Source organism: Pleurodeles waltl, chromosome 4_2, assembly GCF_031143425.1.
Source record: "Pleurodeles waltl isolate 20211129_DDA chromosome 4_2, aPleWal1.hap1.20221129, whole genome shotgun sequence".
NCBI classification, from domain to species: Eukaryota; Metazoa; Chordata; class Amphibia; order Caudata; family Salamandridae; genus Pleurodeles; species Pleurodeles waltl.
In genome coordinates this window covers 1,070,015,252-1,070,159,430 of record NC_090443.1, presented here as the reverse complement: position 1 = coordinate 1,070,159,430, position 144,179 = coordinate 1,070,015,252, and the positions used below count along the sequence as shown (strand labels likewise).

Sequence of the window (144,179 nt, the reverse complement as noted above, 5' to 3'; positions counted from 1 at the left end):
ACAGTAATCCTGATCACCGCGTGAACTGCAGCCACAAAGGCTTCTGTGCACATTTCCAAGAAATCCTGCATGCAAAGCTGAGCCTAGGTCCCCCGCACTCTGTCCTGCGATGCTCAGCTCCCTGAGTTGATCTCCGGTGTCGTGGGACCTTCTATTGCAGTGTTGAGACGACCGCTGTGTTCTGTCTTCTTGAACCCGTGTTCAAGGGCTTCTGCTGGTGCTTTCTGCTTGTGCATGGGCTCTCTACGTGGCTGAGGGCCCCCTCTGTCTCCTCTCCCAAGTGGCGACATCCTGGTCCTTCCTGGGCACGGGCAGCACCCTTTTTCTCCAACCGTGACTCTTGCAGCTAGCAAGGCTTGTTTGCGGTATTTTGCCAAGGAACACTTTTGCATCCTCCAGCACGCCGTGGGACATCTTCTGCATGAAGAAGAACTTCCTACCTCCTTTCGTTGTTGCAGAATCTTCCGCTTCTTCCAAGTGGAGGCAGCCATTTTGCACCTTCATCCGGGGTTTAGTGGGCTCCTGCCCCCCGGACACTTTGGCGACTCTTGGACTTGGTCACCTTCCTTTACAGGTCCTCAGATCCAGGAATCCGTCTTCAGTGCTTTGCAGTCTGGTGTGGTCCTTGCAAAATCCCTTATCACGACTTTAGTGTGTTTTGTGGGAAATAGCAGTACTTTACTCCTACTTTCCAGGGTCTTGGGGTGGGATATTGTGGTATTGTGTTAAGAATAAGTAAAGAAAAAATAACTTTCATGTATTTCAAATGTATCATATTACCGGTGTAATTGTATTTCATTGTTTTGCACTTTGTTTATTTGTAACATGTTATTTGGTTTCTTCCGGCCGCCCCTGCTCCATCAATGGGACTGCTTGGAATGTTGGAATGACAGTTGGTGAAGGAGCAGAGCAGGAGTGGCTGGGGTTTCCTTTTCTTTGTTGAGAATTATTCTTCAATAAATACGGATTACTGTTTTCCTGGTTTCCTGCATTGAAATTACTTCATTTTTGGCGATGAGTGTTAAGACTTTCAGTTTGGAGGACCACGTGTCAGATTTTATTCCACCGGTACATGGAAACTCCAGCACTGACCTTTATTGACTTTATTCGGGCTCCGTGTGTGTCAATTACTTGCGCAAGGAACTGTGAGTTAATGTATTTCTTTTATCCCGAAGCAGCTGGCATTGAACAAAGAGAGCTAATTACAGGCCTGCTTTGGCTGTCTGCCAACGTTTGACTCTCAGCTCCACACTAGTTGCTAGGCAACACTTTGTGTCTCTCTCCTGGCTGCTTGCCAAAGCTTCTCCAGCACTGAACTTTATTGATTTTATTCGGCTCCGGCTCCGTGTGTGTCAATTACTTGCACAAGGAAGTGTAAGTTAATTTATTTATTTTCTCCCTAAGCAGCTGGCATTGTACCAAGAGAGCTTTTACAGGCCTGCTTTGGCTGCCTGCCAACGTTTGACTCTCAGCTCCACACTAGTTGCTAGGCAACACTTCGTGTCTCTCTCTCCTGGCTGCTTGCCGTGAAATGAATTGCCGTGTGTATTTTGTTTGGCTGCTTGCCAAGGATTAGCTCAGAGTGTCTTTCAACCTGTTGCTAGGCAACTATTGAGCCTTTTTGTTTAATTACCAAGTGATGTTTTGAAGGATTGATTTTTGTATACAATTTGCTTAATTGTTTATTTAAGCATTTAAAACTTTTTGAAGAAAGGTTTTCTTATTTTACCTGGTTCTGCTACAAAATATTTATTTTCTCGTTCTATACATTTTTGTAGAATTATTGGTAAAGAGGCATACATATTTTGAAATAGTGGGAGGTTTTTGATAAAAATTATATTATTGTTTGAAGAAGAAAGCATGCAGAACATTGCACCACCTCCATTTTTTTTGCCTTTGCCTGGTGAACCATCTATACCATGGAGTAAGTGGAAGAAGGTCTTTCTAACATACATTCGTGTTTGTGGAAGTAATTTGTCTGCAGACCGGAACACTTCTATTCTTCAACACTGTCTTGGGGCAGAAGGACAGGAGATTTTGGAGAATTTACCTGTTATCAATCCGTCAGATGGTGGAGAAGGTGATACAAACTTGAATGAGTTTGAGTTAACATTACTGAGATTAGATAGGCACTTTTTACCAAAAGTGTCAATTATATTACAGAGATTTTACTTTGGAAAATGTAAACAGGGTGAAACTGAGACAGTAGAAGATTTCGTAACAAATCTTCGCAAATTGGCAGCCCAGTGTAAGTTTGGTGACACTGTAGAGGAAAGTATTAGAGACCAATTTATGTTGGAGTGCAGAAGCGACAAGATAAGAGAGGCCTTGTGGTCCAAAGGTGATCCGAATTTGGAAGAGGTGTTAATGGTCGCAAAACAAATTGAACATTCAGAACTCTGCGTGGAAGATTTAAGAAAATCCAAGAATACGTTAAAGACTGTTCAGATTGTTGAGACAAGGTTGCCAACTAAAAAACACCCTGGTCCGTCGAAAACTAAACTGTTATGTTATAGATGTAATTCATCATCACACTTAGCCAATAGCAAAGATTGCCCAGCTTTTAAGGTGTTATGTAAAAAATGTGGTAAAAAGGGGCACTTTGCTAGGTGTTGTAAGTCTGGAGACAAAGGGGTGGTGAAGTTGAATGAAGTTGGTGATGGGGGCAGTGATGATAATGATGAAGAAAGATCATTCATTTTACAAGTTGTAAATGATGTAAACTGTATTGCTAAGGTACGATGTGAATACCCTATTGATGTGGTTGATGTTAATGGGGTCAAGGTTTCCATGATGATGGATTCAGGTGCAAAATTGACTCTGATTTCAGAGTCAGACTTTTTAAAACATTTTGCGAACAAGGTTACTCTTCAACCTCCAGATGTTTTGCCTTTTAGTTATGGGGGAAAACCTATTGAGTTGAGAGGATATTTTGAAGCTAAGATCATGTTCAAAGGGAATACCATTGAAGGGAAGATTTATGTTCCCATAGTAGGGAATACTATTTTGGGTTGGCCCCATCAGAAATTACTTAATATTGTATTGAACCCTAATGCAGTTCCACAAGTCCAAGTTCAAAAGGTCTGCTCTGGTAGTGATGATCTTATGAATGAATTTCCTGAAGTTTTTTCTGATAAGATTGGGTGTGTAAAAGGATACAAGCACCGCATTGTGTTGAAAAAAGAAGCTATTCCTATAGCATGTAAGGTTAGGAACACACCTTTTAGTTTAAGGGACAAAGTTAAGGTGGAACTTCAGAGATTAGAATTGGAAAATATTATTGAGAAGGTGGAAGCTGCAGAATGGGTGGCCCCAATTGTAGTTGCTTCTAAAGCCAACGGAGATATTAGGCTATGCATAGACTTGCGAAATTTGAATAAGGAAGTGGTTGAGGACAGATTTCCCTTACCTAACATTACAGAAATGATAAGTTCTTTGGGCAATGCCCGTTTCTTCACTACTTTGGATCTCAGTTCAGCTTATCACCAGGTTTCACTGTGCGAAGAATCTAAATTGTTGACTTCATTTATCACTCCTTTTGGTGTTTTTAAATTCAACAGGATGCCGTTTGGATTATGTTCGGCGGCATCCGTCTTTCAAAGACTGATGAATGGGTTATTAGGTGATTTGCCTTTTGTGAAATTTTTTCAGGACGATGTTCTTGTTTTTTCAGATACTCTTGAACAGCATAGAACATCTGTCAGGAGTGTGCTTAACATTTTCCGAAACAAGGGGATAACTTTAAAAAAGGAGAAGTGTAAGTTTTTTAGAACCGAAATCTCCTATCTTGGTCACATGATTTCTGCGGAAGGAGTAAAGCCTAAAGAGGAGTTAGTTCATGCCATTATAAAGCTAGCAGCACCTGAAAGTAAATCTGATGTACAGTCCTTTTTGGGAATGGTGGAATTTTATGCTAAGTTCATTCCTGATTTGGCTAAAAGAACTTGTGCTATTAGGAGTTTACTTAAGAACCGATCTGAATTTAACTGGGACTCTGAGTGTCAGAGAGAATTTGAAGATTTAAAGATGGGTTTGTCTTCAGATCAATCTCTTAATAGTTTCCAACCAGATCTACCTTGCTCAATTACCACGGATGCATCTGAGAAAGGATTAGGATGTGTTTTAAGACAGTTTAATGAGGACAAAATCAATACTATTGCATTTGCGTCTCATAGTTTACGTGGGGCGGAGTGTAAATATTCGACTATCGAAAAAGAGGCTTTAGCAATTTTCTGGGCTGTAAGAAAATTTAAACAATTTCTGTGGGGAGTCAAGTTTGAAGTATGCACTGATCACAAACCTCTACGTGAGATCTTTGAGAAAAAGGGGTTGGATAATGTTTCGGGTCGCATTTGTAAGTGGATTGTTGGATTACAGGATTACCATTTTGATGTGAAGTATGTTCCAGGGTGTGAAAACAAAGCAGCGGACTGTTTATCTAGAATGAAGAATGTTGATTGGGATGGTTATGACTCTGATGATTCCTGGTGGGTTGATGAGGATGTTAAGGTATGTGCTGTCACTGACGGGTGTGTTACGGAGGATGAATGGTTACAAGGAATGGAGGATGATGCAAATCTTTCCCGTGTCAGAGATTTACTTTTGGATGGACGGGCCTTAAATAAAAATGAGAATATGAGTGAGAATTATAGTAAAATTTGGCATGAATTGTCCATTCAGAATGGGATAGTATTGAGAGGAGAAAGGTTAATTCCCCCGTGTAACTTGCGTGAGCGCATCATGGATTTTGCCCATAGTGGTCATCATGGGATTTGTAAAACTAAAGAAAGACTAAGAGGAGTATACTGGTGGCCAGGTATGGACTTAAATATTGAAAGAAAAGTACGTGATTGTGTGGAGTGTAATGTTGCAGATAAGTCGTTGAAAGTTAGAACTCAACCTATGATACTCAAGAAAGCTCCTAACGAAGTGTGGGACTCAGTATCTATTGATATCTTAGGACCATTGAACTATAAATCACATTAAAAATTTGTTGTAGTGCTTATGGATGAGCTTTCTAGGTGGCCAGAGATCATGATCTCTTCAGAAGTGTCCTCTTTGACTGTGGTAGAATTTCTCACAGATGTTTTTAGTAAAGAAGGTAATCCCAGGTCCATTTTGACTGATAATGGGGTTCAATTCACATCTAAACTTATGCGTGAGTTTTTGAGTAAAAGAGGGATTCTGCATAGAAAGAGTGCCCTGTACCATCCTGAGACAAATGGGATGGTGGAACGTTTCAACAGGACATTAAAGGAGACCATTCAGTTGGCAAATCAATTGGGGTGTGATTGGGAATTCATGATTAAGAAGAAGGTTGAGGAATATAGGTTCACGCCACACACTAGCACGGGTCAATCCCCGTTTGTCATGTTCAAGAAACGTATACCACATACTATGGTGTATCCTCCGTGGGTTAAAGTTTATACTAAGGAACAACTCAATTATGAAGGTAGGAGGGATTCAGCAACGAGCAAACATTTGTCTTGTCAGGAGAAAAGAAAACAAGTGTATGATTTGAGGAAATCTGTAAAAGAGTTACATATTGGAGTGGGTGATTTCGTAAAGGTCAAGTTACCTGGGAAAATTACAGGAGGGCAATCTCATTTTAGTAGAGTTTAAAAGGTTATTGAAGTTTACAGTGGTGCTGTTAAATTGGATGATGGTTGTGTGTGGAATCTCAATAGAATTGTCAAAGTCAAGTAATGTAAATGGGTATATATTTACTTTTCTGGAAGAGGAAGGTGGTGTGGTATTGTGTTAAGAATAAGTAAAGAAAAAATAACTTTCATGTATTTAAAATGTATCATATTACCGGTGTAATTGTATTTCATTGTTTTGCACTTTGTTTATTTGTAACATGTTATTTGGTTTCTTCCGGCCGCCCCTGCTCCATCATGGGACTGCTTGGAATGTTGGAATGACAGTTGGTGAAGGAGCAGAGCAGGAGTGGCTGGGGTTTCCTTTTCTTTGTTGAGAATTATTCTTCAATAAATACGGATTACTGTTTTCCTGGTTTCCTGCATTGAAATTACTTCATTTTTGGCGATGAGTGTTAAGACTTTCAGTTTGGAGGACCACGTGTCAGATTTTATTCCACCGGTACATGGAAACTCCAGCACTGACCTTTATTGACTTTATTCGGGCTCCGTGTGTGTCAATTACTTGCGCAAGGAACTGTGAGTTAATGTATTTCTTTTATCCCGAAGCAGCTGGCATTGAACAAAGAGAGCTAATTACAGGCCTGCTTTGGCTGTCTGCCAACGTTTGACTCTCAGCTCCACACTAGTTGCTAGGAAACACTTCGTGTCTCTCTCCTGGCTGCTTGCCAAAGCTTCTCCAGCACTGAACTTTATTGATTTTATTCGGCTCCGGCTCCGTGTGTGTCAATTACTTGCACAAGGAAGTGTAAGTTAATTTATTTATTTTCTCCCTAAGCAGCTGGCATTGTACCAAGAGAGCTTTTACAGGCCTGCTTTGGCTGCCTGCCAACGTTTGACTCTCAGCTCCACACTAGTTGCTAGGCAACACTTCGTGTCTCTCTCTCCTGGCTGCTTGCCGTGAAATGAATTGCCGTGTGTATTTTGTTTGGCTGCTTGCCAAGGATTAGCTCAGAGTGTCTTTCAACCTGTTGCTAGGCAACTATTGAGCCTTTTTGTTTAATTACCAAGTGATGTTTTGAAGGATTGATTTTTGTATACAATTTGCTTAATTGTTTATTTAAGCATTTAAAACTTTTTGAAGAAAGGTTTTCTTATTTTACCTGGTTCTGCTACAAAATATTTATTTTCTCGTTCTATACATTTTTGTAGAATTATTGGTAAAGAGGCATACATATTTTGAAATAGTGGGAGGTTTTTGATAAAAATTATATTATTGTTTGAAGAAGAAAGCATGCAGAACATTGCACCACCTCCATTTTTTTTGCCTTTGCCTGGTGAACCATCTATACCATGGAGTAAGTGGAAGAAGGTCTTTCTAACATACATTCGTGTTTGTGGAAGTAATTTGTCTGCAGACCGGAACACTTCTATTCTTCAACACTGTCTTGGGGCAGAAGGACAGGAGATTTTGGAGAATTTACCTGTTATCAATCCGTCAGATGGTGGAGAAGGTGATACAAACTTGAATGAGTTTGAGTTAACATTACTGAGATTAGATAGGCACTTTTTACCAAAAGTGTCAATTATATTACAGAGATTTTACTTTGGAAAATGTAAACAGGGTGAAACTGAGACAGTAGAAGATTTCGTAACAAATCTTCGCAAATTGGCAGCCCAGTGTAAGTTTGGTGACACTGTAGAGGAAAGTATTAGAGACCAATTTATGTTGGAGTGCAGAAGCGACAAGATAAGAGAGGCCTTGTGGTCCAAAGGTGATCCGAATTTGGAAGAGGTGTTAATGGTCGCAAAACAAATTGAACATTCAGAACTCTGCGTGGAAGATTTAAGAAAATCCAAGAATACGTTAAAGACTGTTCAGATTGTTGAGACAAGGTTGCCAACTAAAAAACACCCTGGTCCGACGAAAACTAAACTGTTATGTTATAGATGTAATTCATCATCACACTTAGCCAATAGCAAAGATTGCCCAGCTTTTAAGGTGTTATGTAAAAAATGTGGTAAAAAGGGGCACTTTGCTAGGTGTTGTAAGTCTGGAGACAAAGGGGTGGTGAAGTTGAATGAAGTTGGTGATGGGGGCAGTGATGATAATGATGAAGAAAGATCATTCATTTTACAAGTTGTAAATGATGTAAACTGTATTGCTAAGGTACGATGTGAATACCCTATTGATGTGGTTGATGTTAATGGGGTCAAGGTTTCCATGATGATGGATTCAGGTGCAAAATTGACTCGGATTTCAGAGTCAGACTTTTTAAAACATTTTGCGAACAAGGTTACTCTTCAACCTCCAGATGTTTTGCCTTTTAGTTATGGGGGAAAACCTATTGAGTTGAGAGGATATTTTGAAGCTAAGATCATGTTCAAAGGGAATACCATTGAAGGGAAGATTTATGTTCCCATAGTAGGGAATACTATTTTGGGTTGGCCCCATCAGAAATTACTTAATATTGTATTGAACCCTAATGCAGTTCCACAAGTCCAAGTTCAAAAGGTCTGCTCTGGTAGTGATGATCTTATGAATGAATTTCCTGAAGTTTTTTCTGATAAGATTGGGTGTGTAAAAGGATACAAGCACCGCATTGTGTTGAAAAAAGAAGCTATTCCTATAGCATGTAAGGTTAGGAACACACCTTTTAGTTTAAGGGACAAAGTTAAGGTGGAACTTCAGAGATTAGAATTGGAAAATATTATTGAGAAGGTGGAAGCTGCAGAATGGGTGGCCCCAATTGTAGTTGCTTCTAAAGCCAACGGAGATATTAGGCTATGCATAGACTTGCGAAATTTGAATAAGGAAGTGGTTGAGGACAGATTTCCCTTACCTAACATTACAGAAATGATAAGTTCTTTGGGTAATGCCCGTTTCTTCACTACTTTGGATCTCAGTTCAGCTTATCACCAGGTTTCACTGTGCGAAGAATCTAAATTGTTGACTTCATTTATCACTCCTTTTGGTGTTTTTAAATTCAACAGGATGCCGTTTGGATTATGTTCGGCGGCATCCGTCTTTCAAAGACTGATGAATGGGTTATTAGGTGATTTGCCTTTTGTGAAATTTTTTCAGGACGATGTTCTTGTTTTTTCAGATACTCTTGAACAGCATAGAACATCTGTCAGGAGTGTGCTTAACATTTTCCGAAACAAGGGGATAACTTTAAAAAAGGAGAAGTGTAAGTTTTTTAGAACCGAAATCTCCTATCTTGGTCACATGATTTCTGCGGAAGGAGTAAAGCCTAAAGAGGAGTTAGTTCATGCCATTATAAAGCTAGCAGCACCTGAAAGTAAATCTGATGTACAGTCCTTTTTGGGAATGGTGGAATTTTATGCTAAGTTCATTCCTGATTTGGCTAAAAGAACTTGTGCTATTAGGAGTTTACTTAAGAACCGATCTGAATTTAACTGGGACTCTGAGTGTCAGAGAGAATTTGAAGATTTAAAGATGGGTTTGTCTTCAGATCAATCTCTTAATAGTTTCCAACCAGATCTACCTTGCTCAATTACCACGGATGCATCTGAGAAAGGATTAGGATGTGTTTTAAGACAGTTTAATGAGGACAAAATCAATACTATTGCATTTGCGTCTCATAGTTTACGTGGGGCGGAGTGTAAATATTCGACTATCGAAAAAGAGGCTTTAGCAATTTTCTGGGCTGTAAGAAAATTTAAACAATTTCTGTGGGGAGTCAAGTTTGAAGTATGCACTGATCACAAACCTCTACGTGAGATCTTTGAGAAAAAGGGGTTGGATAATGTTTCGGGTCGCATTTGTAAGTGGATTGTTGGATTACAGGATTACCATTTTGATGTGAAGTATGTTCCGGGGTGTGAAAACAAAGCAGCGGACTGTTTATCTAGAATGAAGAATGTTGATTGGGATGGTTATGACTCTGATGATTCCTGGTGGGTTGATGAGGATGTTAAGGTATGTGCTGTCACTGACGGGTGTGTTACGGAGGATGAATGGTTACAAGGAATGGAGGATGATGCAAATCTTTCCCGTGTCAGAGATTTACTTTTGGATGGACGGGCCTTAAATAAAAATGAGAATATGAGTGAGAATTATAGTAAAATTTGGCATGAATTGTCCATTCAGAATGGGATAGTATTGAGAAGAGAAAGGTTAATTCCCCTGTGTAACTTGCGTGAGCGCATCATGGATTTTGCCCATAGTGGTCATCATGGGATTTGTAAAACTAAAGAAAGACTGAGAGGAGTATACTGGTGGCCAGGTATGGACTTAAATATTGAAAGAAAAGTACGTGATTGTGTGGAGTGTAATGTTGCAGATAAGTCGTTGAAAGTTAGAACTCAACCTATGATACTCAAGAAAGCTCCTAACGAAGTGTGGGACTCAGTATCTATTGATATCTTAGGACCATTGAACTATAAATCACATTAAAAATTTGTTGTAGTGCTTATGGATGAGCTTTCTAGGTGGCCAGAGATCATGATCTCTTCAGAAGTGTCCTCTTTGACTGTGGTAGAATTTCTCACAGATGTTTTTAGTAAAGAAGGTAATCCCAGGTCCATTTTGACTGATAATGGGGTTCAATTCACATCTAAACTTATGCGTGAGTTTTTGAGTAAAAGAGGGATTCTGCATAGAAAGAGTGCCCTGTACCATCCTGAGACAAATGGGATGGTGGAACGTTTCAACAGGACATTAAAGGAGACCATTCAGTTGGCAAATCAATTGGGGTGTGATTGGGAATTCATGATTAAGAAGAAGGTTGAGGAATATAGGTTCACGCCACACACTAGCACGGGTCAATCCCCATTTGTCATGTTCAAGAAACGTATACCACATACTATGGTGTATCCTCCGTGGGTTAAAGTTTATACTAAGGAACAACTCAATTATGAAGGTAGGAGGGATTCAGCAACGAGCAAACATTTGTCTTGTCAGGAGAAAAGAAAACAAGTGTATGATTTGAGGAAATCTGTAAAAGAGTTACATATTGGAGTGGGTGATTTCGTAAAGGTCAAGTTACCTGGGAAAATTACAGGAGGGCAATCTCATTTTAGTAGAGTTTAAAAGGTTATTGAAGTTTACAGTGGTGCTGTTAAATTGGATGATGGTTGTGTGTGGAATCTCAATAGAATTGTCAAAGTCAAGTAATGTAAATGGGTATATATTTACTTTTCTGGAAGAGGAAGGTGGTGTGGTATTGTGTTAAGAATAAGTAAAGAAAAAATAACTTTCATGTATTTAAAATGTATCATATTACCGGTGTAATTGTATTTCATTGTTTTGCACTTTGTTTATTTGTAACATGTTATTTGGTTTCTTCCGGCCGCCCCTGCTCCATCATGGGACTGCTTGGAATGTTGGAATGACAGTTGGTGAAGGAGCAGAGCAGGAGTGGCTGGGGTTTCCTTTTCTTCGTTGAGAATTATTCTTCAATAAATACGGATTACTGTTTTCCTGGTTTCCTGCATTGAAATTACTTCAGATATCTTTTACACCCTAAGGGGGTGATTCTGATTCTGGCGGGCGGCGGAGGACGCCCGCCAGAATTCCGCCCTCCATTATACCGCTCCGCGGTCAGAAGACCGCGGAGGGTATTATGAGTTTTTCCCTGGGCTGGCGGGCGGTCTCCAAAAGACCGCCCGCCAGCCCAGGGAAAAACTCCCTTCCCACGAGGATGCCGGCTCGTAATCGAGCCGGCGGAGTGGGAAGGTGCGACGGGTGCAGTGGCACCCGTCGCGTATTTCAGTGTCTGCAAGGCAGACACTGAAATACTTTGCGGGGCCCTCTTACGGGGGCCCCTGCCGTGCCCATGCCATGGGCACGGCAGGGGCCCCCAGGGGCCCCGCGACCCCCCTACCGCCATCCTGTTCATGGCGGCTTTCCCGCCATGAACAGGATGGCGGTAGGGGGGGGTCAGAATCCCCTCGGCGGCGCAGCGAGCTGCGCCGCCTTGGAGGATTCGAAGGGGCAGTGGAAAACCGGCGGGAGACCGCCGGTTTTCCCGTTCTGACCGCGGCCAAAGCGCCGCGGTCAGAATGACCAAGGGAGCACCGCCGGTCTGTCGGCGGTGCTCCCGCCGACCCTGGCCCCGGCGGTCTAAGACCGCCGGGGTTAGAATCACCCCCTAAGTGTTTTCTTACAATCCCAGCGACCCTCTACACATTACACTAGCCTAAGGGTCTCTTCGTGGTTCACATTCCACTTTCTTAGTATATGGTTTGTGTTGCCCCTAGGCCTATTGTATCCTATTGTATTCTAAAGTGTTTGCACTACTTTCTGACTGTTTTACTTACCTGATTTGGTCTGTTGTGTATATTTTGTGTATTTTACTTACCTCCTAAGGGAGTATATCCTTTGAGATATATTTGGCACATTGTCAGTAAAATAAAGTACCTTTATTTTTAGTAACACTGAGCATTGTCTTTCTTATGATATAGTGCCTACATGATGTAATTGGTATTGCGTGAGTTTTGCATGTCTCCTAGTTCAGCCTTGGTTGGTCTGCTATAGTTACCTCTATCAGCCTAAGCCGGTTAGAACACTACTACTCTAGTAAAAAGGGATAACTGGACCTGGCACAAGGTGTAAGTACCATTGGTACCCACTATAAGCCAGGCCAGCCTCCTACATACGTTTTTTCTCAATAAAATTCTTAAGTCATATGCTATGTACTATCACATGTATGCAGACGACACACAACTCCAACTCAAGCTACAGTATAATCCAGGCAATCAATCTAAGGGCCAGATGTACTCAAATGCAATTTTGCATTTCCTAAATAGCAATTTCATGCAAATCGCTATTTAAGAAATGCAAAATTCTATATACAAAGATACTGATTTCCTAAAAGCAATTCCTACAAAGTAGGAATCGCTATTAGGAAATCACAAATAAGAAATCCCATGCCATTTGAGATAAAAAGCCAGTTATGCATTTCCCAAATAGCGATTTCCTATTAGGATAAAGTCTAAGTCCAAGGAGCATTCTTCAGACCAAGGGGATGATCTCCCTCGAAAATGCAAGAAGAAGCCACACCACCAGGTGGATTCTACTCCTCCTCCAAAAGTTCTTATCATTGTGCATCCCCGCTCTACCCCGCAGAATTAACTGACTATGTGGAATCCCACAATAGGCATGTGTTTGAAAAGGAGGTTCGCTCCAGATTACATTCTGAGTGTCCAAGACCGGATTTTCCCTCTAAAGTGACAGAGACACCCGAACTGGATCCTACTCTTGTCACTTAATAGGAAATCGCTATTTTGGAAATGCAAAACCAAGAATGGCTATGGGCAAAAGGCCACCCTTGGCGCACCCAAAAATGAGTGGTCCACATGTACAGCACTCATATGCCCAAGGGGCATGTGTGTGCTCCATTGCACTTTTTAAAAAAGCATCTAAGCGGGCTTTTTTTTGTTAAATTGCACATGGTCACAACCGACTTGAAGTCGGTAGTAATTGTATTTCCTAAATGCCATTAGGATTGTCAGTGGAGAACCGTCGCCTCTGACACTGAAGAGGCGACTGCGCATGCGCAAGAAAGGGCTACTGCTGCTTGGCGCATGCTTAATGGAAGGCAGAGCTGACTGTAATGAGCATGTGTACTGAGGAGCACTTGGGCATTACACCTGAGGAGGTGAATGCGCATGCGCAAAGAGGGCTACTGACGCCTGATGCATGCTCAGTCTGAGATGGTGCTCAATGCAATATACACGAGTAACAGAGAGAATAATCCCTGGAGTGGTGAAACCTCCATCACACCTCAACTGCGCATGCATGTGAAAAGGCCCTAGCGCATGCTCAGGTGGAGCGGAGCCGACCACAATGAACATGCGCACTAGAGACACCATTCTGTGGAATACTATAGATACCTGAAGAGCTGACTGCGCATGCGTAGAAAAAGGATTAAGCTTTGAGGTATACTGAAAATTTACCTAGCTCATGTGAAAGAAAGTTTCAATTATATTAAGGACACAAAGGCGAGGATTATGCAGTCCTTTCTTCACTTTAGGTCGGTTGCAATTTCCACTCTTTATGAGCGAGCAATTGTATGATATGCTGTTATTCTACAATGATATTTTCTCCGATGTGTTTAACATGGATTGAGGTTGTAATATTTCTGTCCTGTTAGTGCTATTGACTAACGTTCCAGTTTTGTGGTATGGTTTCACTTGCGTGGGTTTCGTTCTGTACCTCTGATCTCTCCTTTATTTTCTTAGGAGGCGATTCCAAAGGTGATTGTGGGCGCGTGTACTTACCTTCCGACAGTGAAGAAGGGGAAGTACTGCTCCCATCTACCATTTATATAGACATCCGAACGGACACTGGATTGGTTTATTGGTTGTTATGGTTATGTGTTTGAACATCATGGGAGCTGAAGTTTTGAATGTTTTATTGTTTGAACTTTGAACTTGGTGATGTTAATAAAGTGAAGAAAGGACTGCATAATTGTAGGAAGTTGGCTCATGTATGTACTATTTCAAAGTAAGAAATAGCATGCACAGAGTCCAAGGGTTCCCATTAGAGGTAAGATAGTGGCAAAAAGAGATAATTCTAATGCTCTATTTTGTGGTAGTGTGGTCGAGCAGTAGGCTTATCAGTGGGTAGTGTTAAGCATTTGTTGTACACACACAGGCAATAAATGAGGAACACACACTCAAAGACAATTCCAGGCCAATAGGTTTTTATATAGAAAAATATATTTTCTTAGTTTATTTTAAGAACCACAGGTTCAAGATTTACAATCAATACTTTAAATGAAAGGTACTTTACTCAGGTATCATAGGAACTTTGAATCAGCAAAATAGCATGTACAGTTTTGGCAAAAGTGGCAATAAGCTATTATAAAACTAGACAGTGCAAATTTCAACAGTTCCTGGGGGAGGTAAGTATTGGTTAGTTTTGCAGGTAAGTAAAGCACCTACAGGGTTCAAAGTTGGGTCCAAGGTAGCCCACCGTTGGGGGTTCAGGGCAACCCCAAAGTTGCCACACCAGCAGCTCAAGGCCGGTCAGGTGCAGAGGTCAAAGTGGTGCCCAAAACACATAGGCTTCAATGGAGAAGGGGGTACCCCGGTTCCAGTCTGCCAGCAGGTAAGTACCCGCGACTTCGGAGGGCAGACCAGGGGGGTTTTGTAGGGCACCGGGGGGGACACAAGTCAGCGCAAAAAGTACACCCTCAGCAGCACGGGGGCGGCCGGGTGCAAAGTGCATCAGGCGTCGGGTTTGCAATGGGTTTAAATGGGAGACCCAGGGGTCTCTTCAGCGAAGCAGGCAGGCAAGGGGGGGGGGGGCTCCTCAGGGTAGCCACCACCTGGGCAAGGGAGAGGGCCACGTGGGGGTCGCTTCTGCACTGGAGGTCGGATCCTTCAGGTCCTGGGGGCTGCGGTTGCAGTGTCTTTACCAGGCGTCGGGTTTTTTTAAGCATGCTGTCGCGGTCAGGGGGAGCCTCTGGATTCCCTCTGCAGGCGTCGCTGGTATGGCTCAGGGGGGGTCAACTCTGGCTACTCACAGGGTCACAGTCACCAGAGAGTCCTCCCTGTAGTGTTGGTTCTCCGCAGGTCGAGCCGGGGGCGTCGGGTGCAGAGTGGAAAGTCTCACGCTTCCGGCGGGAAATGTGCAGTCCTTTAAAAGTTGTTTCTTTGTTGCAAAGTTGTAGTTTCTTTGGAACAGGGCCGCTGTCCTCAAGAGTTCTTGGTCCGTTTAGATGCAGGGTAGTCCTCTGAGGCTTCAGAGGTCGCTGGACCCTGGGGGGGCACGTCGCTATTGCAGTTGTTCTTGAAGTGGGGAGACAGGTCGGTATGGCTGGGGCCAAAGCAGTTGGTGTCTTCGTCTTCTCTGCAGGGCTTTCAGGTCAGCAGTCCTTCTTCGTCTTCAGGTTGCAGGAATCTATTTTCCTAGGTTCTGGGAGCCCCTAACTACTCAATTTAGGGGTGTGTTTAGGTCTGGGGGGGTTAGTAGCCAATGGCTAATAGCCCTGAGGGTGGCTACACCCCCCTTGTGCCTCCTCCCTGAGGGGAAGGGGGCACATCCCTAATCCTATTGGGGGAATCCTCCATCTGAAAGATGGAGGATTTCTAAAAGTCAGAGTCACCTCAGCTCAGGACACCTTAGGGGTTGTCCTGACTAGCCAGTGACTCCTCCTTGTTTTTCTCATTATCTCCTCCGGCCTTGCCGCCAAAAGTGGGGCCGTGGCCGGAGGGGACGGGCATCTCCACTAGCTGGAATACCCTATGGCGCTGTAACAAAGGAGGTGAGCCTTTGAGGCTCACCGCCAGGTGTTACAGTTCCTGCAGGGGGAGGTGAGAAGGACCTCCACCCATTACAGGCTTTGTTACTAGCCACAGAGTGACAAAGGCACTCTCCCCATGTGGCCAGCAACATGTCTGGTGTGTGGCAGGCTGGTAAAACTAGTCAGCCCACACTGGAAGTCGGGTATGTTTTCAGGGGCCATCTCTAAGAGGCCCTCTGGGGTGTATTTCACAATAAAATTTACACTGGCATCAGTGTGCATTTATTGTGCTGAGAAGTTTGATACCAAACTTCCCAGTTTTCAGTGTAGCCATTGTGGTGCGGTGGAGTTCGTGTATGACAGACTCCCAGACCATATACTCTTATGGCTACCCTACACTTACAATGTCTAAGGTTTTGCTTAGACACTGTAGGGGCATAGTGCTCATGCACCTATGCCCTCACCTATGGTATAGTGCCCCCTGCCTTACGGCTGTAAGGCCTGCTAGAGAAGTGACTTATCTATGTCATGGGCAGTGTGAGGTTGGCATGGCACCCTGAGGGGAGTGCCAGGTCGACTTAGTCATTTTCTCCCCACCAGCACACACAAGCTGGCAAGCAGTGTGGCTGTGCTGAGTGGGGGGTCCCCAGGGTGGCATAAGACATGCTGCAGCCCTTAGAGACCTTCCCTGGCATCAGGGCCCTTGGTATCAGAGGTACCAGTTACAAGGGACTTACCTGGATGCCAGGGTGTGCCAACTGTGAAAACAAAGGTACAGTTTTAGGGAAAGAACACTAGTGCTGGGGCCTGGTTAGCAGACCTCAGCACACTTTCAAATCATAACTTGGCATCAGCAAAGGCAAAAAGTCAGGGGGAAACCATGCCAAGGAGGCATTTCCTTACAATAATCCTCGCCTCCAGTCCTGAAATAGAATTAGATTGAGGAAGAGATTAATGTAATGAGCATGCGCAAGACACCAATCTGTGGAACAGTCCATCTTTTGTTACACCAGAAGAGGTGACTGCGCATGAGTTGTAAAGGGTTACCGAAATCTGGAGCATGCTCACTGGGAGCCGAACCGACTACATTGAGCATGCATACTAGAGACATCGCTCTGTGGCCCACTATAGCCCGATACCTGAAGACCTGACTGTGCATGTGGTGAGAAAGGGCTACTTCTTCTTTCGCATGCTTAGTCTAAGGTAGTGTTCAATGCAATGAGCATGCGAGAAAGAGACACTTTGGAGCACTATATTCTATCAGGACCAGAGGCTTCAAATTTTATGTCGGGATCGGAGGCTCAGATTAAGCTTCTCTGTCTTCACTTTAATTTTGACAGCAGCCAATCAGAAAGTAAATACAGAAAAACTGCAAATCTCAAGTGTATCCACAACAAGTGATCACCAGAGGTAGCCCCCTTACATAACACTGACACTCAAACAACTCCTCTTCCTTTGCTCCTTCGCAACCAGTTAAGTGCTTTCTCATTTTGCTTTTATTCTTGGTATATTTTGTGGCTTGTTTTTATGTTAATTGGTGTGTTTTATGATCATGCGGTGCACGAGTTCTAATAATCCTTCCCTTTGTGTTTGGGAGTGTCTTTGTGCCTCCCAGACACGGCCACTCGGCTCGCATCTTAATTTGTTGGAGTGGAGCAGGGGAGGCGGGACGCGCAGCAATGCCACGTGCTTCTCTATTTTTGACTGCCTTTTCTACCGCGCATGCGCGGAAATCTATTTTTATTGCATAAAATCTATTTTTATCGCACACGTTGAGACGCGTGTCCCCGTCTCTTTGCATAGAGTTTTGGCTGTATTTTCTCCCAAGATTATGCCCCAGGTGTGATATCCTTGGGGATTGCAACAATTTCTACACAGGTCGGACCTGTTTATGTCTGGGCAGAGCTCTCTCCAAGTCCTATTACTGTTTTAACCTGCTTTTGGCTGTTTTTTCCTGCCCAATTGGTCCTGCATCACCTGCATTTCTGCTCCTTTGGCGTTATATATTCCAGTCAGTATGGCTGCATATGAGAATCAAGGAGGTGATGAATATTATGTGGATGATCCTGCAGGGTCCTTTGAGCAAGACCTTGTCTATGACCTGGATGCTGGTGTGCAGCATACAGTCAATCAAGCATTGGCCCAGGCTGTCAGGCCTATTAAACACCATTTAATTGGCTTCGCCGAACAACAGGGATGTGTGGCCCCTTCCGGATCTCAGGTAGTCCATGATCCCTCTCTGGCTGCCTGCTCATAGGCCTTCAATCCAGGCAAGAATCCACATGCTGCGGAATTTGAGAGTCTTATCAGGTTCCTTGCCAGGGATCATGACTGTAATGCTTCTAATGCCCCAAAGTCTAAGTCCAAGGATGATATGGCTGCCTCCTCATAGGAGCATTCCTCAGACCAAGGGGATGATCTCCCCCGAAAACGCAAGAAGAAGCCACACCGCCAGGATGATTCTACTCCTCCTCCAAAAGTTCTTATCATTGTGCATCCCCGCTCTACCCCGCAGAATTAACTGACTATGTGGAATCCCACAATAGGCATGGGTTTGAAAAGGAGGTTCGCTCCAGGTTACATTCTGAGTGTCCAAGACCGGATTTTCCCTCTAAAGTGACAGAGACACACAAACTGGATCCTACTCTTGTCACTTATTTGAAGACATTTTCAAAGGATTCAAGGCGATCGATCGTGCCTGGCGTGGTTGCCAGGACAAAGTTCTAGACGTGACTGGTCCCTTGACTAAGATTTTGGAAATGGGTTTTCAGGCCAGGGACTCTGGTGACACTATTGACCCCGATGTTCTGTTTGGTTGGACATAAAGGGCCCTATGTTTTCTTGGGATACTAATTGTGCAATTTCCAATGAACGTAGATGCTCCGTCTTAATAAAGATGGATCCAAAGTTGGCAGACCTTGCTTCATTAAAGTCAGGTCCTGTGGCTCAGGGTTTTCTTTTTGGTTCTCCTTTACTCAAGGAGCTTTCTAAATATGTGGCAACCTATGCCGATTTGGACAAAGCCCAGGGGTCTATTAAAAGGTTCTTTGTCCACTTTTTGGGGGGCCGGATGCTACAGAGGGCGTGTCTTCGGCCGGTTCAAACAACAAGGTCCTCAGCTGGGATACTATCACCAAGGGAGAGGTGGTTTCCAGGACTACGACTCCTCCTTGTCTACCTTCCACCCTTCTCGCCCGAGAGCATGTCGCTCCAGATTCTGCATAGGGAGATCTAGGGTACCAAGTCCTACTCCCAGGAGGCAGGATCTACAGGTGAACCTTATTTTAAGCTCAGATGTTGTTTTAGGGGGCAGGACGGGGTGTTTTCTGCAAGCTTGGTGCAAAATTACTTGCAACGCCTGGGTCTTGGAAACCATTCAAGGCTTCAAGCTAGAATTTTACGAGTCCCCTTCTCAGACATCTCTTAAACATCTGACGTATTTTTCCCTTCAACATCGCAATTTAATATCCGCAGAAATCACATCTCTTTTGAAAAAAGGCGCTATTGTAGAGACTTCCAGTCATCCAATGGGGTTTGTCAGTTCGGTATTTCTAGTGGACAGAAAGGCGGTGGCTCCTGCCTCATATTGCACCTCAAAGAGTTCAACGGGTGTTTGGTTTATCGGCATTTCAAGATGGAGGGCATCCACTTACTGAGGGATATCCTTCAGGGATGATACTGGATGGTTTGTTTAGATTTAAAGGATGCTTACTTGACCATCCTATTTTTCCTCCCCACCGTCGATTACTCCAGTTTCTGTGGGAAGATCTTTGTTACGAGTACAAGGTCCTTCCTTTTGGCCTTTCATCGGCCCCTTGGTGCTTCACAAAGGTGATGAGGCTGGTGGTAGAGTCTCTTTGTGTTAGAGAGGTCCGCTCATAATTTATCTAGACAACATTCTCATTATGGCGCAATGCCCTCGTCTAGTTATCGTCCATCTGGAATGGTCCATTTTTCTTCTCCAGAGTCTGGGATTTATTATCAACGCCCAGAAGTCGGTCTTGATTCCATCTCAGAGGTTGGATTTTCTGGGTTTTTCGGGTAGATTCTACTCGTCTGATCAAGAGAGAATTGAGGTTACTGTTGTCCAGACAGACTGTATCATTGAGGGCGATTGCCTGCATGGTGGGCCTGCTCTCTTCCTCCATTAAAGCAATCTTTCCGGGTCCTCTCCACTACAGGGCTCTGCAGAGATAAAAAAACAAAAAATCTTTAGAGAGGTCTCAATTATGTGGACCAGATTGCCCTTACGGAGAAGGCTCGCTCGGAGATGCTTTGGTGGTTAAAGCACATGGAGGCTTGTAATGGCAGGGCCATCTTTGGTTCCTCCCCAGAGATTGTGATAGAGTCCGATGCCAGTCTTTGGGGCTGGGGAGCTCATTGCGGGTCTGTTTCCACAGGGGGGTCATTGGTCCTGTGAGAGGAGGCCCCTTTTTGCATGGTTAGCACCCACTTTTTGCCTGATTTTGATGTGTTCTAGAAGTTGGTAGTGCCCAGGGCCCCTGCTAAACAGGTTCCCTGGGCCAGAGCTCTTTCCCTAAATCTGTTGTGATGCTTGGCACAATTGGTTACATGCTTATATACCCTTATAAGTCCCTAGTAAATGGGTACCCCAGTACCAAGGACAGGAGATATTAAGAGTAGGCCCCTGGGGGCTGCAGCTTTGATTGTGCCACCCTCAAGGGCCCTGCATCCAGATGCACCCAGCTCTGCCATTGCAGGCTGAGTGTACTGGGGCAACCCTAAAAGGACAAACTCGACATGGCACACTTACTGTGTGCTCTGTCCACCATACACTGCATAAGTTATGGGTAAATCACCCCTCTAGCAGGCCTTCCAGCCCTAAAGCAGGGTGCACCATATTATATGTGAGGGCATAGCTGCATGAGCAATATGCCCCCACTGTGTGTTTGCTAAACCCACAACATAGTGAGTGAACAGAGCAGCCATTTTAATGTATGTACTGGGCACTGATAAAACACTTGTTCCCCAGCTACATAATGGCCACTCTGCACCCTGGGTTGTTTGGTATCAAACAACTCAGAATATTGAATCCAAACTGATACCAGTATTGGATTCAACCTAAATGTACCCAGGGGCCACCTTAGAGGTGCCCCCTGCAAAAACTAACCGTAACTGGCAGAGTTGTTGGCTGGCTTCAGCCAGCTGCCACTCCAGACAGCCAATATACAAAACCTGGGGGAGAGCCTTGGCTCTCTGGTTTTATAAGACAATGCCCTTCCTGGGTGGAGGAGCTGACACCCCCTCCCTCAGGAATATGCAACACCCTGGAGGTGAGCTTCAAAGGGCTACTGCCCCTGAAACTTGAGTCTCCAGGCCTGCTGCTAGCAGCAGAGGGCTTCCCCCTTTGTAAACCCCCACTTTTGGCGGGAGCACAGGCGGGAAACCAGACAAAGGGTAGGAGGAGTCGCCTCACTGACCATGCACCACCCCTAGGGGCTTGCATGCGAAGTGGACCCTCTATCTCAGTTTTCTCCATCTTGGAATGGAGAAAAATAGCCAGTGAGGTTTAGTGAAGTGACCCTTCCCACAGGAAGTTGTCACTGTTGTGGGTGTAGCCACCCAAGGGTAAGTGTCCCATTGGACACTACCAGGTTCCCCCTAAAACGCCCACTAAATTCAGTATTTAGTGGGCTCCCCTAGACCAAGAAATTAGATTAAAAAAGAACTCCAACAAGAAAAGAAGACCAGCCCCAAAGAAGCCGCCAGGACGAGAACTGAGGACCTGCTGCACCAGAAGATGTGCCAAGACCCCTGCTTGCTGCACCAGAGTCCAAACAATCGTGACAGCGGAGGAGCTGAACACTGGACTGACCCCAAGAAACCCGGGGACCTCCAGGCTTCGAGAAACGACTCAGATCTCCCTCCTGAGTGGAGGCACCACTCAAGAAACTACAAAGAACCATGAAACCAGTGAGAGTAACCTCACTGAATCGGCGATATATCTGTGACCGGAAGTCACAGTCGGACACGGCGACACACCGACGACTGCCCGGAAGTGCCCCCCAACTGACCCATGTTTGGTAGCGCTGCGACACCCAGTGTTTGAGATACAGCAATACCCTGGGTCCTGGTCAGCTGACGTCGGACCAGGTGAAAACCATCTCCCCCCGAGCTGAAAAAGGATCAGGAGAAAGCCCCAGTCGAGGGACTTCAGGAACACCCCGGACCTCCGATCAGAGTGCCCCCTGTAGGAAAGAGCCATCTTGCCTGGCATGTTACCCCCATATTTCACTGTATATATGTTGTTTTAGTCTATGTGTCACTGGGTCCCTGCCAGGCAGGGCCCCAGTGCTCATAAGTATGTGCCCTGTATGTGTTCCCTGTGTGATGCCTAACTGTCTCACTGAGGGTCTGCTAACCAGAACCTCAGTGGTTATGCTCTCTCTGCTTTCCAAATTTGTCACTAACAGGCTAGTGACTAAATTTACCAATTCACATTGGCATACTGGTACACCCATATAATTCCCTTGTATATGGTACTGAGGTACCCAGGGTATTGGGGTTCCAGGAGATCCCTATGGGCTGCAGCATTTCTTTTGCCACCCATAGGGAGCTCTGACAATCCTTACACAGGCCTGCCAGTGCAGCCTGAGTGAAATAACGTCCACGTTATTTCACAGCCATTTACCACTGCACTTAAGTAATTTATAAGTCACCTATATGTCTAACCTTCACCTGGTAAAGGTTGGTTGCCAAGTTACTTAGTGTGAGGGCACCCTGGCACTAGCCAAGTTGCCCCCACATCGTTCAGGGCAAATTCCCCGGACTTTGTGAGTGCGGGGACACCATTACACGTGTGCACTATACATACCTATGTACAGCGTCACAATGGTAACTCCGAACATGGCCATGTAACATGTCTAAGATCATGAAATTGTCACCCCAATACCACTGGTATTGGGGGGACAATTCCATGAACCCCTGGGTCTCTAGCACAGTACCCGGGTACTTCTAAACTGCCTTTCTGGGGTCTCCACTGCAGCTGCTGCCAACCCCTCAGACAGGTTTCTGCCCTCCTGGGGTCCAGACAGCCCTGGCCCAGGAAGGCAAAACAAAGGATTTCCTCTGAGAGAGGGTGTTACACCCTCTCCCTTTGGAAATACGTGTGAAGGGCTGGGGAGGAGTAGCCTCCCTCAGCCTCTGGAAATGCTTTGATGGGCACAGATGGTGCCCATCTCTGCATAAGCCAGTCTACACCGGTTCAGGGATCCCCCAGCCCTGCTCTGGCGCAAAACTGGACAAAGGAAAGGGGAGTGATCCCACCCCTGACCAGTACCTCTCAGGGGAGGTGCCCAGAGCTCCTCCAGTGTGTCCCAGACCTCTGCCCTCTTGGAAACAGAGGTGTCTGTGGCACACTGGACTGCTCTGAGTGGCCAGTGCCAGCAGGTGACGTCAGAGGCTCCTTCTGATAGGCTCTTACCTCTCTTGGTAGCCAATCCTCCTTCCTTGGTAGTCAAACCTCCTTTTCTGGCTATTTAGGGTCTCTTCTTTGGGGAATTCTTTAGATAACGAATGCAAGAGCTCATCAGAGTTCCTCTACATCTCCCTCTTCACCTTCTACCAAAGGATCGACCGCTGACTGCTCGGGATGCCTGCAAAACCGCAACAAAGAAGCAAGACAAAGAAGGAGCGACCCTTGACCCAAGGGTAGGTCGCTCCCCCTGCCGCTGCAGCTCCTCCAAGTTCCCGAGTTCCTGTGTTCCTGAGACCCACCTAACTGTAAGTACCCCCCCTCCTCCCAGCCCCTCGCCCTGCCCCGCGCCACTCACCTTCTCTCCTGCTCCTGCTTCTTTTCCTCCTCTCTGTCTCTTCCTCCTCGCCCCCCCTCTGCAATCTTCTTCTGTGTTCTTCTGTTCTTCTCTTCTGTTCTTCTGTTCTTCCCTTCTGTTCTTCTGTGTTCTTCCGGTCTTCTGTGTTCTTCTTCTCTGTTCTTCTCGGTGCTTCTGTGTTCTTCTTCTCGGTTCTTCTGTGTTCTTCTCTGTTCTTCTCTGTTCTTCTCTGTTCTTCTGCTCTTCCGATCTTCTGTGCTTCTGTCTTCTGTTCTTCTGTTCTTCTGTTCTTCTGTTCTTCTGTCTTCTGCTCTTCCGTCTTCTGTTCTTCTGTTCTTCTGTCTTCTGCTCTTCCGGTCTTCTGTTCTTCTGTCTTCTGTTCTTCTGTCTTCTGTTCTCCTGTCTTCGGCTCTTCTACCTCCTCCGTCTTCTTCCCCCGAGCCTGCCCTCCTGCTCCTTCCTCATCCCCCTCCCTCACTCGCCTCCCCCTCTCTCACCCCTAGCTAACCCGTTCGCTATCTACCTCCCTCACTCCTCCTATCTTCCTATCTCTCTAGCTCCCTATCTCACTATCTAACTCCCCCACTCTCCACCTCCTCCTACCTACCTATCTGTCTATCTATCTATTTCCCTATCTATCGACTTCTCTATCTATTTTCTCTATCTATTTCTCTATCTCTCCCCCCCTCCCGCCACCCCCTCTACTACCTATCTCCCTATCCTCTCACTCTACCTCTCTCCCTCACCCACCTCTACAACCCCCCCTCCCCTATCTTCACAACCCTACTCCTATCTCTCTCCCTAATCTCCAAACCTCCTAACACTCACCCTCCTCCACCCTAAACCCCCTCCCCCAGCTCCTCTCACTCTACCTGTCCCCCCCCCTCCCTCGCGCTTTCCCGCCGCGACCTCCTGCACGCCCCCGCCCCCCAGCTCCCATTCGCCCCCAGCTGACCCCTCCTACCTCTTATGGCGGCCGCTGCGCGACAGTGGTAGCGACCCTTGACCCAAGGGTAGGTCGCTCCCCCTGCCGCTGCAGCTCCTCCAAGTTCCCGAGTTCCTGTGTTCCTGAGACCCACCTAACTGTAAGTACCCCCCTCCTCCCAGCCCCTCGCCCTGCCCCGCGCCACTCACCTTCTCTCCTGCTTCTTTTCCTCCTCTCTGTCTCTTCCTCCTCGCCCCCCCTCTGCAATCTTCTTCTGTGTTCTTCTGTTCTTCTGTTCTTCCCTTCTGTTCTTCTGTGTTCTTCCGGTCTTCTGTGTTCTTCTTCTCTGTTCTTCTCGGTGCTTCTGTGTTCTTCTTCTCGGTTCTTCTGTGTTCTTCTCTGTTCTTCTCTGTTCTTCTCTGTTCTTCTGCTCTTCCGATCTTCTGTGCTTCTGTCTTCTGTTCTTCTGTTCTTCTGTTCTTCTGTTCTTCTGTCTTCTGCTCTTCCGGTCTTCTGTTCTTCTGTTCTTCTGTCTTCTGCTCTTCCGGTCTTCTGTTCTTCTGTCTTCTGCTCTTCCGGTCTTCTGTCCTTCTGTCTTCTGTTCTTCTGTCTTCTGTTCTCCTGTCTTCGGCTCTTCTACCTCCTCCGTCTTCTTCCCCCGAGCCTGCCCTCCTGCTCCTTCCTCATCCCCCTCCCTCACTCGCCTCCCCCTCTCTCACCCCTAGCTAACCCGTTCGCTATCTACCTCCCTCACTCCTCCTATCTTCCTATCTCTCTAGCTCCCTATCTCACTATCTAACTCCCCCACTCTCCACCTCCTCCTACCTACCTATCTGTCTATCTATCTATTTCCCTATCTATCGACTTCTCTATCTATTTTCTCTATCTATTTCTCTATCTCTCCCCCCCTCCCGCCACCCCCCTCTACTACCTATCTCCCTATCCTCTCACTCTACCTCTCTCCCTCACCCACCTCTACAACCCCCCCTCCCCTATCTTCACAACCCTACTCCTATCTCTCTCCCTAATCTCCAAACCTCCTAACACTCACCCTCCTCCACCCTAAACCCCCTCCCCCAGCTCCTCTCACTCTACCTGTCCCCCCCCCTCCCTCGCGCTTTCCCGCCGCGACCTCCTGCACGCCCCCGCCCCCCAGCTCCCATTCGCCCCCAGCTGACCCCTCCCCCCCCTCCTACCTCTTATGGCGGCCGCTGCGCGACAGTGGTAGCGACCCTTGACCCAAGGGTAGGTCGCTCCCCCTGCCGCTGCAGCTCCTCCAAGTTCCCGAGTTCCTGTGTTCCTGAGACCCACCTAACTGTAAGTACCCCCCTCCTCCCAGCCCCTCGCCCTGCCCCGCGCCACTCACCTTCTCTCCTGCTCCTGCTTCTTTTCCTCCTCTCTGTCTCTTCCTCCTCGCCCCCCCTCTGCAATCTTCTTCTGTGTTCTTCTGTTCTTCTCTTCTGTTCTTCTGTTCTTCTGTTCTTCCCTTCTGTTCTTCTGTGTTCTTCCGGTCTTCTGTGTTCTTCTTCTCTGTTCTTCTCGGTGCTTCTGTGTTCTTCTTCTCGGTTCTTCTGTGTTCTTCTGTGTTCTTCTCTGTTCTTCTCTGTTCTTCTGCTCTTCCGATCTTCTGTGCTTCTGTCTTCTGTTCTTCTGTTCTTCTGTTCTTCTGTTCTTCTGTTCTTCTGTCTTCTGCTCTTCCGGTCTTCTGTTCTTCTGTTCTTCTGTCTTCTGCTCTTCCGGTCTTCTGTTCTTCTGTCTTCTGTTCTTCTGTCTTCTTTTCTCCTGTCTTCGGCTCTTCTACCTCCTCCGTCTTCTTCACCCGAGCCTGCCCTCCTGCTCCTTCCTCATCCCCCTCCCTCACTCGCCTCCCCCTCTCTCACCCCTAGCTAACCCGTTCGCTATCTACCTCCCTCACTCCTCCTATCTTCCTATCTCTCTAGCTCCCTATCTCACTATCTAACTCCCCCACTCTCCACCTCCTCCTACCTACCTATCTGTCTATCTATCTATTTCCCTATCTATCGACTTCTCTATCTATTTTCTCTATCTATTTCTCTATCTCTCCCCCCCTCCCGCCACCCCCTCTACTACCTATCTCCCTATCCTCTCACTCTACCTCTCTCCCTCACCCACCTCTACAACCCCCCCTCCCCTATCTTCACAACCCTACTCCTATCTCTCTCCCTAATCTCCAAACCTCCTAACACTCACCCTCCTCCACCCTAAACCCCCTACCCCAGCTCCTCTCACTCTACCTGTCCCCCCCCTCCCTCGCGCTTTCCCGCCGCGACCTCCTGCACGCCCCCGCCCCCCAGCTCCCATTCGCCCCCAGCTGACCCCTCCCCCCCCCTCCTACCTCTTATGGCGCCCGCTGCGCTACAGTGGTAGCGACCCTTGACCCAAGGGTAGGTCGCTCCCCCTGCCGCTGCAGCTCCTCCAAGTTCCCGAGTTCCTGTGTTCCTGAGACCCACCTAACTGTAAGTACCCCCCTCCTCCCAGCCCCTCGCCCTGCCCCGCGCCACTCACCTTCTCTCCTGCTCCTGCTTCTTTTCCTCCTCTCTGTCTCTTCCTCCTCGCCCCCCCTCTGCAATCTTCTTCTGTGTTCTTCTGTTCTTCTCTTCTGTTCTTCTGTTCTTCCCTTCTGTTCTTCTGTGTTCTTCCGGTCTTCTGTGTTCTTCTTCTCTGTTCTTCTCGGTGCTTCTGTGTTCTTCTTCTCGGTTCTTCTGTGTTCTTCTCTGTTCTTCTCTGTTCTTCTCTGTTCTTCTGCTCTTCCGATCTTCTGTGCTTCTGTCTTCTGTTCTTCTGTTCTTCTGTTCTTCTGTTCTTCTGTCTTCTGCTCTTCCGGTCTTCTGTTCTTCTGTCTTCTGCTCTTCCGGTCTTCTGTTCTTCTGTCTTCTGTTCTTCTGTCTTCTTTTCTCCTGTCTTCGGCTCTTCTACCTCCTCCGTCTTCTTCCCCCGAGCCTGCCCTCCTGCTCCTTCCTCATCCCCCTCCCTCACTCGCCTCCCCCTCTCTCACCCCTAGCTAACCCGTTCGCTATCTACCTCCCTCACTCCTCCTATCTTCCTATCTCTCTAGCTCCCTATCTCACTATCTAACTCCCCCACTCTCCACCTCCTCCTACTTACCTATCTGTCTATCTATCTATTTCCCTATCTATCGACTTCTCTATCTATTTTCTCTATCTATTTCTCTATCTCTCCCCCCCTCCCGCCACCCCCTCTACTACCTATCTCCCTATCCTCTCACTCTACCTCTCTCCCTCACCCACCTCTACAACCCCCCCTCCCCTATCTTCACAACCCTACTCCTATCTCTCTCCCTAATCTCCAAACCTCCTAACACTCACCCTCCTCCACCCTAAACCCCCTCCCCCAGCTCCTCTCACTCTACCTGTCCCCCCCCCTCCCTCGCGCTTTCCCGCCGCGACCTCCTGCACGCCCCCGCCCCCCAGCTCCCATTCGCCCCCAGCTGACCCCTCCCCCCCCCCTCCTACCTCTTATGGCGGCCGCTGCGCGACAGTGGTAGCGACCCTTGACCCAAGGGTAGGTCGCTCCCCCTGCCGCTGCAGCTCCTCCAAGTTCCCGAGTTCCTGTGTTCCTGAGACCCACCTAACTGTAAGTACCCCCCTCCTCCCAGCCCCTCGCCCTGCCCCGCGCCACTCACCTTCTCTCCTGCTCCTGCTCCTGCTTCTTTTCCTCCTCTCTGTCTCTTCCTCCTCGCCCCCCCTCTGCAATCTTCTTCTGTGTTCTTCTGTTCTTCTCTTCTGTTATTCTGTTCTTCCCTTCTGTTCTTCTGTGTTCTTCCGGTCTTCTGTGTTCTTCTTCTCTGTTCTTCTCGGTGCTTCTGTGTTCTTCTTCTCGGTTCTTCTGTGTTCTTCTCTGTTCTTCTCTGTTCTTCTCTGTTCTTCTGCTCTTCCGATCTTCTGTGCTTCTGTCTTCTGTTCTTCTGTTCTTCTGTTCTTCTGTTCTTCTGTCTTCTGCTCTTCCGGTCTTCTGTTCTTCTGTTCTTCTGTCTTCTGCTCTTCCGGTCTTCTGTTCTTCTGTCTTCTGTTCTTCTGTCTTCTGTTCTCCTGTCTTCGGCTCTTCTACCTCCTCCGTCTTCTTCCCCCGATCCTGCCCTCCTGCTCCTTCCTCATCCCCCTCCCTCACTCGCCTCCCCCTCTCTCACCCCTAGCTAACCCGTTCGCTATCTACCTCCCTCACTCCTCCTATCTTCCTATCTCTCTAGCTCCCTATCTCACTATCTAACTCCCCCACTCTCCACCTCCTCCTACCTACCTATCTGTCTATCTATCTATTTCCCTATCTATCGACTTCTCTATCTATTTTCTCTATCTATTTCTCTATCTCTCCCCCCCTCCCGCCACCCCCCTCTACTACCTATCTCCCTATCCTCTCACTCTACCTCTCTCCCTCACCCACCTCTACAACCCCCCCTCCCCTATCTTCACAACCCTACTCCTATCTCTCTCCCTAATCTCCAAACCTCCTAACACTCACCCTCCTCCACCCTAAACCCCCTCCCCCAGCTCCTCTCACTCTACCTGTCCCCCCCCTCCCTCGCGCTTTCCCGCCGCGACCTCCTGCACGCCCCCACCCCCCAGCTCCCATTCGCCCCCAGCTGACTCCTCCCCCCCCCCTCCTACCTCTTATGGCGGCCGCTGCGCGACTGCGCGCAGCGGGCACGCCGCTGGCGCGCCGGAGGCGCGCCAGAGGCAAGCCCGTCTGCGCCCGTCCGCGCCTGGCCCGCGCCCAGCGCCACGACCCCTGGTCCCCAGCTCCCCCAAGCCCCGCTGATCCGCTACGACCCCACCACCCTCCACGCCCTCAACCCAGGACGCTCCAAAACCTGCTTCCTAGCTCACCCCAAACGCACCCATGGACCTTTCGCCTGCAACTCCTGCAAACGCACCTTCCACCACGCAACTACCACGACCACAAGCCCACGCGCCATCAACCACCTCAAGTGCATCCTGATCAACGCTCGTTCCGTCCACAAGCACGCCGTTGAACTTTGGGACCTCCTGGACTCCACAGCCCCGGACGTCGCCTTCATCACGGAGACATGGATGAACGCCTCCTCTGCTCCAGACATCGCTACCCGCCATCCCCGAAGGCTACAAGATCTCCAGAAAAGACCGCACCAACCAAGTAGGAGGAGGTGTCGCCATCATCTTCAAAGACTCCATCAGCATCACCACCTCCACCGAAGACCCCCCCCTCGCCGCTGAACACCTGCATTTTCAGATTCGCACCGACCCAAGGACCACCCTCAGAGGATCCCTCGTCTACCGTCCTCCCGGACCTCGCGCCTCTTTCAGCGACGCCATCGCTGACTTCATCTCCCCGCACGCCCTCGCCTCACCGGACTACATCCTCCTAGGCGACCTCAACTTCCATCTGGAACAAAACAACGACCCCAACACCATCACCCTGCTCGACAACCTCGCCAACCTCGGCCTCAAACAACTGGTGAACACCGCCACCCACATCGCCGGACACACGCTCGACCCTATCTTCTCCGCCAGCAAACACGTCTTCTTCAGCCACACCTCTGCCCTACACTGGACCGACCACAGCTGCGTCCACTTCACATTCCGACGCGAGACCTCCCACCTCCGCACTCAACCCATCCCTCATCGACAGTGGAACAAGATCCCTGAAGAGCAACTCTTCTCCGCTCTCGCCGCCAACCAACCCACCCTCACCACCGACCCCAACGACGCAGCTCTCAACCTCACAAACTGGATCTCCAACTGCGCTGACAACCTTGCTCCCCTCAAACGCACGCATCGACAGACCAACACCAAAAAACCTCTCTGGTTCTCTGACACCCTCAAAGAATCAAAGAAAACTTGTCGTGCCCTTGAGAAGGCCTGGCGCAAGGACCACACCGCTGACAACATGACCGCCCTCAAGAACGCTACACGCGAACACCACCACCTGATCCGCACTGCCAAAAGGAACTTTTTCACCGACAGACTAGACAAAAACAGCCACAACAGCAGAGAACTCTTCAGCATCGTCAAAGAGTTCTCCAACCCCAGCGCCAGCGCCAACGCCGTCACGCCCTCACAGGATTTGTGCGAATCCCTCGCCACTTTCTTCCATCGCAAGATCAGCGACCTCCACGACAGCTTCGGACACCAGACCCAACCATACACCACTGAACCCGCTTCCCCGGACATCACCCTCAACAACTGGACCCACATCAACACGGAAGAAACCAAATCCATCATGAACTCTATCCACTCCGGCGCCCCTTCGGACCCCTGCCCGCACTTCATCTTTAACAAAGCCGACGACATCATCGCCCCGCACCTCCAGACCGTCATCAACTCTTCTTTTTCTTCTGCTACCTTCCCCGAATGCTGGAAGCACGCTGAAGTCAACGCCCTACTAAAGAAACCTACGGCTGACCCAAGCGACCTGAAAAACTTCCGCCCCATCTCTCTTCTACCTTTCCCAGCCAAGGTAATAGAAAAGACCGTCAACAAACAGCTGACCACCTTCCTGGAAGACAACAACCTGCTCGACCCTTCACAAACCGGATTCCGAACCAACCACAGCACGGAAACCGCCCTCATCTCAGTCACAGACGACATCAGAACCCTGATGGACAACGGTGAAACAGTCGCCCTCATTCTCCTCGACCTCTCGGCTGCCTTTGACACCGTCTGTCACCGCACCCTAATCACCCGCCTACGCTCCACCGGGATCCAAGGCCAGGCCCTGGACTGGATCGCCTCCTTCCTCGCTAACCGCTCCCAAAGAGTTTACCTCCCTCCGTTTCGCTCAGAACCCACCAAGATCATCTGCGGCGTACCTCAAGGCTCATCGCTCAGCCCGACACTCTTCAATGTCTACATGAGCCCCCTCGCCGACATCGTACGCAAGCACGACATCATCATCACCTCCTACGCCGACGACACCCAACTTGTACTCTCCCTCACCAAGGACCCCGCCAGCGCCAAGACCAACCTACAAGAGGGTATGAAGGACGTCGCAGATTGGATGAGGCTCAGCCGCCTAAAGCTGAACTCTGAAAAAACGGAAGTCCTCATCCTCAGCAACACCCCGTCCGCCTGGGACGACTCCTGGTGGCCCACGGCCCTCGGCACCGCACCGACCCCCGCAGACCACGCCCGCAACCTCGGCTTCATCTTGGACCCTCTTCTCACCATGACCAAGCAAGTCAACGCCGTATCCTCCGCCTGCTTCCTCACTCTCCGCATGCTCCGTAAGATCTTCCGCTGGATCCCCGCCGACACCAGAAAAACCGTGACCCACGCCCTCGTCACGAGCCGCATGGACTACGGCAACACCCTCTACGCCGGGACCACAGCCAAACTCCAAAACCGCCTGCAACGCATCCAAAACGCCTCGGCCCGCCTCATCCTCGACGTACCCCGCAACAGCCACATCTCCGCACTCCTGAGACACCTGCATTGGCTCCCAGTCAGCAAAAGGATCACCTTCCGTCTTCTCACCCACGCACACAAAGCCCTCCACAACAAGGGACCGGAATACCTCAACAGACGCCTCAGCTTCTACGTCCCCACCCGCCCCCTCCGCTCCGCTGGCCTCGCACTTGCTGCCGTCCCTCGCACCCGCCGCTCCACGGCGGGTGGGAGATCTTTCTCCTTCCTGGCGGCCAAGACCTGGAACTCCCTCCCCACCAGCCTCAGGACCACCCAGGACCACTCCGCTTTCCGGAGACTCCTAAAGACTTGGCTGTTCGAGCAGCGATAACCCCCCCTTTCCACCCTAGCGCCTTGAGACCCGCACGGGTGAGTAGCGCGCTTTATAAATGTTAATGATTTGATTTGATTTGATTAAGACGACTACTAGCAACATTGTAGCGCCTCATCCTGCCGGTTTTCTCAACTATTTCCAGGTGGTGCATGCTCTGGGGGTAGCCTGCCTTCCCCCTGCACCAGAAGCTCAGAAGAAATCTCCCATGGGTCTATGGAATCTTCCTCCTGCTAACGCAGGCACCAAAAGACTGCAACACTGGTCCTCTGGGTCCTCTCTCATCCTGACGAGCGTGGTCCCTGGAACACAGCAACTCTGTCCAAAGTGACACCCATAGTCCAGTGACTCTTCAGTCCAAGTTTGGTGGAGGTAAGTCCTTGCCTCCCCACGCTAGACTGCACAGCTGTGTACCGCATGATTTGCAGCTGCTCCGTGCACCCTTCCAGGATTTCCTTTGTGCACAGCCAAGCCTGGGTCCCCGGCACTCCTTCCTGCACTGCGCAACCTTCTGAGTTGTCCTCTGGCGTCGTGGGACTCCCTTTTGTGACTTCACATAGACTCCAGTTCACTTTCCTTCCAAGTGCCTGTTCAGGTACTTCTGCGGGTGCTGTCTGCTTTTGTGAGGGCTCCCTGAGCTGCTGGGTGCCCCCTCTGTCTCCGCCTCCAAGTGGCGACATCCTGGTCCCTCCTGGGCCACAGCAGCACCCAAAAAAAACTCTACCGTGACCCTTGCAGCTAGCAAGGCTCGTTTGCGGTCTTTCTGCGTGGGAACACCTCTGCAAACTTCATTGCGATGTGGGACATCCGTCTTCCAAAGGAGAAGTCTCTAGTCCTCTTCTTTCTTGCAGAACTCTAAGCTTCTTCCAACCGGTGGCAGCTTCCTTGCACCCTCAGCTGGCATTTCCTGGGCTCCTGCCCACTCTCGACACTGTCGTGACTATTGGACTTGGTCCCCTTGTCTTACATTGCTGGTGTTTGTTCTTCCTGCAGAATCCCCCTATCACGACTTCTATGCTCTCTAGGGGTAGTAGGTGCACTTTACACCTACTTTTCAGGGTCTTGGGGTGGGGTATTTTTCTAACCCTCACTGTTTTCTTACAGTCCCAGCGACCCTCTACGAGCTCACATAGGTCTGGGGTCAATTCGTGGTTTGCATTCCACTTTTGGAGTATATGGTTTGTGTTGCCCCTATACCTATGTGTTCCTATTGCAATCTATTGTAATTCTACACTGTTTGCATTACTTTTCTTGCTATTACTTACCTAATTTTGATTTGTGTACATATATCTTGTGTATATAACTTATCCTCCTACTGAGGGTACTCACTGAGATACTTTTGGCATATTGTCATAAAAATAAAGTACCTTTATTTTTAGTAACTCTGTGTATTGTGTTTTCTTATGATATTGTGCATATGACACCAGTGGTATAGTAGAAGCTTTACATGTCTCCTAGTTCAGCTTAAGCTGCTTTGCCATAGCTACCTTCTATCAGTCTAAGCTGCTCGAAACACCTCTTCTACACTAATAAGGGATAACTGGACCTGGCACAAGGTGTAAGTACCTCTGCTACCCACTACAAGCCAGGCCAGCCTCCTACATTGGTTGTGCAGCGGTGGGATAAGTACTTGTAACTACTTACCACTTTGTCATTGTGTACTTTCATAAGAGAATAATATACAAAACAGTTCAGTGTATGTACACCTAACCAAAAAGTTTTGCTTTTCTTCTCTCAGACTTTTAACAAAGTTCTGAAAAGTTTTCTAAAACTTCTAAAAGTTAGAAAAAGTTTTTTTTCTCTGTTCTTTAAAAAGTTCTGAAACTTGTTCTACCTTCTGCTATCATGTCTGTGGTAGATTCAGCTCTTAAAATGGTCAATACAACTTATTACAATTTGAATTGCAAGAGCCTCAGGAGTCTCTGCTTAGATAGAGGTTTAGTGATAGGAAAGAACCCTACAAAAGAGTTTCTATTTAACATGCTTATTGTAAATTATGAGTCCCAAGCAGGCACATCAGATGAGAGGTTAATAGAAGGTTCCCATTCTGACTCTGGAGAATACCTTGAGGGAGGTGGGGAGGGTTCTGAACAGGGCCTAGCAGGACACCCAGTAATGTTGGTAGTAATGGAGGTTCCCATCACAGTAGGGAAGCCTTTATTCCTAGAGGCCAAGTTACCAGGGTCCAGACAGTTAGGGACAGATCCCCTTCTGTAGTTTCAAACTTGTCTTCTGTGTCTAAACATTCCCAACCCACCCACCCGGAGGATAACTTGTTAGAAAGGGAACTCAAAAAGTTGAGGGTTGAAGAGACCAGACTGAAGCTTAAACAGCAACACCTGGCCTTAGATAGGGAATCCCTAGACAATGAGAAGGAGAGACAGGTTGGGGTTAGGACCCCATGGTGGCAGCAGCAGAATTCCTGATAGTAATCCTGTTTGAGAGCATGATTCCAGGAAGCTGCACAAGATAGTCCCCCTTACAAGGAGGGGGATGACATCAACAAGTGGTTTGCTGCGCTTGAGAGGGCCTGTATGGTACAGGGGGTCCCTCAAAGGCAGTGGGCTGCTATTTTGTGGCTATCTTTCACTGGAAAGGGTAAGGATAGGCTCCTTACTGTTAGAGAAAGTGAAGCTAACAATTTTACAGTTTTGAAGGATGCACTCTTGGATGGATTTGGCTTAACCACTGAACAATACAGGATTAAGTTCAGAGACACCAGAAAAGAGTCTTCACAAGACTGGACAGACTTTGTAGACTGTTCAGTAAAGGCCTTGGAGGGGTTGTTACATGGCAGTAAAGTATCTGACTATGAAAGCCTGTATAATCTTATTCTGAGAGAGCATATTCTGAATAACTGTGTGTCTGACTTGTTACACCAATATCTAGTGGACTCAGATCTGTCCTCTCCCCAAGAATTGGGAAAGAAGGCAGACAAATGGGTCAGAACAAGAGTGAACAGAAAAGTTCATACAGGGGGTGCTAAGGATGGCAAGAAGAAGGATGGTAAGTCTTCTGACAAGGGTGGGGACAAAAGTAAAACCGAGTCTTCATCAGGCCCACAAAAAACCTCTGGTGGGGGTGGTGGGTCCAAATCCTCTTCCAATAATCAACCTAAAAAGCCTGGGTGTTATTTGTGTAAAGTCAAAGGCCATTGGACAACTGGCTCCAGTTGTCCAAAGAAAAACACCAAACCTCCCACTACCACAAACCCTTCTGCAAATTCTAGTGCCCCTAGTAATAGCAGTGGTGGTGGGAGCAAACCTACAAATAGCCAATCCAAGGGTGTAGCTGGGCTCACTATTGGCAATGTAGTTGGGGTTGGCCTTGTTAGGGAGACCACAGAGGCTGTGTTAGTCTCTGAAGGTGCCATTGATTTGGCCACCTTGGTTGCTTGTCCCCTTAGTATGGATAAGTACAGGCAACTTCCCCTAATAAATGGTGTTGAGGTTCAGGCCTACAGGGACACAGGTGCCAGTCTTACCATGGTGATAGAGAAACTAGTCCACCCTGAACAACACCTACTTGGTCAGCAGTGCCAAGTGACAGACGCTCATAACAACACTCTTAGCCACCCCATGGCTGTTGTGAATCTCAACTGGGGGGGTGGGTTTACTGGTCCAAAGAAAGTTGTGGTTGCCTCAGATTTACCTGTAGACTGCCTACTAGGAAATGATTTAGAGACATCAGCTTGGGCAGAAGTGGAGTTGGAGGCTCATGCAGCAATGCTGGGCATTCCTGGGCATATTTTTGCTTTGACAAGGGCTCAGGCCAAAAAGCAAAAAGGACAGGGTAACTTGGATCCTGGAAGAATGGACCAAGTGTTCCCTAAAGCTAGGGTTGCAATGGTAAATCCCTACCCACTATCCCTCCCTCTACAGATGATCCTCCTTCTGAGGAAGAAGAATTTCCTCCCTGTGCAGAACCTTCGGCAGATGAGTTGGCAGCAGACACTGTCCCACATTAGAGGGTCTCAGACAGCAAGCTGTCAAACAGCAAAATGGGGATGTCAGTGACTCACATAGAGTTTACTGGGAGTTTACACGGGTTACTGTCGCAAACCGGGAAGGCAAGCTCTTACCTCTGCCAAATTTGGACAGCTACACCTTGGGATAGTCTGGGTCAAAGGGGTCCACCACCTGTGCTCCAGGGAGCATGCTTGTCGCCAGGAGAGGAGTCCCAGAGAACCGGTCGTCATCTAAGAAGGGGCCTGCTGGAGCAGGGAAGTGACTCCGTCACTCCACAAGAAATTCCTTCGGTTCTTCTGGTGCAGGGTGAAGGCAGGGAGTCCTCAGAGCATGCACACCTTGGAAACTGTTGCAGTTGCTGGCTGGAGCTGAAGTTGTAGGGTCACAGTAGCCTTTCTGGATACTTTGTTGCAGTTACAGCGGTTCCTGGAGCAGTCTACGGTTGATCTGACAGTCAGAAGCTGAAGCAGAAGTTGCAGAGGATTCCTGGAGGAAACTTACAAGCTGAATCTGAAGAGGAACCCACAAGAGAAACCCTAGATAGCCGTGAGAGGGGGACTGGCTACCTAACCAGGTATGCACCTATCAGGAGGGGTGTCTGACGTCACCTGCTGGCACTGGCCACTCAGAGATCTCCAGTGTCCACACACCTTGGAAAACAAGATGGCTAACACCAGGGACACACTGGAGGAGCTCTGGGCACCACCGCTGGGGTGGTGATGGACAGGGGAGTGGTCACTCCCCTTTCTTTTGTCCAGTTTCATGCCAGAGCAGTGACTGGGGGGGTCGCTGAACCAGTGTAGACTGGCTTATGCAAGGAGGGCACCATCTGTGCCCTTCAAAGCGTTTCCAATGTCTCTGGGAGGGGCTACCCCTATTTCCAAAGGGAGAGGTGTAACACCCTCCTCCCAAAGTAAATGCTTTGTTCTGCCTTCCTGGGACTGAGCCGCTCAAACCCCAGTTGGGCAGAACCCGGTCTGTGAGGTGGCAGCAGCTGTAGGTGCGGTACAAGCCTCAGAGAGCTGGTTTGGCAGTACTGGGGGTCATTGATGGAGCCCCCAGGATGCATGGGATTGCCGCCCCAATAACAGAGTTGGAATGGGGGGATAATTCCATGATCTTAGACACCTTACATGGCCATATTCAAAGTTACCATTGTGAAGCTACATATAGGTATTGACCTATATGTAGTGGATGCATGTAACGGTATTCCTTCACTCACAAGGTCTGGGGATTTGGCCCTGGACAGCGTGGGGGCACCTTTGCTAGTGCAAGGGTGCCCTCACAATTAGTAACTTTTCACCTAGCCTTCAGTATAAGGTGGCTTATAGTTACTTAAGTGCAGTGAAAATGGCTGTGAAATAGTGTGTGCACTATTTCGCGCAGGCTGCAGTGTCAGTCCTGTGAAAGGGTTTGTCTGAGCTCCTTATGGGTGGAAAAAGAAATTCTGCAGCCCATAAGGATCTCCTGAAACCCCAATGCCCTGGGTACCAAGGTACCATATACTAGGGACTGATAAGGGGGGTCTAGTGTGCCTATTGGAACTGGTAAATTAAGTTACTAAACTATAGTGGCTAATTTGGAAGCAGAGAGAGCATAAGCACTGAAGTTCTGGTTAGCAGAAGAACATGAATAGGCCATCTGCATTGGCATGGGCAGTTCCAGGTCTGTATTCCACTTGAATGTTCATTCCCTGTAGTAAATTGGACCACCAAAGCAGTTTGGGGTTTTCACCCTTCATTTTCTGAAGCCATCTGAGAGGCCTGTGCTCAGTCTGAACTATGAAGTGAGAGCCAAACAGGTATGGCCTCAGCTTCTTCAGGGCCCAGACCACAGCAAAGGCTTCCCCCTCTATGACACTCCAATTTTGTTCACTTGGGGGTAGTTTCTTGCTCATAAAAGCAATTAGCTGGTCATGTCCATCATCATTTTTCTGGTAAAGGACTGCTCCTATCCCCATTTCAGAAGCATCTGTTTGGACTATGAATTGCCTGGAGTAGTCTGGTGCTTGAAGGACTGGAGTAGAGAACATAGGCCCTCATTACAACCCTGGCAGTCGGTGTTAAAGCGACGGTAATACTGCAAACAGGCTGGTGGAAAAAAAAATGGGATTACAACCGTGGCGGAAACCGCCAACATAGACAGCACTTTAACACTCCGACCGCCATGGCGGTAGAAACAAACAGCGCGGCGGTCACCGCCAACAGACAGACGGGAGACAATGTACCGCCCACACTATTACAAGAGGCCTATCCGCCACCTTTTCCAACGCTCTCAAAAGCACGGCGGAAACAGTACACAGAAGGGAAAACACTCACCTCTCCACACCCAATGAGGAACCAGGACGCCATGGAGCCCAAACTTCATGTGTTGCCCATGTTGGTTTACCTCCTCTTCTATAAGGAGTAGGAACGGCGGCAGCGGCAACCACGGTGAGTACTGCACCTACAACACAGGGGAGGGGGGGAGGAAACAGAGTGACACACACATGCAACACCCCCACCCTCACCACCACACACAACAACAGACACACAAATACATGCAGCAACATTTCATATACACACCCCACCCCCTGGAAGAACGCAAGGACAAAAGGAAATGATTGTAACCATTGTAATCAAGAAACATCCAATATTTAAAAGTCAAAATTCAGTATATACAAATATGTACACCAACTACACAAGTCCGGATAGTGTACTAATCATTGTCCGTGGACCACTGGGCCCAAAATGCATGGGCGAGGCCCACACATGATACCTGACTCAAAACGGAGAGAACACTGCTGGGGCATCATATCGAAAATATACAGGCACCTCAGAGGAGGGAGGGGGGGGGGGGGGCACCTCAGCCTGATGAACGCACGACACCATTGCTGCAAAAGGGGGCTCCATGCTCATTGATCTATCCTGGGGAGTGCAAACCCACAGTCTCTCAAGTCTCTCCAGTGGGTGGGTTGCCCACTGCTTTATCCGGGGGAGTGCAAAGCCACAGTCTCTTAAGTCTCTCAAGTGGGTGGTTTGCCCACTGCGGCATCCTGGGGAGTGCAAAGCCACAGTCTCCCAAGTCTTTACAGTGGGTGGTTTGCCCACTGATTGGTCCTGGGGAGTGGAAAGCCACAGTCTCTCAAGTCTTTACAGTGGGTGGTTTGCCCACTGCTTTATCCTGGGGAGTGGAAAGCCACAGTCTTTCAAGTGGATAACAGTCTCCACTGGTTCTGGAGGGGGCCTGGTGCCCAGAGTGCTTCATCCTCCCAAGGACAGAGGTAGTGGATGTCATTCTCCACTGGTTCTGGAGGGGGCCTGGTGCCCAGAGTGCTTCATCCTGCCAAGGACAGAGGTAGTGGATGTCATTCTCCACTGGTTCTGGAGGGGGCCTGGTGCCCAGAGTGCTTCATCCTGCCAAGGACAGAGGTAGTGGATGTCATTCTCCACTGGGTCTGGAGGGGGCTTTGTGCCCAGAGTGCTTCATCCTGCCAAGGACAGAGGTAGTAGATGTCATTCTCCACTGGTTCTGGAGGGGGCTTTGTGCCCAGAGTGCATCATCCTGCCAAGGACAGAGGTAGTGGATGTATCGCTCCACTGGTTGTGGAGGGGGCTTTGTGCCCAGAGTGCTTCACGTGCAGTGTGGCCGGTACAATTCCCTCACCTGGTGTGCCTGCCACGAGATTTGCGAGGTTCAGGTAGCATGATAGGCCATGGAGGCAGCGACATACCTCACACTGCTGCGGCAGCGCCTTCCACCTGCAGGTGTAAACAGTGATGGAAGAAATGCCTCATGGAAACTGCCCAGGGTCCACGAACTATCCTCCAGCCTCAGACGACTGACCACTGAGGATGGTAGCCATGTCAGCAGTGGTGCCTGTGTCCGAGGACGCCGTGGGTCCGGTGGCGGTGCTTGCGGCGGTGTCTGTCACGGCAGTGCTTGCAGCGGTGTCTGTTGCGGCGGTGCTTGCGGCAGTTTCTGTTGCGGCGGTGCTAGCGGCGGTTCTGGCGGCGGTGCATGGGTCAGCACCTGCAGAGGGACACAGCAGGACGTTTCCTGCAGCCTAAGACAGCTGCCCACTGGAGAAGATGCTGGGGACTGTCGCTGACGTGCCGGGGGCAGTGCAGGTAGCGGTGCAGGTGGCGGTTGTGGTGGCGTGGCAGCTAGCAGTGTTCACCACAGTACAGGTTGGCATGGTCGTGGACAGAAAGTGTGACACTGGTCCCTCAGTCGGTGCCACCATGCCCTCTCCTGACCTGCTCTTCAGCTTTTGGCCCTTCCCACCTTTGATGGTGCTGCAGTTGTCTTGCCACTATCCCCTTTGGTTTTTGCTGAGCCTTGGTGGCTGGTACTTTCGGCTTCTCCCCCCGGGATGTGGGCACCTTTCTCACCTTGACAGGTGGCAGAATGTCCTTGCCCTCGCTACGTGGCACACTGGCAGCCCTGATGTGTGGCGCACTCGATGACCCCGCAGTTGCTGGCACCACGGTGCCTGGGGATTTGGTGGCTGAGGTGCTGGACTAGGACCTGGAAAGCCTGGCCCTAGGGGAAGGACGGGGGGTGTAGGGAAAATGTCAATGTTAGCCAGAAAGAGTTTCTTAGACACAATGGGACGGGAAGATGGAGGGGGTTTGGGAGTGGAGGTAGAGGTAGTGGTTGTAGGAGGTGTACGTCTGCTGAATTTGGGTGAAGATGCATGGGCCGGAGGCTGTTGTGAGGTGGATGGCTGTTGGGTGGGTGTGTGCCTGCGTTTGTGTACTTTGGGAGGAGGGCTCACAAACACACTGGGAGAGGATACTGGGGATGTATGCATGGTAGTGGTGTGTGGTGATGGGCGTGCTGGTGATGGAGGCAGTGGCTGAGGATGTAGTGCATGCAGGTGTGAGGGGAGACGAGACTGGGAGGGAGGAGGAGGACGTGGAGGAGGGGGACACAGTGGAGGCTGTGGATGTTGGTGTGTCTGCATGGGGATGATGCTTGTGTGAGTGCCTGTGGGAAGTGTGGTGCTTATGTTTGCCTGAGCAACTCTTGTGTGTTGATGCGTGTGCATGCTGGTCTGATGGTGTGCTTGGGATAGGCTGAGGTACAGGGGATTGGGTGTGGGTGGAGGAAGTTGGAGGGGGGAGGCTGGACACAGGGACAATGGCTGCCATCAGTGCTGAGGTCAGAGCCTGAAATGCTCTCTGTTGGGCTGCCTGCCCAGAATGAATGCCCTCCAGGAATGCAGTTGTTTATTGCAAATGCCTCTCAACACCTTGGATGGCATTCACAATGGTAGATTGCCCAACAGTGAGGGATCTCAGGAGGTCAATAGCCTCCTCACTGAGGGCAGCAGGGCTGACTGGGGCAGGGCCTGAGGTGCCTGGGGCGAAGGAGATGCCCACCCTCCTGGGTGAGCGGGCACAGGACACACGCTGAGCGGATGCTGGGGGGGCAGTGCTGGTAGGGGGGTGGCAACTGTACCTGTTGATGCGGTGGGCACAGAGGTGCCCGCCACCGCAAGGGAGCTCCCATCAGAGGAGGAGTTGCTGTCACTGGTGTCTGCTCCTGTCCCCTCCGTGGAGCTCCCCTCCCCCTCCGTCCCACTGGTGGCCTCAGATTCCATTGTTTCACCCTCCAGGGCCAAGTGGGTTGCAGCTCCCTCCTGCTCCGGTGCCAATGCTCCTCCGCCTGATGATGCTATTACAAACCAGAACAGGGAGACCACAAAAAGGGGGGGAAAGACAGAAGAAAGACATGTTCAGTGCATGCAACACCACTACCGTTGGCGGACACATAACACAGGGAGCAGCCCGCTGCACTACGCCATGCACTAACAGTTCCCAGAAATTTCAGCTGACCCTGGGGTACGAGGCCTAAGACCAATTGCTGCACACCTGGAGGTCACGGGAGCCTGACTAGATGTAGATGGCTCTTACCACTGGTGGGGTTGGGGTGCCACATAGCCTGCCTCACAAGGGACCTTGCCTACAAACTTCGCCCTTGCCTAGGGGAACCCACTGCCCACCTCCCCACCCAGACACCTCGTAATGTGCGCTGAGCCAGCTGAATGGGAGTGTACTCACCCCCTTGTTGCTGCTGTGATGCCCTCAAGCGCCCATCCAACTCCGGATACGCCACCGCCAGGATCCAGAACATCAGGGGGGTCATGGTGTGACGGGCACCCCTCCCACATTGGGAGGCCATCCCAAGCTGGGCCTCCGCCGTCTTCTTGCTCCAGCGGCGCAGGCCCCCCCATCTTTTACGGCAGTGGGTGCTCCGTCTGTGGTAAACCCCCAGGGTCTGGACGTCCTTGGCGATGGCACGCCCAATACCGTTCTTCTGGTGGGCGCTGACCTAGAGGAATGGTACAGGGGGAAAAGGAAATTACCTACCCGTCCGGACCGTCATACTCATTGCCCACCAGTTCCCACCCTTGCCCTGACGCACATACACACCCCATCCGTACATGCAGGCCTCAGCCCCCCCCATGTATCTTCCATCCACACCACTCAAAACAGGCATTGCCCATGCAGCATGCTCACAGTGTACTCACCTGTTTGTCTGGAGGACCGTACAGTTGCGTGTACTGGGGGAGGACCCCATCCACTAGTTTCTCCAACTCCTCCGAAGTGAAGGCAGGGGCCCTTTCCCCAGACACATGAGCCATAGTCGCTTCCAGACTGAGGTCACAGCAGCACTTGCAGTGTAGGTCCTCTCCTGTTGAAGGACAGGAATCAAGTGAATGAACAGACAGAAAATAGCGGTCATGACGGCGGCGTTGCATACCGTCACCATCGGCGTACATCGTTATTGGCTCCTTGGACCCATAGGGCCCAATATTAACCAATGCTGAATTGCGCCACGGTCTTTGATCGCCCAGCGTGACAGTGTAGAACGCCAGCGCAGTTACCTCATATCCCCTTGTCCCACCTTACAGGTCAGCCAGCCGCCATTTCAGGAGGCCACATGGGATGGATGTTAACTGCGTCACACCTATCTAGACCGGCAATATAGGCAGATACTGGCACATTGTGGATTAATTACGTTTCTGATAATAAAACATTGTGATACATCAGTGTTGGATGACTCTCTGCTTGCTATTCTCCTCCATAGGGCACGTCCGCTGGGGCAGGTGATGAGATGGCGGCATCCTCCGGTGTACAGACCCCTGGTGGACCTGTCGACAATGGAGGAGAGACACACCCTGGTCACAAACAGACTTGATTGTGCAACAATCCAGGAACTGTGTGCCCAGTTGGAGCCGGACCTGATGTCAGCTATCCGCTATCCCACAGGAATCCCCCTCTAGTGCAGGTCCTGTCTGTACTCCATTTCCTGGCCAGTGGGTCTTTTCAAACAACAATGGCCATGGCATCAGGGATGTCCCAGGCAATGTTCTCAAATGTGTTGTCCAGAGTGTTATCTGCCCTGCTGAAACACATGCGCAGCTACATCGTTTTCCCTCAGTGGAGGATTTGCCCACAGTGAAAGGTGACTTCTATGCCCTGGAACATATCCCCAACATCATTGGTGCCATTGATGGGACACTTGTGGCATTCCCCCCCCTCCCCCCAGAAATGAACAGGTGTACAGAAACCGGAAGAGCTACCATTCGATGAATGTGCAGATTGTGTGTTTAGCAGACCAGTACATCTCCCATGTCAATGCCAAGTATCCTGGCTCTGTGCATGATGCTTACATTTTGACGAATAGGAGCATCCCTTTTGTGATGGGCCAACTCCAGAGGCACCGTGTGTGGCTAATAGGTGAGGTAAAGGTCCCAATACAGTTGACATAGGTGTCTGGGTATGGGGTTGTCCCGAAGGGTTAGTGGGTATCTAACAGTTGTCCCTCGACATTTGCAGGTGACTCTGGTTACCCCAACCTGTCATGGCTACTGATCCCAGTGAGGAATCCCAGGACAAGGGCAGAGGAACGCTACAATGAGGCACATGGGCGAACTAGGAGGGTGATCGAACGTGCCTTCGGCCTCTTGAAGGCCAGATTACGGTGCCTCCATCTGACATGAGGCAACCTATACTACTCACCGAAGAAGGTGTGCCAGATAATCGTGGCCTGCTGTATGCTGCACAACCTGGCTTTGCGACACCAGGTGCCTTTTCTGCAGGAGGATGGGCCAGATGGTGGCAGCTGTGGAGCCTGTGGACAGTGAAGAAGAGGAGGGAGAAGAAGAGGATATCGACAACCGAAACAACATCATCAGGCAATACTTCCAGTGAGACACAGGTAAGAAGATGCCACTGCTTCCCACATCTCATTCTATTGTTGGAACTAGCATAAGTGTGTCATTTTCATTTAGTGTATGAACCCTGACTTGTCACTTTGACTTTCCATTTCACAGATTTGGGTCCCACTTTGTGCCTTCTGCTATGTTTACTGCTGGCCTACAGCTGTGTTACATTGGTATGTGAACAAGTAAATTGACATTGCTATATTCCACAGTTATTGCAATTACACATTTGTGAAAGCATAGACTGGCTCCAGATTGTTTTGTGATTGAAGTCTGTTTATTACTGTGCTAATAAGTGGAGGGGGTTGTAAAATGGGCAGGGGTGATGGTGGAGAAATGTCCATGGCACAGTCCAGTCTATTTGTTTCACAGGCGCATTGTCCAAAGGGGAATAGGCGGTTTAAGGATGGACAGGGTGACATAGTGGGACAGAACGGTGACATTCAGGGGGGGTCTAATTTCCTGGCGGGGGTCTTGGCAATGTTCTCTGTCTGGTTCCCGGATCTCAGGGACTGTTTGTGGGGTGGTTCTCCATCTGCAGGGGGTGGGGTGCTGGTGTCCTGTTGTTCCTGTGGCGGTGCCTCCTGTCGTCTAGCAACGGCAGAGGTGGAGGGCTGTTCATCGTCCAAGCTAGTGTCAGGGGCCCCTTGTTGTGCCACAGTGTCCCTCCTGGTGTTGGCGAGGTCTGCCAGCACCCCTGCAATGGTGACCAGGATGGTATTAATGGACTTCAAGTCCTCCCTGATACCAAGGTAGTGTTCCTCCTGCAGCCGCTGTGTCTCCTGAAACTTGGCCAGTACAGTTGCCATCATCTCCTGGGAATGATGGTAAGCTCGCCGTGATATTGGAGAGTGCCTTGTGGAGAGTGCTGTCGCACAGCAGTCATCCCAGTTTCCCTGTTATCCTGTGCCTCTGTCCCCTGAATCGTGTGCCCACTGCCACTGCCCCCAGGTCCCTAATTTTCTTGGGTTGGTGGGTTTGCCTGGGTTCCCTGTAGTGGTGGACACCCTGCTGATTGACGTATCCTGGGGACAGAGGGATGGGCCCACTGGGTGGGTGCTGTGCTGGTGTTTCTTGAGGGGGGAGGCTCTGTGGTGGCTTGTGACAGTGTCAGGAGAACAGACTATCCTGAGGTCCCAGATGGGCCAGGCTGGTCATCTTGATCCAGTTGTGCAGAGCTGCTGTCATCACTGTGGGCCTCTTCTTTGGGGGGACGGGATATGTCTGGCACCTCCTGTCCGGTGACATTGGGTAGGGGTCCTGTTGAGGTGTAAATGCATAATTATTGTATGTGTGTGAGCCATTGTGGGCAATGGGTGGTTGACCCTGTACTCCAGTGCTTGCATTATTGGCTTGGTACTTGTGTGATTGGTGATTTTGGGGCATGAGTGAGTCTCTGTAGTGGACATGCTTGGGTGATGGATGTCCATGCATTGGTGTCACATGCAGGGCTTGGTTTTGGGATGTGTGGGTTGTGTTGGTGGGGTATCTGTGGGTTGTTGGGGTGATGAGTGTGAGGGTAAGGGTGTGAGTATGTGTTGGCATGTAGGTAGGGTGGGGGGATATAGTAGTAAAGATTTGCCTTACCAGAGTCCAGTCCTCCTGCTACTCCTGCAAGGCCCTCAGAATGCAATATAGCCAAGACTTGCTCCTCCCATGTTGTTAGTTGTGGGGGAGGAGGTGTGGGTCCACCACCAGTCCTCTGTACAGCAATCTGGTGTCTGGAGACCACGGAATGCACCTTCCCCCGTAGGTTGTTCCACCTCTTTCTGATGTCATCCCTAGTTCTTGGATGCTGTCCCACTGCGTTGACCCTGACGACGATTCTGCGCCATAGCTCCATCTTCCTTGCAATGGACGTCTGCTGCATCTGTAATCCGAATAGCTGTGGCTCTACCCGGACGATTTCCTCCACCATGACCCGGAGCTCCTCCTTAGAGAAACTGGGGTGTTGTTGAGGTGCCATGATGTGGTGTGGGTGATGTGAGAGATGGTGTCTGTTGTGATGTGTGAGGGGGGGTGTTGGTGTATGTTGTTTGAGGTGCGTGGATGTTGTTTAAGTGATGGTGTTGTGTGTCTGTGGGCGCTGGTGTTGTTTTTGGTAGTGTATCTCTCTGGCGTGGTTTCAAAATTCTGGTAGTAAGGGTTTGTGGGTGATGTGGGTGTGTGCTTTATATTGGATTGGGTGTGTGGGTGTGGTGTGTGTATGTGTATCAGGTGTGTGTATTTCGAATTGTCCAATGTGGTTGTGTTTTGTAAATGTGTGTGTATTTTGAGCGCAGCAGTGTGTACCGCCAATGGTTTACCGCGGTTGAGAGTCCGCCGCGTTGATTTGTGGGTCATGATACTGTGGGCGTATTCTTGTTGGCGTGACGGTGTCGGTTTTGTTATCGACAGTTTATCACTGACCTTTGGTGTGGCGGACTTGTGTGGGTGTCTGCGGTATGTTGGCGGTCTTCTGCACGGCGGTAAGCAGGATTTACCGCCAGGGTTGTAATGAGGGCCATAGCATTCTTCAGAGTGTCAAAGGCCCTTTGACAACTCACTGCCCAGTTAACCTTTTTGGCCATTTTCCTGGAAGTTAGTTCTGTGAGAGGGGCATCTATAGTGCCATAGTCCTTCACAAACCTCCTGTAGTACCGTGTCAAGCTAAGGAATGCCCTGACCTGTGTCTGGGTTGTGGAAGTTTCCCAAGCCAGAATGGTTTGGATCTTGGTTTGGAGGGGTTGTACCTGGCCTCCACCAACCAAGTGGCCCAGGCAGACAACTTGTTCCTGCCCTATCTGGCACTTACTGGCCTTGATAGTGAGGCCTGCCTTCTGCAGAGCCTCAAGGAGGATCAGGTGATCCTGCCAGGTGGAACTATAGACAGCTATGTCATCCAAGTAAGCTGCACTAAAAGATTCCAGTCCAGCAAGGACTTGGTTCACCAGCCTCTAGAAGGTGGCAGGTGCATTTTCTAATCCAAAGGGCATACAGTGAACTGATAATACCCACTAGGAGTAGAACATGCTGACCTCTCTTTTGCTCCTGGGGTGACGCCAATCTGCCAGTACCCAGATGTTAAGTGAAAGGTACTCAGATACTTGGCTGCCACTACCCTATCTATGAACTCATCCGGTCTTGGAATTAGATGTGCATAAATTTTTGTAACAGAGTTGAGGCCCCTGTAATTCACACAGAACCTCATTTCCCTTTTCTCTTCTTGGGGAGTGAGGTTTGGGGACTAAAACTACTGGGCTAGCCCAGGGACTCTGAGAGAGTTTATGACACCCAAATCCAGCATCTTTTTGACTTCTGCTTGTATGCTCTCTCTGACGTGATCTGACTATAAATAAATCTTGTTTTTGACAGGCAAGCTGTCACCAGTGTACAAATCATGGGTACACCAGTTTGTCTTTTCAGGGGTCACAGAGAATAACTCAGCATGCTGGTTGAGGACTTTACTGCAATCAGTCTGCTGCTGTTCTGCTAGGGTGTCTGATAAGACCACACCATCTACAAAGCCATCTTGTGGGTTGCTGGAGAGGAGTCTTGGGAGAGGCTCACTCTCATACTCCTGTCCCTCATCTGTAACCATGGGCATGGTCACATCATCTCCATCATAATAGGGTTTTAGGTGGTTGACATGGATCATTTTGGGGTTTTTGCAACTGCCTATGTCAAGTAAATAAGTGACCTCCCCTTTTCTCTCAAGTATGGGATAGGGCCCAGACCATTTATCCTGGAGGGCTCTTGGAGCAACAGGCCCCAACACCCAAACTTCCTGGTTGGAACTCCACCATAGCAACCTTCTGGTCATACAAGTGTCACGGTTTCGGGCAGGGCTGATCAGGACTTTGGTTGGGACACCCCTTGAGGTCACCGAATATCCTACAGAGGTAGTGTACTGGGGCAGAAGAGCAGCTAAAGGCATACACGGAAAGGACAGCTATGGATAGGCACAGGAAACAGGAAAGTAAAAGCAGAGCAACCCTTGTGTGAACAAACAGGAAACGGATTACCAGTGGACAAACACGCTGGGGTTGTACACAGAGTAAGGCGCAGAACCTCCCACAGTGACAGGGAATCTCAATGCCTCTGTGCAGTTTGCTCTTACAGATAGTCACCCTGCCAGCCCCATAGAAAGGAGGCAGCAGAAGTGATTCTGTCTCTGGACCCTAGAGCACAAACAAGGATAGTACTTACATACACAGGACACGCTCTTGTGGGTCCAGCTGGAAACACAGTGGCGATTCCTGAGAAAACAGCAATAGCACACTGTCACTGTTAGGCACGAAATACAACATATAACACTGGACAAGGATGGGGCTGGAATTGCCTCCTGGAAACCAGGAGCCAACCCCAGTACACAGGAGGACACGTATACACTGGTGAAGACTGATAGAACACTTACCAGACACAAAGAACCAAGAAGAAACAGAAGGGAACAAACAAAGAGGCAGAGGCAAGAACTAGGAACAGGCTCAGGCTGAAGCAAAGGCGGGTCTAGGACTTGAAAACGGGGCGCAAACTTCTGTCTGGGACAGACAGAGACAGGACTGGGAAACTGAGAACAGGCTCTGGCTGGAACAGGCAAGGACAGGACTGGAATACAGGGAGTAGGAAATGAGCAGTAAACAGGACTGGGAAACAGAGAGAAGGTTCAGGCTGAAACAAGGCAGGAGCAGGGCAGAGAAACAGGGAGCAGGCTTTGGAAGAAACAAACAGGTACAAGGCTAAGAAATAGGGAGCAGACTCTGGCTGGAAAAATCAGGAGCAGGGCAGAGAAACAGGAAAAAGGATCAGGCTGGAACAGAACAAGAACAAAACTGGAACACCATCCGACAAGGGGTCTGTAACACAAAGGAATTGAAGTCCGATGCACGACGGGGAGCTTGAGGAAATGGCTGCTTATAAGCAGTTCCAAGCTGGGCTGCACAGGAGAGGTTTCAGGTGTGTGTGGTTTCGGACACTTGCAAGTCCTGGAGGAGAGGATCCAGTGAAAAGGAGCAACTGGACTTCTCCCATTGAAAACAATGGGAAACAGAATCCGGGTTTTCCTGACTACCAAACTGTGCATTATGGGATTTGCAGTCCCAAGAAGCAAATGTAGTCCTACACAAGTGTACCATGGAGAAAGGAGAAACAAACAGGAGTCAGCAAGGGACTCTAGATAGGTGTTCAAGGTGATTCCCAGGCTTCTGACAGTCCCCTTACAGCGCCCCCTGGAAATGGGACGACCGAGTCGTAACAGTATACCCCCTCCCACCAGTCTGCTCAAGAAGAGAAGGCGATCCTTTGGCTGAAAAAAGTTGAAGAGGAACAGCCACAGCAAGAAAATCCAACACCAACCTTGGTGGATAAGTTTACAGTCCTGCCATAGGTGAAACTTCCAATGAGCAAAGCATGTATTAATACCCATATGGGCTCCGATGTCTTTCCTCTTTATTGTTCGAGTGATACGGGAGGAGTGCATGGAGTTGGTTTCTGGTGAAGTGGATTCAGGAGCAAGGAGATCTGGAATGTCATTACGGACGGTATTCTTTATGACATTAGTTTCCTGTTCAATACTTTCCTCTTTGGAAGAGCTGATTGGTGTATTAGTAACTGTCAGGTCTGTAACACCTTCTGACAAGCAGGATTTGTCTGTTTCTGCAGCTGTATTTACATTGATTGTGGTCTGAGGCTTGCAAAGCATAGAGACTTGGGAGACATGGGTAACTGGTGTTCTCAAAGTAAACATGAAAAAGTCAGAATTTTCTTTCATCTTGGATGACTTCGGAGTATCAAATTCAGGAGGAACAAGAGTTTTCATGTCTTTAGAAACTGGATTAACATCTGAAAATGTAGAAGTTCCACAAACTAATTCTTTAGGGTGATCTTCAGACAAGACTGGGATTTCTTCATTGCAAGTGCTCTGTGGCGTGTTCGTGGTATCAGAAATGGTTTCTTTGCAAGGTGTTTCTACTACAGGTAGTTGATCTTCAACTCTGTTAACATTGAAAGGTTGTTCTTTGGAAAGAAATAGAACTGGAGTCTCTTCAGAAATCACCTTTACACTGTTACCTAAATTTTCAGCTCTAGCCTTTGAATTGATGATGGTTTCTTGCAATAAAACACTAAGAACAGTACTTATCATCAGATCTTCGAATACAAGATTCAAATTCAAGTCTTTAGTTTTAGTGGGAAATATTATATCTTTCAGTACTTGAGCTTCGGTTTCAGATTGCTGGGTTTCAGGAGTCTTTAATTTCAGGGACACAGCAGGTGACGTTGGTGTGGCTGATTTTACATCAAGATCAGATACCGGTAGCTCAGAGATCTGTTCTTCACTAATTGTGGAGCTGAAAACAGGATACACATTGGCAGGGATCAGCAGGTCAGGATCAGTGGTTGAGGCTGCAACTGTGTCCTGTTCTAGGAGAAGGCTCTCATTTCTTATGGCAGGCTGTTCAGTTTCAGATTGCTGGCTTTCTTCCTTGTCTGAAATCTCCACGGTTTGCTTTGACACAGAAGAGATTTTTAAACTTTCTGAGAAGTCCATTACATTCTTAGTAATTGCGGGTATTTCTTCACGGTCAGAAAAATCCATGAATTCACTTGAAACAGGAACTGTCTCTTCATTATCTGAAAATTCTATGATATTGTTTGAAAGAGCAGGCGTATCCCCACAATCTGAAAATTCTGGTGTGTGCGCCATTTGAACAGCACTATCTGCAGGTTTGTTCACGGCAAGGCAGGAACCACTGTCATCACTAGATTCAGATTCTTCAACACTGTTGCACAACTTGCCATAAATCTCCAGTAAAGTCATATCTTGGTTTCTTAAGGTGCAGCTATTGGAGTCTGCATCAGAACTCCCTTCTTCCTTTGGCTTTATTTGTTCTGATAGAGGGGCTGAGACACTTCCTTCTGAAGACTCTGATCTATCCTTTGAATCAAGAGGTGTCAAATCTCTCAGAGATGTCAGAGATTCAGTCAACTGCACAGGGATATTCTCTGGAAAACTACAAGCTGAGAGAGAGTCTGAAGAAGAGGCTGATATATTTATAACTGGAGCAGTCTCTTGACATTCATTCATAGCAGGGAAAATCTGCTTTATAGCAGTCTTTGGAGAGGCACATGAGGTAGCATACTGTGCTTTAAGCGAAAGCTGGTGATCATTTTCTTTTTTCAGGTTTTCAAATTGCCTTGCAGTAGTTTCCATCAGCTGCTCTGTTACTTCTTCTACCTTACAGATAAACAGAATGTCTGGTTCTGCCAACAGTGAAATATGCATTGATGAAAAGATCCCATGTGCAAGATTTCTTGTGTATGTTACAACATATTCATCATAGAAGTCTGATATCTGCCTTTTAATCTGCCAAAACTGCTCTTTTAGTGTGTGTATGTCCATATTGTTATCAAACCCACTCAGAATAGAAAAGGGTTTAGCAGAGCTTTTAGGGATTGAGACTGGTATATTATCATCCAGTTTGGGAAGAGCACAAGCTTTTTGAATTGAACTAAGGAATCCCACAGTTTTTACTGATCCCTTAGATACAGGGTCTAGCCTGCTGACTTGAAAGCTCTGAGGGACTGAAAGGTCTTTATAAGAGTCAGCACTGCACTTTGAATTCTGAGAAACTGGCCTAGATGGGTTAAAGCACTCAACAGAAAACAAGGGAATCCCTAGTGTGGCTTCTTGAACAGTGTCAGGGTTCTTTGTTTTGACAGAGTCCTGGAAGTGAATTTGGGATGCACTAGCATGAGGTGAGGATTTAACCATCTTTTCTTGAGAGTAAATGTCTTGTGCAGAGGTAGCAAAAGCACTTCCACGGTTACAAACATTCTTACTGGCTTCAGTTAATAGATATTGCAAAAACTCATTACGTCCTTGTAATTCTTCTACAGACAGGGACTGGGGGTCATAGCCACAAATAACATAATAGTCTATCATTGAAAGATTAGCGAGCCACTCAGTATAGTACTGAACTTGCAAGTTATGGTTTTCTTTAACAAGTCTATCCTTTAAACTAAAGTCTTTTTTAGAGGATTTCAGAGAATGAATAGGCTTAGAAAGGGGTGTCTTAACATGATAGGAAAGCCCTTTAGGTTTGTGTGTGCCTTTACTGCCAGGGGAGCTTGAAATGTTTGGGTCGTGCATTCTGTCACGGTTTCGGGCAGGGCTGATCAGGACTTTGGTTGGGACACCCCTTGAGGTCACCGAATATCCTACAGAGGTAGTGTACTGGGGCAGAAGAGCAGCTAAAGGCATACACGGAAAGGACAGCTATGGATAGGCACAGGAAACAGGAAAGTAAAAGCAGAGCAACCCTTGTGTGAACAAACAGGAAACGGATTACCAGTGGACAAACACGCTGGGGTTGTACACAGAGTAAGGCGCAGAACCTCCCACAGTGACAGGGAATCTCAATGCCTCTGTGCAGTTTGCTCTTACAGATAGTCACCCTGCCAGCCCCATAGAAAGGAGGCAGCAGAAGTGATTCTGTCTCTGGACCCTAGAGCACAAACAAGGATAGTACTTACATACACAGGACACGCTCTTGTGGGTCCAGCTGGAAACACAGTGGCGATTCCTGAGAAAACAGCAATAGCACACTGTCACTGTTAGGCACGAAATACAACATATAACACTGGACAAGGATGGGGCTGGAATTGCCTCCTGGAAACCAGGAGCCAACCCCAGTACACAGGAGGACACGTATACACTGGTGAAGACTGATAGAACACTTACCAGACACAAAGAACCAAGAAGAAACAGAAGGGAACAAACAAAGAGGCAGAGGCAAGAACTAGGAACAGGCTCAGGCTGAAGCAAAGGCGGGTCTAGGACTTGAAAACGGGGCGCAAACTTCTGTCTGGGACAGACAGAGACAGGACTGGGAAACTGAGAACAGGCTCTGGCTGGAACAGGCAAGGACAGGACTGGAATACAGGGAGTAGGAAATGAGCAGTAAACAGGACTGGGAAACAGAGAGAAGGTTCAGGCTGAAACAAGGCAGGAGCAGGGCAGAGAAACAGGGAGCAGGCTTTGGAAGAAACAAACAGGTACAAGGCTAAGAAATAGGGAGCAGACTCTGGCTGGAAAAATCAGGAGCAGGGCAGAGAAACAGGAAAAAGGATCAGGCTGGAACAGAACAAGAACAAAACTGGAACACCATCCGACAAGGGGTCTGTAACACAAAGGAATTGAAGTCCGATGCACGACGGGGAGCTTGAGGAAATGGCTGCTTATAAGCAGTTCCAAGCTGGGCTGCACAGGAGAGGTTTCAGGTGTGTGTGGTTTCGGACACTTGCAAGTCCTGGAGGAGAGGATCCAGTGAAAAGGAGCAACTGGACTTCTCCCATTGAAAACAATGGGAAACAGAATCCGGGTTTTCCTGACTACCAAACTGTGCATTATGGGATTTGCAGTCCCAAGAAGCAAATGTAGTCCTACACAAGTGTACCATGGAGAAAGGAGAAACAAACAGGAGTCAGCAAGGGACTCTAGATAGGTGTTCAAGGTGATTCCCAGGCTTCTGACAGTCCCCTTACAGCGCCCCCTGGAAATGGGACGACCGAGTCGTAACAACAAGTGCTTTTGCAGCTCCTGGCTGGCAGGAAGGTGTTTGCTGGCTCCATATACTCAGCCATTCTGGAACATAGGTCAAGCACATAGTCCACAATATCCTGCTTGGGCTCTTTGAGAGGCTTCTACCAGTCTTCCCTAACACGACTTAGTGGTCCCCTAAAAGGGTGCCCAAACAAAAGTCCAGATGGACAGAAACCTAATCCCTTTTGTGGCACTTTCCTGTAGGCAAACAGCATGCAAGGAAACAGGACATCCCATCTCCTTCTGAGTTTTCCAGGGAGATCTCCAATCAGGCCTTTAGGAGCCCATTGGTTTGAGGATGGTATGGAGTAATGAACTTATAGGTCACCCCACATTACTTCCACATGTGTTTTAAGTATGCAGACATGAAGTTCCAGCCCCTGTTTGATACTACATCCTTAGGGAACCCTACCCTGGGGAAAATACCCAGGAGGGTTTTCGCAACTACAGGTGTAGTAATAGTTCTAATGGGTATAGCGTCAGGGCATTATCCACTACCCCTAGTATGTATCTGTGCCCTAAAGCTGTTTGAGGGTCAAGGGGGCCAACAATGTTGACCCCTACCCTTTCAAAGTGTACCCCAACCACCAGTAGTGGCATTAGGGGGGCAGATGGTGCAGGACTGGCAAAAGTCCTTCTCTTTTTGGGACATTCTTAGTGAATAAAAGTGGTTAACTAACCTACTCCAAGTTTTGTTTTGGCCTAGATGCCCAGCTACGGAATGCCATGGGTTAGAGTGGGGAAAGATCCTCTAAACTTCTGGGGCACTACGACCCTCCTGGTTGCACCAGGCTTGAGGTCTCTGGCCCCTCCTCACAATAAACCCTGTGGATACCACTGACATTTCCTAACTCTTCCTATGCAGCTTCAAGAGCGGGACAAGTCCTCTACCCCTTGCACAGATCGCCCCGAAGGGTCTCACTGGGCCCAAGAGCTCTGTGCGGTAGGACCCAAGCTCTGCAGGCTTGGTTCCCTCCAAGAAGGTGGAATCCTCTTCCTGAGAAGAGGGGTCCTGATTAGAGATCTGTTGTGAAGCTGGGTCCTGAGTCATCCTGCCTTTTCCTCTTGGGAGACTGGTCCACTATTTCAGGATCCAGTTCTCCTTTTTACCTCTGAAGTTTGCTCTGTGTCCTAGTCTGGACACAGGCCCATTCTGGGATCCCAAACATGGCTGCATGGGTCTTCAGTTCTACTTCAGCCCAGGGGGAATGCTCCAGTTCATTCCCAAGCAGGCAATCACCAGGGATGGATGAGGATACAACCACTTCTTTCTGCCCTACTACTCCCTCCCCCCACATTCAAAGGTTACCATAGTCATGGGATGGAACGTTGTCTCATTGTCAGCATTGGTGATAGGATAAGACTTCCGTATCAGGTACTGATTTGAGTGAACAAAGTGCTGAGCTAGCATGGTAACATTAGCTTTTGTGTCCCTTAGTGCTTCCACTTTCTCCCAATTAATCAAAGGTTGCTGTCTGTATTTTTACATATTACTTGGCCAGGCAGCACAGGATAATTGCACCCCACCCTCAGCAACTAATGTTCCCTCTGTGGGATCAATGACATATTCAGGCCACACCCCTGACCCCATCTGGAGATTAGCAACTGCATTTACTGCAGATTGACTAGATGCATTCTTTTTGTTTTTACAGCCATAGTCTCCAGTTGCCCTGTTGTTTTGCAGACATGCCACCAAGCCTTGCTGTGCTCAAGGTCCCTTCCTTTCGACCCACCCCTAAACTATGAGATGTCTCTGGGCCCACCCTCCTGTGCAGGTTTTTGGGGGCCTTGAGAAGACTCTTTGTTATTTTTGTTTTAGCACCCATCTTTCCGATGGGGGGCTGTTTGTCCTCTTTTTTCAGTCTCCCCCACCAGTGGTACTTTTGGTCACCCTTGTTTTGACCTAATGGTATGCCTCCCTCCCCAACTCTTGAGGGAAATGTGGATCCAGGTCTATCAGATGTTGATGTAGCCTACCATTGAAACAGGCAGTGTGCCATGTCGAGTTTACTTTTTAGGTTTGCATCAGAGAGCTCAGCATGCAATGGCAGTGCTGGGTGTACTGGCATGCATGGCCCTAGAGGGTGGCACAATCAGTGCTGCTGCCCTCAGGGGCCTACATTTAGAACCCCTGCCCTGTGTACCTAAGTACCATTTGCTAGGGACTTAAAGTGGTAGCTAAAGGGGTTTCCAATTGTGCCAGGGCATCACAACACTTTTAGGGAAACAGCTCTGGCCCAGGAAATCTGGTTAGCAGGGGCCCTGGGCACTACAATATCGAGGCTAACATCATACATCAGGCAAAGAGTGGAGCTAACCATGTCGAAAAGAGGCCTCTCATCACAAATAGAGCAAGTGCAGTGTTCAGTGAATGTTCAGTGCATACAGAATGTGCAGTGAGCGTGTATGAAGTGTACAGCACATGTGTAGTGAAGATGAAGCATGTGTGCAGTGTACAGTGCATGTGCAGTTAATATGAAGCATGTTGTAGGACGTTGGCTCTGTATGCACTATTTCAAAGTAAGGAATAGTATGCACAGAGTCCAAGGGTTCCCCTTAGAAGTAAGATAGTGGCAAAAAGAGATAATACTAATGCTCTATTTTGTGGTAGTGTGGTCGAGCAGTAGGCTTATCAAAGGAGTAGTGTTAAGCATTTGTTGTACACACACAGGCAATAAATGAGGAACACACACTCAGAGACAATTCCAGGCCAATAGGTTTTTGAATAGAAAAATATATTTTCTTAGTTTATTTTAAGAACCACAGGTTCAAGATTTACATGTAATACTTCAAATGAAAGGTATTGCAGGTAGGTACTTTAGGAACTTTGAATTAGCAAAATAGCATATACAGTTTTCTCATAAATGACATATAGCTATTTTAAAACTAGACACTGCAATTTTCAACAGTTCCTGGGGGAAGTAAGAGCTTGTTAGTTTTTGCAGGTAAGTAAACCACCTACGGTGTTCAAGTTTGGGTCCAAGGTAGCCCACCGTTGGGGGCTCAGAGCAACCGCAAAGTTACCACACCAGGAGCTCAGGGCCGGTCAGGTGCAGAGGTCAAAGTGGTGCCCAAAACGCATAGGCTTCAATGGAGAAGGGGGTGCCCCGGTTCCAGTCTGCCAGCAGGTAAGTACCCGCGTCTTCGGAGGGCAGACCAGGGGGGTTTAGTAGGGCACCGGGGGGGTCACAAGTCCACACAGAAAGTACACCCTCAGCAGCACGGGGGCGGCCGGGTGCAGTGTGCAAACAAGCGTCGGGTTTGTAATAGAAATCAATGTGAGACCAAGGGGTCTCTTCAGCGATGCAGGCAGGCAAGTGGGGGGCTCCTCGGGGTAGCCACCACCTGGGCAAGGGAGAGGGCCTCCTGGGGGTCACTCCTGCACTGGAGTTTGGATCCTTCAGGTCCTGGGGACTGCGGGTGCAGAGTCTTTACCAGGCGTCCGGATCTGAGAAGCAGGCAGTCGCGGTCAGGGGGAGCCTCGGTATTACCTCTGCAGGCGTCGCTGTGGGGGCTCAGGGGGGGCAACTCTGGCTACTCACGGTCTCGCAATCGCCGGGGAGTCCTCCCTGTAGTGTTTGTTCTCCATAAGTCAAGCTGGGGGCGTCGGGTGCAGAGTGTCAAGTCTCACGCTTCCGGCGGGAAACGCAAGTTGTTTCCAAGTTGCTTCTTTGTTTCAAAGTTGCAGTCTTTGGTGAACAGGGCCGCTGTCCTCGGGAGTTCTTGGTCCTTCTAGATGCAGGGCAGTCCTTTGAGGATTCAGAGGTCGCTGGTCCCTGGGGAGAGCGTCGCTGGAGCAGTGTCTTTAGAAGGGGGGAGACAGGCCGGTAGAGCTGGGGCCAAAGCAGTTGGTGTCTCCGTCTTCTCTGCAGGGTTTTCAGCTTAGCAGTCCTCTTCTTCTTAGGTTGCAGGAATCTGAGTTCCTAGGTTCTGGGGAGCCCTTAAATACTAAAGTTAAGAGTGTGTTTAGGTCTGGGGGGTTAGTTGCCAATGGCTACTAGCCCTGAGGGTGGGTACACCCTCGTTGTGCCTCCTCCCGAGGGGAGGGGGGCACATTCCTATCCCTATTGGGGGAATCCTCCATCTGCAAGATGAAGGATTTCTAAAAGTCAGAGTAACCACAGTCCAGGACACCTTAGGGGCTGTCCTGACTGGCAAGTGACTCCTCCTTGTTTTTCTCATTATATCCTCCGGCCTTGCCGCCAAAAGTGTGGCCATGGCCGGAGGGGGCGGGCAACTCCACTAGCTGGAGTGCCCTGGGGTGCTGTAACAAAGGGGGGTGAGCCTTTGAGGCTCACCGCCAGGTGTTACAGTTCCTACAGGGGGAGGTGATAAGCATCTCCACCCAGTACAGGCTTTGTTACTAGCCACAGAGTGACAAAGGCACTCTCCCCATGTGGCCAGCAACATGTCTGGTGTGTGGCAGGCTGCTAGAACTAGTCAGCCTACACGGATAGTTGGTTAAGGTTTCAGGGGGCACCTCTAAGGTGCCCTCTGGGGTGTATGTTACAATAGAATGTACACTGGCATCAGTGTGCATTTATTGTGCTGAGAAGTTTGATACCAAACTTCACAGTTTTCAGTGTAGCCATTATGGTGCTGTGGAGTTCGTGCATGACAGACTCCCAGACCATATACTCTTATGGCTACCCTGCACTTACAATGTCTAAGGTTTTGCTTAGACACTGTAGGGGCACAGTGCTCATGCACTTGTGCCCTCACCTATGGTATAGTGCACCCTGCCTTAGGGCTGTAAGGCCTGCTAGAGGGGTGACTTATCTATACTGCATAGGCAGTGTGAGGTTGGCATGGCATCCTGAGGGGAGTGCTATGTCGACTTACTCGTTTTGTCCTCACTAGCACACACAAGCTGACAAGCAGTGTGTCTGTGCTGAGTGAGGGGTCCCCATGGTGGCATAAGACATGCTGCATCCCTTAGAGACCTTCCCTGGCATCAGGGCCCTTGGTACCAGGAGTACCAGTTACAAGGGACTTACCTGGATGCCAGGGTGTGCCAATTGTGGAAACAAAAGTACAGATTAGGGAAAGAACACTGGTGCTGGGGCCTGGTTAGCAGGCCTCAGCACACTTTCAAATCAAAACTTAGCATCAGCAAAGGCAAAAAGTCAGGGGGTAACCATGCCAAGGAGGCATTTCCTTACACATGTGTGTAATTTACAGAGCAATGCCTAATTTGTAATAAATAAATACGTGCAGGTGCCCAAAATGTGTCTTAGGTGCCGCTGCCTCTTACAACCCTGGTGTTGCCAAAATCCACCAGTGTTGCTGCCCACATCCATAAGTGGTGTTGCCCACATTCACCAGTGGTACCGCCCGCATTCACCAGTGATAGCGACCACATCCATCAGTGGTGCCGTCTACATCCACAAGTGATTCCGCCCACATCCACTACTGGTGCCGCTCACATCCACCAGTGCTGTGGCCCACATCCACCTGTGGTGCCGCTCACATCCACCAGTGCTGTGGCCCACATCCACCTGTGGTGCCGCCCACATCCACTGCTGGTGCTGCCCAGATCCACCAGTTGTATGGCCCACTTCCACTCCTGGTGCTGCCCACATCCACCAGAAATACTACCCACGTCCAAGAGGGGTGCCACCCACATCCACGCTGCACACATCCACCAGTGTTGCCTTTCACATCCACTGCTAGTGCTGGCTTCATGGGCACATTGTTCAGATAGGGAGAATCCAGGATAAGCTAAGTTGTTTTTAGTTAAGTACTGAGTTGTTTTTAGTTTACACAACGGATTAACCTCTTGCATGAAGCAACAGGATACAAACATGCATAGTTCATGTAAACTATGCCTAGGCTTGCATGCTCGATCAGTGGCCACAGGTGATTAATCAAATTAATTGGGCTTCAGAATTGAGCTGGTGAAGCAAATCCTCCTTTCTCAAGGTTCAGGCAGTTCGGGAAAATGCTGAGGAAATAGGGTGCATGTTTTTACAGTGAAATTTTACTTACATTTGCTAAGCAACCATAGCCTCTGAAATAATACTCATGAAATATTCCAGCATTTTCATGATCTGCTTTGGGGGGGCAAGAAGAAGGATTGAGAAACTTAACAGGGTGCTTTGTGTTATATTTTTGTTTCAAATTTGCAACAAATTAAACTAATGGGTAAAACTCTTGCATATATATCGTTTGTCACAACATAAACCAAAATGAGGAAACATCCCAAACTGAACAACTGATCAAAATCAGATAATGCACTTGGTGATGTCACATGTCAATAATGAGGCAGCTCATGACAGGTTTGATGTTCCATCAAATTTATACAATTTAAAGATACAATAAAAAGGACTGAAGTTGTTAACAATTGGGCCTCATGTTCATTCACTACAAGTTCAGTAATACAAAACGACCATAGATGACAAGCATTTGTTCATAGGTTGTCCTATGCTGGAACATTACTGGAATAAAGTAAGTGGCTGTGTAGAGGAACTCATGGGCTATAAAGTCAAGGTAAACCACTCTCAGATATTCTTAGGGGTAGACTTGGCATTGAATAACCTCAGAGATCACTGACTGCACAAAGACAAATTTGCAAAAAGTGAATTTCTTAGGTTCCACTGTCTGAACTAGTCAGTAAGGCGTGTAAGTCAACTAGATCTAGCTTGTAACAATAAAGAAGCCATAAAACTTTGGTCTCCGTTTGTAATCTGGCAACAGAATCCTATTAGTCCAACGATTACATAATAACTTTGCTGAGTTGAGGCCATTAAATCACTTTTATTTAGATTTTTAAATAGTTTACAATATTTAATTTAACATTATTTCCTGTATGGTTTTATTTGACGTCCCTACCTCCATTATTATTTAATGGACTGTGTTGCAGTTCCAGCAGATGGCCATGTGTGATGTTGGACTCAATCCAGCTGTGAGCTGGAGTATATTTATGACTGTGTTAGGCACATTATGCCTGTAGTAACTTTAGAAGTGTGGCTTCGAAATAGAAATAAGTTTACTCCTTTGTGGGCGAATACTTGTCCTTCCATTAACTCCTCCCAACTCCTCCATTAGCCTCTCCCCTTTATTCATAATTATTTCCATTTTTACAGCCACTCCCCTCTGTCCCTCACACATTTACTACTAAAAAATATGTGTGTGGATACCCGGCAGGCAACTCCTCACCAAAAAAGATGGGAGAGGTGGAATGTCTGCACATAGGTTTGTGAATAGCATATTGCAGTACAGTAGTCGTCCTTTTGTAATTAATGAATAGGCCTGATTATTTGTGAGACTCTCTTGGATGCATCTAATGTGACTGTAAAGCCTGTGAAACTTTCCTCAGCAGATGGGAAGCAGGTTCCACTTGTAGCAAAAAGGAAATGGAAAGAGGTCACTCAAGTGAATCTTTATAATAATATACTGTGGCGCCAGAGAGCAGAAGTGTTTAGGACTATTTATGGTGGGGCCAAGAATGGTTTGCATATGGTTCACCTTGGCTTTAGAGGTACAAAGACTAGAGAGTGATGAGGTAGGATGTTGCCGAGATTAGCTACCAGTCCTTCCATCACTTTTCCTTTTCTCAATGATCAGCCCAAAGTGGCACAGACATGTCCAGACGTTGGTCCCGCAGAGACCTATGACAAAGGGACTCCCGCTGCAGCTCCCTGGTGACACTTATTAAGACTAGAAACAGTTTGAGGTTGCTTGCAGTCCTGATCATAGGGGTGTGGCCTCAAAGTTCAGGATCAACCCGACCATGTGTGTTGGTGTCATGACTTATTAAAACTCAGGGAGCAATCCACACTGAATGGAATGAGGCCACAAACAATTACAAAGGAATAAGATTAATTCAAGCATTTCCATCACTCAAATCAAATCAAATCAAATCATTAACATTTATAAAGCGCGCTACTCACCCGTGCGGGTCTCAAGGCGCTAGGGGGGAAAGGGGGGGTTATCGCTGCTCGAACAGCCAAGTCTTTAGGAGTCTCCGGAAAGCGGAGTGGTCCTGGGTGGTCCTGAGGCTGGTGGGGAGGGAGTTCCAGGTCTTGGCCGCCAGGAAGGAGAAAGATCTCCCACCCGCCGTGGAGCGGCGGGTGCGAGGGACGGCAGCAAGTGCGAGGCCAGCGGAGCGGAGGGGGCGGGTGGGGACGTAGAAGCTGAGGCGTCTGTTGAGGTATTCCGGTCCCTTGTTGTGGAGGGCTTTGTGTGCGTGGGTGAGAAGACGGAAGGTGATCCTTTTGCTGACTGGGAACCAATGCAGGTGTCTCAGGTGTGCGGAGATGTGGCTGTTGCGGGGTACGTCGAGGATGAGGCGGGCCGAGGCGTTTTGGATGCGTTGCAGGCGGTTTTGGAGTTTGGCGGTGGTCCCGGCGTAGAGGGTGTTGCCGTAGTCCAGGCGACTCGTGACAAGGGCGTGGGTCACGGTTTTTCTGGTGTCGGCGGGGATCCAGCGGAAGATCTTGCGGAGCATGCGGAGAGTGAGGAAGCAGGCGGAGGACACGGCGTTGACTTGCTTGGTCATGGTGAGAAGAGGGTCCAAGATGAAGCCGAGGTTGCGGGCGTGGTCTGCGGGGGTCGGTGCGGTGCCGAGGGCCGTGGGCCACCAGGAGTCGTCCCAGGCGGACGGGGTGTTGCCGAGGATGAGGACTTCCGTTTTTTCAGAGTTCAGCTTTAGGCGGCTGAGCCTCATCCAATCTGCGACGTCCTTCATACCCTCTTGTAGGTTGGTCTTGGCGCTGGCGGGGTCCTTGGTGAGGGAGAGTACAAGTTGGGTGTCGTCGGCGTAGGAGGTGATGATGATGTCGTGCTTGCGTACGATGTCGGCGAGGGGGCTCATGTAGACATTGAAGAGTGTCGGGCTGAGCGATGAGCCTTGAGGTACGCCGCAGATGATCTTGGTGGGTTCTGAGCGAAACGGAGGGAGGTAAACTCTTTGGGAGCGGTTAGCGAGGAAGGAGGCGATCCAGTCCAGGGCCTGGCCTTGGATCCCGGTGGAGCGTAGGCGGGTGATTAGGGTGCGGTGACAGACGGTGTCAAAGGCAGCCGAGAGGTCGAGGAGAATGAGGGCGACTGTTTCACCGTTGTCCATCAGGGTTCTGATGTCGTCTGTGACTGAGATGAGGGCGGTTTCCGTGCTGTGGTTGGTTCGGAATCCGGTTTGTGAAGGGTCGAGCAGGTTGTTGTCTTCCAGGAAGGTGGTCAGCTGTTTGTTGACGGTCTTTTCTATTACCTTGGCTGGGAAAGGTAGAAGAGAGATGGGGCGGAAGTTTTTCAGGTCGCTTGGGTCAGCCGTAGGTTTCTTTAGTAGGGCGTTGACTTCAGCGTGCTTCCAGCATTCGGGGAAGGTAGCAGAAGAAAAAGAAGAGTTGATGACGGTCTGGAGGTGCGGGGCGATGATGTCGTCGGCTTTGTTAAAGATGAAGTGCGGGCAGGGGTCCGAAGGGGCGCCGGAGTGGATAGAGTTCATGATGGATTTGGTTTCTTCCGTGTTGATGTGGGTCCAGTTGTTGAGGGTGATGTCCGGGGAAGCGGGTTCAGTGGTGTATGGTTGGGTCTGGTGTCCGAAGCTGTCGTGGAGGTCGCTGATCTTGCGATGGAAGAAAGTGGCGAGGGATTCGCACAAATCCTGTGAGGGCGTGACGGCGTTGGCGCTGGCGCTGGGGTTGGAGAACTCTTTGACGATGCTGAAGAGTTCTCTGCTGTTGTGGCTGTTTTTGTCTAGTCTGTCGGTGAAAAAGTTCCTTTTGGCAGTGCGGATCAGGTGGTGGTGTTCGCGTGTAGCGTTCTTGAGGGCGGTCATGTTGTCAGCGGTGTGGTCCTTGCGCCAGGCCTTCTCAAGGGCACGACAAGTTTTCTTTGATTCTTTGAGGGTGTCAGAGAACCAGAGAGGTTTTTTGGTGTTGGTCTGTCGATGCGTGCGTTTGAGGGGAGCAAGGTTGTCAGCGCAGTTGGAGATCCAGTTTGTGAGGTTGAGAGCTGCGTCGTTGGGGTCGGTGGTGAGGGTGGGTTGGTTGGCGGCGAGAGCGGAGAAGAGTTGCTCTTCAGGGATCTTGTTCCACTGTCGACGAGGGATGGGTTGAGTGCGGAGGTGGGAGTTCTGTTCTCAGTGGACAGTTTGTAGGACAATTGATGGATTCCTCGTGGCTGCTTCGTGTCTTCATATGAAGGTTAAGCGATGCTGAAACCTCCTCCTTAGGGTTGACAGTGAGCACCTTTTATTCTCCCACATTGTCTCTCCAAAGTAGAGAGGTTACATTTACAAGTGACGTTTCTGGCACATTGAGAGCACTGATAATTTTCTCTCTCGTTGTGGGTTCACTCATGTTGAATAAAACTGAATATCCAGTTGATGCATCCTTGGCATTTAGAATAATCACAAGGTTTTATCTAGTGTGAGTTCTCTCATGTTGAGCAAGACCAGATTTCAGACTGAAGCTTTTCTAGCATTCAGAGCACTGAAAAGATCTTGGACGAGTGTGAGTGTTTTCATGTTGAGCAAGACTACATCTCTGGCTGAAGGTTTTTGAGCATTCAGAGCACTGATAAGGTTTATACCCAGTGTGGATTCTCTTGTGTCGAATGAGACTGACCTTACAACTAAAGCATTTTTGGCATTCTGAGCACTGATACAGTTTGTATCCAGTGTGTGTTGTCTTATGTCGAGTGAGATTACCTCTCTGACTGAAGCTTTTCTGGCATTCAGTGCATTGATAAGGTTTTAGCCCAGTGTGTGTTCTCTCGTGTTGAATGAGATTGTCTTTCTGACAAAAGTTTTTATGGCATTCAGTGCACTGATAAGGTTTTAGCCCAGTGTGTACGCACTCATGTTGAATGAGACAGATTTTCCGCCTGAAGCTTTTCTGGCACTCAGAGCACTGATAAGGTTTTAGCCCAGTATGTAAACGCTCATGTAGAGAGAGACAGATTTTCCGCCTGAATCTTTTATGGCATTCAGAGCATTGATAAGGCTTTTGCCCAGTGTGGATTCTCTCATGCAGTGTTAGAAGTCATTTGTGCTTGAAGCTTTTTTGACATTCAGAGCAGTGATAAGGTTTCTGGCCAGTGTGAGATCTCTCGTGTGCAGTGAGACTGGCTTTCTGGCTGAAGCTTTTTTGGCATTCAGAGCACTTATATGGTTTTAGTCCAGTGTGAATTCTCTCATGTTGAGCGAGACCAGAATTTTGACTGAAGCTTTTCCAGCATTCAGAGCACTGATAGGGTTTTAGTCCGGTGTGAGTTATCTCATGTTTAGTGAGACTTTGTTTCAATCAGAAACTTTTCTGACATTCACAACACTGAAATGGTTTGTGCCCAGTATGGATTTTCTCATGTTGAATTAAACTGGCTCTCACACAGAATGTTTTTTGGCATTCAGAGCACTGATACGGTTTTAGTCCAGTATGAGTCTTCTCATGACGAGCGAGACCAGATTTCTGACTAAAGCTCTTCCAGCATTCAGAGCACTTATAAGGTTTTAGCCCAGTGTGAGTTCTCTCATGATTAGTGAGTCGTAATTTTGAAATGAAGCTTTTTAGGCATTCAGAGCACTGAAACGGTTTGTATCCAGTATGGATTCTCTCATGTTGAATTAAACATGCTCTCTGACTGAAGCTTGCCTGGCATTCATTGCATTGATAAGGTTTTTCCCCAGTGTGGATTCTCACATGGAAAATGAGAGAGGTTTGGTGACGGAAGTCTTTCTGGCATTCAGAACACTGATAAGGTTTTTGCCCAGTGTGGATTCTCTTGTGTCGATTGAGACTGCCCTGGAAACTGAAGCTTTTCTGACACTCGGAGCACTGATATGGTTTCTGTCCAGTGTGGGTTCTCAAGTGTGTAGTGAGACTAGATTTCTGACTGAAGCTTTTTCGGCATTCAGTGCACTGATAAGGTTTGTGGATTCTCACATGTTGAATGAGAGATGATTTGTGATTGAATCCTTGCTGGCATTTAGGACACTGATAAGGTTTTTGTCCAGTGTGAGTTCTCTCATGTTTAGTGAGGTGGGATTGATAACTAAAGTGGTTGTCAAATTTATTGCTCTTTTTTGAGATATATGTATCTCCAAGTTGGGTTTGTTCCTGGAAACATGCCATGTTAAGACTGAATCTGATTCCAGAGTCTGTACTCGTTTATGTTATCCTCAGCATTAACTTCTAAAATAAACTGCAGATGCTCTTATTAACATTTGTATTCAACTAGTTATAGCTTTTATCTGGAGATAATTTTCCTACTTTTGAAGGCAGCCTATCTAACTTGTCTTAGAAACCTTCACTGGGGAGCCCCTTGTATTTATTAAGATGCCTCTCATGGATTCATTTTCTCCAAGTTATGCCCGAGTGAGTTCTTTCAAGTTGAATTAGACTCATTTTGTGACTGCAGTTAATCACATTTGATATAGGAATTTTAAAAGCACTGATAAGGTCTTTGGGTTTAGTGTTTGCCTTTTAATTATAATTCTTCATGCAAGTAATGACAGGTGATTAGGGCGCGCTATGTGTTTTTTACGAATTATCAATAGTGTAACTCTGACCCCTTTTAAGTTATCTGTGCCAATACAAGTTTTTTTCTCTATGGCTAAGGCAGGTACATGATTGACTTTGCTGTCTGGGACACTTTGAACCACTCAGATCACCCCAAGAGACTGAGATGATGGGGAAAATCTTTCTATATTGGAAAGCATAATCCAGTGTCTTTGCTGCAATGACATTTGAAAAAGAGCATTTACAATTTGTTTCTTTAAAATAAATCTACAAATCACAGAAGACGTAGACAAAAGCTTGCTGCTGTAAAATGAGGCTATTATTCTTCCTGACAGTGCTGTCATATCTCATGTACGGGTACTGTTTTGTTAGGGAAGGGTTTGGGTCTACAAGGCATTTCTCATAACCCATCAAACAGAATTTACAACATTGATTATTCTCAAGTGCACTGAGTGGATATTCATTTTTGCCAATGTTCTTTGCTCGATCAATCTTGAACTTTTTCCTTTAATTGAAAATATTCTTACAATTAGTAGATGCAGACTTTCAATTTACTCTTGGGTTCCACTTCCATTTCAGAGGCTCCTCAACCTCAGTAAGTGACCCTTGGTAAACACTTGTGGTCATTTTACTTTAGGGATTTACATTTAGCAGTTTCTTCCACTCCAGGTTCCTCACCATTCCTGGTGCAAAGAAAGTTTGTCTTCTCTGGAGCTCGAGAATATTTTAACTTTCCTTACAAAAAATACTTTTCTTTGTGTTTCACTAGATCAAAAGCTTCTTTTTTCTGTTCATGCCTCAGTCACCTGTAGAAATAGAGTTAGAAATTATAGATGAACACTAAGATCTAATATTTATGACCGTTTTCTTTGCAGACAGAAACTATTTACAGAAATGAGGTAGGAAATCAGTTTGAGTTGTGTTTCTAATAGCGGTGTAACAGCTTTTGGACACTGTGTAGATAGGGAGCTTGTAAGGACTGGTAATAGTGAATACTTAGGAAAGAAACACAAGTTACACATATACAGGGACACATTCTCAGAAGCATCTAACACCATCAATTTACACTTTCTGTGGCAGCGGCTGACATCATAGTGAGATATCTGTATTACTTTTATTGAATTATTAGGTGTTTTTTACTCCCCTGCGCACTTAGAGGATTCACCAATTCCTTTTGCCAGTGATCTAGGAAGGGACATTTTATTCAACAAAGGAATGACCCTTGTTGTAATTACTGCTTTAAATGCTGTGGTCCGTATACTGAGGCTGTGCCCAGTTAGCTCAGTGGAATTCCTATTTCAAATTGTGGGGATGATAAGGACTTACTTGGTGGTCTGGAACTTACCACACTCCACCGACAGGACCCAGGCACTGCAACACCTGAAAAAGGAAAAAAAATCACAACAGTAAATGAAACCAAAAAAGGATAAGAAAAGGCAAACAAAACAAGCAAAGGAAAGAGAAAAAATACTATCTTCCACTCTGACCACAGGAATCCAGCACAACCCCTGAAGTGGCAGACAAGACAGAAAGGGGCAGGATGGGAAGAGGTTAAGAGGTGGAAGTCAGATCCAGAGAGAAAGGACGCAGAAAGAACAGGCAGAGAGAGGGCAGCATCATGGGGTGTAGAGGAGGACACAAATGTGCAGATAGTTAAGGAACTACTGGGCAAACCGGGAGGCAAGCACTTACAGCCCAGTGCATCCCGATCTGTAAAGGAACAGGACCTGCATTAGGCCCCCAACAGTTCCCAGGGGGAATGTGGCTCCATAAGAATATTATCAGAAGTCTGATAGCAACACAAATAGTGTACAGAGGGAGTTAAATGTTGAGGTTGAAGAGACATAAATAAATTGAGATTGAGAGAGGGAATATAGAAAGAAGAAATAGGGGAAAATGTAACTTAGGCTTCTAGGAAACCTTACCTGATATTTATTTGTTTTCTTTCATCAAGGGTGACAGCCGCACCACACTGCACCACCTGGATATCCCAGAATAACTTGAAAGGAAGTAAAGAAAACATTGTGAATCAGACAACGATCATACTTCATCCCATCTTCCAAATAACCATTGTGAACTTACAAATCAAAAGAAACTCTTGTTCCCTGGAAACCATTGTGAAGCAACTATGATTATAAATAAGTACAATTTTTTGGTTCATAGCCTGTGTGCCCTGCCCACTACACACTGCATGCAATATAGGTAAGTAACCCCTCTGGCAGGCCTTCTAGCCCCAAGGCAGGGTGCACTATACTGTGTGCGAGGGTACAGCTACATGAGCAATATGCCCCTTATATGACCTTGAAAAACCTGGGACATAGTAAGTGAACACAGCAGCTATTTTAAAAGCATGTGCTGGACACTGGTCAGTCTGACTTTCACAGCTATATGATGGGCACTCTGAACCCTAGGTTGTTTGGTATCAAACAACTCAGGATGACAAATCCAAACTGGTACCAGTATTGGATTTAGTACAAAATGTACCAAGGGGTCACCTTAGAGGTGCCCACTGGAATAGCTAACTACATGGTTGTTGGCCCATCCCAACCAGCCTGCAACCACCAGACACAAATCTGCGCCCTTGGGTGAGAGATCCTGCTCTCTGGGACTCAGAACAAAGCCCTTCCTGGGTGGAGGTGCTAACACCCTCTACCTCAGGAATGTTCACTGCCCTGCTGGTGTGCTTCAAAGTGTTTAAGGCCCTTGAAACTCGACCCCCCAGGCCTGCTGCTAGCAGAAGAAGGCCACCCTCGCTTCAAACCCCCACTTTTGGCAGGAGCAATGTCAGGAAAACCAGACACAGAACAGGAGGAGTGGTCAGACCTGGCTTGCACCACTTCTCTAAGGTGTTGTATGTGAGGTGACCCCTCCATTTAATTTTCCTCCATCTTAGATGAAAGGAAAATAGCCAATCAGGTGTAGGGAAGTGACCTCTGCCCACAGGAAGTGGTCATTTTGTGGGTATATCCACCCTAAGGTAGATGACCAATTGGTCACTACTAGCTACCCCCTAAAAAGCCTGCTAAATACTGTATTTAGATCCCTAGACCAGGAAATCAGATTCTAAGAAAACAAGAAGACCAGCCACAAAGAAGACCTAAGGCACGAGAACTGAAGACCTGCTGCACAAAGAAAAGGCGCCAAACCCTCCCTGCTGCAACCAGTACTCGACAATCGCTGCTGAGGGGTGGCTTGAACACTGGAAACCCCCAGAGGACCTCATCTTTGCACAAAGCACCAAAGAACTGCCTCCAGAGTGAAGGCATTACCCTACTGAAAAAAGGAACCAACAAGCCAGTGAAGTCCACTTCACTGACCAGCTGCTGACTGCCGAACCCAGATGCCGCAGCCAGACCAACCTCCACCTGATGGACCGCAAGGACAAACCCTGCAAGTGTGCCAAGGTTGGTGGCACTGCGCCCTCCAGCGGCCAAACCATACCATTGCCCTAGGTATTGGTCACCCCATGTTGGACACCAAGAAACACAGCCCGCTCTGGACTGTAAAATGAGCAGGAGGTAGCCCCAGTCAAGAGACTTTAGAAACCCCCAGGACCTCCCACCAGAGTGCCCCTGCTGGCCTGTAAGCGATCCTCGAACCAACCTACCAGCTGCTTCCAAGGGCATCTTATCGTACAGCTCCTGCCTCACCAGTTCGCTCTGCACCCAGCCGCCCTGTGCCCGGCACTGAAGATCCAGTTGTGTGTTACTGTCCCCCACCACTTGCGACCTCGACACCACAAAGGGACCCGTTGTACTTACCTTTAACTCCGCCTGTGCAGTGCATTTCCAAGTGACCCCTCGCAGTGGCCTGGCACCAACTCCAAAGCCCACTTCTCACTGCTCCTGACAGAATTGGGAGCTGCTTGAACTTTTGCAGCTGACCAATAGTGGCCATCGACAACCTCAACTTACCTGCAAAAGGAGAACTTAGTAATCGCACTGCCCGATTTAAAAAAAAAGGTTATCTACCTTTGAGTCCTGTGGTGCGTAATTATGCACAAAAATACTATTTTTATTAAACTTTAAAAATTAATTACTTAAAACATACTTACCTGATTTTGATCTAACTCTTTTTATAGAAATCTGAAATATTTTTCCAAATTTGTCTCGGGTTATTCTTTTGAGTGTGTGACTTGCTTTATGGATACTCTGTGTACAACAAATGTTTTGCACTTCTCCAAGATTAGCATAACTGCTCGACCAAGCTACAGTTAAAAATTAGAGCATTAGATGGTTTCGTTTTTACCTCTGTAAACCAACATGTGATTGCCTGGACCCCGTGCACAGTGTGACTAGTTTTGCACACTAGATAGAGGGTCAACCTGCTACATTTGGTGGCAACGGTGGGACAAAGACTTTGCATTTGATGATACCACTTTGTCTATTTTGTGAACACAAATAACTCTCCAAATTGTCTTTTGCTTAATTGTTTTTGTTTTTCGATTGGCTAAAAAAAATTTACACATTTTTTAAATAAATGTTAGACACCTGGTTAGGTCCCTACAGCAATAGCTAAGATTTAAAAGTCCTTAATTTAGGTGGCCTATCCAAAAAGGTGTTCCAAATTTATAAAAAGGCCCCAACCTTAGTGAAATAAAAATGACTGATGTAGAGACCCAGAGCCAAGAGTTCGATTTATCAGGATTAGGCATATAGCTATGACCAGTTAAGGTAACTCTGCAGACTGTATCAAATCCGTACTAGAGAAAGTCCCAATGCAGATAAGCTTAGGCTTCTGGTGGCCCAACACGAAAAAGATCACCCCTCATATGAGATAGATCATGATGCATCTGTGGGAGAGGAAGAACCTGTGGAAAATGGAGGTGAGGGTAGCTCCTCTCACTCCTGCATTTGTGCACCCACAGAAGAAGACCTGGCTCTAAACAGGCTGACCAAAAGACTGGCCTTAGAAAGTAATTTTTTTAAACTTGAAAAACAGAGAAAAAAGTAGGGCCTAGGACCCATCTTTGGTGGCAGCATCCAAGTACTGATAGAAAATGTTTTCAATATTAAACTCCCAAAAGGAGTTGTCCCTCCCTTCACTGAAGGGGATGCTATAATTAAATGGTTTTCTGCCTTTGAAAGAGCCTGCCTTGGGTGGGAAATTGAGAAAAAACACTGAAGCACACTGTTGAGGGAGTTATTCACAGGAAAGTGCAAGGATAGGCTCCTGACACTGAATGAGGCAGATTCTAAATACTATGACCTCTTGAAGGGTACCGTGATTGAGGGCTTTGAACTTACAACTGAGGAGTATGGCATAAAGTCCAGGGAGGCTCGAAAAAACCCAGGGCTAAACTTGGATAGGATTTGTGGACTATCTAGTAGAAATGCTGGGAGGTTGGTTAGCTGGTAACAATGTACAGTATTATGATGGGCTGTACAACCTATTCAAGAAAGAGCATCTGCTATGTAATTGCTACAGTGAGAGGCTACATCCATACCTGGTAGACCAAGGTACACTTTCCCTTCAGTAGCTTGGGAGGAAGGCAGACCACTGGGTCAAAACAAGGGAAACCAAAAATACCACTGGTGGGGGAGACCAAAAGAAAGAGGCCAACAAAGCCCCTCCAAGGGAAAAATGGGAGCCAAAACAAAAATAATAAAGAGTCTTCTCAAGGTCTGCAAAAATCTGCACAGGAGGGTAGGCCCAGAGACTCCTCACAGTCTATGGGTGGATACAAAAGTAAACACTTTGATCCCAGCAAAAACAGAGGGTACCAAACTGGAGATCCTAGCTGTAAAAACAAAAACAAAATGCCTCTAGTCAACCTGCAGTAAATCCAGTTGCTAATCTTTAGATGGGATCAGAGGTGTGGCCTGAATGTTTCAGTGACCCAACAGAGCCAACATTGGACACCTAGGGTAGAGTAGAATTATCCTGTGCTGCCATGCCAAGTAATATACAAAAATACAGGCTATTTGATTAATAGGGAGAAAGTGGAAGCACTGAGGGACACATGAGCTAGTGTTACCATGGTAACTTAGCACTTGGTCCCCTCAAATAATTTCCTGGTAGGTAAGTATTAACCTGCCATCAATGCTGACACTGAGACAAGGTTCCATCCCATGGCTATGGTAACCTTTGATTGGGGGTGGAGTAGTAGGGCGAAAAGAAGTGGCTGTGTCCTCATCCATCCAAGTAGACTGCCTTCTTGGAAATGACCTGGAGCATTCTCCCTGGGCTGAAGTACAACTGAAGACCCATGCAGCAATGCTTGGGATCCCAGAATGGGCATGTATCTGGATTAGGGCACAAAGCAAACTTCAGAGAGTAAAAACAGAGTTGGATCCTGAAATAGTGGACCAACCTCCCAAGAGAAAAGGCAAGAAGACTGGAGAGCCAGCTTCAAACCAGCTCCCACATCAGAACCTCTCTTCACAGGAAGAGTATTCACCCTTCCTGGAAGAACTGAGCCTGCAGAGCTTGGGCCTTTCTGTCAGGGTACTTCAATTCGATTTCCTCAGAAGCAGAAGATAACTCCTCAGTCCCGACCCGAGCTACTCACAACGAATATTAATCCTTCGTGCTGAGTACCCCGGAGGGGGAAAGGGGAATGGGATGGTAGAGAGACTTCCACAGAGATGATGAACGCCAATACTCAGTCTGCCTCTTCGCATCTAAGATTGGATACAGCACCTGCAAGAGTCACAGTCGCAATTACTAGGGACATACAACATCAGTTTTTCACTTTCTACTCTCAACACTTAATTCTCTTTAATTCTATTATTTCTTCACTCACCCTGAGTTCTCTGTAGCCTTGCTTCTCTCTATAAATGATAGCTCTTCTTAAAAAATGCTTATTACTGATTCTGGAAGAACTTCTCAACCTTTGTTAGAGATTGGTTTTATGTTGCTATATTTATATATATATAGTTGGTGCTAATGCGTTCTTCCAATCAGCTGATGTTATTTAATTTCTCCTGTCTTATTTTGACTTCTGTCAATACTTGTATTTGTAAATGCTGGTTTATTAAAGTTTGTTTCTCCTTTCTTACTTCGACATCTGTCGATAACTTGTAGTTGTAAATGCTTGTTTATTTAAGTTTGTTTCTCTTTTAAACTCTATTTTGGTTTATTACCATTGAATTTGTAAATGCTTATTTGTTAACAGTTCGTTTCTCCTTTAAACTTGGCCTTCGTTTATAACATTGACATTTGTAGATACTTGCTCTTTTAAAGTTCGTTTTTTCTTTGACTTTAATATCTTAAACAAGAACCTTGTAAACATAAGGTTAGTTCAAAAATTTATCTGTAGCCTTGCCGACTTCCACGGGAACGGTCTACTATCAAACTCTTCGAATAAACCTTGACAATATTTATCCGTTTTCTGTAATATAATCTTCAAATGTAATTTTACCTCACAGGAGTTTCTGTTCTGAAGCGCGCTCTCTCTCCACACAGCTGATTCCTGTCAGACCTCAGTTGAAGTGCAAGGCTTCCAGCTGGAGAGCTCGTAACCTAGCAACCAACCGATTGCAAGACTAGAACTGTAACTAACCTTCAGGACTCACAGCGGCCATCTTGGATCTTCTCTTCTTGATTCTTCCTTTGAAATAAGCGCAAGATTACTCTGCAAACCTTCTTCCAGTTTGGGCTTTGCTGTCTCCACAGAGGATATCTCTTTGCTTTTCTCATGCACTTCTTTGATTTGACTTGGCAAGTTTGTGTGGTCATGACAGTACTCCCCCTCAAGGAACAGTTCTCCAATTTAGGTTTGCTTGGGTAGGTTCTATGAAAGTTTCTCACTAATCTTGAAGCATGTACATACTCGTGCGGCTCCCAGGATCGTTCCTCTGGACCATAACCTTTCCAATCAATTAGATAATAAAGCTGGCCGTTACGGATTTTGGAATCTAAGATTTGATTGACCTCATACTCTTCTGCAGAGCTAACCTGGATAGGAATTGGAGGGGAGTTTTGACGTAAATTTGGAGGACTGTTCTTTAACAAGGAGACATGGAAAACAGGATGTATCTTTAGATGAGCTGGCAACTGCAATTTAACTGCCACTGGATTGATCATCTTGTCAACTTTGAATGGGCCTATAAATCGTGGCTGAAATTTGCGATTTCCTTTAAGATGTAAATGACGAGTGGATAACCAAACTTTGTCTCCTTTCGAATAAATGGGGCTCTCTCTTCTTTTTCTATCAGCCTGAGTCTTATATGAGTCTTTTGCTTGAATGATGTTTTTTCTAGCCCTAACTAACGTGGTCTGCAAATCCCTCACCATCTCTTCTACTGCAGGCACTGAATCATCTTCTTTACCCAACATTACATTAGGATGTCTACCATGGTTCAGATAAAAGGGGGTGAACCCAGTGGTGGAATGAACAGCATTATTGTAAGCAAATTCAGCTGCCCACATCAACTTGGGCCATTCCTTCTCTTTATCGAATAAATTGAGTCTTAAATACTGTTCTAACTCTTGATTCACTCTCTCTGTTTGTCCATCGGTTTCAGGATGGTAACTGGTAGAGTAACGAGAATCAATTCCTAATCTTTTACTAAAGGCCTTCCAAAAGCGAGAAACAAATTGGGACCCCCTGTCTGAAACTAGAATTTTTGGGATACCATGGGCGCGTACTATGTGTTGTGTAAACAACTGTGCAACCTGTGGGGCTCGAGGGATTTCTTTCAAAGGAATGAAATGCGCCATTTTAGTGAAAGTGTCTACAAAAACTAGGATAGTGTTCAAAACCTTGGCTACTAGGGAGGTCCACTATAAGATCCATAGTAACAGTATGCCAGGCATGGGGTGCAGTGGGCAAAGGTCTTAACAGACCTTGTGAAGCTGTTCTATTTGATTTCCCTCTTTGACATTTGTCACAAGTTGACACATATTGTCTTATCTGAGTTTTCATTTTTGGCCACCAAAATTCTCGTTGTATTAGATTTTGAGTCTTTTGAATTCCTTTGTGTCCAGCCAATTGATCGTCATGATAAGCCTGAAGAATTTTTTCTTGCAGCTCCACAGTCGGAACATACAGTGCACCTTTAAAGTATGGCAAACCTTTTTTGATTTCTCTTCCTTGGCCTTCTTTGGACCACTTCAGCATTCCTTCGAATGTTAAGTTTTCTTGAATTTCTTTGGTTACATTTTCATACAATATGGCAGATATGAACTTCTCTTGTGGAATAATCAATTATTTTTCTGGAGGGTCTTTAACTGCACCGGTATCAATTCGAGATAGAGCATCTGCCTTCCCATTTACTTTTCCTGGTCTGAAAGTGATAACAAAATCAAAGTCTGCAAAATATAGGGACCAACGCAATTATTTCGCTGTTAGAGTTCGAGCTGATTTTAAAAACTGTAAATTTTGGTGGTCCGTGTAAACGGTCACTTTATGCTTAGCTCCCAAAATGTAATGCCTCCAATCACGAAAAGTTTCTTTGACTGCCAATAGCTCCTTATCCGCAATTGAATAATTTATCTCTGGTGGTGTTAATTTTTGAGAGAAATAGGCCACTGGATGTAATTGACGTGTATCTTTATGACGCTGGGAAAGGATACCTCCTATGGCAACATCTGAAGCATCTGCCTCCACATAATATGGCTCATCTGTATTGGGGTGGAGCAAAATTGGAGCTGAGACGAAGGAATTCTTCAAAAAATTCAAAGCATTTTCAGCTTCTTTTGTCCACTCAAACTTTACTCCTTTCTTCAACAATGGAGTAATGGGTGTAACTGTTTGAGAAAAATTGGATATGAATCTTCGATAAAAATTAGCGAACCCCAAGAAACTCTGGATCTCTTTGACATTGCAAGGAGAAGGCCAATGTTGCACTTTCTTTATCTTGGCAGGATCCATACTAACTTCTTCTGGTGACAAAATGAATCCTAAGAACTCAACTCGTTCCACATGAAATGCACACTTCTCCAATTTTACATACAGATGGTTTTCTTGCAACCTTGTGAGGATGGATCGAACATGGGAAATGTGCTCCTGTAGATTGTCGGAAAAGATTAAAATGTCATCTATATAAACCACGGCAATCCGGTCGAGGAATTCTCGTAATATGTCATTAACGAAATGCTGGAAGGCAGCGGGAGCATTGCATAACCCATAAGGCATCACTTGATATTCAAATAATCCATATCGAGTCCGAAAAGCGGTTTTCCATTCATCTCCTGAAGCCACTCGAATCAAATGATATGCTCCTCGCAGGTCCAATTTGGTGTAGATACTAGCATTCTTTACTTGATCTAATAAAACTGACACTAAAGGCAGTGGGTATCGATTCTTGATGGTAACCTGATTGAGGGCTCGATAATCAATGCAAGTTCGAAGACTCCCATCCTTCTTTGGTATGAAAAATAGTGGGGATGACACTGGAGATTCAGAAGGACGAATAAAACCATTAGCAAGATATTGATCCAAATACTCCTTTAAATGTTGATTCTCTGCTTCGGTCAATGCGTATATTCTGCTACATGGCAATATCGCACCTGGCTCCAGTTAAATTTTGCAGTCGTAGGGTCGATGTGGTGGCAATTTCTCAGCCTCCTTTTCATCAAAAACGGCGACTATATCCTCATATTCTTTTGGGATTTCTGTTGTCTTTAGTGCACAGATCACTGAAGAGTGTGATGATAAACAGGCCGCTTGGGACTTGGTGGACACTTCCACTCCATCATGAAAGCAATTCTCCTTGCAGTAAGAGGAATTCATCTTGATCGTTCTTTTGCTCCAATCAATTTGTGGATTATGTTCTGTAAGCCAGGGCAGACCCAAAATGAGTTGAAATTGTGGAGCATCTATCAAATTAAAGATTATCTGCTCCTGATGTCCACCAAACCCTTGCATCTGAATTGGTTCGGTCTCATGGGAAATGGGTCCTGAAGAAAGATTGGTTCCATCCACAGCTCTTACTACTTCCAAAGTAGATTTCTTGATAAATCGAATACCCATTTTACGAGCGTATTTGATATCACAGAAGTTGCCCGTAGCTCCAGAGTCTATCATAACTGAGATCCCTTGAATTTCCTTCTCAAGGGTCTTAACTGATACTGTTTGTACCAAATGTGGCGCTGCGGTTTGTAAGGTATTCGCCACTCGTTGATTTAAAGGAGTTGTCTTGGGTTCTGCTTTCATCAGGGCAACTCCCTCTACTGATGAAGCTGGCCTTTTCCGGATTGAAGAGCTTTGGGTTTCTTGGGACAGTTTTTAACAAAATGCCCAGATGCACTTCAATATAAACATAGTTGATTCACTCTTCTTTTCTCTTTTTCTTCCTTAGATAAAGGACATCGGATGGAACCAATTTGCATTGGTTATTCTATCGTTATCCCTTCTCCGGCTCTCATATGATCATTTCTTACACGATCAATTCTCAGGGGAAGTGGTCGATACTCTCTTCTCTTTTCTGCTCTTTGTTCAGTTAACCGGTGGTCAATCTGTAACACAAGATCAATTAACTCTGAAATTTCGGTGGGTCTATTTGGAACTTGTGCTAAGGCATCTTTCAATTCATCTCTCAGTCCACGATAAAATATGGCGGCTCTTTTTGACTCCGGCCAGGCAGTCTCTACAATGAGTTGATTGAAATGAGCCAGATAGGCTACTAGATCTTTATTACATTGCCTGATTTCCAGTAGTTCATTGTCAGTGGCTTGAGCTGCAGTTCGCCGATCAAATATTCTTAAGAACTCTTCCTTGAAATTTTGGAAATTATATAAAACAGGATCATTTCTGGAAATTATTGGCATGGACCATGCGGCCTCATCTCCTGTCAGATAAGACAATATAAATGCCACTTTGGACTGGTCTTTGGAAAAAATGACTGGTCTACATAAAAAATGCATTGAGCATTGGGTCAGAAAAATCTGCGCCTTATTTGGATCCCCACCGAAGCGCTCGGGTTGAGCCAAAGGAATAATAGGGGAAACTGCATGAATTACTTGAGTGGATATACCTGCAGACTGTGAAGGGCTAGGGATTTGTGAAAACACAGATTCATTTGATTTAGCGGTGTTCCCTAACTCATTTATTCGCTGTTTTATTTGGACTGTTTCTTCTATGGTGTTATTTAATTGTTTCTGTAACCCTTCCAAAACGGTGGCTAATGCTTTTATACCAATTCCTTCAGCCATTCTGCTCAGGAGGAAATCTGTTTGCCGATAAAAACACAGCGGAAACAGACCACAAACGGGAAAACGCTCACCTCTATACACTCCACGAGGAATCTGGACAGCATGGAACCCGAATTAAACATCCTACCAGCCATTGTCTACCTGCTCCTCTACCAGGAGCACGAACGCCGCTGCAGGAGACAACGGTGAGTACTGCACCTACGACACAGGGGAGGGGGGAGGAGAAAAGATTACGGGCACACACATACGCCACCCCCCCCCCTCCCCTCCCCCCAAATCCCCACACACCAATGCAGAGCAACAAGTCAGAGTGACACCCCCCAAACCCCCCGGAATAATGCAAAGACAAAATAATATGATCATTAAAATTGAAGTATATTAAAGCATATTTGAACTTAAGTGAAATATGAAATTTATAAAATAAATATATTACAACATGAACAATGTATACATAGTCCAAAAGTCTGGCACATATTGGCTACATGCCATTGTTCGTGGGTCAATGTGCATAAACACATGGGCAAAGCCCACACACGAGACCCAATTCCATTGGAGAGAACACTGCTGGGGCATCAGATAATAAAACCACAGGCACCTCAGGGGGAAGGGAAGCGGGGGCACCTCAGCCACATGAGTCCACGACGCCAGATCCACGAGGGGCCTCCATGCCCACTGTACCATCCTGGGGAGGGCAAAGCCACAGTCTCACAAGTCTCTACAGTGGGTGGATTGCCCACCGTACCATCCTGGGGAGTGCAAAGCCACAGTCTCTCAAGTCTCTACAGTGGGTGGATTGCCCACTGTACCATCCTGGGGAGTGCAAAGCCACAGTCTCTCAAGTCTCTACAGTGGGTGGATTGCCCACTGTACCATCCTGGGGAGTGCAAAGCCACAGTCCATCAGGTGGATTACAGACTCCACTGGTTATGGAGGAGGCATGGTGCCCAGAGTGCTTCGTGAAGCCCTGCCCGACACAGATCCGGCCCTGCCAATGGGCCAGCGGTGCTTGAGATGAAGGGCCCAGCGGAGCAGTGCAGAGACGGCGGGGCCCAGCGGAGCGGTGCTTGACAGGAAGGGCCCAGTGGAGCGGTGCTTGAGATGAAGGGCCCAGCGGAGCGGTGCAGAGACGGTGGGGCCCAGCGGAGCGGTGCTTGACAGGAAGGGCCCAGCGGAGCGGTGCAGAGACGGCGGGGCCCAGCGGAGCGGTGCTTGACAGGAAGGGCCCAGCGGAGCGGTGCTTGAGATGAAGGGCCCAGCGGAGCGGTGCAGAGACGGCGGGGCCCAGCGGAGTGGTGCTTGACAGGAAGGGCCCAGCGGAGCGGTGCTTGACAGGAGGGGCCCAGCGGAGCGGTGCAGAGACGGTGGGGCCCAGCGGAGCGGTGCTTGAGATGAAGGGCCCAGCGGAGCGGTGCTTGACAGGAGGGGCCCAGCGGAGCGGTGCAGAGACGGCGGGGCCCAGTAGAGCGGTGCTTGAGATGAAGGGCCCAGTGGAGTGGTGCTTGACAGGAGGGGCCCAGCGGAGTGGTGCAGAGACGGCGGGGCCCAGCGGAGCGGTGCTTGAGATGAAGGGCCCAGCGGAGCGGTGCTTGACAGGAAGGGCCCAGCGGAGCGGTGCTTGAGATGAAGGGCCCAGCGGAGCAGTGCTTGACAGGAGGGGCCCAGCGGAGCGGTGCTTGAGATGAAGGGCCCAGCGGAGCGTTGCTTGACAGGAGGGGCCCAGCGGAGCAGTGCTTGAGATGAAGGGCCCAGCGGAGCGGTGCTTGACAGGAAGGGTGCTTGACAGGAGGGGCCCAGCGGAGCGGTGCTTGAGATGAAGGGCCCAGCGGAGCGGTGCAGAGATGGCGGGGCCCAGCGGAGCGGTGCTTGACAGGAAGGGCCCAGCGGAGCGGTGCTTGAGATGAAGGGCCCAGCGGAGCGGTGCAGAGACGGCGGAGCCCAGCGGAGCGGTGCTTGACAGGAAGGGCCCAGCGGAGCGGTGCTTGAGATGAAGGGCCCAGCGGAGCGGTGCTTGACAGGAAGGGCCCAGCGGAGCGGTGCAGAGACGGCAGGGCCCTGTTCAGCGGTGCTTCTCACGGCGGGCCCTGTTCAGCGGTGCTCCTCACGGCGGGGCCCTGTTCAGCGGTGCTTCTCACGGCGGGGCCCTGTTCAGCGGTGCTTCTCACGGCGGGGCCCTGTTCAGCGGTGCTTCTCACGGCGGGGCCCTGTTCAGGGGTGCTTCTCTTGGCGGGGCCCTGTTCAGCGGTGCTTCTCTTGTGTTCCTAGGGAACCAGATCTGGCCAATTATTCCCGCTCAGTCGCCATCCGACCTTTCGCTTGCGGGGCCCTCCTGTGCTGGAGTCCTGGGCCCGTGGGTGTCCTCCGTCACACCCCAAATGGGGCTGGTGGGGCACTCCTGGGCAGCTCGCCTGCTGCCGGACTTGTCCGCCCTGCTGCCCTTGCCCCCCTTGGCCGAATCTCTGGGGCCCTTGCCTCCCTTTGTGGATGGGCCAGGTGACGGTGCAAGGGTGGTGTCCTTGGGGGCAGCCGTCTCAGGCCTGTCGCGCTGGCCCTTCCCTTTTTTGGTTCTTTTCCCAGGGGGTGGGCTGGCTGTCCCCTTGCTGCTGCCCGATGTTCCTGCCCTAGGAGCTGGTGGACTCCAATAGCCCTGAACGATGGTCCTAGTAGGTGCAGGGCTTGTGGTGGCTGAGGTGCTGTTTGGACTCTTACGAGATGGAGGGGGTGGGTCAGGTGATGCAAAGAGGTTAATTTTGGAGAGGAACAACTTTTTAGGAGCAATGGGAAGGGTAGGTGCAGTGGGTATGGGAGTGGAGGAAGAGGATGTGGTTGTAGGAGAGTCAAGTGTGCTGTCTTTGGGTGCAGGAGCTTGTGCTGGAGGCTGTGGTGAGGTGGATGGCTGTTGGGTGGGTGGCTGCCGGCGTTTGTGTGGCTTGGAAGAGGGAGTGACAGACAAACTGGGAGAGGACACAGGGGACGTGTAAATGGCAGTGGGGGTGGTGACTGCACGTGTGCGGACTGTTCTGGTAGGTGGTGATGGACGTAGTGGCTGATGGTGGTGTGCATGCAGGTGTGAGTGGAGACATCACAGGGAGGGAGGAGGGAGACGAGGAGGAGGGGGACACAGAGGAGGCAGTGGCTGTTGGCATGTCTGCATGTGGATGTTGCTTGGGTGAATGCTTGTGTGATCTGTGGTGCTTATGTCTGGATGAGCTGCCCTTGGGTGTTGAGGTGTGTGCAGGCTGGTCTGTAGGTGTGTCTGGGATAGGCAGAGGAACAGGGGAGTGGGACTGGGTTGAGGAAGTTGGAGGGGGGAGGCTAGACACAGGGACAATTGCTGCCGTCAGTGCTGAGGCCAGAGCGTTGAACGATCGCTGATGGGCAGCCTGACCCGAATGAATGCCCTTCAGGTATGCATTGCTCCGATGCACCTCCCTTTCTACCCCCTGAATGGCATTCAAAAGGGTAGACTGCCCAACAATGAGCGTCTGGAGGAGGTCAATGATCTCCGCACTGAGGGCAGCAGGGGTAACTGGGGCAGGACCTGAGGTGCCAGGGGCGAAGGAGATGGCCGGCTTCCTGGCCGAGCGGGCACGGGCGGAAGCTGAGGGGCTGCTGGGAGGGCAGAGCTGGTGCGCTGGGTGGCGGCTGTACCTGTTGTTGCGGTGGGCACGGATGTTGCCGCCACCACAAGGGAGCTCCCTTCCGAGGACGTGTCGGTGTCGCTGACGTCTCCACGGGTCCCCGTTGTGGAGCCCCCCTCGCCCTCCGTCTCACTGGTTAACTCCGAGTCGGTTGCAGGGCCCTCCGGGGCCATGTGAGATGCAGCTCCCTCGTGCGCCGATGCCACTTCTCCTCCGCCTGATGATGCTAATGCACACATGAACAGGAAAACCAAAAAAAAGGGGGGGAGAAGAAAGAAAGACATGTTGAGTGCATGCATTGGCGGCATCGTTGGCGGAGAGGACAGACACAGAAGCCCCCTGCACTACGCCGCGCACTCGGGGTACACTACTCAATTATAGTGACTTGGCCTACAAGTCTATGGACGACAAATGCACACATAGGTGAGCCCGGGCCATGGATAGCTGTACTTAGCACCCTACAGAGGTGGGGGGCGGGGGCACAGGGCCATGACTAACGGAGGGGCCTAGCCTACAGAAACCGCCCTGACCTAGAGATAGCCACTGCCCTCCTCCCCCACCCAGACACCTCCACTGTGCGCTAATATAGCGGAATGTGCTGATACTCACCCCCTTGTGTCTGCTGTGATGTCCTCACGCGCCCATCCAAATCGGGGTAGGCCACCGCCAGGATCCGGGACATCAGGGGGGTCAATTGACGACTGGCACCCCTCCTACGTTGGGAGGCCATCCCCAGCAGAGCCTCGGCGGTCTTTCTGCTCCCGCGGCGGATGTCCTCCCACCTCTTGCGGCAGTGGGTGCCCCGTCTGTTGTGGACCCCCAGGGCCCGGACGTCCTTGGCGATGGCACGCCAAATGTCGATCTTCTGATGGGCGCTGACCTATGTGACATGTACAGGGTGGAAAAAGAAATATCATCACTTTTCTGCATGGTCGATGTGAATGGCCCCCCCTCCCCAACCTTGCCATGTGGCACATGCTCTCATCTGTCGTGCGTTGCACTCCTCATTCGCTCCCCTCCCCACCATCTTACATCCACCCCACTCAACAAAGGCATAGCCCATACTACGTGCTCCCAGTGTACTTACCTGTTGGTCTGGAGGATCGTAGAGTAGCGCATACTGGGGGAGGACCCCATCAACAAGTTTATCCAATTCCTCAGATGTGAAGGCAGGGGCCCTTTCCCCAGTCGCAGCAGCCATTGTCTCTTCCAGACCGAGTTCACAGCAGCACTTACAGTATAGGTCCTCTCCTGTGGATGATCAGGTCTCGAGTGATTAAGCAGTTAGAAAATGGCGGTCACGCCCGCGGCGGTGCGTACCGCAGCGCTGCGTACCGCGACCGCCGGCGCACATCGTCATTGGCTCCTGAGACCCATAGGGTTCAATGTTAACCAATGCTGCTTTGCGCCGCGGTCTTCGACCGCCTACCGCCACGGTGTGCCACGCCAGCGCATTGACCTCACATCCCATTGTCACACTTCACAGGTCAGGCAGCCGCCATTTCAAGGGCCCACATGGCTGAATTTCTACTGCGTCACACAGGCCTAGGCCTTGCATTGCCACTCATACAAGCCATTCAATGCATAGCGAATTGTGTACTGTGCAAGCTGTGGTTACGTACCTGTGTGTTGCTTGACTCTGTGCTCCATGTTGTCCTTCCTAGGCACCGTCCGCTGGGACTTGCGAGGAGATGGAGGAATCCTTCCGTGTACAGACCGCTGGTGGACCTGTCGACAATGGAAGAAAGACATGTCATACTTACATACAGACTTAACCGAGCCACTATACAGGAACTGTGTGCCCAGCTGGAGCCAGACCTGATGTCCCCCATTCGCCAACCCACAGGGATTCCCCCTCTGGTGCAGGTTCTGTCAGTACTCAATTTTTTGGCAAGTGGATCATTCCAAACAACAGTGGCCATATCATCAGGGATGTCTCAGCCTATGTTTTCTAAGGTTTTGTCCAGAGTGTTGTCTGCTCTGATGAAATACAGGCGGAGATACATTGTTTTCCCTGAGGTGGGCGAATTGGCTACAGTGAAGGGTGATTTCTATGCCCTTGGCCATATCCCCAACATCATTGGTGCCATTGATGGGACCCATGTGGCCTTGGTTCCCCCCAGTGGAAGTGAGCAGGTGTACAGGAACAGAAAAAAGTTATCATTCTATGAATGTCCAGGTGGTCTGTTTGGCTGACCAGTACATCTCCCATGTAAATGCCAAGTTCCCTGGGTCAGTGCATGACGCGTACATCATGCGAAATAGCAGCATCCCTTATGTGATGGAACAGCTACAGAGACACCGTGTGTGGCTAATAGGTGACTCTGGTTACCCCAACCTGTCGTGGCTACTTACCCCAGTGAGGAATCCCAGGACAAGGGCAGAGGAACGCTACAATGAGGCCCATGGGCGAACTAGGAGGATTATAGAAAGAACCTTCGGCCTCCTGAAGGCCAGGTTTAGGTGCCTGCATATGACAGGGGGATCCCTAATGTACTCACCAAAGAAGGTGTGCCATATCATCGTGGCCTGCTGTATGCTTCACAACCTTGCTTTGCGACGCCAGGTGCCTTTCCTGCAGGAGGATGGTCCAGATGGTGGTGTTGTAGCAGCTGTGGAGCCTGTGGAGAGTGAAGAGGAGGAGGACGACGGGGACGACACAGACAACAGGGACACAGTGATACAACAGTATTTTCAGTAGCACACAGGTACGAATCAACCACGCCATTTTACATTTACTTAAAGTCTCCTGCCTCTCTACTGTCTGAGTTCCCCCCCAGTTCCTGTTAACTGAGTTGTGACTTTCCCTTCCGTTTTCAGAGCTGTGGGCCCCACTGCGTGACCTCTGCTTTGTTTGCCCATGGACTACAGCTGTGTGACAGTGGTATATTGTCATCACAATGTAACTGAACATTTTGGCACCGTTATGTCTAATACATTTGTTCAAAATACAAGCAGACTCCAGATTTTTTTAGTGCAATAAGTGATTAAAGTGCTAAATTTAGGAACATGATTGTAAAATGGTGATGGGTGATGGTGGAGTAATGTCCATGGCAGAGTCCAGTTCTCAGTCGCACAGGTGCATTGTCCATATGCCTGTGGAAGGATGGAGCAGGGGCAGTTCAAGGTTGGACAGGGTGACAATGTTGGACAGTGTGATGACATCAGGGGGTATCGTTTGCTGGCGGGGGTCTTGGCATCCTACTCTGTCTTCTTGTGAGATCTCAGATTCCGCTTGCGGGGTGGTTCTTCTTCTGCAGGAGGTGGGGTTCTGGTGGCCTGTCGTTGTGTGGGGGCCTCCTGTCCACTGGCGCCGGCGGAGGTGGTAGGCTGTTCCTGGTCCAGGCTAGTGACAGGGGCCCTTTGTGGTGCCACATGGTCCCGCAATGTGGTGACTATCTGGTTGAGGGCCACGACGATGGTCCCCATTGCGGAACTAATGTTCCTCAGTTCCTCTCTGAACCCCATGTACTGTTCCTCCTGCAGTACCTGGATCTCCTGGAACCTGGCTAGTACCGTAGCCATCGTCTCCTGGGAGCGGTGGTATGCTCCCATGATGGAGGAGAGGGCCTCTTGGAGAGTCGGTTCCCTGGGCCTGTCCCCCCCTGTCGCACAGCAGCCCTCCCAGCTCCCCTGTGTTCCTGGGCCTCTGTCCCCTGGACGGTGTGCCCACTACCACTGCTCCCAGGTCCCTGTTGTTGTTGGGGTGGTGGGTCAACCTGGGTGCCCTGTAGTGGTGGACACACCGCTGATTGACGTGTCCTGGAGACAGAGGCATGGGCCCGCTGGGTGGGAGCTGTGCTGGTGTTCCCAGAGGGGGTTAGGTCTGGTGTAGCCTGTGGCTGTCTGTGGGGAACCGACTGTCCCGAGGTCCCCGATGGGCCGGGCTGGTCATCTGGGTCCAGGGAGACAGAGCTGCTGTCATCACTGGGGGCCTCTTCTGGGGGTGGGATGGACATCTCTGGACCCTCCGTGGCGGTGTGGTGGCGTTCGGGTCCTGCAGGGGTATAAGAGTATGGTTATTGCTTGTGTGTGTGGCATTTCATGTAATGGGTGGGTGGCCGTGTACCCCAGTGCTGGCATTCCCTTGTGGGGGCTTTTGTGACGGTGGCTTGTGGGGGTGATGGGTGTGTGCAGTGGGCATGCTTTGGGGATGGGTGTCCATGCTTTGGGGACGCACGCAGGGCTAGGTTTTGGGTGGGATGTGATGGTGAGCCATTTGCAAGGAGTTGGTGTGATGGGGGTGGGGGTGAGAGTGGGGGTATGATTTGGCATGCAGGTGGGGTGGGGGGAATGAAGTAGTGAAGATTTGACTTACCAGAGTCCATTCCTCCGCCTACTCCTGCGAGGCCCTCAGGATGCAGGATGTGCAAGACTTCCTCCTCCCATGCTGTGAATTCTGGGGGAGTAGGTGGGGGTCCGCCGCCAGTCTTCTGCACCGCAATGTTGTGCCTTGATACCATGGAACGCACCTTCCCCCGTAGGTCGTTCCACCGCTTCCTTATGTCGTGCCGATTGCGTGGATGCTGTCCCACAGCATTGACCCTGTCCACTATTCTTTGCCATAGCTCCATCTTCCTGGCAATGGTGGTGTGCTGCACCTGTGCCCCGAAGAGCTGAGGCTCTACACGAACTATTTCCACCACCATGACCCTGAGTTCTGCGTCAGAGAACCTGGGGTGTCTTTGGGGTGCCATGGGGTGGTGTGGATGAGGTGAGGGGTGGTGTATGTGTTGTAGAGTGTGGTGAGTGTGGTGGTATATGGTGTTTTGTGCGTGGAAATTGTGTGGGTGATGTTGTGATTTGCCTCTGTGTGATGGTCTACTCTATGCTGTGCTCTCTCTCTCTCTGTCCTTCAGTCGCAATTGTGGTCGTAAGGGTTTGTGGGTGATGTGGGTGTGTGTTTTATATTTAATTGGGTGTGTGGGAGTGGTGTGTGTATGTGTCTCAGGTGTGTGTATTTTGAATTATCCAATGTGGTAGTGTTTTGTAAAGGTGTGTGTATTTTGACCGCGGCGGTGTGTACCGCCAATGGAATACCGCGGTTGAAAGACCGCTGCGGGGATTTGTGGGTCGGAATGGTATGGGCGTATTTCTGTTGGCGTGACGGTGGAGGTTTGGTCATCGCCAGTTTCCCGCTGACCTTTGGTGTGGCGGACTTTTGTTGATGTCGGGTTTTTGGCGGTTTGCCAGTTGCGGGTCAGAATGACCGTGGCGGTTTACCGCGACCGGAGCGGTGTTATGGCGGCCTTCTGACCGGCGGTAAGCGCCTTTTACCGCCGAGGTCAGAATGACCCCCTTAATTCTCTTTAATTCTATTATTTCTTCACTCACCCTGAGTTCTCTGTAGCCTTGCTTCTCTCTATAAATGATAGCTCTTCTTAAAAAATGCTTATTACTGATTCTGGAAGAACTTCTCAACCTTTGTTAGAGATTGGTTTTATGTTGCTATATATAAAAATATATATAGTTGGTGCTAATTCGTTCTTCCAATCAGCAGATGTTATTTAATTTCTCCTGTCTTATTGTGACTTCTGTCAATACTTGTATTTGTAAATGCTTGTTTATCAAAGTTTGTTTCTCCTTTCTTACTTCGACATTTGTCGATAACTTGTAGTTGTAAATGCTTGTTTATTTAAGTTTGTTTCTCTTTTAAACTCTATTTTGGTTTATTACCATTGAATTTGTAAATGCTTATTTGTTAACAGTTCGTTTCTCCTTTAAACTTGGCCTTCGTTTATAACCTTGACATTTGTAGATACTTGCTCTTTTAAAGTTCGTTTTTTCTTTGACTTTAATATCTTAAACAAGAACCTTGTAAACATAAGGTTAATTCAAACATTAATCTGCAGCCTTGCCGACTTCCACGGGAACGGTCTACTATCAAACTCTTCGAATAAACCTTGACAATATTTATCCGTTTTCTGTAATATAATCTTCAAATGTAATTTTACCTCACAGGAGTTTCTGTTCTGAAGCGCGCTCTCTCTCCACACAGCTGATTCCTGTCAGACCTCAGTTGAAGTGCAAGGCTTCCAGCTGGAGAGCTCGTAACCTAGCAACCAACGATCGCAAGACTAGAACTGTAACTAACCTTCAGGACTCACAGCGGCCATCTTGGATCTTCTCTTCTTGATTCTTCCTTTTAAATAAGCGCAAGATTACTCTGCAAACCTTCTTCCAGTTTGGGCTTTGCTGTCTCCACTGAGGATATCTCTTTGCTTTTCTCATGCACTTCTTTGGTTTGACTTGGCAAGTTTGTGTGGTCATGACAATTACCAACCAGAGCTCTTGGTCCCAGGGAGACCCTCCAGGGAAGATCTGTGACAGGGACAGAGAACCTGTCCCACACTTGAAGGCCTGAGGCAGCATGCTGTACAGGAAGAGTAAGGACATATCAGTGGTATCCACAGGGTTTATTGGGAGGATGGGTTCCTGTTCACTGAGGCCAGAGACCTCAAGCCTGGTGCAACCGGGAGGGTGGTAGTGCCCCAACAGTTCAGAGAGTTTCACCTCACTCTAGCCCATGACATTACCCTTGCTGGGCATTTTGGCCAAAAACAAAACTTGGAGTAGGTTAGTTAACCACTTCTATTGGCAAGGAATGTCACAAAAAGTGAAAGACTTTTGTCAGTCCTGTACTACCTGCTAAGCCAGTGGCAAAACAGGTGGACTTTTAAAGCCCCCCTTAATGCCACTACATATGGGTTGGGGGTTCGCTTTGAAAGCGTAGGAGTTGACATTGTTGCCCCCCTTGACCATGAAACAGCATCAGGATACAAATACATACTAGTGGTAGTGGATCATGCCACTACCTATCCTGAGGCTATAGCCCTTAGAACCATTACTGCACCTGCAGTTGCAAGAGCCCTCTTGGATCTTCTTACCAGGGTTAGGTTCCCTAAGGAGGTAGTATCAGAGAGAGGTTCAAACTTCATGACTGCATACTTAAAACACGTGCAAGGAATGTGGTGTGACCTATACGTTTACAACCCCATACCATCCTCAAACAAATGGATTGGTTGAAAGTTTTTAACAGACCCTACAAAGCATGATTGGAGGACTCCCTGAAAAACTACCTTCTTGCCTGCTGTTTGCCTAAAGGGAAGTGTCACAAAAGGGAGTAGGTTTCTCTCCATCTGAACCTTTGTTTGGGCATCCTGTTAGGGGACCCCCAGAGAACCTCCACACTTCACAAAGGGGAGTCTTGTTAGGGAACGCTAGGAGAAGCCTCTCCAAGAGCCCAAGCAATACATTGTGGACTATGTACTGGGTCTACATTCAAAGATGGCAGAGTAAATGGAGAAAGCCAGCAAAAAACTTCAGGCCAGCGGAGCTGCAAAAACTCTGGCATGACCAAAAAGCTGTTAAGGCTGAGTTTAAACCAGGGCAGAAAGCTTGGGTGCTGGGACCTGTTGCTCCAAGGGCCCTCTAGGAAAAATGGTCTGGGTCATATCCCATACTGGAGAAGAAAGGAGATGTCACTGATTTATTTGACCTAGGCAATTTCAAAACCCCCAAAAGATTCCTCCATGTCTACTGCCTGAAACCCTATTATGACAGAACTGATGTGACCATGCTCATGGTTACAGATGAGGGACAGGAGGATGAGAGTGAGCCTCTCCCTGATTTCCTCTCTAGCAACCCACAAGTTGGTTCTCTGAATGGAGTAGTCTTATAAGGCACCCTCATATGACAACAGCAGACTGATTGCAGGCAAGCCCACAACTGAGTTATTCTCCCTGGCCCCTGGAAAGACTAACTGGTGTACCCACGATGTGGACACTGGTGACAGCTTCTCTGTCAAAAACTACATTTACAGAGAGTCAGACCATGTCAGGGACAGCATACAAGCAGAAGTCAAAAAGATGTTGGGTTTGGGTGTCGTTGAAGCCTCAGAAAGTCCCTGTGCTAGCCCAGTAGTTTTAGTCCTCAAACCTCACTCCAAAGGAGAGGAAAAGGGAAAGAGGTTTTGTGTGGATTACAGGGGCCTCAATTCTGTGACAAAAAGTGATGTGCACCCAGTTCCAAGAGCTGATGACCTAGACAGACTTGGGGCAGCCAGATATCTGAGTACTTTTGATTTAACATTAGGGTAGTGGCAGATTGCCTGGCCCCAGGAGCAAAAGAGAGGTCAGCTCCACTCCTAGTGGGTATTATCAGTTTACTGTCATGCCCTTTGAACTAAATAATGCATCTGCCACCTTCCGAAAATTGGTGAACCAAGTCCTTGTTGGACTGGAATCTTTTAGTGCAGCTTACCTTGATGACATAGTTGTCTATAATTCCATCTGTCAGGGTCACCTGATCCACCTAGGGAAGGTCCTTGAGGCTCTGCAGAAGGGAGGCCTCACTATCAAGGCAAATAAGTGCCACATATGGGACGGAAAAGTTGTTTACTTGGGCCACTTGGTTGGTGGAGGCCAAGTTCAACCCCTCCAACCCAAGATCCAGACCATTCTGGCTTGGGATATTTCCACAACTCAGACACAGGTCAGGGCATTCCTTGGTTTGACTGCGTACTATAGGAGATGTGTGAAGAATTATGGCACCATGGTTGCCCCCCTCACAGAACTAACCTCCAAGAAAATGCCCTAAAAGGTTATCTGGACAGTGAGGCTACGTGCTCTGCTCCAGTCCTACAAGCTTCAGACCACTCCAGGCAGTTCATTGTCCAAACAGATGCCTCAGAAATGGGGGTATGAGCAGTCCTAGTGCAGAAACATGATGAAGGACATGATCAGCCTGTTGCTTTTATAAGCAGAAGACTGCTCCCTAGGGAACAAAAATGGAGTGCCATAGAGAGAGAAGCCTATACTCTGGCTTGGGCCTCGAAGAAATTGAGGTCATACCTGTTTGGCTTTCACTTCATAGTTCACACTGACCACAGGCCTTTAAGATGGCTACAACAGTTGAAAGGCGAAAACCCCAAACTGCTCAGGTAGTCTATTTCAATCAATCAATCAATCAAATTTTTATAAAGCGCAGCTACTCACCCGTTAGGGTCTCAAGGAAGGGGGAGATGTAGCGAGTACTGGAGGTGGATTAAAAAAGCCATGTCTTCAGTTCCTTCGCGATGCTGGGAAGGGAGGTGGTTTGTCTCATGTGGATCCCAGGTGGTGGTGGCGAGGTAGGAGAAGGAGCATCCTCCTTTTTCCGTTTTTCCGGATGCAGGGTACTTCTGCCAGAGAGAGCTTGGCTGAGCATAGGGTCCTGTGGGTTATGTGGAAGTTGAGTCACTGGTTAAGGTAGGCAGGTCCAGTGTTGTGGAGGGCTTTGTGTGTGTAGGTGAGGATTTTGAAAGTGATTCTTTTCTCGATGGGGAGCCAGTGCAGTGTGCGTAGGTGTTGTGAGATGTGGCAGTGTCGGGGTAGGTTGACACTGCCACATCTCAGGGAATGGACTTTCAAGTGAAACACAGACCTGGGACTGCCCATGCCAATATACATGGCCTCTCTGGGTTCTCCCACTTAGATGATGAAGACTCACTAGGGCAAGGGTAGCCTCATCCCCTTTCGTTTGGGGGGGGGGTAGTGTGAGAAAAGGCCTCTTTTGTCATGGTTAGCCCCCCACTTTTTGTCTGGCATATGATGTAGCCTCAAAGTTGTTAGTGGGCAGGGCTCCTCTAACTACGTTCTCTGGGCTGGATCTCTTTCCCAAAACCTTTTGATGCATTGGCAACACTCTTAGCTGCCACTGTAAATCCATAGTAAATGGTACTTAGGTACCCAGAGCATGGTGTTTTGGAGCACACATAAACAGCAAACTTGACATGGCACACAGCCTGTATGCCCTATCCACTACACACTACATGCAAGATAGGTAAATAATCCCTCTGGCACGCCTTACAGCCCTAAGGCAGGGAGCACTTTACTGTGTGAGGGCATGGCTGTATGAGCAATATGCCCCCACTGTGTCCTTGCGAAACCTGGGACATAGTAGGTGAACAGAACAGCCATTTTAAATGCATGTGCTGGACACTGGTCAGTGCGAGTTTCACAACTACATGATGACCACTCTGAACCCTGGGTTGTTTGGTATCAAACAACTCAGGATGACAAATCTAAACTGGTACCAGTACTGGATTTAGTACAACATATACCAGGTGGTCACCCTAGCGGTGCCCCCTGCAAAAGCTAACTACCCTGGCATGGTTGCTGGCCGGCCTCAACCAGCCTGCCACCACCAGACACAAATCTGAGCCCCTGGGGGGAGAGATCCTGCTCTCTGGGACTCGGAACAAAGCCCTTCCTGGGTGGGGGTGCTAACACTGCCTCCCTCAGGAATGTGGACTGCCCTGCTAGCAAGCTTCAAAGGGCCTACTGCCCTTGAAAGTCGACCCCCAGGCCCGCTGCTAGCAGCAGATGGCTGCCTCTATTGCGAACCCCCACTTTTGGTGGGAGCAACGGCGGGAAAAACAGACAAAGGACAGGAGGAGTGGTCAGACCTGGCTTGCACCACCCCTAAACTGTTGCATGTGAGATGACCCCTCCATTTCATTTTCCACCAACTTAGATGGAAGGAAAACAGCCAATCAGGTGTAGGGAAGTGACCTCTGCCAACAGGAAGTGGTCATTTAGTGGGGGTAGCCACCCAAAGGTAGACCCATTTGTCACTACTAGGTACCCCCTAAAATGCCCACTAAATACAGTATTTAGAGGACATCCCTAGACCAGGAAATCATATTCTAAGAACACAAGAAGACCAGCCACAAAGAAGACCTAAGGCACGAGAAATGAAGACCTGCTGCACAAAGAAAAGGTGCCAACCCCTCCCGGCTGCAACCAGTACTCGACAATCACTGCTGAGGAGTGGCTTGGACCCTGGAAGGACTCTAGAAACCCCCAGAGGACCTCCACACTTCACAAACCGCCAAAGAAATCCCTCCAGAGTGAAGGCATCACTCTACAACAAGGAACCAACAAGTCAGTGAAGTCCACTTCACTGACCGGCTGCTGCTGATCACCGAACCAGATGCCGCAGTCAGACCAAACGCCACCCGATGGACCACGAGGACAAAGCCTGCAAGTGTGCCAAGTTTGATGTCAGTACGCCCTCCAGCGGCCGAACCGTACCATTGTCCTAGGTAGTGGTAACCTAGTACACCAAGAAAGACCCAGTCGAGGAATTTTAGAAACCAACAGGACCACCCACCAGAGTGCCCCTGCTGACTTGCAAGTGCCCCTCGAACCGACCTAAGTCATGCTTCCAAGGGCATCTTGATGCACAGCTCACAGCTCACCAATTTGCTCAGCACCCAGCCGCCCTGTGCCCTGAAGATTAAGCTGTGTGCTAAGGGTCAGCCACCCCTTGTGACCTCGATATCCCAAAGAGACCCTCTGGACTTACCTCTAAATCCACCTGTACAGTGCATTTCCAAGTGGTCCCTCGCAGTTGCCTGGCACCAGCTCCAAAAGACCACTTCCCCCTGCTCCTGCTAGAACCAGGAGTCGCCCAAACTTCTGCAGCTGACCAATAGTGGCCATCGACGACCTCGACTTACCTGAAAAAGGAGAACTTGGTAATCACCCTGCCTGATTTTATATGTATTTTTAAAGGTTATCCACCATTGATTCCTATGGTGTGTAATTACGCACAAAAATACTATTTTTATCAAACTTCAAAAATTCATAACTTAAAAAGTAATTACCCAGTTTTGATGATCTTGGTCTTAACATTTTTTTATAAAATTCTGAAGTATTTTTTTATATCGGTCTCAAGTTATTCTTTTGATTGGGCGATGTGCTTTATTGATACTGTGCATACAACAAATGCTTTGCATTTCTTCAAGATTAGCCTAAGTGCTTGACCAATTAGGTGGTCTAGTTTTTACCTCTGGAAACCAACATGTGGTTGTCTGGACGCCCAGCCCAGTATGCATAGCTTTGCACACTACGTAGAGGGCCAGCCTTCAGCCTTCTACACTAACAACCCAGTTCACTTACTCCGAACCCCGATCTTTCCATTTACAGCCCATGAAACTTGTGAATCAAAACAATCTGGTTCACAAACGGCCTGTTAAAGTCCTTGTACATAAATCTGCAACAGCAGTTTAAGCTCAAGCTGATGCAGTGTGTGAATGCTGAGAAATGGAAGCAACAAGGCATCAATGTGTTGGCGCTTTTTATTGATAAAGTACCTAAAGGGAGGTGTGGAAGGTTGGTGCCTTTGGAGACCCACAGGACAGTGACCCAAAAACTGGAATTTGGAATCAAAACTTCACAAGACAAAGCTTAGAACATTGGAATATTGAGATCTCCATTGAAGACAATGGTGCAGCAGCCGATGAAACCTGATATAGGCCCGCTGCTCCCAACATTACAATGTCCTATCACACAGCCCCTGCCTCTTCTCTTACCTAGCCTCTCTAAAATATGTGGATTGGTCAGTGGAAAGCAAAAGTTAGATCCTGTGCAGCAGGGCACATAGGAGCCCCCGTTCCTCCTCTCGTAGCTCACAGTGTCACTGGCGCCTCTGGGGGGGGCATGATTTCTGCGCAGCTCCTGCATCTCCCTGGCCCACCTGAATGACAAAAAGCAGTTTAGCTGAGCCCAGGGAGAACCAGGGCTGACTTTAGCTTCTTTTCACAGCTACAGCTGTGAATGTTCAACAATTAGCCATGGTAGCCCTGTGCGCAGCTGTTAACTGTTGAACAGTCACATCAACAGCTGTGAAACAAAGGTTTAGGAGCCAAGGGGGTGTTCTAACCCTCTAGGTCTCCGAGATGCCATTGTTTCATTAATTAACACATTCTGCCCTTGTGGTGCAAAGCTGTTGTAGCCTTTTAGTCCACTGTAGCAGGCTATACTGGCCATTAAAGGGTTGTACCCTAGTTGAAGGCCCTTGCCTTTACCTTTGTAGCTACAGCAAGTTATAATGCTATATTAAATATTTAAAATAGTTAATAAAGGCAAAAACATGGTTCTTCTGTCATAGAAGTAATCACCATAATATTTGCTAGAGGATCACATAAACGTAACCTATAATATATATCAACAGCCAGAATCAGAAATAACTCTAGATGTAAACTCAGTAGGAAGAACAACACAATTGTCTGCTAAGAAATGGAAAACAAAATTCTTATATAACATCACATAACAAACTGACGTAGAGTCTGCTTAGTTCAAATCAAAGGAGCCTTCTTAAGTCTAAAATCATTAAGAGGACTGGCATGAAGTCTGCCTCCTGGAAACGGGTAAAAAAATGCTGCAAATATCTCAAAAACAGTATATTTTATACGCTTTTAGACAGAGAGAATACACTATTGACATGGTTCATGATGAGGTAATGATGACAAAAACCGATAAACTTTCATGAAAACACAGCACAACACAATGTCATTTTACAAAACACACCTACAAAATGAATAATTAATTGTGACTCCTCACTTCAAAGCAAGAGAATGACTTTGGTTCCTGCATGTTCTACAATACAATACATCACATCAGCATGGGACAACAAAATTATTAATTTTTCTCCGGTCCTGTAGTATTCTCCAAGTTCCACTTGCTTTTTTTATTCTCCTGATTGTAGAGTTATATGGACTCTCTAGCACAACTTTCAGAATACCCTGCTCAATCATTTTATCAACGACAGGTACACTTCCCTCCTCTACTTCATGTGTCAGGTTGTACTGAGGAGTGTGAGGCTACACTACATTCGGTTTCACCATGGTTTGCACAGGCTCCAAACTTTCAATCAATCCAGTTTCTTTTCCTGTAAAATTCCAAGCCTCTTAATTTACTGTGCAAATAAAATCTAGAGGTAAATCCTCTTTTTTTAATTCTGGGAAAAAATTTACTCTCAGGTTTTGTGGATGTACTATAGAGTCTTCATCATGTGTTTGAATACCAACACCATCTGGTGTACAGTAAATTACACAATTCATTTTAAAGAGGAGCTCACACCCTAACAAAATACCTTGGTTTGTCTCACTAAGTATACATTTGTGGCCATTCATTATCAACCCAATTTGTATAGGAACATTTGCTGACAGCTTGTTAGTTAGTTGTATATCAGAAATGCCTACAAAGAAGACTTGTTTTCCCAAGTATGGTAGGTTGGGAGCTTTCGTCAGTTTGATTGTGGAATGGGTAACACTTATCAATTAAGAGTGATGCTGGATGGCCATTTGTTCTCCTTCCACAAAAGGGCCATTCTGGTCTACCTCTCGGACTGCACCAAGCATGCAATCGTTCTCCCATCTCAGCGATGGTCATTGTGTCTGGTTCTGTCCAGTAGGAACTCCAGGTGTAGGTGCAAACTGTGGAAAACTATTATTAATCACTGAAGGATTTTGTTGAAATCCTAAATCTGTTGAGAACTTGGCATTCAATTCTTCATTGTACTGTACGTACAGACTTCAGGACTCAAGGTAAGTTTCAATATAACTACCTTGGATTCTGCGTGTTCGGCACAAAGGCCGGTTAGGCCTGGGCCCACTGTCTATGACATCCCATTCTGTGCCATCTGATTCATGTTCTGTGAATCATTTTGAAACCTATCTGAATCAACCTACACTCCTGTTTACCAGTTTTTTGCAAATATGGCAAGGAGCAGTTCTTATTCTGCACATTATTAGGATTTTAGGAATTTACGTTGCCACTGTTAGTAAAACCTATGTCCTGTGGAACAACATTTCCAGCCTTCACATACAGAGCATCATTATTCTGCACACCTGTTAATACTGGAAAAATCAATGTTGATGTACACCGTGATATGTTTGCACAGGATAACGAGATCAGATCGCTATTGTGAAATTCACCCGTCATGAATGTCAACCCTGCCTCCAAAGTACATGGTCATGTAGGCTATAAGATTATGGCCTGAGGCTTCTGATTGACAGGTCACACGTGGGGTAGCACATAGCTGGCAGACAAAAGCGCAAACAGGAAACTAAGGTCAGTCACACAGATAGGCAAGGCGACACCACAATGGTCCTGGGAGGTTAGCCCCAATAAAGCACACATGGCCGGAGGGGTACACGCATTGCAAAACACCATAAAAGTCAGATGCTACATGGTTAGGAACATTTAGCCAATCAGAACACATCACGCACAGCAACACACAGCGTATCTTATGCCGGTTCTGTAACTGTTCTCCCGGCCGTAATATTTAATTAAACAAACTGTTCCTGCTTTACCAAAGGTCTCAGTTGGCAAATCCCCTCATTTTAGTCAACATCTACATTAACCCAAAAAAAAAACTACGGCAGTGATGAGCTGATTAACCTCCTGGTGGAGTTAAAAAGGGATTGTACAGTAGCCAACCTGCTAGTCACCGGTGACTTAGACCTAAACCTTTTCCAACCTCCAGACAAGGGTCACGATGTTGTGCTGGGTGTCATCCCAGCCCAAACTTCTCTACTCTACAGCTGAAAAAACTCCTGATAGCCTGTAGATCGTCTGGACTAATAGTCATGAATGGCTGCCTCCTGGGAGACACCCATCACCCCGTAACATGAACTAAGTCCTCGGACAAAACAGTTGTGTACCTCCGCCACTCCACGGCAAGTATTAATCTATATAACCATGTTATTGACTTTAAAATTGATCACCGTGTTAAGGTTTATCATCAACCACAAAACATCCGAATCAGAGCAAATATGAATAGTCTTGGTCGTGTTAGAATACTGCCAGAAGATGCTCACACCGAAAACCTTAAACATCTTAAGTGGATTGCAGATAATGTCAACAACCTGGCAACTGACACAATAGAGATTCTTGAAGCAGCCACAGCCAGTGAGTCAAACCCATTAAAGGCCTGGGAATGTCTCTCTGAGTAACTGGTGGCAAAATACTCGACCAAGAGGGCACACAAACGTGCAAGCAGCAGTTCTAAAAGGGTCCCTGTGTGACAAAGCCAATTTGCCTTATAAGATCCTGGATTCGTAGAACTCTCCGGCAACTGCGGCATTTCCTGCAGGACACTGCTGTGCTAAAAGCACTGCAAAGACCAGAGAAGGTTTAAATGAGAGGTCTGGTCTCTCACGAAAAGCAAGCATTAAGCTTTATGGGCCAAGATCCTACACTCTTCAAAGCAAATTGACCCGAAGAAATTTTTAAAGGTAATCAACAAGATCGACAAAGACCCAAGTGCGGCAAATATGTAAGCATAAGTGAGGAGGACTGGGTGAAGTATCTGAAGTCACATTTCTCAGGGTTTACAGACAGCCCAATCCCCTCAGTGCCACCGTCAGAGGAATCACATATTTTAAACTGTATCCTCACTGATATAATCCACTGGAATATTCTATTTCGTCCATATTCAAGATTAGAGAGAACTCCCGCTCCCACTAGGCACTTGGTCCAAATGGTATCCCCCAAGCCTTCCTAAAACAAAATATACTAACTTCGATTAATTTCTTTGCTTTACTGTTCAACACCATATTGGCCTCTGAGAATACACCAAAAAGTTGGCGAGGCTCAATCATTCACCCCATTTTCAATGGCGGGATAGCTTCATCTCTAAGCAGCTATCGCCTGCCCAATCAATCAAACAATCAGTACTTGTAAAGCCCAACTACTCACCCGTTTGGGTCTCAAGGCACTGGGGGGGGTGCAGGGAGAGTAGCGTATACCGGTGAGGTGGTTATTGAAAAAGCCATGTCTTCAGTTCCTTCATGAAGCTGAGGAGGGAGGTGGTTTGTCTGATGTGGAGAGGAAGGGCGTTCCATGCGGTGGCTGCCAGGTAGAAAAAGGAGCGTCCTCCTGTTCTGGTTTTCCTGATGCAGGGTACTTCTAAGAGTGAGAGTTGGGCTGAGCTTAGGGCCCTGTGGGGTACGTGTAGGCTGAGTTGCTGGTTCAGGTAGGCTGGTCCAGTGTTGTGGAGGGTTTTGTGTGTGTCGGTGAGGATCTTGAAGGTGATTTGTTATTCTATGGGAAGCCAGTGCAGTGTACGGAGGTGTTGCGAGATGTGGCAGCGTCGAGGTAGGTCGATGACCAGTCTGGCGGTGGCGTTCTGGATGTTTTGTAGCTTGCGGGTGAGTTTCCTTTTGATTCTGGTATAGAGTGCGTTGCTGTAGTCCAGTCTACTAGTGATAAGGGCGTGTGTGACGGTCTTTCTATGTTGGAGGGGGATCCACTTGAAGGAGTTGCGTAGGAGGCAGAGGGTGCAGAAGCAGGTAGAGGTAACTGAGTTGATTTGCTGGTTCATGCTGAGGTTGGAGTCCAGGATGAGTCCGAGGTTGCGGGCTTGGCTGGTGGGGGTGGGTGGGTATCCGAGGGTGGGTGGCCATGCGTTGGGTTGAGGGCCCATGATGAGTAAATCTGTCTTGTTTGCGTTGAGTTGAAGGCAGCTGTTTCTCATCCAGTTGGCGACTGCTTCCATGCATTTGTGGAAGTTGTGTCTGAATTTGTCAGGTTCATTGGAGAGGGAGAGCATGAGTTGGGTGTCGTCGGCGTAGGAGATGATGTTAATTCTGTAGCTTCTGACAAGGGTGGCTAGCGGGGCCATGTAGATGTTAAACAACGTGGGGCTGACGGAGGATCCCTGGGGCACTCTGCAGGTGTAGGTTTTGGGGTCAGCAAGGAAGGGGGTGAGTCTCACTCGTTGAGTTCTGCCAGAGAGGAAGGATTGGATCCAGCTGAGGGCCTTGTCTCTGATGCCGGCTTTGCGGAGTATGCATATTAGGGTGTGATGGGAGACTGTGTCGAAGGCTGGCGAGAGGTCTATTAGGATGAGTGCAGTTGTTCCTTCCATTGACCACCAGGGAGCGGATGTGGTCTGTTGCGGCAAGGTGGGCTTTTTAGGGTCTATGGTTTTTCCTGAATCCGGATTGGGAGATGATGAGGAAGTTGTGGTCTTCTATAAACGTGGCAAGTTGGCTGTTGACTACTTTTTTGATGACTTTCACAGGAAATGGGAGTATGGAGATGGGTCTGAGGTTTTTGAGGTCGGTGGGGTCTGCCGAGGGTTTCTTGAGGAGGGGTTGATCTCAGCGTGTTTCCACTCGACGGGGAAGGTGGCGGCAGCTAGTGAGCAGTTGATGGGGAGGCAGAGCTTGGGGGCGATGGTGTCTGAGGCTCTGTTGAAAATGTGGTGGGGGCATGAGTCCGTGGGGGTCCCGGAGTGAATGGATTTAATTGTTCTCAGCATATCTTCAGTGGTGAGGGGGGTCCAGGTGGTGATTGTTGGTTTGTTGGTGTCGGGTTTTTGTAGAGGGAGTTCTGTGCGTAGGTTGTCCTTGCTGAAACTGTCGTAGATGGTCTTGATTTTGAGGTGGAAGTAGGTGTTGAGTCTGTCACAGAGGTCCTGTTAGGGTGGGATGTCCGTTGTTTCACCGTTGGGTTGGGCAAACTCCTTGAGGATGCTGAAGAGTTCCTTGCTGTTTTATGTGTGTGTGAGGAGATTCTGGCCCTCATTATGAACATGGCAGGAAAGACCGCACCGCCGGCGGTGGCGGTAACTACTGCCAACAGGCTGGCGGTCAAGGCCGCCAAATAATGAAGCACAGGCAAAACAGGCAGCTTGAAAAACACTCTCCGCCAGCAGAGGAGTGTCGACAACGACGGAAGAGGCCGCCCACAGGCAGACGGAAAGGGCCTACCCACCCAACAAATAATGAAGCAACAGACCGCCGTCAGTTCTGGGGCGGGAACCACCGCCACTCAAAGCCAGGCGGAAACGAACCAAATAAAAGGAAACACTCACCTGAGGCTCATACAACACTCCGAAGCAGACATGGAGAGAGAGTTGGAAATCATGCCAGTGCTGCTCCTTGCCATATACCTCTGCGACAGTGACCGCCGACGAAGACAACAACAGTAACACCTGAGCAAGAGGTACTTACCCGAACAAGCCCAAGACAACCTGTCCAAAGTACCCATATGTGTACAACACCCGCCCCCCCCACAGTAAAACGAGGAACCACAGATCCATAGTGTGCCCACACCAACACTGGGCACACAAACTTTATTAAAGTTCCAGGAGCAACAGATTGATCAAATGAGGTCATTGACCAGTCCCTATCAAAAAGGATGATGGGCCCAAAAGGCCCGAACTTGACTCCCACATGTGCACATGGTACTCCACCATAAAGGGGCATCAATGGGGCAGCCAGGCACCTCAGGGAACAGGGGCATGGGATGGCAGGGTGGGGACTTACGTCTGGGGGTGGGGCTCGGGCCTACGTTTGGGAGGTGGAGGGGGGTTTGGTTTTGCTTTGGAAGGTGGGGGAGCGGGCTGGGACCTGGGGGTGGGAGATGGTCCAGGGCCAGCACAGGGCCTCTTGCTCCCAGGGAGGTGCACAGGAATGGGAAGGGCGGACAGGGGTGGGCTTGGCCGTGGAAGGAGTGGACAGGGCAAAGAGGTGTGCACGTTTAGGGACGAGACGGGGTGGGCCAGTGGGTTCAAAAAGGTCTACACGGGATAAGAAAAGTTTCTTAGGGGCAGTCGGGGTGGACCTGGAGGAAGGTGTGGGAGTAGAGGTAGAGGGAGTGGTTGTAACAGGTGTAGGTGTGCGCGACGTGGATGCAGGTGCCTGTACAGTACGCTGAGGTGTGGTGGATGAGTGTTTGGTGGGTGTCTGTGAACATCTGAATGTAATGGGAGGAAGGGGGTGGACACAGTGGGACAGGACAGGCTGCCAGTGTAAATGGATGTTTCTGGGTGTCTGCAAGTTTGGTGAGTGTGCTGCAAGTGTTACTCCACGTCGTTGTGGTGAATGCAGGTGTGGTGTCTGGGGTGCATGACTGGATGTCTGATGTTGTGGTGACTGCAGGAATGGGGTCAGCAACAGTGAATGAAGGTGCAGTGCTTGTCACTGTTCATGTAGAGGTGACAGACAGGGAGGTGGAAGAGGTGGACACAGTGGGGGAAGTGGATGTTGTTGTGTGTGCCTTTGTATGTTAGCTGTGTGTATGCCTGTAGTGGGAAGTGTGGTGCTTGTGTTTCTCTGTGTGCGTCTTGTGTGTTGAGGTGTGTGTATTGCTGTCTGAACGTGTGCTTGGGATGAGTGAAGGGAGTGGGATGCTGGAAGGGGTAGAGGTGGTTGGATGGGGGATGGTAAGACCAAGGACACTGGCTGCCGTAAAAGAGGAGGCCAGAGCCTGAAAAGATCTCTGAAGGCCAGACATGGCACTGTGAATGCCTTCCAGGTACGCTTTGCACTGCTTCATCTAGGATGGCATTCACAATGGTTGTATGCCCTACAGAGATGGTTCTCAGGAGGTCAATAGCCTCCTCTGTGAGGGCAGCAGGGCTGGCAGGGGATTAGGTGCCTGGAGCGAAGGAGACCCCCACCCCTCTGGGTGATCGGGCACGGGCAACTGGGTGGGGCGCAACTGGGAGGGCAGTGATGGTATGGGGTGGCGGAAGATGTCAAAGATTGGGTGGGCCCAGTAGGGCCCACCACCTCCATGGAGCTCCCATCGGAGGAGGTATCAGAGTCACTACTTCCAGTGGTTGTTGCCTCCCCATGGTACTCCCCTCGCCCTCCAACCCACTGGTCCCCTTGGCATTGGTAGACTCTGCTCCCTTGGAAACGTGGGCCGCTGCATCCCCATTCGCTGGAGCCACTGCTCCCTCGCCAGACTATGCTGTTGTACACAGACATCACAAGAGTAAAGGGGTGGGGAGACAAAACAGGAGAGAGAATATTAACATCTGAATGGATGTACATATCTGGTTCACCCATACTCTCACCCAGCTAATACACCAACATGCAGCACCTACAGATATACTCATGGCTATGTCCCTGACTACTGGCCACAACCCTAGTACACAACCATCTCCCACATTACAGAAGGACCTGAAGAACTGCAGACTTGCCCCTTATCATCTAACTGCCCATGGGGGCCATAATGCTAGATGACATCAGTCAGAGTCCCTACCACTAGACAGCTTACATACTACAGCACCCTCAGACATCCATCAAGGAGACATTATATGGTCTTGGTACTCACCCCCTTGTGTCTGCTGTGCAGCCTTCAAGTAGCCATCCACGTCTGGATATGCCACCGCCAGAATGAGGTGCATGGGGGGTCAGGGCCCGACAAACACCCCTTCCTCGTTTGGAGGACTTCCCCAGCTGGGCCTCGCAGGTCTTCCTCGCCTAGTGCTGCAGGTCCTCCCACCGCTTCCTGCAGTGGGTGCTCCGCCGGTTGTAGACCCCCAGGGTCTGCACCTCCCTGGCGATGGCCTGCCAGAGTCCCCTCTTCTGATGGGCGCTGACCTGTAGGGGACACACAGAAAATAAACACTGAGGTCAGAAAAAGCACATTTGATACCACTGGCCATACGTCCCCTATGGGACAGACACTTAAAACAGCATTCCAGCACCTCACTCACGCTGAATGTCATGCATTAAACGGCTGTGCAGTTACAAATCATGCACACATGCATACAGCCATCCATCACCATCACACATATCCATGCACCCCATCCGCCTACTCACCTGCACCTCTGGTCGACCATATAACTTGGCATACAGGGGTAGGACCCTGTCCACCAGCTTCTCCAGCTCCTCCATGGTGAAGGCCGGGGCCCTTTCCCCTGTGACTCGTGCCATTTCCAGGATCAGAGTCAGGACACAGCAGCACACTCAGTGGAGTACTTGCATGCACGGAATCTGGGAGTCAAGTGAACCTGGGGTGACGAAATGGCGTACGCTTTGCGGCGGTGTGCACTGTCACCGCTGGCGGCGATCATGATAGGCCTATATTCCCTACTGACAACCATGTTAACCCATGAATGGGTGCACGGCGGTGAACACCGCCTTAGGCCATTACGACAACCACTAGCAGTATGAGGTCACTTCCACTGCTACATATCTGGATGAGAGGGGGCTGACTTTTGCGAACTACTACGCAGTTATTATTTGGTCCTGGGCCCCATGCAGGCCCTGTGGACCCCAGCCCTCAAACGCATGCCCAAAAGACTATTTACTCACCACAACAGTCCAGATGTATCAGTTAGGATATGTCACTCCAGTTTAACATCCTACATTACTTATGTGTCACCTAAATGTTTGACAGCAGTTTTGAATACACATGTTGTGCAAATGGATTTGTGTCCCTCACATGTGTTCTCCACTCCTCCTAGGTACAGACCCATGTTGCGAGGGAGGGCCCCATCTGTGTACTGACCACTTGTTGATTTGGAGACCATGGTGGAACATCACATCATTATCAATTAAAGACTCACTTGTGCTACTGTTCATGAACTTTGTGCATTACTGGATCCAATACTGAGACCGGCTAATCAGAATCAGCATGCCATCCCTACTGAAGTTCAAGTGCTCTCTGTACTCCATTTCCAAGCCTCGGGCTCATTTCAGGTGACAGTGGGTATGGATGCAGGGGTTTCACAGCCAATGTTTTGCCTTATCCTGTCCAGGTTCCTGGATGCATTTGGATAACACCTGCAGTCATATGTGAGGTTTCCCCAAAGTGCTGAACTACCAGCCATCAAGTCAGACTTTTATGCCTTTGCCAACATTCCCCATGTGATAGGCGACATCAATGGCACCCACATAGCTCTCATCCCCCCCAAGAGTAAGAGAACAGGTGTACAGAAACAAGAAGAACTTCCACTCCATGAACATTCAATTGGTGTGTACTGCAGACCAATACATCTCACATGTGAATGCCATGTTCCCTGGATCAGTCGATGATTCATTTGTGCTGAGGAACAGCAGTGTGCCACACATGATGGAACAACTACAAGGGAACAGGTGATGGATCAGAGGTGAGTGTGTCTGAAACATTTTCTGTACATAGCTGACAGCCTGGCTGTCTGCAACTGAGGGTAGGTAGTTACAGTCATGTTTTGCCCCCTTTTGCAGGTGATTCTGGCTGCCCCAACATGCATTGGCTCCTGAGACCAGTGATGAATCCTAGAACAGATGCTGAGAAGAATTACAATGAGACCCATGGACGTTCTAAGAAGGTGATTGAGCGTACTATAGGTCTCCTGAAGGCTAGATTCCGTTGCCTCCATATCTCTGGCGGTTCCATGTGCTATGGCCCTGAGAAGGTGTGTAGAATAGTGGAGGCCTGCTGCATGCTGCACAACGTGGCTGTGAGGAAATCTATCCCCCTCTTGGAGGAGGAGGGTGCTGTATATGCAGGCCAGCTTCCTCTGAGAGGGGATGAGAGTGATGGTGATGATGAAGAGGGGGAAGATGTACACTCCAGGAACCATCAAATCCAACTATACTTCCAGTGACTATGAGGTACTGCTCGGTGATTATGTTGTCTGTACTGCATACTGTTAGTCTGACTTATTCTCTATGGGGGTGTGGGGTCTGTAGCTATTTACACAGTAACATGAATTTCAAGTAACATGTGACATGATAAACAACTTGTTAGACATTTCTGTTTACTCCACACCATGTTGTGCGTGGGGTGCAATTCCTGCAATAAAGGTCTGATTATAGAATTTAACTGGGAAATGCATTCACACCTCGATTTGATTCAACATAATGACGGGACATTGAAATTGGTGTACATGTGTTTTAATAGGTGTCAGGGATGCATTGGTGCTCTTTGCAGTGATGGGAGTGGGCTGATGGTGAGTGTCCATACTGGCTACAGGGTTTCAGCGATTGTTGGCAGTGGTTATGTGTCCATCTGTACTTTTCTAGTTGTTGAGTTGCTATTGGCTGGTGAGGATGGTGGTTCAGTGGCACAGTTGGGAGACAGTTTGTGCCAGTGTCACTTCTTCGACGGTGCCTTGGTCTTGGCAGGTGTACCAGTGCCATATCTGGGTCTGAGGGACTGTTTGAGTGTCTGTTGTTGGGTTGTACAGGTAGGGGTGCTTGTCTCGTGTGTGTCTTTAGACAGTGGCAGCAGTCCAGTTGCTGCTGCTGATGTTCATGGCTGGTCTGTATTGTGGTCTGTGGAAGGGGCTTCCTGGTTTGTGGGGGTCTCAGGCTGGGTTGGGAAGTAGTGCAGAAGTGCCCCTGCAATAGTGGCCATGGTGGCATTGAGCTGTTTCCACTGCTTCATGGCCTCTTGGTGGTGTGCAATCTGCAGCCTTTCATTCTGCTCCATGGTGGCCACGATCTGGCCCATCCTGTCCTGGGCATGGTGGTATACTCCCAGGACCTCAGTGATCACCTCCTGGGCTGCAGCATCCATCCTTTGGCCGCCCTGGATACACTGGTAAGGGGTCTTTTGCCATATGCTGATGTTGGTGGCTGGTGGTAGGGGTGTCAGTGGTGTCCTGGGTAGGATTGCTGGATGGTGACAGTCCAGGACTGTGTGATGGGCCAGGGTATTCCTCACTGTCCAGAGTTCCCTCTCCAATGTCCTGAGTGGTGTCTCTGTCTCAATGTGGGGCGCTGGCACTCCTTGGCCTTTCCGTCAGGGTGGCATGGGTGGTGGTGCCTGTGGAGGGAATGGACATGTATGTTACATTTACAAAATCGGATGGGGTGCACAGGGCAGGCCTATTATGTGCAAGTTTTCCATTGTTGGGCCATGCAGGGTCCTTTTGTGAGGTTACAATTGCATTTAGCATGGGATGTGGAGGTGCGCTGTGGATGGTGTAGTGCCAATATGATACCTTGCAGGGGTGGGTGGCTGTGCACACGGGGAGAGGGATGTGGGCCTGTTAGTGGGTTAGTGGGCATGCAAGGTAACTGGATGTAGTGATTGTGGCCAGGGTGAGGTGTGGTCCTGGTGGTAGTTGGAGATGAGGTGCTGCATGCATTACAGGTGTGGTGGATATGGGGTAATTGTAGATGACTTACCCGAGTCCATTTTTCCAGTGAGTCCAGTGAGGCCCTCATGGTGCAGGATGGCCAGTACCTTTTCCTCCCAGTCGGTGTAGTCGAGGGGTGTTGGTGGGGGTCCTCCCGCAATGTTGTGCCTCAATGCCATGGACCTCACCTTCCTGCGCAGGTCGTTCCATCTCTTGCGGATGTCATACCTTGTGCGTGGATGGTTTCCCACTGTGTTGACCTTGTTCACTATTGTCTGCCATAACTCCATCTTCCTTGCGATGGGTGGGTGCTGGACCTGTACACCGAATATTTGTGGCTCAACCTTGAGTATCTCGTCCACCATTGTTCTTAACTCCCTTTCTGTGAAGCGTGGGTGCTTAGGGGGTGCCATGGTGTGTGCTGTGGATGGTGTGTGGATATTGGTGACGGTCCTGTTGTGTTTGGGTACGTGAGTTGTGTGTTGTTGCATTCAGCATCTGCTTGTAGTGTTGTCAGTCTGGCTTCTCCTATTGGTGATACAAAGGATTGTGGGGTGTATCTGTGACTGTTGTATAGTGTTGTGGATGTGTGTCAAGTGTGTGGGTTTCAAACTTGCCAATGAGTGCATTTCTTGCTGTTGGGTCCCATTGCTGGTCCCATTGCTGGCCGCGGCGGTCTGTACCGCCAATGGTCATTCCGCATCCGCTAACCGCCGCAGTGATTTGCGCATAATTATTTGGAGGGTGGGGGATTTGTATGCTTGGCGGTGGCGGGTGGGATGTGCAGCCTTTACGCAGACAAGGCCCTGGCGGTGGTAACAACATTTTGGCAGGTTCAGTTTTTGGCATCTTTATATGGTGGGTTTCTGTTCACCACCAATGGTGGTATTTTCAGGATAGTATAGAGAACCTCTGCCTTAGTGAATTATGACACCTGGATACAAGTGAGCAAGTTTTTAAGAAAGTAGTGAACAAATGTATCCACCTGAAAAGACGTTTGGAGGATAAAATGACGCCAGTCATCCTTTATTCAGCGACTTGCACGCTTATGTCACATGGGTGGCTGGTGTTAAACTCCTACGATACCCAACAAGAACAGCATTGTGACCATCAAGAGGAAATACATGCTAATGAGGTTTGAGCCGCTCCCTACCCTAGACTTTAAGCCTAACTGGCAGGAGGAGGGAAACTTTATAGTATAATACCTGTGTGGCTATGTCCAGGTTGTTTACATTTGCTGCTATGTGGGGGGTAGGTATCCATATGATGCCTTGATTATGTTGAGGCTTGAGCCCTGGAACAGGTTCATGACAACAAGTTGCCCTGTGCCTGGAGCTCATGATTTTAGAAAACAAACCACTTCCACAAACAGGCATCAAATGGCCAGAGTGCTTGTGAAGCCTACCCACCTCAATCTCCCCCATTAAGAGCCTGGGCATGTGGCTCGATAGCTCTTTACCCATGGAGGTCTAAGTAAAAAAAATTATCTGCTTCCTGTTTCAGTCTGATCAAAACTCCACAAAAAACTCTGGATCTCCTACCCTCTCACTCTAGTAGGTTAGTGGTCCTGGGGCTTACTCTCACCTGCGTGTACTATTTTGGCTCTCCTAAACACATCAAGAGACTCCAGATGATCCAGAACACAGCAGCAAGGATCATACTCAAGGTCCCCAAGCATCTTTCTGCAAAACATGCACTAGCCTCTCTGCCTCTGCTTCCTATAGCAAGAAGGGTTCAGTTCAAGGCAATTTATCTGGCATATAGTGTTATTATTATAACTGGTGTCTCTAGTTGGCAGTGGTTTGTACCCTGTCCAAGTAGGGACCCTCACTCTAGTCAGGGTAAGGGACCCACACAGCTAAGATAACCACTGCTCACCCCTTGGTAGGTTGGCACCAGCAGGCAGGCTTATCTCAGAGGTAATGTGTAAAGTGTTTGTACACACACACACACACACACACAGTTACACAGTGAAAATAATACAAAATAACTCCACCTCAGTTTTGAAATATAGCCAATATTTATCTGAATACAACAAAACCAAAACAACAAAACTCCAACACACACAAGTAAAGATATTACTTTTTAAAGGTTTCAATGAATCATAATCAATGGTTGTATCTTTTTAGCACAATGTACCTGGGATGCGTCAAAAACAAAGATATTGCGGGCCGCAGGGGAGGTGAGGCAGCAGGGGAGGTGAGGCATTGAAAAGCAAAGCGATGCATCTGTTCCTTACTTTGCAGAGGAGGTGATGAGTCAATTCCTTCCTTGCAGGAGAAATAATGCGTTGGTTCCTTACTGGCAGGGGAGGTAATGCGTTACTTCTTTCATTGCAGAAAAAGTGATGCGTTGATTTCTGAACAAGCAGCCTTGCTTCCTTACTGCGGTGCAGCATTGATAAGAAACTGACGCCCGAGGACGATGCGTGGAAAATCCAGACACTCTGATGCAGTTTTTCTGCTGCAGCGCATCGGTGCGTGGATTTTCTCCTTCAGGTCACCAGCTTTTACTACCAAGGGCCCTAGGACTGGAGTTGGCACCACTTGGCAAGTCAGGACTCTCAGTAGTAGATCCCAGGCACTGGCAGATGAAGTCTTTGATGTCCCTGAGACTTCTTAACAGAAGGCAAGCTCAGTTCAAGCCCTTGGAGAACCTTGGAAAGCAGGATGTAGAAAGCAAAATCCAGTCTTTTCTCTCCCAGGACAGAAGCAGCAAGAAGCAGGCCAGCACAGCAAAGCAAAAGGCAGAGTAGCAGTCCCTCCTAAAGCATCCAGCTCTTCTCCCTGGCAGAATGTCCTCAGTCCAGAAGGAGTCTACCTTTGTGGTGTCAGAGGTCCAATACTTATACCCATTTCTGCCTTTGAAGTAGGCAAACGTGAAAGGAAAGTCTTTGTAGTGCACAAGACCCTGTCTGTCCTGCCCTAGCCCCTGACACACTCCAGGGGGTTGGAGACTGCTTTGTGTAAGGACTTGGCCCTTTTTGCAGGGTCATCCCAATCTTTTTGCCTCCTTCCTCCTAATTTGTCTGACCTGTTTTTGTTGGCATTAGGACTCTGGGGACTTTACCACTGCTAGCCAGTGCTAAAGTGCATGATTGGCATATTTTATTTACTAGTAAGTCCCCAGTAAAGTGCACTAGAGGTGCCTAGGGCCTGTATATCAAATGCTACTAGTGGGCCTGTAGCACTGGTTCTGCCATCCCCTTGAGTGGCCCTGTAAACATGGTTCAGACCTGCCACTGCAGTGCCTGTGTGTGCAGTTTTAAACTGCCAATTTGACTTGCCAAGTGTACCCACTTTCTAGGCCTAAAGCTTTCCTTTTAATACATGTAAGGCACCCCTAAGGTAGGCCCTAGGTAGCCCCATAGGCAGGGTGCAGTGCATGTGAAAGTTTGGACATGTACTTATGTTGTTTACATGTCCTAACTGTGTGTTTGAAAAAGCCACTTTTAGAAAGTAGGCATTTTCTTGCTTAAACCATTCTGTGACTCTGCCTGTTTGTGGATTACCTGTCTGGGTCAGTTTGACAGTTGAGCTGTTTGCACCGCTCTCTAGACAATAACACAAAGGGAGCTGGGGTGTAGCCTGCATATCCTGATGAGCCATCTGTACTAGGAGGGAAGGAAGGAATGGTCACTTACACCTGAAAGGGCTGTGCCTGCCCTCACACAATGCAGTCTCCAACCCTCTGGTGCGTGTCTGTGGCCTAGTCTGGGCAATCAAATCAATCAAATCAAAAAATATTTAGAAAGCGCGCTACTCACCCGTGAGGGTCTCAAGGCACGAGGGGGAGGGGGTTACTGCTGCTCGAAGAGTCAGGTCCTGAGCTGCCTCCGGAATGCGAGGTGGTCCTGGGTGGTCCTGAGGTTGGTGGGGAGGGAATTCCATGTCTTGCCCGCCCGGTGTGGCGGATGCGAGGGACGGCGGCGAGTGCGAGGTTGGCGGAGCGAAGTTGACGGGTGGGCGTGTAGAAACTGAGGCGACGGTTGAGGTATTCGGGTCCCTTGTTGTGGAGGGCTTTGTGTGCGTGGGTGAGGAGCCGGAAGGTGATCTTTTTGTTGACGGGAAGCCAGTGCAGGTGTCTCAGGTAGGCGGAGATGTGGCTATTGCAGGGTATGTCGAGGACGAGGCGGGTGGATGCGTTTTGTATTCGCTGCAGACGTTTCTGGAGTTTAGCGGTGGTTCCTGCGTATAGGGTGTTTCCGTAGTCCAGGCGGCTCGTGACAAGGGCGTGGGTCACAGTCTTTCTGGTGTTGGCGGGGATCCAACGGAAGATCTTTCGGAGCATGCGGAGGGTGAGGAAGCAGGAAGATGATACGGCGTTGACTTGTTTGGTCATGGTGAGAAGCGGTCCAGGATGAATCCGAGGTTGCGTGCGTGGTCTGAGGGGGTTGATGCAGTGCCTAGGGCCGTGGGCCACCAAGAGTCGTCCCAGTCGGACGGGGTGTTTCCGAGGATGAGGACTTCTGTTTTTTCTGAGTTCAGTTTCAGACGGCTGAGTTTCATCCATTCTGCGACGTCTTTTATTCTATCTTGCAGGTTGGTCTTGGCGCCAGTGGGGTCCCTGGTGAGGGAAAGTATCAGCTGAGTGTCGTCGGCGTAGGAGGTGATGTTGATGTTGTGTTTGCGTACGATGTCGGCAAGGGGGCTCATGTAGACATTGAAGAGAGTCGGGCTGAGCGAGGAGCCTTGTGGGACGCCGCAGATGATCTCGGTGGGGTCTGAGCGGAACGGAGGGAGGTAGACTCTTTGGGAGCGGTTAGAGAGGTAAGAGGAGATCCAGTCCAGGGCCAGTCCTTGGATGCCGGTGGAGCGTAGGCGGGATGTTAGGGTTCGGTGGCAGACGGTGTCGAAGGCAGCCGATAGGTCAAGGAGGATGAGGGCGACTGTTTCTCCGTTGTCCATCAGAGTTCTGATGTCGTCTGTGACTGAGATGAGGGCAGTTTCTGTGCTGTGATTGGCTTGGAATCCGGACTGAGAGGGGTCGAGTAGGTTGTTGTCTTCAAGGAAGTTGGTAAATTGCTTGTTGACGGTCTTCTCTATGACTTTGGCAGGGAAGGGGAGGAGCGAGATGGGGCGGAAGTTCTTCAGGTCGCTGGGGTCCGCCGTAGGTTTCTTCAGTAGGGCGTTGACTTCTGCGTGTTTCCAGCTCTCGGGGAAGGTGGCAGAAGCAAACGAGCTGTTGATGATGGTCTGGAGATGCGGGGCGATGATGTCGTCGGCTTTGTTGAAGATGAAGTGTGGGCAGGGTTCCAAGGGGGCACCGGAGTGGATGGAGTTCATGGTAGCTTTGGTCTCCTCCGTGCTGATGTGAGTCCAGACGTTGAGGGTGATGGCTGGGGTTGTAGGTTCTGTGGTGGTTGGCTGGGTCTGGTGTCCGAAGCTGTTGTGTAGGTCAGTGATCTTACGATGGAAGAAGGTGGCGAGGGAGTTGCAGAGGTCTTGTGAGGGCGTGATGGCGTTGGAGTAGGCGTTAGGATTGGAGAGCTCTTTGACAATGTTGAAGAGTTCTTTGCTGTTGTGAGTGTTCTTGTCCAGTCTGTCTGTGAAGGAAGTTCTTTTGGTGGCGCAGATCAGTTGGTGGTGTTCGCGGGTGGCGTTTTTGAGGGCAGACATGTTTTCTGCGGTGTGGTCCTTGCGCCAGGCTTTCTCGAGGGTACGGCAGTTTTTTTTGGATTCCTTGAGGGTGTCTGTGAACCATTGAGGTTTCCTGGTGTTGGTCTGTCTTGGGAGGCGTCTGAGGGGTGCAAGGTTGTCCGCGCAGTTGGTGATCCAATGCGTGAGGCTGAGGGCTGCATCGTTGGGGTCGGTGGAGAGGGTGGGTTGGTTGTAGCTGAGAGTGGAGAGAAGCTGTTCCGTGGGGATTTTGTTCCAATGTCTGCGTGGGATGGATTGTGTGCGGAGGTGGAGAGTTTTGCATCTGAAGGTGAAGTGGACACATCTGTGGTCGGTCCAGTGTATTACGGAGGAGTGGCTGAAGGATACGTGGTTGCTGGCGGAGAAGATGGGGTCGAGCGTGTGTCTGGCGATGTGGGTGTTCACCAGTTGCTTGAGACCGAAGTTGGCGAGATTGTCGAGCAGGGCGGTGGTGTTGGGGTCGTTGTTCTGTTCCAGGTGGAAGTTGAGGTCACCGAGAAGGATGTAGTCCGGCGAGGCAAGGGCGTGCGGGGAGATGAAGTCAGCGATAGATTCGCTGAAGAGGGCGCGTGGTCCAGGGGTCTGTAGATGAGAGTTCCTCTGAGGGTGGTCCTGGGGTTGGTGTGGATCTGGAAGTGCAAGTGTTCGGCGGCGAGGGGGGTGTCTTCGATGGAGGTGGTGACGTTGATGGAGTCCTTGAAGACGATGGCGATTCCTCCACCGACTTGGTTGGTGCGGTCTCTCCTGGTGATCTTGTAGCCGTCGGGGATGGCTATGGCAATGTCGGGGGCCGAAGAGGCGTTCATCCAGGTCTCAGTGATGAAGGCGACTTCTGGTGCGGTGGAGTCCAGGAGGTCCCATAGTTCAATGGCGTGCTTGTGGACGGAGCGTGCGTTGATCAGAATGCATTTGAGGTGGTTGTTGGCGCGTGGGCTGGCGGGCGGGGTGGAGTCTCGGTGGAAGGTGAGTTTGCAGGTGAGGCATGCGAAGGGTCCATGGGTGCGTTTAGGGTTGGCTTGGAAGCAGGTTCTGGAGCGCCCCGGGTTGAGGGCGTGGAGGGAGTTGGGGTCGTAGCGGTGCTGTGGGGTTTGGGAGTGCTGGGGGCTAGGGGTCGTGGCGCTGGGCGCGGTCCAGGCGCGGACGGGCGCAGACGGGCTTGCCTTTGGCGCACCTTCGGCACACCAGCGGCGCGGCCGCACAGCGGCCGCCATAAGAGGGAGGAAGGGAGGAGGAGGGGTCAGCTGGGGCAAGGCAGTAACTTGAAAATAACAGAGCCTTCTCTTTGAGGTAGGCTTACTTCAAAGGTAGAAAGGAGTATAAGAAGAGCACCCAAACCCCCTGAAAATCAGATCACTTCTGGAATCAAGAGGAACCTACGCCAAGGAGAACAGCTCAAGAGCTGAGGAGAAGTGCTGCCCCTGCCTGTGACTGTGCTTTGTTGGGCTATCCTACAGTTGCTGCTTCTGCCTGTGAAAGGGGACAAAGATTGGACCTTGTTGTGCATACCTGGTTGAGAAGAATCTCCAAGGGCTTGAACTGAGCTTGCCTCTTGTTGTTGAAGTCTCAGGGCCATCAAAGACTTCCCCTGCCAGCACCTGTACTCTCTGCTGAGACGCCTGCCCTGCCAAGTGGTGCCCCATCCAGTTCATGGGCCCTTGAAAGGTGAAGTTGGCAGACAAGAACTGAAAATCCATGCACAGACCGCCTTGCGGGGAAATTTTTTACGCACCCTTTGTGACACCGCTGATAAACGACACGCCACTGAAATCAATGCTCCACCTGCATCGTGGCTGGAAGATCGACGCAATGCGGCTGGAGAAACGACACGCAACACCTGCTACCTGAGGCTGATAACGGCTCAAACCCCACGCAGCATGGTTTTGTGATACTATGCGGCCAGATTTTCAACGCAACATCCCTGGGCACAGAAAATCAACACAAAGCCTGCCCAGAACCGAGGTGCCCTTATGGATCGACGCATCGCTCTCTTGCGGGAGAGAACAAACGATGCACACCCACCCAACCAAAGGGGGAAATCGACGCATCGCTGGCCTTTTTCGACGCACTCTCGCCCTTGAGGCTTTATTTTGACGCTACCCAGGTACTTTTGTGAAATAACAGCATTCTCACTGTTTTCTAAGGATTGAGGGCCAGATGTATCAAAAAAACTAATTGCATTTCTTAAATGGCGAATTTTAAGAAATTGCTATTTAAGAAATGCAAAATGGTATGTATTAATTTTGCAATTCGGTAATAGTGATTTCTTAAAATTCTTAAATGCTATTACCGAATCACAAATAGAGAATCCAACCCCATTCGCACCTATGGGCCTCTAGGCCCATAGTTGAGAATGTTTTTGCATTTCCCAAATTGCGAATTCCAGTTAGGAATGCAAGGGTGCTGGGAGCCTAAGGCCCCCTCTGCTGCACCCCAATTTTTTTTTTACGAGATGTGAAGCACACACATGCCTTAGGGGCATATGTGCGCTACATGTCAATTTTAAAAATGCATTTATAATGCATTTTTTTAATTTGCACATGGTTACCACCAAACTTTAATTTGTGGTAATTGCATTTCCTAAATGCTCAATTCGCATTTAGGAAATGCTTGATAATTGTGCTTTGGAAATCGCAAATAGGAATTCTCTATTTGCGATTTCCAATTTAGAGAATCGCAATTAAAATTGCACAGCAATGCCTTTCATACATTGAGAAAGGCATTTTTGCATTTGCAAATGGCCGAATTTTACAATTCGCACCGTTTGGAATGCAAAAAAGCTTGATACATCTGGCCCTAAAACTCTTAGGCCCTCATTACATCCCTGGCGGTCAGTGTTAAAGCGGCGGGAATACCACCAATAGGCCGGTGGAAAAAAAAAATGGGATCACGACCACGGCGGAAACCGCCAAAACATACAGCCACTTTAACACTCCGACCGCCACTGCGGTAGCAACAAAAACCGCAGCGGTAACCGGCAACAGACAGGCGGAAGTCAATGTACCGCCCACCCCATCACAACCCTCCCATCCGCCAGCTTTTTCGGGGCGGTACCAGCACCATCAAAAGCACGGCGAAAACAGTACTTGGAAGGGAAACCAGTCACCTCTCGACACTCAACGAAGAACCAGGATGCCATGGAGCCTGAGCTGCAGGTCCTCCCCATGCTGGCCTACCTCCTCATCTACCAGGATTAACAACGGCGGTAGCGACAACCACGGTGAGTACTGCACCAAGTACATAGGGGAGGAAAAAGAGAATGACTCACACGCAACACGCCACACCCCCAATCCCACCCTCACCCACAACACCATACACACAAACACATGCATCAACAATACATTTACACCCCATAACCTCCTGGAACAATGCAAGGACAAAAGGAATAGAGTCAAATCAGTGATATTTTAGAAATAGATATACATAAGAATTTTAAAAACAGTATTTACAAAAATATACAATATGTACATAAGGCAGTACAATGTCCACACAAAATGTCCGTGGGCCACTGGGCCAAAACTCAAAGGCCAAGCCCACACTTGACTCCTGCCTCAATACGGAGAGGACACTGCAGGGGCATCAGGTCGAAAACACACAGGCACCTCAGGGGGAGGCTGAAGGGGGGGTGCACCTCAGCCGGAAGATGGTAAAACGCCACTGTTCTGGAGGGGGCTCCATGCCCACAGCGATGTCCTGGGGAGTGCAAGGCCACAGTCTCTCAAGTGGGTGGGTTGCCCACAGTGATGTCCTGGGGAGTACAAGGCCACAGTCTCTCAAGTGGGTGGTTTGCCCACTGCTTGGTCTTGGAGAGTGCAAGGCCACAGTCTCTCCAGTGGGTGCCAGTTTTCCACTGGTTCTGGAGGGGGCTTTGTGCCCAGTGTGCTTCATCCTGCCAAGGATTGGGTGAGTGGATGCCTTCTTCCACTGGTTCTGGAGTGGGCTTTGTGCCCAGTGTGCTTCATCCTGCCAAGGATAGGGTAAGTGGATGCATATCTCCACTGGTTCTGGAGGGGGCTTTGTGCCCAGTGATGCAACACTTGGAGTGTGTCAGTTTACCGTCCCTCACCTGGGTGTCTGAGGCACGAAGGCAGAGGAATGTTGAAAAGAGGCACATGGCGAACAAGGAGGATAATTGAAAGATCCTTTGGCCTCCTGAAGGCCAGGTTCTGGTCAAGGTCTCCATCTGACAGGTGGATTCCTGTACTACTCACCCAAGAAGGTGTGCCAGATTATCGTTGCATGTTGCATGTTGCACAACCTGGCCTTGAAACGCCAGGTGCCTTTTCTGCAGGAGGATCAGCCTGGAGATGGTCTTGTTGCAGCGGTGGAGCCTGTGGACAGTGAGGAAGAGGAGGCAGATGAAGAAGATGTGGACAACAGAAGGAATATAATACAGCAGTACTTCCAGTGACACACAGGTAAGACACTGTAACTTCACTTTACATTTCAGTTTTCTGTTGGACATTGTACATGGCAGCCTGATTTCCCTATGGCTATGAAGCCAAAAGTAAACATGTGGTACAGTAGTAGGAAAAAATAACAAAGTAATTCTTCCTAAACAGGGTTCTAAATCCACCCGTTAGTAGTGAAAATTAATTTCAGAATTTATTCATATTAAATATCGCAAAAACATTGAAAACAAACATTCTCTTTCAAACAAACAGTTAAAATATATACAGCAGATAGTACATCAATTCTTGAGTTGCAATTTTATTGGTCTCTGTGAATTATGGTATTATTGCTCTCCAAAAAGTTTGTTCACAGTTTGGTTATACATCTCTTTCAAACACAAATCCACAAATCAGTGATGGTTGCACTTAAAAAGACACATATCTCACTCTGTGGATGTTTTCCTTTTGTTTTGAGATAATGTGTAGTATTATCCTTAGTTCTTTCATGTTTATTGCAACCTCACACAGTCATATTGTCAACGCGTTTCGGCCCCATCCTTTCTGGGCCTCATCAGGACAAATTAGAGACAACAATGCCTATTGAACCTGCAATTGACCAGGCATCTTGAGAGCCACGATCATTTACATCCTTCTCAAATGGGTTTCAGAACCCATCACAGTACAGAATCGGCACCCCTTACTGTAACTGAATCTGCTCGGCAACTTCTAGATCAAGGTGGTCATGCTGCTATTATCCTCCTTGATCTTAGTGCAGCATTTGACACTGTCGATCATACTCTTCTCCTTGATAGGCTTTCCAAGATAGGGTTAGGAGGTCCAGCCCTTGCCTGGCTCTCCTCCTTCCTCACGGGAAGATCCTTTCAAGTTTTGGATCGCTCTTTTTTGTCTGACGTCAGGTCTCTATCTTGTGGAGTCCCGCAGGGTTCATCTTTAAGCCCCACCTTGTTTAACATCTATCTGTCATCCTTGGCCACAGTAGTCGCTCCTTATAACCTCTCTATGGTCACTTATGCTGATGACACGCAATTGGTGGTTTCCCTCTCTAGTAGTAGGGACTCCCCCTCTGCCAACCTGGCCGACTGCATGAAAGATATTGGGGACTGGATGACCCTGTCGAAACTGAAATTTAATGACAGCAAATCAGAGGTAATGATTATAGGTAATGGCGCCCCTACCGCCCCTCCGGCTATGTACTCTGAGGCTTTTAACAGCCTGCCTCATCCAATAACACAAGTAAAAAGCCTCAGCTTTCTGATTGACCCATGCTTAACTATGGAGTCACAAGCTAAAAGAATCTCCTCGATCTGCTTCGGCTTAATTAGAAGTGTCAGGAAGATTCTTGGACTTCTGCCATTCACAGCCAGAAGAATTCTTGTACAAGCCCTAGTTCACTCCCGCCTGGACTACGGGAACTCTCTATATCTTAGTTCTCCAGATTATGTAATAAAGAGGCTGCAGGTTACGCAGAACGCGGCAGCTAGACTTCTCATGAATACCCCGAGGCATCTTTCCGCTAAACCAGCACTTGCAGCTCTTCATTGGCTCCCGATTAAGCAGCGCATTTAGTTTAAAGCTCTGTGTCTTGTTCACAGAGCCTTACACAATAAGGGTCCCCTTTCTCTTAGAAAACGGATCTTTCTTTACTCGCCCCTTAGACCTCTTAGATCTCGTTCTTCTCGACAGGTTTACATCCCTTCAATCAAGAGATCATGGGGAGGTAATTCATTCTCCATCAGGGCTGCTCGGCTCTGGAATGCCCTGCCCTTTGAATGCCGTCAGGAATCCTCTGAACTTCTCTTTAGGAGGAAGTTGAAAACCATTCTCTTTCCCAGTTAATCTTCTTCCCCTGGCTCTTCCGACATTCATGGTGTACTTTAGCGCTGGGATGCCCCCGGGTAGCCATGCGCTCTACAAATCTATAAACTAAACTATTGCCAATGCCAATGCCTCGTCTTTTTGCGATAATTAATATGAATAAATTCTGAAATTAAGTTTCACTACTAACGTGTGGATTTATAACCCTGTTTATGATGAATTACTTTGTTATTTTTTCCTACTAGTGTACCACATGTTTAATTTTGGCTTTCTGATTACCCAGGTCTAGTAGGGTCACGTGGGTATACCTCTCTTTAATAGATTTCCCTATGTCTATGGCCACTTACGGTACCCTTTGGCATCTCTATTTTCACATCTCTGTGGCCCACTCTGGCTCCTGGTATGTGTACTGCTGCCCACTAAAGGTCATACCAATGTATAAATAACTGTACATATGACTTGCAATGTTTTCAGAATGTTGTACTAGTACATAATTCAATCATTTGACAAACGCAAGATTTGTATTTGTTCCAAGGGTGTTTATTTAAGTGCTCATACATAGAGGGGGATGTGCAATAGGCTGGGGTGATGGTGGAGGAATGTCCAGTTAGTGTCTAGTCTCTTGGTATCACAGGTGCATTGTCCAGTGGGGCATAGGAAGAGGAGTAGTGGCAGTTCAAGGTGGACAGGGTGATAGAATGGGACAGAAGGGTGACAATCAAGAGAGTCTTATTTCGTGTTGGGGCTCTTGGCAATGTTCTTTGGCTTCTGCCTGGATCGCAGGGACCATTTGTGGAGTGGTTCTCCTTCTGCAGGGGGTAGGGTGCTGGTGGCCTGTTGGTCCTGTGGCGGGGCCTCCTGTCCACTAACGCCGGAGGAGGTAAAGGGCTGTTCTTCGGTGTGGCTAGTGTCAGGGGCCCGTTGTTGTGCCACGGCCTCCCTCATGGTCTTGCCCATGTCTGCCAGCACCCCTGCAATGGTGACCAGGATGGTATAGATGTTTTTGAGGTCCTCCCTGATCCCCAGGTATTGTCCCTCCTGCAGCGGCTGGGTCTCCTGCAACTTGTACAATATCTGGCCCATGGTCTCCTGGGAATGGTGGTATGCTCCTAGGATGTTGGAGAGTGCCTCCTGGACAGTCGGTTCCCTGGGCCTGTCATCCCCCTGTCACACAGCATTTCTCACAGTTTCCCTGTTGTCCTGTGCCTCTGTCCCCTGAACCGTGTGCCCACTGCCACTGACCCCAGGTTCCTGATCGTCCTGTGTTTGTGGGGTTGCCTGGAGTCCCTGTAGTGGTGGACACACTGCTGATTGATGTGTCCTGAGGACAGTGGCATGGGCCCGCTGGGAGGGTGCTGTGCTGGTGTTTCCTGAAGGGGAGGCTCTGTGGTGGGTTGGGACTGTGGCAGGGTAACCAACTGTCCAGAGGTCCCTGATGGGCCAGGTTGGTCATCGTGATCCAGGCGTGCAGAGCTGCTGTCATCACTGTGGGCCTCCACTGGGGGAGGGGACTGGATGTTGCTGGCAACTCCTCTCCGGTGACGTTGAGTAGGGGTCCTGTGGGGATGAAAATGCAGTGTTATTGTATCTGCGTGTGCCATCTTGTGCATGGGTTTGTTTCCCTGTATGGTTGGAATAGCCCTGCAGCTTAGGCTTGTGTGCGTGGTGATTTGGTGGGCTAGGTGATTCTCTCTAATGGGCATGCTGTGGTGATGGGTGTCCATGCAGATCTGTGATGCGGGTCCATGGATTGGTGTTACATGCAGGGCTTGGTTTTGGGATGGGTGGGTTGTGATAGTGGGGTATATGTGAAGTGGTGGAGTGATGGGGGTAAGGGTTGGGTAGGAGTTTGTGATGGCATGCAAGTAGGGTGGGGGATATAGTAGTAAAGATTTTACTTACCAGAGTCCAGTCCTCCTGCTACTCCGGCAAGGCCCTCAGGATGCATTATTGCCAAGACTTGCTCCTCCCATGTTGTTAGTTGTGGGGAGGATGTGGGGGTCCACCGCTAGTCCTCTGTACAGCTACACGGTGTCTTGCAACCATGGAACGCACCTTCCCCCGTAGGTTGTTCCACCTCTTCCTGATGTCATCCCTTGGTCTTGGATGCTGTCCAACGGCATTGACCCTGTCCATGATCCTCTGCCATAGCTCCATCTTCCTTGCAATGGAAGTCTGCTGCACCTGTGATCCGAATAGCTGTGGCTCTACCCGGATGATTTCCTTCACCACGACCCTTAGCTCCTCCTCTGAAAACCTGGGGTGTCTTTGGGGTGCCATGGATGTGGTTTGAGTGATATGTGTGAGTATGTGTGGGGTGATATGTGGGGTGATGTGTTGTGGTGTGTGCTGTGAGGTGCGTGGATGGTGTATTGGTGATGGTGTTCTGTGGCTCAGATTGAGTGGGTGCTCTTGGCTTGTGTCTCTCTCTGTTGGCAATCTTTTTTTTTGTTGAAAGGGTTGTGGGTAATGTGTGTGTGTGTTTTATAGTGGTCTGAGTGTGTGGGTGTGGTGTGTGTATGTGTGTCAGGTGTGTGTAGTTTGAATTGTCCAATGTGGTGTAGTTTTGTAAGTGTGTTTGTATTTTGAGCACCACGGTGTGTACCGCCAATGGTTTACCACGGTTGAAAGACCGCTGAGGTGATTCGTGGGTCCTGGTACTGTGGGTGTATTCCTGTTGGCGTAACGGTGTGAGTTTTGGTACTGCCAATTTATCACTGACCTTTGGTCTGGTGGACTTGTGTGGGTGTCTGTATAGTGGCGGATTTCTCAGTGTGGGTCATAATACCCGTAGCGGAATACCACCACGGTATGTTGGCGGCCGTCAGCACGGCAGTAGGCGGCATTTACTGCTAGGGTTGTAATGAGGGCTTTATTCTTTTCAAAATTCATATCTTGACTTGTGTAGGTTGGATTTTTATCGTTTTGGTCTTGTTTTGTACAGAAAATGTTTCCTATTTTTCTAAACCTGTGTTGTGTCATTTTGTAGTGTTTTCACTGAATTATTGTGTGGGCTGGTTCAAATACTTTACACATTGCTTCTGAAGTTAGGCCTGCCTGCTCGTGCCAAGCAATCAAGGGGGTGATCAGGGGTTAACCAAAAGTGATTCTCCTTTACCCTGACTGGAGTGAGGGTCCTTGCTTGGACAGGGGGTAACCTGACTGCCAACCAAAGACACCATTTCTAACAAGCCCTATTTAGGTGCAAGTATCAGCTCCTCCCACCTCTCTAGCCCAGGAAGACCCATCAGGATATGCAGGACGCACCTCAGCTCCCTTTGTTTGATATCTACAGCAAATTCACAAACAGCCCAACTGTCATCCTCACCCAGACATGTATTCCACGGGCAGGCAGAGGCACAGAATGGTTAATCAAGAAAATGTCCACTTTCAAACTTACAATTTAAAAACCAACTTCACCAAAAGATGTATTTTTAAATACTGAGTTGAGAGACCCCAAACTCTATATGGCTATCTGCCCCCAATGGGAAATTACACTTGAAAGATATTTCAATAGAAACCTCATGTTGACCTATGGGAGAGATAGGCCTTGCAATAGTAAAAACTGAATTTAGCAGTATGTCACTATCAAAACATGTAAAAAACACCAGTGCATGTCCTACCTTTTAAATAACCTGCACCATGCCCATGGGGCTGCCTTGGGCAGGCCTTAGAGGTGACTAAAATGTAGTAAAAGGGAAGCTTTGGGCCTGGCAAGTGGATGCACTTGCCAGGTCAACCTGCCGTTCAAAACTGCACGCACAGACACTGCAGTGGCAGGTCTAAGATATGTTTACAGGGCTACTAATGTGGGTGGAAAAACCAGTGCTGCAGGCCCATTAGTAGCATTTGATTTACAGGTCCTGGGCACACATGGTGCTCTTTGCAATGGACTTACTAGTAAATCAAATGTGCCAATCATGGGTAAAGCAATTGCCAATATAGTTTAAACAGAGAGCACTTCCACTTTAGCACTGGGCAGCAGTGGTAGAGTCCCAAGAGTCCTAAAGCCAACAAAAACTGAATTCAGCAAAGAATCAGTCAGTCAGTCAGTCAAATGATCTTTATTCGGCATTTTGCCATAAAAGGGCATATATGTTACATAAAATATAAATAACTATTGAAATACAATCCTTATAAATTAAGACAAAATACAAACATCTCCATCCGATTACAATTGCAAGGCTAATTGTCAAAACATATCAAAGAATGTCCCACAACCCTTCTAAATTTGAATATAATAATTTACAAGCATTAACATCTCGATCAACAAAATAAGATCACAAATAATCAGAATTATGTTATTAAACGGGTACATCGACCAGTTCATATCGATTCCTAATAACAATGGCTGATTTGATAAAACTTAAGACTGAACTGCACACTTGTTTAGATGGAAGTCTTTGAATACCAATCAGTGCCTCCTTATGGAAAATAGTATGTAGTTTGCGCAGGATTGGCAATATAAAAGATTTCCTAGGAACTGAGTAAAGTGAACAAAATAGAACAAGGTGGCAAGTGCTTTGTTTAGAAAAAGTGTCAGAAGCACAAGGCAGTAGCATTTTTTGCCACGTACATTTCTTTGGAAAAGCCACTCTAAAATGGATCATATTTAGTCTAAAAAGAACAAGTAGAGAGTACAAAGAAGGAATTGGGAACCAGATGAAGTATGGTTCTATCAAAATTGAAGTTGAAATCTGAACATACAATTCAAATGTTTTCAATTTATCTGCTACTTGATATCTATAATTCGCAGTATACTCTATATATTGAGTTTTAACCATTTCCTTAGCATTAGCCGGCATGAGCTCTGGTTTAAGATACATAATCTGCAGGTCCAATTTCCGAAAAGAATTATGTACAAAAGTAAGCCATGGAATCTTATTATGATTGGCTGGTTGAATGCAATCAATCAAACAGTCTTGTACTAGGCTAGCCGCAGGATTTAACCATACTGTTATCCATAGCAGGAGTGGGGTGATATCAATCAAATCCTTGATGTACTGTGTTCCCAGCTCCGCATGACAAATAATATTCACTACATTCTTGGGTAACAGAAGCAGCCGGTGAAGAAATGTATTCTCTATACGTTGTAAGACGGTTGAGTTAGTGTATGCCCAAAGGCCCCCCCATAAGTTGCTGCAGAAACACATTTAGATTTATAGAGCATAATAATCTGATGGGCTGGTCTATGTCCTAATTTACGGACTAAGCTAAAAATCGCTTCCATATTTCTCTCCATTTGTTGAGCCTTTAGAATAAGATAGGGGTTCCACAACAAAGAAGAACTTAAATGCTGTCCTAAATAACAAAAATCTTTCACCTTTGTTAAAGTATTTCCCCCCATATTAAAGCATTTAGTTCGCGTATTTCTAGGTCCACAAATCATAACATGTGACTTTTTAAAATTAACTTTCAAATCAAGCTCTTGCGTAAAAGTTAAGAAAATGTCCAATAGATTCTGTAAACCGTTTGCTGTATGAGCAATTAAAACAGCGTCATCAGCGTACAGCAAAATCGGAAGTTGTCTAAAGCCCATCCTAGGAAAATCCTTGCCATTTTTTACTAAAAAACTATAAAGACCATTAATATATAACAGAAATAAAAAAAGTGCTAAAGTACAGCCCTGTCTAACCCCCTGCATAAATGGGAGGGTTTGGGACCTTTCACCATACTGGCCATATTGTACTGAAATAGTAAGATCAGTGTATAATTGTTTGATCAGCTCCAGCAAATCCTTATCAACCCCCATTGCATCCATGAGTGACCACAATTTCTCTCTATTCACCAGATCGAACGCGCTGGATAAATCAATAAAAGCTAAATGAATAGATTCTCTCCTGGCAGTAACATATTTGCTAAGAATAAGCTGCAAATTTAAGGCCTGGTCCACTGTACCTAGTCCAGGCCTAAAGCCATATTGAATTGGGGAAAGTATTTTTGTCCTTATCACCCAGTCCTCAAGCTGATTCAAAATAACACTCCCCAGAATCTTTGCCGTAGAATCTTTAAGAGAAATTGGTCTATAGCAGGTGGGGTCAAGCCTGTTTTTTTTTTTAAGATCGGAACAATTATTGCCGTTTGCCATGAGGAAGGAATAGAACTTTTAACTGCGCTAATCAAAACATTTGTGATTAACGGGCCCCACAAATCAGGTAAAGATTTAAATAAGTCCACTGAAACCCCATTCGGGCCGGGGCCTTCCCTGACTTCATTCAATGGCTGTAATCACCTCGTGTACCTCAAATGATAGCCCACTCATATTCAGATTTGGGATAGCCAATACCGGATAGCCACATTCCTCTTTTCAATGATTAGGGTCATTTACAGATTGAAATACTGTTGTAAAACATTTCATCCAGGCCCCCTCAGGTATATGACAATAATCCTCCTTATTATCATGTTCTGAGAAATAGAGATGATTGACCACCTTCCAAAATTGTGCAGGGTCCCTCAGTTCCGTAGCTGCCAAAAGATCTTACCATGCTCTAGATCTAACTTCATTCTTTCGATCCTCAAGAACTAACTTGTATCTGCCCCTAGCCTGTTTCACTAATTCACCACTAAATGGGACAGTTTTAATAGCTGCTTTTAGATCTTTATGGGCAGCTGTACAGACTGAGTTTTACCAGCGTCGGGGTTTTAATCCCTGAATAGACTTGCTGCACACTAAAGCCTCGGAAATAGCGCGGCTTAAAAGTTCATAAGCAGCTATGAGATGGGCATAAATAGGTTGCAGTGACAAAGATTTATTAATGTAATCTTTATTTTGCTCTATAATATCCTCATGAAACGTTTTAGGATCCACTCTATCCCACTTCATACGGAGGCCAAAGTTTCTTTTAAAGACTGCTTTCCCCCTGCGTTCTATTCTGGGTGAGACTAACCAATTTTTAAAGGCTACCTTTAGTGTTCCCCGTGTAGGTGGGTGTCTTTTGCATATGTCTAGTTTCCCTATCCCTTACATAAACAAGATCAAATTTATAAATAAGGGTGTTTAAAGCTTCACCTTGGTTAGAATGGATAAAGTGTGTGGATGACCCTCTGCCTTCAATAAAGGCACCACACATATGAGGGAATTCCTGATTACATAACGGAATGTTAAAGTCTCCAACCCATATAATTTCTAGCTCCCTATCCTGGAGCTTCCCAGTAGAGTCAAGGAAATCTGTTAACTCCTCAAGACTTCCTTGCAGGGCATCACACGGGATATTATTGTAAAAATTCAAAAGCAGAATGTCCTTATTCCCTTCGATCGATAATTGGACCACCATGAAAAATGCAGAGGACTAAATCAAAGACACCTCGATTTTCGGAAGTTGTAAGGATACAAGAACCAGGAGCCCCCCACTTGCCCTTCCCGCTAAGGAGGGGAGTGCTGGCCGAAACACAAAATAGTATCCGTCCAAATGAAAAGGGTCCACGGTCCAAGTCCCCCGGAGACAAATAACATTATAAGTGGATATAAACTCCAACCATTCTAAATTTCTGGCCTTGGACCGAAGCCCTGCAATGTTCCAGCTAATCAAAGATAAAAATGTGTTAGTATTCGGGATCCTATTCACTGGCTCCTTATTTATGGCAGCATCTATTATATTTTGGGGTAAAATAACTGCCTCATCAAACCCTGTCAATAATGCCGGGAGCATATGTCCACCTTCCATCTCAGCCTCCTGAGGGGCGCCTGTCATAAACACCGTCTCGGCCACCTGTCAATCATTTGCGTCAAGAGATGTCAAATTCTGATGGCGGTCAGGAGCAGGAACATAATCCTGTAAAGGTATCCTTGACGATTCTACATTAGATCCACAGGGAACATTAATAGAGGGACCTAATAAAATGGATGGATCATAAAAAAAAGCTTAGAGGGTATATTTGAACCCCACCATTCCCCTTAGCACACCATGAAGAAGCCATCAGCAAGTGTTTAACCAAACAAGCAAAATTAATCACAATAGAATCCCCTTCATATGCTTTTTGGGATAAGCCTACCCACTTCACCCTTCGTGCCATAAGAATTTTACAATTCAAATCATCTTGAAGGCTAAGCTTTAGCCTCAGCCAGTGTGCACATTTCCTCATTAAAGCCTGAGTATCTTCCTTCTGGATGGAATCAAGAGTGGGCACATTGGCTAAGACCAAAACATACGGCGTGCAGTCCGGTGGGAGTTGCAGAACCTCCTTTGAACAATTGGAAATATAGACTTAGGAACTGTTTCACATTGCAAAGGAGTGTCCATACCACCAGTCAAGGCTGATAGAGTTTTTATGGGTAGATTTCTGTGAGTTCCATGAGTAGATGTAGAGTGGACCAGGGTTTGATCCTGATCCTGGTCAGTTAATAGATTAACTTGCTGTGCATCTTTATGTTCAAGCATGGTTTCATGACTGTGACTAACACCAGATTTTAAGGAAGGCATTTGGGTCAATGATTTGGACATGATATTCTGAAGTTGGTCAAATTTAGTATTTATTAATGTTATTAATTTCTCCTCTAAAGCTGAAAAAAGAGGTTTGAGCATAGAATCCAAATTAGATGAATGACCATCATGAGGGACTCTCAGGTCTCTGGTATCAGAGCCTAACACAACTGGTGATGGTCCTACAATTACCAGAGGATCTACCAGAGAATCCGGTAATGGAGGGGCGTTTCCCTTTACCCTCGGCCCCTGCTTTAAAGTCTTAGAGTGTTTGAAACGGCCTCCCTCTTTGCTTTTTCTTGGTGTTGGAGGAACCACAACAAAGTGGTCCACAATGTCTTCTTTAAAGGTTGCGGAGGTTGCAAGTCAGGTGTACTGTCTTTGGGCTGAGGCAAATCATGATTGGGACTAACAGTCAAGAGACCTTGAATCTCGTGCTGAGACTGAATGTACACCACGGGCTCAAGAGGAATTCTTTGGGTAAAGTTATGAGCAACCCCAATCCTTTCTTCCACTTGCACAATTTCAGTTTTGATGGCCCCAATAACTGATGATAAATACCTGGTTCTAGATGATTGGACATGTGTACCCTGGGTTCCTTCAGCCCCAAATATAGTGCTTTTCCTTCTGCCCATTGTTTCAAGAAGAAATAGGAGCCAAAAATGCCCAAAGTGCCCAATCCAGAGAACAGGACCCAGGAGTACTACGCATAAAAATATACATAGAATATATAGAAAATGCTCACATAACGTTCCTAATTGTTTAACTTTACTTTTACTTATTTAAATAAAAATATGGCTCTAAACGTCTTACCGCATTCCTCCTTGGATGTGGTTATCAGAGGGGTGGCCTAGCCTGGCCCCCTCTGGTCACAGACGGGCACAGGATGGGCCTCTCATTGGCCCGGGCTTTGCCCGGGCGCCACCCGCGCGTGTCCCACGCAGCGGGAAGCAGCAATGCGCTATACGTGCTGGCCAAACGGGCCCCGCCCCCTCTGCTCCGGCGGTTGGATGGCGTCCCCCGAGGGCCAAGGCTGGTGTGCAAAATTCAAAAGTATCAGCACAGAATCAAACACAGGAGGTCAGAAGCAAAACGTTTGGGGAAAACCCTGCAAAAGGGTTATTTCCAACGGGAATCAACCTATAGGGGTCCCCACTGATCAGGAGTCTTGTGGCTCCTTACACCCCGCGCAGAACCCCAGGATCCTCAAGAGTTCAGTTACCAGAGGTGCCCCGATTTCTGAGGGCTAGATGGGGGCGGATCCTTCTCTCATTTTCCCCCGAAGATGTGGAGCTCAATGCCACAGGAGCTGAGAAATTAAAGAATGAGTTGGGGTTTAGAAACCGGCGACCGGAGGCTGATATCGACGCAAACCCCATTAATTCTGAGCCAGGACCTGCCCGACTCGCGCAGGCTCGCCTGTACTCACTCAGGGATTGGAAGCCTCCCGGTAGCAACGCACATTATAAATCTGCATGGCATCGAACATTACAAAGCAATTAAATGCAACTTTATGTCTTCAATGCATGCACAAACAAAAATACCATGGATACAATATCTATTCTTTGCAAGACAAGATATATTAGCATATGGAAACCTTTGCAAAGCAAGCATCCAAAGTAAACACCATAGTGGTTTGGTAAAGATTTAAAATAAAGAAAGAAAGCAAAAGTATGATTAGACAAGCAGAGACATAGGTGGTCATTCTGACCTCGGCGGTAAAAGGCGCTTACCGCCAGTCAGAAATCCTCCATAATTCCGCCGCGGTCGCGGTAATCCGCCACGGTCATTCTGACCCGCAGCAGCCAAACCGCCGAAAATCCGACAGCCACAACAGACCGCCAGATCAGCGGTCGGCGGAAAAGTGGAGGTGACCAAACCTCCACCGTCACGCCAACAGAAATACGCCCATGCCATTCTGACCCACGAATCCACGCGGCGGTCTTTCAAACGCGGTTTTCCATTGGCGGTACACACCGCCGCGGTCAGAATACACACAAACGAACAAAACTCAGCAACATTGGACGATTTGAATTCCACACACCTGATACACATACACACACCACTCCCACACACACAATACAATATAAAACACACACCCACATCACCCACAAACCCATTCGACCAAAATCCAAAAAGAAGCACTGAGAGACACAGCAGCGATCATAGAACACCATCACACAGAGGCACACTACACCATCACCCACACAATATCCACACACAAAACAACACACACCACCACACTCAACACACTTAACTACACATACTCCACCCCACACATCATACACACCACTCCATGGCACCCCAAAGACACCCCCGCTTCTCAGACGAAGAACTCAGGGTCATGGTGGAGGAAATCGTTCGGGTAGAGCCCCAGCTCTTCGGCACACAGGTCCAATACACCAGCATTGCCCGGAGGACAGAGCTATGGCAGAGGATTGTCGACAGGGTCAACGCTGTGGGACAGCACCCCAGAAATCGGGAAGACATCAGGAAGCGATGCAACGACCTACGGGGGAAGGTGCGTTCCATGGTATCCAGGCACAACATCGCCGTGCAGAAGACTGGCGGAGGACCCCCACCTCAACCCCCACAATTTACAACATGGGAGGAGGAAGTCTTGAACATCCTGCATCCTGACGGCCTCGCAGGAGTCGGCGGAGGAATGGATTCTGGTAAGTTGAAGCTTCAATACTGCTTCCCCCCCACCTGCATGCCAAATCATACCCCAACCCTCACCCCCATCCTCGAACCCCACCCTCACCCCCACCCCCATCCTACCCCCACCCTCACCCCCACCACCATCCTCACCCCCACCACCATCCTCACCCCCACCACCATCCTCACCCCCACCCCCAGCACACCTATTCCCTGCCAATGTCTCACCATCACAACCCACACATCCCAAAACCTAGGCCTGCATGCGTCCACTAAGCATGGACACCCATCACCAAAGCATGCCCAATGCATATACACATCCCCCCCACAAGCCACCCTCACCAAAGCCCCCACACACGAATGCCAGCACTTGGGGACACGGGAACCCACAGATACACCCATATGGCACACATTGAAACTATAACCATACCTCTATACCCCTGCAGGACCCGACCGCCAACACACCGCCACGGAGGGCCCAGAATTCTCCACACCCCCCACCCAAGAGGCCGTCAGCGATGACAGCAGCTCTGTCGACCTGGACACTGATGACCAGCCCGGACCATCGGGGACCTCTGGACAGTCGGTTCCCCTCAGACAGCCACAGGCCACTACAGACCCAAACCCCTCTGGGAACACCAGCACAGCTCCCACCCAGCGGGCCCATGCCTCTGTCTCCAGGGCGCGTCAATCAGCGGTGTGTCTACCACTACAGGGCACCCAGGATAACCCACCACCCCAACAACAACAGGGACCTGGGGGCAGTGGTAGTGGGCACACCGGCCAGGGGGCAGAGACCCAGGGAAACAGGGGAACTGGGAGGGCAGCTGTGCGACAGGGGGGGGGACGGGCCCAGGGAACCCACTCTCCACGAGGCCTTCACCACCATCATGGGAGCATACAACCGCTCCCAGGAGACGATGGCGACGGTACTGGCCAGGTTCCAGGAGATCCAGGTACTGCAGGAGGAACACTATCGGGGGTACAGGGAGGACATCAGAGCCCTCACCTCCACCCTGGTTACCATGGTAGGGCTGCTGCAGGAACTCATCAACACCAGGACGGACACTCAACAACAACAAAGGGCCCCTGCCACTAGCCTGGACCAAGAACAGCCAACCACCTCCGCCGGCGCTAGTGGACAGGAGGCCCCCGCACAACAGCAGCCCACCAGACCCCCACCTCCTGCAGGAGAAGAACCACCCTGCAAGAGGGCCCTGAGATCTCGCAAGAAGACAGAGTAGGATGTCAAGACCCCCGCCAGCAAAGGATACCACCTGATGTCATCCCACTGTCCCACATTGTCACCCTGTCCATCCTTGAACTGCCCATGCTCCATCTCTCCACAGGCCTATGGACAATGCACCTGTGTGACTGTTACTCTGGACTCTGCCATGGACATTCCTTCACCACAGCCCCCACCCACTTGAAACCACCCATCCCATTTTGAGCACTGAAATAAACACCTATTTTGCACAAAACTATCTGGAGTCTGGCTGTGATTTCAAAATATTGTAATTGACATGACAGTGCAAATATGTCCTTGTACATAGTGAAGTCAACAAACCGCTGCCACAAAGCTGTAGTCCATGGGGAAACGAAGCACAGGACTCGTAGTGGGGACCCCAGATCTGAAATAGGGAGGGAAAAGCCACAACTCAGTCATCATACACTGGGGCAAATAGACAGGCAGCAGAGATGCAGGAGAGTAGTTTACATTTACTAAATTATGTTTGAATTGTTACCTGTGTCCTATTGGAAGTACTGTGCAATGATTCTGTCCCTGTTGTCTGTTTCAGCCCCGTCGTCTTCCTCCTCGTCACTCTCCACAGGTTCCACAGCTGCCACAACACCACCGTCTCGACCATCCTCCTGCAGGAAAGGCACCTGGCGGCGCAAAGCCAGGTTGTGAAGCATGCAGCAGGCCACGATGATGTGACACACCTTCTTAGGTGAGTACATTAGAGATCCACCTGTCATATGCAGGCACCGAAACCTGGCCTTTAGGAGGCCGAAGGTGCGTTCGATCACCCTCCTAGTACGCTCATGGGCCTCATTGTACCGTTCCTCTGCCCTGGTCCGGGGATTCCTTACTGGGGTCAGTAGCCACGACAGGTTGGGGTACCCAGAGTCCCAAAATAGCCATACACGGTGTCTCTCTAGCTGTTCCATCACGTAAGGGATGCTGCTATTCCTTAGGATGTAGGCGTCATGCACTGACCCAGGGAATTTGGCATTGACACGGGAGATGTACTGGTCAGCCAAACACACCACCTGGATGTTCATAGAATGGTAACTTTTCCTGTTCCTGTACACCTGCTCACTTTCTTGGGGGGGAACCAAAGCCACATGGGTCCCATCAATGGCACCAATGACGTTGGGAATATGTCCAAGGGCATAGAAATCACCCTTCACTGTAGCCAATTCGCCCACCTCAGGGAAAAGGATGTAGCTCCTCATGTATTTCATCAGGGCAGACAACACTCTGGATAAAACCTTCGAAAACATGGGCTGAGACATCCCAGAAGCAATTCCCACTGTTGTCTGAAATGACCCACTTGCCAAGAAATGGAGTACTGACAGGACCTGCACCAGAGGGGGAATCCCTGTGGGTTGGCGGATGGGGGACATCAGGTCGGGCTCCAGCTGGGCACACAGTTCATGTATAGTGGCACGGTCAAGCCGGTAGGTCAGGATAATGTGGCGTGCTTCCATTGTCGACAGGTCCACCAGCGGTCTGTACACGGGAGGATTCCTCCTTCTCCTCGCCAAACCCAGCGGACGGTGCCTAGGAAGGACAACATGGAGCACACAGTCAAGCAACCCACAGGTACGTACTCACAGCTTGCACAGTAAACGATTCTCTATGCAGTGAATGGCGTGTATGAGTGGCTATGCAAGGCCTAGGCCTGTGTGACGCAGTTGAAATTGAGCCATGTGGACCCTCGAAATGGCGGCTGCCTGACCTGTGAAGTGTGACAATGGGATGTGAGGCCAAAGTTTCTTTTAAAGACTGCTTTCCCCCTGCGTTCTATTCTGGGTGAGACTAACCAATTTTTAAAGGCTACCTTTAGTGTTCCCCGTGTAGGTGGGTGTCTTTTGCATATGTCTAGTTGCCCTATCCCTTACATAAACAAGATCAAATTTATAAATAAGGGTGTTTAAAGCTTCACCTTGGTTAGAATGGATAAAGTGTGTGGATGACCCTCTGCCTTCAATAAAGGCACCACACATATGAGGGAATTCCTGATTACATAACGGAATGTTAAAGTCTCCAACCCATATAATTTCTAGCTCCCTATCCTGGAGCTTCCCAGTAGAGTCAAGGAAATCTGTTAACTCCTCAAGACTTCCTTGCAGGGCATCACACGGGATAATATTGTAAAAATTCAAAAGCAGAATGTCCTTATTCCCTTCGATCGATAATTGGACCACCATGAAAAATGCAGAGGACTAAATCAAAGACACCTCGATTTTCGGAAGTTGTAAGGATACAAGAACCAGGAGCCCCCCACTTGCCCTTCCCGCTAAGGAGGGGAGTGCTGGCCGAAACACAAAATAGTATCCGTCCAAATGAAAAGGGTCCACGGTCCAAGTCCCCCGGAGACAAATAACATTATAAGTGGATATAAACTCCAACCATTCTAAATTTCTGGCCTTGGACCGAAGCCCTGCAATGTTCCAGCTAATCAAAGATAAAAATGTGTTAGTATTCGGGATCCTATTCACTGGCTCCTTATTTATGGCAGCATCTATTATATTTTGGGGTAAAATAACTGCCTCATCAAACCCTGTCAATAATGCCGGGAGCATATGTCCACCTTCCATCTCAGCCTCCTGAGGGGCGCCTGTCATAAACACTGTCTCGGCCACCTGTCAATCATTTGCGTCAAGAGATGTCAAATTCTGATGGCGGTCAGGAGCAGGAACATAATCCTGTAAAGGTATCCTTGACGATTCTACATTAGATCCACAGGGAACATTAATAGAGGGACCTAATAAAATGGATGGATCATAAAAAAAAGCTTAGAGGGTATATTTGAACCCCACCATTCCCCTTAGCACACCATGAAGAAGCCATCAGCAAGTGTTTAACCAAACAAGCAAAATTAATCACAATAGAATCCCCTTCATATGCTTTTTGGGATAAGCCTACCCACTTCACCCTTCGTGCCATAAGAATTTTACAATTCAAATCATCTTGAAGACTAAGCTTTAGCCTCAGCCAGTGTGCACATTTCCTCATTAAAGCCTGAGTATCTTCCTTCTGGATGGAATCAAGAGGGGGCACATTGGCTAAGACCAAAACATACGGCGTGCAGTCCGGTGGGAGTTGCAGAACCTCCTTTGAACAATTGGAAATATAGACTTAGGAACTGTTTCACATTGCAAAGGAGTGTCCATACCACCAGTCAAGGCTGATAGAGTTTTTATGGGTAGATTTCTGTGAGTTCCATGAGTAGATGTAGAGTGGACCAGGGTTTGATCCTGATCCTGGTCAGTTAATAGATGAACTTGCTGTGCATCTTTATGTTCAAGCATGGTTTCATGACTGTGACTAACACCAGGTTTTAAGGAAGGCATTTGGGTCAATGATTTGGACATGATATTCTGAAGTTGGTCAAATTTAGTATTTATTAATGTTATTAATTTCTCCTCTAAAGCTGAAAAAAGAGGTTTGAGCATAGAATCCAAATTAGATGAATGACCATCATGAGGGACTCTCAGGTCTCTGGTATCAGAGCCTAACACAACTGGTGATGGTCCTACAATTACCAGAGGATCTACCAGAGAATCCGGTAATGGAGGGGCGTTTCCCTTTACCCTCAGCACCTGCTTTAAAGTCTTAGAGTGTTTGAAACGGCCTCCCTCTTTGCTTTTTCTTGGTGTTGGAGGAACCACAACAAAGTGGTCCACAATGTCTTCTTTAAAGGTTGCGGAGGTTGCAAGTCAGGTGTACTGTCTTTGGGCTGAGGCAAATCATGATTGGGACTAACAGTCAAGAGACCTTGAATCTCGTGCTGAGACTGAATGTACATCACGGGCTCAAGAGGAATTCTTTGGGTAAAGTTATGAGCAACCCCAATCCTTTCTTCCACTTGCACAATTTCAGTTTTGATGGCCCCAATAACTGATGATAAATACCTGGTTCTAGATGATTGGACATGTGTACCCTGGGTTCCTTCAGCCCCAAATATAGTGCTTTTCCTTCTGCCCATTGTTTCAAGAAGAAATAGGAGCCAAAAATGCCCAAAGTGCCCAATCCAGAGAACAGGACCCAGGAGTACTACGCATAAAAATATACATAGAATATATAGAAAATGCTCACATAACGTTCCTAATTGTTTAACTTTACTTTTACTTATTTAAATAAAAATATGGCTCTAAACGTCTTAGCGCATTCCTCCTTGGATGTGGTTATCAGAGGGGTGGCCCAGCCTGGCCCCCTCTGGTCACAGACGGGCACAGGATGGGCCTCTCATTGGCCCGGGCTTTGCCCGGGCGCCACCCGCGCGTGTCCCACGCAGCGGGAAGCAGCAATGCGCTATACGTGCTGGCCAAACGGGCCCCGCCCCCTCTGCTCCGGCGGTTGGATGGCGTCCCCCGAGGGCCAAGGCTGGTGTGCAAAATTCAAAAGTATCAGCACAGAATCAAACACAGGAGGTCAGAAGCAAAACGTTTGGGGAAAACCCTGCAAAAGGGTTATTTCCAACGGGAATCAACCTATAGGGGTCCCCACTGATCAGGAGTCTTGTGGCTCCTTACACCCCGCGCAGAACCCCAGGATCCTCAAGAGTTCAGTTACCAGAGGTGCCCCGATTTCTGAGGGCTAGATGGGGGCGGATCCTTCTCTCATTTTCCCCCGAAGATGTGGAGCTCAATGCCACAGGAGCTGAGAAATTAAAGAATGAGTTGGGGTTTAGAAACCGGCGACCGGAGGCTGATATCGACGCAAACCCCATTAATTCTGAGCCAGGACCTGCCCGACTCGCGCAGGGATTGGAAGCCTCCCGGTAGCAACGCACATTATAAATCTGCATGGCATGGAACATTACAAAGCAATTAAATGCAACTTTATGTCTTCAATGCATGCACAAACAAAAATACCATGGATACAATATCTATTCTTTGCAAGACAAGATATATTAGCATATGGAAACCTTTGCAAAGCAAGCATCCAAAGTAAACACCATAGTGGTTTGGTAAAGATTTAAAAGAAAGAAAGAAAGCAAAAGTATGATTAGACAAGCAGAGACATAGTCATCATAATATCTACAAGAGGATCATACAAGGCAAACCTCTAAAGTATATCAATAGCCAGAATCAGAAACAACTATTGGAAATAAAGTCAATAGACAGACTGACATAGAGACTTCCTGCCAAGGAATGTGAATCGTTTTATCTATAATGTCAAACAGCAGAGAGACACAAAGCCTGTTCAGTTAAAAGCAAGGAAAAGTTGTTTAGTATAAAACCAGTAAAAGGACTGAAGTCTGCCTCTGGGAAAAGGGCAAAGGTTCTGGAAAAATACAAAAAAACAAAACATTTTATAGGTTTTCAGACAAAGAGAACACATTATCGACGTGGTCCATGCTAAGGTAAGAACTACAACAACCAAGAGTTTTTCATGAACAACAAAATGTAACGTTATAAAACACACCTATAAAAGGAATAATTAATTGTGACTCTCCCTAAAAATAAGAGAATGACATTGCATCTTGCAGGTTTTACACAGTTTGCATTCTTCAGTCTAGCGGGCGCACTTCTTCCAGAAGGACTCTCCATAATCCCTAAACCCCTCTTGTGGAGACCACCATCAAGTTTACCCACTCAGCTCTCCCTAAGGGAAAATTAGACTCAGTGAAAAATTGCTCTTTTTCAGAAAATGTTTCATTTTGAGAGTTTTTAGGGTGCAAGCTCTTGAGAAGATATCAAACAAGAATTGCTGAAAGAGTGTCCTTTGAACACTGACCAGCATGACCTCCTTTGCACCCCACTAGACAGAAAATACATCACCTCCTCTGTAGCTCTCGGACAGGCCTCACCTCCTCTACCCCTCCTCTGGACAAGCATCATCTCCTCAGGACAGGCCTCTCCAGGATCTGCAGTGACTTCTATTTAAGGACAGAGGAGCCCGGAGTTCATTACACCCCATACAGCGCCTCTGACTCCGCCCTGGGCCTCGGTGCGCTATACACAGGCCCCGAATAGAGACACTGCTCCCCTCGACCTGCCCAGAGGGGCCGGATGCAGGACTGAGGCTCGGAGCGGAGGCGCTTTAAGAGCACACACCAGCCACTAGGCGCTACACACCAGACACTAGGCGCTATATTACCACACACCAGACACTAGGCACTGTAATAAACGTTTAATATGCGGCGCCTTGACACCCTCAGGCCTCTTTCACGCTTTATAAACATCCTAAAATAAATCCAACATAAAACCCTTCTCCGAGGAGACTCTGCTGCCCCTCCCTGGGAAACACTTGTAGTACTTGTGTGGGGGGGGGGTGTCTTCTGCCCCGAAGGGGGGGGGGGGGGGTGTAACTGCAGGGGGCTTCAAGATAGGAAGGTGAGAAGGCGAGAGATGGTGGGAAGAGAGGGGGAGGCGGGAGAGAGATGGATGGATGTCTGGATGGGCGGGTTGAATGAGGGATGGATGGATTTAGGGGCGGATGGATGTGTGGATGGATGCATGGCTGGATGTGTGGATGGATGCATGGCTGGATGGACGGATTAATGGATGGATGTGTGGATGGATGCATGGCTGGATGGACGGATTAATGGATGGATGTGTGGATGGATGCATGGCTGGATGGACGGATTGATGGATGGATGTGTGGATGGATGCATGGCTGGATGGACCGATTGATGGATGGATGTGTGGATGGATGCATGGCTGGGTTGACAGATTGATGGATGGATGTGTGGATGGATGCATGGCTGGATGGACGGATGGATGGATTGATGGATGTGTGGATGGATGCATGGCTGGGTGGACAGATTAATGGATGGAAGTGTGGATGGCTGCATGGCTGGATGGACGGATGGATAGATTTACGGGCGGATGGATGTGTGGATGGATGCATGGCAGGATGGACAGATTGATGGATGGATGTGTGGATGAATGCATGGCTGGATGGACAGATTGATGGATGGATGTGTGGATGGATGCATGGCTGGGTGGACAGATTGATGGGTGGATGTGTGGATGGATGCATGGCTGGATGGACGGATTAATGGATGGATGTGTGGATTGATGGCTGGAGAGAGGTTGCACGAGGAGGTGAAAGGAGCGGGGCTGGTTTGAACACTTTTGCCAGGGCTGCTCTTGGCTCCCAGTCCGGCCCTGGTAGCATGAACCACGCAGAGGCCGGAACCGCTGGTAGCTCAGAGCCCTATATTACTACCACTGGAGAGGGGCGTGTTACTCCTGTCCTGATAATTCTCCTCCTTCCTGCCCCCCCCCAGCAGAAGTAATGTCAAGGTGTCCAGGCTGGGGTCACTCCCTGTGCATCGGATTCATTGCATCTGCTGCACATCCCCTAGCAACGCCATGGATGCGCTGTGTTTGCAATACAGAGCCCGCGGCGTCAATAATCCCCATTGATCCTGCCCCCCAGTAGAAGTAATGTCCAGGTGTCTGCGGTGGGGCCTCTCCCTGCGGCTGAAGAGTCCTTCTGTGCTGTACAGGACATCGAGGGCCTCATTTACAAAAATCAGACGTATCGTCATCAGTGTCAGATTTGTTGCATCTGCTGCACATACCGTAACAACGCATGGATGCGCTGTATTTACAACACAGAGCTCCATGGCACACTTTTTCATAGATAAGTGAGATATTCTGACGCATCTGTTGGTGCTGAAGTGACGCATTGCTGGAGTTGCATCATTAAACTGACGCACCTGAAGGAGCAATGGAAGGACAGTCTCATTGGAAAAATCCCCAAGTTTTACGCCAGATCTGAGCAGGTGGTAAAGTTTTGACGCACTGAAGTTGTAAAGTGATGCAGTGAAAAGTTGTAATTTTCACTGCATCAGGTCTACGTTATTTTTTCTGTGGGAACACCTAACCTGCATACATTATACTTGGCGCAGGTATAATGTGGCGCAGAGCTTTACAATTGACGCATTGGGCCCAATGCGTCAGTTTGCAAATATGGACTTGTGTAGTACACTGCTAGCGCCGCCGCTGCGTCAAAAAAAAAATGACGCAGCTGCAGTGTATGGGGCTTCTAAATGTGACCCCCTAGTTCGTAAATTGTAGAAGAATAAGTGTTGTCCCCAAGTTGTGCTCAGAAGGCCACAGCCGGCGCTATTGAATGTCGGCTGCTGAATACCAAGGCTGCGTGGTCTTGGTTCCACCTCACAGCTCTTTAATCCACCACCAGACACTCTGCCCCTTTATCTCGCTCTTGTAGGCTCCTTCCTTCTCCCTTTGTCACCTTTTTCAGTTGTCCTCATCCTCCTTCTCCCCCCCCCTGTTTTTTTCGCTCCCTGCTTACGGGTCAGAGTCTGATGAGGAAAAATGAGTTCTGCTCCCCAAAAAGAGAGTGTTGATGGGTCTCACCTGCAACCACCGGTTGAAATTAAACACTAATCAACATCTTACACCTTTCCTGACAATTGAAAGAATTTGGGCCTTTGGGTTGGGGGGGGCAAGTAAAAAACACAGACAGGTAGGAGGAGAATAAAAGAAAAGAAAGCAGGAAAAACAGAACAGAAGAGGAAGGGAATACACGCAAGGCACTCCACGACCACATCTCTTCTGTCTGTCACTACGGACTTCTGACGCTGCAAGACATTCGGTGGTCACTACACAACCACATCTCTTCTGTCCATCACTGCGGACATCTGACGCTGCGAGACAGTCAGTGGTCACTACGCAACCACTTCTCTTCTGTCTGTCACTAAGGACTTCTGACGCTGCGAGACAGTCTGTGGTCACTCCATAACCACATCTCTTCTGTCCATCACTGCGGACATCTGACTCTGCGAGACAGTCTGTGGTCACTACACGACCACATCTATTATCTCCATCACTGCAGACATCTGACCCTGCAAGACAGTCGGTGGTCACTACACAACCACATCTCTTCTGTCCATCACTGTGGACATCTGACGCTGTGAGGCAGTCCGTGGTCACTACACGACCACATCTCTTCTGTCCATCACTGCGGACATCTGACCCTGCAAGACAGTCGGTGGTCACTACACAACCACATCTCTTCTGTCCATCACTGTGGACATCTGACGCTGTGAGGCAGTCCGTGGTCACTACACGACCACATCTCTTCTGTCCGTCACTAAGGACTTCTGACGCTGCGAGACAGTCACTGGTCACTACACGACCACATCTCTTCTGTCCATCACTGCGGACATCTGACGCTGCGAGACAGTCGGTGGTCACTACACAACCACATCTCTTCTGTCTGTCACTAAGGACTTCTGACGCTGCGAGACAGTCGGTGGTCACTACACGACCACTTCTCTTCTGTCCATCACTGTAGACGTATGACGCTGCGAGACAGTCGGTGGTCACTACACGACCACATCTCTAATCTCTATCTCTGCAGACATCTGACGCTGCGAGACAGTCGGTGTTTAGTCCCCTCTTCTGAAGTCTCTGTTTGGACCATTTCTACAGTCTTCATCATGCGACACCCACAGAGTGCAATGTCACTGTCACCAGCTACTGTTGGTTCTTCAGCGGCAGGAAGGTGACATTTCTTGAAACGGAACAACTGGTGCCAAGAGGCTGCAGAGGCCTCGGATCTCTTGATTTACGTCACCCTCGTTGGAGATTCATGAAATGGGGGATCTGGTTTTCGGTTCTGTCATTGTGAGCCAGCTCTAGTCTCAAGGAACCATAAGTGAATGGTTGCTGACGTTTCTTGTCAGCAAATGACTTCATCTTGTGGTTTGCTTCGTGGTCAGATAGTGTCATGCTTCGATAAGGGGCATCTCCACCTGTGGCAGTCTGGTCTGGCTCCTTCTTCCAAACTCTTGTTCTCTTGGGGACTTTCCCATGATGCCACGTGGTGTGTCTGAGTACTTGATAAAAAGTTTGTCTGAATGATAATTGGGCTTACTTAACTCGTTACACAGCCTTCTAGACAAGTGTAATGAACAGTTCAGTCAGGCCATTGGGCTTGCAGGCAGAGGGGCGCGATCCTTTCATGTTTTAGTACAAGGCATTCCATGAATAGAGTCACTCGTCTCCTGAGAATGGTGGTCTGTGCTCCATAGTTAATGTAGTGTCCTGCTGGACACGTTCTAGTGTTTGGCCAGCCTCTCTGCTGAGGGCTGGCCTCCCACGTACACCCCACACCCACCCAACACAGGCGTCACCGGTCAGGTGACCCTGGCAATAAAAGGGGCCGGGCGCACGTGCCCAGGGCCAGTTATACCCACTAAGAAACAGTGTACGTGTCGTCTATTTTAGTAGCATGGGGGCCTAGGGCCCCCAACACAACAGTTAATACCGCTGGGTGCCCGCGGCTCCTAACATGTCATCTAGTATGGAAGCAGCAGAGTGAAGATGGCTGAGACTTGGCACACTAAAGGGAACTGCCAATATTTCAGAATCACCACAAGGACCGTCTGACCAGAAGCTCATGGAATTCTGCAGCCAGCATTGACCATATGGCATCCAAGAGGTGGGACATTCAGAGCTGCACTGGTTGAGAAGTGTCTTCCCAGTTATTTTACAGATCTGCTATGTTGTGACGGTTTTGTTCGGGGTATCAAACCTGAGAAATTAGCTCCCTTGAAGTAATTTTGTGGTGGCCCCAATCGTGCAGTGGCTTTCATGTGCTTGGTCTGCTACTTTCTGTCGGAGTGACCTGGAAGTAACTATTCTGGTTCCCACAAGAGGATCCCTTGCTTAGTCTCACATAGCTCTCCCTGTATGTTTTTAAACGCCAGTAGGTCTCTGTAGGAAGGTAGCCTTTTCTAACCTTGTTACCCCCACTTTTGGCCTGTTTGGGAGTATTTGTCAGGGTGTTTTTACTGTCTCACTGGGACCCTGCCAGCCAGGGCCCCAGTGCTCATAAGTCTGTGCCCTGTATGTGTTACCTGTGTGATGACTAACTGTCTCACTGAGGCTCTGCTAACCAGAACCTCAGTGTTTATGCTCTCTCTGCTTTTAAATTTGTCACTGCAGGTTAGTGACCACTTTTACAATTCTCATTGGCATACTGGAACACCCTTATAATTCCCTAGTATATGGTACTGAGGTACCCAGGGTATTGGGGTTCCAGGAGATTCCTATGGGCTGCAGCATTTCTTTTGCCACCTATAGGGACCTCAGATAAACCTTTACACAGGCCTGCCATTGCAGCCTGAGTGAAATAACGCACACATATTTCACAGCCATTTTTCACTGCACATAAGTAACTTATAAGTCACCTATATGTCTAACCCTCACTTGGTGAAGGTTAGGTGCCAAGTTACTTACTGTGTGGGCACCCAGGCACTAGCCAAGGTGCCCCCACATCGTTCAGGGCAAATTCCCCGAACTTTGTGAGTGCGGGGACACCATTACACGCGTGACCTACACATAGGGCACCACCTAGGTGTAGCGTCACAATGGTAACTCCGAACATGGCCATGTAACATGTGTAAGATCATGGAATTGTCACCCCAATACCATTCTGGTATTGGGGGGGCAATTCCTTGATCCCCACGGGTCTCTAGCATAGAACCCGGGTACTGCCAAACTGCCTTTCCGCGGTTTCCACAGCAGCTACTGCTGCTGCCATCCCCTCAGACAGGTTTCTGCCCCCCTGGGGTCTGGGCAGCCCAGGCCCAGGAAAGCAGAACAAAGGATTTCCTCTGAGAGAGGGCGTTACACCCTCTCTCTTTGGAAATAGGTGTGAAGGGCCGTGGAGGAGTAGCCTCCCCCAGCCTTTGGAAATGCTTTGATGAGCACAGATGGTGCCCATCTCTGCATAAGCCAGTCTACACCGGTTCAGGGATCCCCCAGCCCTGCTCTGGCGCGAAACTGGACAAAGGAAAGGGGAGTGACCACTCCCCTGTCCATCACCACCCCAGGGGAGGTGCCCAGAGCTCCTCCAGTGTGTCCCAGACCTCTGAAATCTTGGATACAGAGGTGTTAGGGGCACACTAGACTGCTCTGAGCGGCCAGTGCCAGCAGATGACGTCAGAGACCCCTCCTGATAGGTGCTTACCTTTCTCTGTAGCCAGTCCTCCTCTGAGGGCTATTTAGGGTCTCTCCTCTGGGCTATTCCTCAGATAATGAATGCAAGAGCTCACAGGAGTTCCTCTGCATCTCCCTCTTTGACTTCTGCCAAGGATTGACCGCAGACTGCTCCAGGACGCCTGAAAAACCGCAACAAAGTAGCAAGATGACTACCAGCAACATTGTAGCGCCTCATCCTGCCGGCTTTCTTGACTGTTTCCTGGTGGTGCATGCTCTGAGGACTGTCTGCCTTCACCCTGCACTGGAAGCCAAGAAGAAATCTCCTGTAGGTCGACGGAATCTTCCCCCTGCCAACACAGGCACCAAACTTCTGCATCACTGGTCCTCTGGGTCCCCTCTCATCCTGTCGAGCGTGTTCCCTGGAACACAGGAGCTGGGTCCAAGTGTCTCCCACAGTCCAGTGGCCCTTCTGTCCAAATTTGGTGGAGGTAAGTCCTTGCCTCCCCACGCCAGACAGCAAACCTGTGTACTGCGTGATTTGCAGCTGCTCCGGCTTCTGTGCACTTCTCCAAGGATTTCTTTGTGCACAGCCTAGCCTGGGTCCCCAGCACTCTGTCCTGCATTGCCACACTCGCTGAGTTGGACTGGGACGTCGTGGGACCCTCCTTTTGTGACTCTGAGTTCACAGATCTTCTAAGTGCCTGTTCCAGTACTTCTGCGGGTGCTGCCTGCTTCTGTGAGAGCTCTCTGAGTTGCTGAGCACCCCTCCTGTCTCCTCCTCCAAGGGGTAACATCCTGGTCCTTCCTGGTCCCCAGCAGCACCCAAAATCCTCAACGCGACTCTTGCAGCTAGCAAGGCTTGTTTGCGGTATTTCCCCCTGGAAACACTTCTGCAACATCCAGCACGCCGTGGGACATCTTCCTTCCAAAGGAGAAGTTCCTAGCCCTTTTCGTTGTTGCAGAATCTTTGGCTTCTTCCACCGGAGGCAGCCCTTTTGCACCTTCATCCAGGGTTTAGTGGGCACCTGCCCCCCCGGACACTTTCGTGACTCTTAGATGTGGTCCCCTTCCTTTACAGGTCCTCAGGTCCAGGAATCCGTCTTCAGTGTTTTGCTGGTGTGTGTGGTTCTTTCAGAATCCCCTATCACGACTATTGTGTCTTTCTGGGGTAGTAGGTTAAC

General features: G+C 48.4%; 1 protein-coding gene and 1 pseudogene across 1 annotated transcript; both read right to left on the bottom strand.

The window, feature by feature from the left end:
• Window positions 1-63,837: 63,837 nt before the first annotated feature.
• On the bottom strand, window positions 63,838-137,015 carry LOC138293784 (zinc finger protein 420-like; annotated as a pseudogene).
• On the bottom strand, window positions 131,586-136,935 carry LOC138293785 (putative nuclease HARBI1). The gene is made up of 2 exons (XM_069233125.1): window positions 136,852-136,935; window positions 131,586-132,622 (listed from the first exon to the last, which is right to left on the bottom strand). The coding sequence occupies exon 2, from the start codon at window positions 132,547-132,549 to the stop codon at window positions 131,587-131,589; it is 963 nt and encodes a 320-aa protein (XP_069089226.1). The 5' UTR covers window positions 132,550-132,622; window positions 136,852-136,935; the 3' UTR covers window position 131,586.
• Window positions 137,016-144,179: the final 7,164 nt, after the last annotated feature.

What these genes read in the sequence shown, in the direction of transcription:
- LOC138293785 (XM_069233125.1), bottom strand. Translation starts at nt 132,549, where the DNA reads ATGGAAGCACGCCACATTATCCTGACCTACCGGCTTGACCGTGCCACT.